The 122,302-nt window shown below is 37.4% G+C and overlaps 2 protein-coding genes, 1 long non-coding RNA gene and 1 pseudogene across 4 annotated transcripts; 2 read left to right on the top strand and 2 right to left on the bottom strand.

Moving 5' to 3' along the window:
• Positions 1–18,662: 18,662 nt before the first annotated feature.
• Positions 18,663–20,987, bottom strand: LOC121980516. The gene is made up of 2 exons (XR_006111572.1): positions 20,374–20,987; positions 18,663–18,867 (listed from the first exon to the last, which is right to left on the bottom strand). It is a non-coding gene; the product is annotated as an uncharacterized LOC121980516 (long non-coding RNA).
• Positions 20,988–28,613: 7,626 nt separating this feature from the next.
• Positions 28,614–30,254, top strand: LOC121980515 (annotated as a pseudogene).
• A 13,991-nt stretch (positions 30,255–44,245) lies between these two features.
• On the bottom strand, positions 44,246–68,886 carry LOC121980514 (alpha-ketoglutarate-dependent dioxygenase alkB homolog 6-like). Of its 2 annotated transcripts, XM_042532583.1 has the most exons (8): positions 68,631–68,886; positions 68,454–68,514; positions 68,305–68,343; positions 45,410–45,451; positions 45,207–45,319; positions 44,881–45,112; positions 44,735–44,781; positions 44,246–44,579 (listed from the first exon to the last, which is right to left on the bottom strand). In XM_042532583.1, exons 1-8 carry the CDS (start codon positions 68,757–68,759, stop codon positions 44,421–44,423), a joined length of 822 nt encoding a protein of 273 aa, XP_042388517.1. In that variant the 5' UTR covers positions 68,760–68,886; the 3' UTR covers positions 44,246–44,420. The 2 variants fall into 2 exon arrangements, with proteins under 2 accessions (XP_042388517.1, XP_042388518.1); XM_042532584.1 differs by lacking the exon at positions 45,410–45,451 and having other exon boundaries at positions 68,631–68,879.
• Positions 68,887–93,277: 24,391 nt separating this feature from the next.
• On the top strand, positions 93,278–95,596 carry LOC121982850 (pto-interacting protein 1-like). Its single transcript, XM_042535888.1, has 4 exons — positions 93,278–93,531; positions 93,673–93,923; positions 93,989–94,115; positions 95,369–95,596. The coding sequence occupies exons 1-4, from the start codon at positions 93,447–93,449 to the stop codon at positions 95,587–95,589; spliced, it is 684 nt and encodes a 227-aa protein (XP_042391822.1). The 5' UTR covers positions 93,278–93,446; the 3' UTR covers positions 95,590–95,596.
• Positions 95,597–122,302: the final 26,706 nt, after the last annotated feature.

The raw sequence follows: 122,302 nt of genomic DNA, 5'->3' as shown, positions 1-122,302 counted from the left end.
AGCAGTTGCTTACTGGCTGGCACTACCATTGTCCTGGATAGGCGTACACGACGTATTCCACGTATCTATGTTGAGGAGATATGTACCCGACCCAGCACATGTGCTGACAGATATCTCAATTCCTATTCAGCCTGACATCACCTATGAGGAGGCTCCGGTACGGATTCTAGACCGGAAAGAGAGTCAGTTGTGGAACAAGACTATCCGACTGGTTAAAGTTGGATGACAGTATCATTTGGACGAGGTGTTACTTGGGAGCTCGAGGATATTATCCGAGCTCGATACCCCCATCTTTTCACTTGAGGTATGTGAGTTATCGTTCCGTTCAACATTCATACAGTTTAGCTTTTGCTAGTATCTGCTGATGAAAGATAACGAAATTTGGGGACTAAATTTTTATTAGTGGGGGAGAATGTAAAATACCGAAAAATGGCGAATAATGATAAGGGAATTTTTCAAAATTTCTGAAAATTTTTCCAGAAATTTTCAAAGCTCGTATGACTCAGGTTACGGGGATAAAAACAGGGCTCGGAAAATCCTGTTTAGGCTACCCCACTGAACAAGGAAAAGTTTTATTTCTTTTCCTATTTCCTTTTTCTTAATTTTTTTCTTTCCCTCACCGAATCCCTCACCCGATAGTTTCCATTTCTTCTCCTCTTCTTCCCTCTCCTCTGCCGTCGAGGAACCTCCTGTTCCTCTCTGCCTTAGTGTCGGCGGCCGCTCTCTTCGCCTCTGCTAAGTGCCGCCGGCCACAGGAAACTTAGCACCGAGCGCCGACCACTATCTCTTTTCTTCCGATCTTGCTTCTATGCCCTAGCGCCGGCAGACGACCACCTCCTCTGTGCTAGCCACCAAGCGCCACTTTCCTTCTTCCTCTCCTGGTCGCGGTCAACAGGAGCTCATCGGGAGACCAGTGTCAAGTCGTGGCCTAGGCTCCGGCCACCTCTCCTCTGTCTTACCTATGCCCTAGTCTCCAGCCGATGTTTCCTTCTCGCCTACACCCGAGCACCACCGTCGGTGTCTTCACCGTGCCCTATACCTCTCCACAGCAGGTTCCTTTTCATCCACCAGTGGTCAGTAGAGAGGAAACGAGGGCTCTGATTCAGGTAAGGCAGATTTGGGGATTTTGATACAATTGTGATGTTTGTGCTGAATTGAAGGGCTAATCACTGTGGTTTCTCTTTTTCGCAGCAACTTCTTCGTGATTCATTGAAATTGTGCCCTACCTTCGGCCATTGTTCTAGCAGCAGATAACTTGCTACCACACTTAAGCGATATCTCATGGGTTCGGCTACCATTTTGGTAGTGATCGAGCTCCGGCTGAAAACAAACAAGAAACCACCAGCAACACCTTCTTTAGAGCTTTCTTCAACTGAGAGATAGCAAAGGTGTATCTTGTTGAGGTAAGGAATAGAGGAATTGTTTCATTTCTGGTAGCGTACACAGATTTGGAGCTAAGAAAGGTTAAGGATAATGCTAGTGAGGATTTGATTTAGCTCTTTAATTTATATGTAATTAGCTAAATCTGTATATCATGTATTACAGGACTTTGATTCGAGATGGTGTCTCGACGAGGATTTATTCGGATACGATCCTTTCATTGGAGGTGGGTACCTCTTGACTTATCTTTTATGATATTGTCAATTGGATATGCATAGTATTTTATAGCTACAAGCAATGATCATGTTTGCCTTTGGTATGTCACTGTTTGATACCCATAGCATGTTTTGTTTGTCGCTGGTTATGTATCCATGTTTACGCCTTGTGATCATTGCCATGAGAACCTTAGTTCCTAGAATAAGTGACATACCATGCTTTACTGAGTTTAGGACTAGATTCTGGATTTTTATTATCTGGCATGTGTACCTATATTTTTATATCATGTCTAATCTATGTACCTAAACCATTTTTCTTTGATCCATGTATATTGATGGTACATATTTTATGGAGGTGGATATGTTCAGGATCTAAGGTTTTTGATTCCTTATCTGACCGATGTACCTAGACCATTGATTAGGTCAATTTATTCTAGGGTACACATTATATATATATGGATTGGTACAGGATAATGTCATGCTTAGTGTCATGCACCATTCGCATGATTGCATGCTGTGCGATTGTCGGGTCTATTATTGTTGAGCACATCGCCAGTTACATGTATCTGCATACACGACCACTCATGGGTTAGTGGTATATTCAGGCAGGGTGTGTTGCAGCAGGTGCTTTGTCAAGGGCTCCGTTGGTCCACTCATGGGTTAGTGTGACGCAGTGTTGTAGCAGGACAGGGATCCCTCCCCGTCATCGTGTACCGGGAGATGAGAGCATTGAGCTCTCCCATTTATGATTTGGGGTAGGAGGATAGGTGTACTCCGACAGCATCCCATCCACTCGGTCACTTATCAGGAGCAGTGACGTCAGAATGCACGTTTGTCACAGCCCTACCCACTCGGTCTCACCATCATGTGTGAGACGACTGACTGGAGAGTAGGGGTGACCAGGACATGTCATTGGCATCATACGCATTGATGCATTTATTGCTTGTACTTGCTGCATTTATTTGCTGCATTTTGGTGGATGTATTTGTTTGACATGCATACAGGAGGCATATTGTGTATCTGGTTTGACGACCCTTTTGTTCTAGATAGGAGTTCCTTGTGAGTACAACTTCCTCAGTTACCTTTCAGTTTTGCATATTTCCTATATATGATTAGGAAGTTGTATTCCATGTTTATTGTTGTTAGATATATCTTACTAGGCATGTTTATTGGTATTCACTGAGTTGTTGAACTCACCCCCGTGGACACTATCTTTTTCAGGTACCAGGTTGTTTATGATGTCGCTTGGAGTATCCTGTCTGCTGGTCCCCACGTCACCTCAGAAGATCTATCGGTTTCATTTATGTTTTGTTTGTTTTATATGTCAGTGTGTTTAGTTTGTGCTCCGGTTTTGTTCTGGAGTGTTGAAGTTGTTATGTGATATTTTGTATTGGTTGTTGGTTGTGTAAGCCTAGCCGGCTAGCAGTTTTGTGTTTGGTATGTATTTGGTTGCTGTCATTTTCCGTTGTGTTTTGGTTTTGGTACAACCGAGTAGGCTGCTTTACATATAACTGCGTGGTTGTGTTTTTATTGTATCAGCCGAGTAGGTTGTATTATAAACTGTGTGGTTGTGTGTATATTCCAGCCGCCTGTGGCTGATATATATTATGTATGTAGAAATGCTTCAGATTGTCACCAGTACAGGGGAGGTGCTGCCGAAATTTCTTCAGACTGGGACTCCCCCGGGGCGTGACATGAAGCATATGCAAAAGCAGATAAACGTGGAAGAACTTTTTGTTAGATTTCTCATTGAGGAAGACAGCAAGAGTTCAATGTAACGACCACCCTTCTTACTACTACTACTCTCTAAGGATGACCGTTACTTAACTACTAACTCTACTTAACCGGTATGATTAAAATCCTCGAAGAAACCCTACCGAAAAATTTCGGCAAAATCTCCCCTGTACCGGTGACCATATTCAACAATACATGCAATATATACTCAGCCACAAGCGGCTGGAACACATATCAATCAACCACGCAGTATAATAAATCCAAAATAAAGAAAACAACACCAGAAATCATCACACAAGATTACAATTCTTCTACTACGTCCTAATCATATCAAAATAACAAATACTATCTCAAATACTCCTAACATAGCAAAAGACAATGGAAACTAAACTAAAACTTCTTTCCTAGTCCCAAGGCTTCCATAGTCCTGACATCACACATCCTTCGAACACCTCTTTGTCGCCTTCATTTCTATATCTTTTCCTTTCCTGTATCTGCAGTAAGAGGAAGTGTAGTCTATAAGCAAAATTTGCTTAGTAAGCGCTATCTAACTCACAAAATCTCGATATGCATGAGGATATACTGAAATCTAAAACTGAATGCTCAAAAGGAAATCTACTCATGCTCATCTACTAATGAAAGAAACATACTGAAAGGCTAAACATGTAAAGTAAATCTATACAATCGTGCTAGCATAAAGAACTAAGCTTACTGAATTCTAAATACTTTCTGAATCTTATTTCACTTGTTTAAAGACTTATTCTTTAAATACCTTATACTTATGTAAAACTTGCTTTACTTGTTCTAAAACTTATACTTATAATATTTCAAAATAATAATCAACTTCTCTTGGGCCCGGCAACTGTGCTTTTACTTTTGTAACGACCCGACCCATTCGGCAGCCCATTTGGCGACCCTATGGTCGTCGACCGTCGACCGTCGGCCGAGCCGTTACTACTAGGTTATCTAAACCTAGGGACGACTATGGGAGCCCAACCCAAGGACAGAGAGTCCAACACAGTGCCACTGATAAAAGTAAAATACTTGTTATCTTTTAATACTTCTAATATATAATGCCTCGGCATTTTCTTTAGCACCTTGTGTGCCAAATTCCCTAAAGTCTTGACTTTAGGATCTACTTAAGGCCTTGGCCTTTTTCTTTCTTTTCTTTATCTTTCTTATACTTTTCTTAAACTCAAAATACTGATAGGGAACTCAAAATTTGTAATTGAAATGCTTAATGAAAAATCTACACTGCAATGCTTAATTAAAATCTGCACTATAAGCTTACATAAAAATCTGCACTATAAGCTTAATTAAAATCTGCACTATAGGCTTAATTAAAATCTGCACTATAAGCTTAAATAAAAATCTGCACTATAAGCTTAATTAAAATATGCACTATAGGCTTAATTAAAATCTGCACTATAAGCCTAAATAAAAATCTGCACTATGAGCTTAATTAAAATCTGCACTATAGGCTTAATTAAAATCTGCACTATAAGCTTAATTAAAATCTGCTCTATAAGCTTAATTAAAATCTGCACTATAAGCGCTCATCATGCTTCGAATTCAAGAAGAACAAAGGTTCGAAACTACTCAAACTGCAGGTGAGAAGCACTTACCTTGATTCTTGGACTCACAATCGAACAAAAAGGGCTTCTAGGACCTTGGCCGACTGTCGGAGATGATGCCCTAACTCCCTTTCATTTTCTGCCCGAGCTCCGCCATCGTACGTAGAAGAGAAGGAGAGAATGGTTTAAGTCACGGGAAAATAGAGCATCAACTTATCCCTTTTTATAACTTAATATTTCTGTTAACTCCTTAAATAAATTCGCTACCTTTTCTAAATAAACAAATCCAACATCAACTTATCCCTTGTATAATCCAATATTCTGTTAACTTATCTTAAATAAATTCGCTATCTTTTCTAAACAAACAAATCCAACATCAACTTATCCCTTTTATAATATTCTGTTAACTATCTTAAATAAATTCGCTACCTTTTCTAAACAAACAAATCCAAGATCAAATTATCCCTTTTATAATTCAATATTCTGTTAACTATCTTAAATTAATTCGCTACCTTTTCTAAACAGAAAAATCTGTTTTCCCACCTGGTTAGTCGGGTTTTGACTGAGTCAAAGGTCGTGGGTTCAATTCTCGGCTTGGACATTTTTTTGTCGAAACTTCCTTCGTTTAGTAAAAATACCAAACGACCTCCAAAAATTACATAAAAATACTCTAAAAATCCATAGAATATTTCTATAGCATTTTTAAATATTTTTAAATTACTTTTAGGACTCTAATTGAGGAAATTTGGGTCGTTACATTCAAAGAGAAAGTTGTTCTCTCAAACTACTATAAAAGCCAACGTAGTCAAGCACGATCAAAACTCAAAATAGAAGAATCTCAAATCTTCTAATATGGGACCCAGAGGAGGAATAAGCAAAAAGTTCACTGAGAAATGCTTCAACTATGTTCGAGTCGGTCACAAATATTCGGAGTACAGAAAGACAAAGAAAAAGTAGGATGCGAATCTGAACAAGGGACCAGAAATGGATAAGTACTTCTACTTCATGGTTTCTGAACTGAACCTGGTCAGTTCAAACCCACAGTAATGGTGGATCGATACTGATGCCACTAGACATATATGTTGCAACAATGAGCCGCTCCACAACTTTGAAGAAGTCAAAGATGAGGACAAGCTATTCATGGAGAACTTAGCAACCTCAGACATCATGGGCCACAGAAAAGTTGTGCTAAAGATGACCTTGGGCAAGGAGTTTACTTTCAACAATGTGTTGTATCCTAATTCACAACGACATGTACAACCTAAAATGCACACCAATACATGGTGGGAATACTTACTTTCTCACTTTTGTAGATGATAACACAAAAATACTATTATGTGTATCTTCTCAAAAGTAAGAATAAAGTTGTAGAGAAATTTATTCTTTATAAAAATAAGGTTGAAAACTAACTTAATAAATAGATTAAGGTAGTTCAAAGTGACCAAGATAGTGAACATATATCACCATTCACTGATCTATGTGTTGAATATGAAATCAGATATAAAACAACAACTCTTTATACTCCCTAGTAAAATGGAATTGCCAAGTGAAAAAAGAAGTATTAAACTCTGGACTGTTAGAGTTCATGTGGGGGGAAGTTGTTTTAACAACTATTTTCCTTTTAAATAAGGTACCTAGAAAGAAAATAGATAAGAGCGAGCCCTTATGAGTTGTCAAATGGAAGACAATTATTCTATAAATATTTGTGAATATGGGGTGTCTAGCAAAAGTTTTGGTGTCTGATCCGAAAAGGATGAAGATAAGATCAAAAATTATTGTTTGTATATTTATTGGATATGCACATAATAGTAGTGTGTATCATTTTTTTTTTGTATGAGTCATAAATATCGGATATATATAAGAGCTCGATAATAAAGTTGAGAAATGCCTCATTCTTCAAGCATCTATTTCTATATAAGAGCTGAGAGGATGCAAGTTCCTCAAAATGGACATTTGAATGGCAAGAGGTAGAAGAAGATGATAAACCAGTTGATGTTGAGCTTAGATAAAGTAAAAAAACTCGAGTAGAAAATCCTATAGAATGAATTTTATCACTTTCATATTGGAAAGTGAGCCCTAAAGTTACTTAGAGTAGTAAACTCTTCTGATGGAACTCACTAGAAAGAAGAAATTGCATATATGATATATTTTATCTTGTAAAATCACATATAAAAAATTATGGATCTTACTCAGGATAGTAATGTTAGGTCCCATTGGCCGGCTAGAAGGGAAGTTGAATAACCCTGCACAAAATCAAAACAAACAAACCCTTCTCGGACTTAAAGGAACACTTGCATTAAATAAAATAAGAAATAAACAGAAAGACAGAGGATCGGAGGATTTACTTAGTTACAACTGGAGAAGTTGTTAATCCAAGGAAGTGAATGCGCACTAAAGATCTCCTTCAGGTGGAGAAGCCTCTTTACAGCAATGAAGCATAGAAAATGAGAAGCTAAATGGAAACTAAAGCGTGTACAAGTGTTGTATCAAGAATTGTTGGTTGTTTTTAACTTCGGGGACCAAAGCTGTATTTATAGCCTTGGTCGGGGCGCCTGGAAGGGTTCTAGGTGCCTGGAGGGAGATAGAGTTTTATCCCCTTTGTAATGGATCATGATCAAACGCGATCCGGATAGAATTCAATTATGGGCACCCGGAACTGAAAAGTCAATCATGTTGACTTTTTTAGTCCGAGCCCTCTGCTCCATGTTAGAGTGTATACCAAAAACCTAGCTTTTTGTAAATATTTATATTGAAATAAAGAATCATATTGGTTAAATGTATACATTTATATGCTAAGTGTAGTTGTTCAATTAATTTATATTATAGATAACATGGTGTGTGGTGTCACACACAGAAGATCATGTTATCAGTTCCTTATAAATTATAAATAGTAGCTCACGACTAAAATGGATAGGAACAAACCATTGGAATAGTCGTAGTGTAATTTAGTATTAGTTTATCTTGACTATAAAATTACACTAGTACACTTTGAGTGTATTAAGCAGGACCATTTAAGATAGTTTCTTTTTATATTGACTGCATAAAAGAACAAGAGCTTTGTTATTATGGAAGTGTGTGCTCTTAATCCTGATATAATAACAAGTGCATATATTTAATATTTATTTCTTTAATTTATCAGTGGGTGAGATTTAGTTCGATAAATCAAGAGGCCCGATAAGTTGGGAAATAATATTATTTATAGTCTGTATTGTTGATTATAGAAGGAAACTGTGTCCTAGCAATCTATGTTGATGATGTCCCCAAGAGGAGCTCATAAGGATTGTCATGTAAACTCTACAGGTGGACTTAGTCTGACATGACAATAAGATTGAGTTGTACTACTCTTGGAGTTAGATATTAATTAAGTGAGTTGTCAGTAACTCATTTAATTAGTGGACGTTCAATATCTTAAACACAGGGAGATTAACACACTCATGATAAGAAGGAGCCCATATAGTAATATGGGATTGGTGCGGTAGTTCAATAATAACTCTTTAGTGGTATGAGTTATTATTGATGAACTCGAGTTGGGTGTTCGGGGCAAACACGGGAAACTCATGTTCATCGGGAGACCAAAATCAATTCCTCTTCTCGGTCTCTATTGTAGCCTCTTAATTATAAAGTCTTATATCCACCTAAAGCCCTCCTTCTTACCCATCCTTAGGTGGTCGGCCAAGCCAAGCTTGGAGCCCAAGTAAGGGTCGGCCAAACCAAGCCTTGGATGGGATTAAGATGTGGCCGGCCTAGCTTGGAGCCCAAGCTTAGGTGGCCGGCCACATAAAAAAATAAAAGGGAGTTTATTTTAAAATCTTTCCTTATGTGGAAGCCATGATTTTAAAAGAGAGTTTTAAAAATTAAATCTTTCCTTTTATAGTTTCTACAAAGGATTAAAAGAAAGGTATGATATCTTTCCTTATTTGTAGTTAAAAAGAAGATTTTAATTTTTAGAAAAAACTTTCCTTAATTGTGATCATCCACATGTTTTAAAAGAGAGATTTTAATTTATAAAAGTTTCCTTTTATAACCAACCATGAAGGGAATTTAAAAGAGAAAATTTTATTTTAAAACTTTCTAGAAACAAATAAGGAAGTTTTAATTTTATGTTTAAAACTTGCCTTGTTTAGTGCACATGATGTGGCCAGCCATTGAAAGATTAAAAGGAAGTTTTAATTAAATTTTCCTTTTTAGTCATTGGCAAGGAAAATAAGGAAGTTTTAATTATGTTTAAAACTTTCTTTATTTGTCATGACCAGGGATTATAAAAGTGGTTGCCCCATGACACAACACATCTATTATTCCTCTCCTCTCTTCCTTAGTGGTGGTCGGCCCTCTTCTTCCCCTATTCTTCTTCCTTGGTGGCCGACGACATCTCATCTCTAGGAGTTGTTGGTGGCCGGATCTTGTTAGAGGAAGAAGGAGAGATAGGAGGCATTGTTTCTTAGCATCTCTTGGAGCTTGGTTGGTGGCCGAAGTTCCTCATCTCTAGGAGATTGTTGGTGGCCTAAACTTGGAAGGAAGAAAAAGGTTTTGGTAGAGTCTCATCTTGGTAGATCGTCGCCTACATGACGTCCAAGATAAGAAGAGGGATACAAAGAAGATCGTGAGATCTATAAACTACAAAAGGTATAACTAGTTATTTAATTCCGCATTATAACTAGTTCATCTTTTGTAAAGATCTTGAAAAACCAAACACAAGAGCCTATCGGTTTTTAGTAATCATTTTGTAATTGATTTTTTCATTTCGGTTTCATGTTTCAATATTGTGCTTCTATTGAGGTCTTCGTAGTTAAGCCTAGGTTACTTAAGAAGTTTAAATATCCGATTTCTTTGAAAGACTTTGTCTTGGCAGTGGTAAATGCTCCCATATCCAAGAAGGTCATGTGCCTTGCCACCTTTGACCTGGAAGCTGATCCTTGAAATAGATATTTTATTAACTTCTGTATGATTTAACTTAAAAAGAACACATCAGTTAAATTTGGAGTAAGAATGTTAAGCATCGTTCCCAATCCAAATTTAACTTCTGAAGGACAACTTGGATTAATAATGTTAAGTTATGTTTGCAATCCAAGTTGAACTTCAGTAGAGAACAAGGGTAACTAGGAAAGTTCTATGCTTGTACAAAATTTTTATACAGGGGAATAGAATGGTCTCCAGGTGTAGCAACCAACAATTGGTATCAGAGCTAGGGTTTAGCCTCTGTGTTTAGTTTTAGTTTAATTATGCACATGTCATACATAATTTAGGCATGATAATAGTAGGATGTGTAAATAGATTAACTCTGTGGTTGTAAGCTCCAACTATTATGGCCTATGTGATTTGTGTGTGATTGGGCCCTCGGACATGTCGAGAGCATTTTATGTGTATGCATGATTGTATGTATTAAATACAGTAGGGGATGTATTAGTTTTAGCATTTTACTTTTTGTTCGATCTAGATTATATATATATTCTTTCGTGGAATATAGGATCGATAAATGTAAAATTTTATTTTTATCGTTGATCGTATCCTTGCGAGTCATGGTACTATTTGAGGACCAGAGGCGCAGCGGAAAAAGAAGCAAAATAGATGCGACAACTAGACCCGATTGCGGTGGCTAAAGATGGCAGCAGCTAGGGTTGGCAGCACACAGAGGACGGTGATGGAAGAGGCCATAATAGTTGAAAAATTATTTTTCCATATTTATTGCTTTTTATTTGTTGTGATGTATGTGTGCATGTGATGTGTGTTTGCATGTTAAAATTCCTCACCTTAAATAACTAAGTGGGAGAGGGATTTTTAAATAAATTCCACGGTCTCCATTATTGGTTTGTAAGTGATGCAAACAAACTTGCATGTTGCTCTGAGTGCCTTCCTCCACAACGGATGAGTTTGTTTGTGGGTCACTAGATCAAACTTCCTTTATGGATGATCATAGGAAATTATTTAGGAGCATGTGATCTTCTCCAACTGAAGGGGCACAATCCTATTTAATGGACTAAGTATCAAGTAATGGTATACACTTAGGTGCATTTAATAGTATCCTCCCCAACGGAGTCACTGCTATTATTTGTGTGATCGAAGAAATACCAACTATTAATTTGTCTTTAAGTTAGGTTGACAAGATAATAAAATTAATAGGTAAAACCCCTCTTACAAATGTTTAAATTTGTATACGTCCACACTAATGTGGCATACAAAATTCACGGTATTTGAGGTAATTTTATTTATCATAAAGTGACAAGATAATAAAATTAATAAGTAAAAATCCCTCTTACAAATGTTTGAATTTGTATATGTCCACACTAACGTGGCATACAAAATTCACGGCGTTTGAGGTAATTTCATTTGTCATAAAGTGACAAGATAATAAAATTAATGGGTAAAAATCCCTCTTACAAATGTTTGAATTTGTATACGTCCATACTAACATGGCATACAAAATTTACAGTGTTTGAAGTAATTTTATTTGTCATAAAGTGACAAGATAATAAAATTAATGGGTAAAACTCCCTCTTACAAATGTTTGAATTTGTATACGTCCACACTAACGTGGCATACAAAATTCACGGTGTTTGAGGTAATTTCATTTGTCATAAAGTGACAAGATAATAAAAATTAATGGGTAAAAACCCCTCTTACAAATGTTTGAATTTGTATACGTCCACACTAACATGGCATACAAAATTTACGGTGTTTGAGAAAATTTTATTTGTCATAAAGTTAGGTTAACAAGATAATTAATGGGTAAATCCCTCCTCTTACAAATGTTTGATTTTGTATACGTCCACACTAATGTGACATACAAAATTCATGATATTTGAGGTCTTGGTGAATTTAAATGATATTGTTTGAGAAATTAATATTATTTTAAATTCTAAAGTTTTGACCAAATATTTGATCGAAGATAGACCAACTATTAATTTTATTTATCATAAAGTTAGGATGACAAGATAATAAAATTGATGGATAAAATATCCTCTTACAAATGTTTGAATTTGTATATGTCCACACTAACGTGGCATACAAGATTCATGGGGATTTTGAGATGTTGGTCTTGACCAAATATTTTGTGATTCTTAGGATTTCAAATGATTTTCAATCCCCTAGTTGTTATATTAGAGAATACACTTACTAGTCCCTATTATAGTGATAGGAAAAATTGGACACTAAGGTGGAATATCCTCTCAGAAATGAGAACAATAAATGTGTATTTTATTTCATTAGTTGTTGAAACATGTTTAGTAGTGTTATCTACCGGTACCTGGTGTGTATATACGGGAGCCACTAATTATGTTTGCAATTCATTGCAGGAGTTCCAGGAAACTCGATGACTAAATGAAAGGGAAAACACCCTCTGCATGGGCACTACTACAAATGTAGCAGCTGTTGCAGTGGGAGATGTTTATAGGGATAAAATATTAATTTTGAGAAATTATCTTTACGTACCAAGTTTTAAAAAGAACTTGATTTCAGTTTCTAAACTATTCAAGGGTGGATATTCTATCTCTTTTGATAACAAAGTTGTTATCAAGAAAAATAGGGAAGTTATCTGTTCTAGTACGTTGGTTGACAATTTACTCTAAAACCAATAACCCCCACGATGCAACAAATGGAAATTAATAATACATCCTCTAATTCTAATAAGAGAAAGGAACCTTTGGAATTGAATCAAACATATTTTTGGCATCTAAGGCTTGGACATATTAACTTGAGTAGGATTCAAAGACTAATAGCCGATGGACTTTTGGGTCCATTGGTGGTGGAAAACTTTCCAACATGTGAATCTTGCTTGGAAGGTAAAATGACCAAGAGACCTTTTAAAGGCCAAGGGGTATAGAGCAAAAGATGTGATGGAATTGGTTCACTCTGATTTGTGTGGACCTATGACAATCCAGGCGAGAGGTGGTTTCAAATATTTCATCTCTTTTATAGACGACTATTTGAGATATGAGTACATTTACTTGTTGCGCCGCAAGTCTGAGTGCTTTGATAAATTCAAAGAGTACAAGGCTGATGCGGAGAAACATCATGGTAAAAGTATCAAGACACTACGGTTTGATTGTGGTAGCAAGTACCTCTTAGGAGAGTCTAGGAGTTACTTATCAGAGGCCGGGATTCAATCTCAATTATTTGCACCTGGTACACCCCAACAGAATTGTATGGTAGAATGAAGGAATATGGCTCTTATGGAAATAGTTAGATTCATGATGAGTTATTTAGAATTACCAAATTCGTTTTGGGGATATGCTCTGGAAACAACAGTGTACATTCTGAATATGGTACCTTCTAAATCAGTACCCTTTACTCCCATAGAATTATGGGATGGGTGTAAGCCTAGTTTGAAACATATTCGGATTTGAGGTAGTCCAGCACATGTGCTAAAGGGAGATACTAACAAGTTGGAATCACGTACAGAAGTTTGTCTGTTTGTGGGATATCCTAAAAGAACAAAAGGTGACTTGTTTTATAATCCTAAAAGTCAGAAGATTATTGTTAGCACCAATGCTTAATTTTTAGAGGAAGATTATGTAATAAACCATAAACCTATCAGTGAAATTGTTCTTGAAGAAATTAGAAAGGGCACGTCTAGCTTAGTACCAACAGTGCAAGATGAAATATCACAAGAAACTGCAACACGTATCACAAATGATACACAACTACAGACAGTGCCTTGTCGTAGTGGGACGGTTGTGAGGCAACCTGAGAGATTCATGTTTTTGGGAGAGTCTTCAGACTTGATCTCTGGAGAACATGAACCTGATCCCCGGACATATGACGAAGCACTCCAAGATAAAGATGCAATATCTTGGCAAAGAGCAATGAATTCAGAAATAGAATCTATGTATTCTAATCGAGTCTGGGAGCTAGTAGAACCACCAAATGGTGTAAAAGCCATTGGATGTAAATGGGTCTACAAAAGAAAAAGAGGGACAGACGGAAAGGTGGAAACCTTCAAAGCAAGGCTTGTTGCAAAGGGGTGAATCGATTATGAGGAAACCTTTTCACCGGTAGCCATGCTTAAGTCTATCAGGATTCTTTTATCTATTGCCGCTCATATAGATTATGAAGTTTGGCAAATGGATGTCAAGATAGCTTTCCTTAACGGAAGTCTTGAAGAAAACATCCATATGAAACAACCAGAGGGGTTTATTGCAAAAGGCAAAGAGCATCTTGTATGCAAGCTCAATCGGTCTATTTATGGACTGAAGCAAGCTTCAAGATATTGGAACATCCGATTTAATGAAGTAATCTAGTCTTATGGATTTATTCAATGTCCGGATGAGTCTTGTGTATATAAGAAGTGTAACAGAAATGTGGTGGTATTTCTTGTACTATACATAGATGATATTTTGTTAGTTGGAATAATATTAAAGTGTTGTCGGAAGTAAGGGTATGGTTGTCCAAACAATTCGATATGAAGGACTTGGGAGATTGCGCACATATTCTAGGGATTAAAGTAATAAGGGATCGCAAGAAAAGAATGTTGTACTTATCCCAGGCTTCATATATCGATACAATCCTAGCTTGTTTAAGAATGCAAGACTCCATGAAAGGTTTTTCTACCTTTTGGGCATAGAGTAGCTTTATCTAAAATGATGTCTCTGAAGACATCAAAGGAGATAGAGGACATAAAGGCAGTTCCTTATGCTTCGGCAGTCGGAAGCCTAATGTATGCAATGCTGTGTACGAGACCGGATATCTGTTTTGCCGTGGACATGGTTAGCAGATATCAAAGTAACCCTGGACAAGGATATTGGACTGCTGTAAAGCGTATATTGAAGTACCTGAGAAGGACTAGAGATTATATGCTAGTATACCAGTCAGATGATTTGCTCCCTGTGGGTTACACGAATTCGGACTTCCAATCTGATAGGGACAATAGTAAGTAAACCTCGAGGTTTTGTGTTTACTTTAGGAGGTGAAGTCATAACTATGGAGGAGTGTTAAGCATTTGTGCTTTTTCAGACTCTATGGAAGCTGAGTATATGACAACCTCTGAAGCAGCCAAAGAAGTTGTATGGCTCAGGAACTTCTTAATGGACTTAGATGTGATTTCTAGTTTGCCCAAAATTATCATGATTTATTGTGATAATAGTGGTGCAGTAGCAAACTCGAAGGAACCATGAGCCCATACGGCGAGTAAACACATAGAGCGCAAGTACCACCTGATATGAGACATCGTAAAGCGAGGAGAAGCTGTTGTCGCCAAGATTGCATCAGCAGATAACTTGGCAGATCCTTTTAGTAAGGCCCTTCCGGTGAAAGCTTTTGATTGGCATGTTGAAGGAATGAGAATCAGATGTATAGTAGCGTTTAAGGTAGCATATTCTTTTAGTATAAGTGGGAGATTGTTAGAGTGTATACTAAAAGCCTAGCTTTTTGTAAACATTTATTTTGAAATAAATAATCACATTGGTCAAATGTCTACATTTATATGCTAAGTGTAGTTACTCAATTAATTTATATTATAGATAAGATGGTGTGTGGTGTCACACACAGAAGAACATGTTATCAGTTCCTTATAAATTATAAATAGTAGCTCACGACTAAGATGGATAGGAACAAACCATTGGAATAGTCGTAGTGTAATTTAGTATTAGTTTATCTTGACTATAAAATTACACTAGTACACTCTGAGTGTATTGAGCAGGACCATTTAAGGTAGTTTCTTTTTATATTGACTGCATAAAAGAACAAGAGCTTTGTTATTATGGAAGTGTGTGTGCTCTTAATCCTGATATAATAACAAGCGCATATATTTAATATTTATTTCTTTAATTTATCAGTGGGTAAGATTTAGTTCGATAAATCAAGAGGCCTGATAAGTTGGGAAATAATATTATTTATATTGTATGTTGTTGATTATAGAAGGAAACTGTGTCCTAGCAATCTAGGTTGATGATGTCCCCAAGAGGAGCTCATAAGTATTGTCATGTAAACCCTACAGGTGGACTTAGTTTGATATGACAATAAGGTTGAGTTGTACTACTCTTATAGTTAGATATTAATTAAGTGAGTTGTCAGTAACTCATTTAATTAGTGGACATTCGATATCTTAAACACAAGGAGATTAATACACTCATGATAAGAAGGAGCCTATATAGTAATATGGGATTGGTGCGGTAGTTCAATAATAACTCTTTAGTGGTATGAGTTATTATTGATGAACTCGAGTTGGGTGTTCGGGGCGAACACGTGAAGCTCAAGTTCATCAGGAGACCAAAACCAATTCCTCCTCTCGGTCCCTATTGTGGCCTCTTAATTATAAAGTCTTAGATCCACCTAAAGCCCTCCTTCTTACCCATCCTTAGGTGGCCGGCCAAGCCAAGCTTGGAGCCCAAGCAAGGGCCGGCCAAACCAAGCCTTGGATGGGATTAAGATGTGGTCGGCCTAGCTTGGAGCCCAAGCTTAGGTGGCCGACCACATAAAAAAATAAAAGGGAGTTTATTTTAAAATCTTTCCTTATGTGGAAGCCATGATTTTAAAAGAGAGTTTTAAAAATTAAATCTTTCCTTTTATAGTTTCTATAAAGGATTAAGAGAAAAGTTTGATATCTTTTCTTATTTATAGTTAAAAGGAAGATTTTAATTTTTAGAAAAAACTTTCCTTAATTGTAATCATCCATATGTTTTAAAAGAGAGATTTTAATTTATAAAAGTTTCCTTTTATAACCAACCATGAAGGGAACTTAAAAGAGAAATTTTTATTTTAAAAATTTCTGAAAACAAATAAGTAAGTTTTAATTTTATGTTTAAAACTTTCCTTGTTTAGTGCACATGATGTGGTCGGCCATTGAAAGATTAAAAGTTTTAATTAAATTTTCCTTTTTAGTCATTGGCAAGGAAAATAAGGAATTTTTAATTATGTTTAAAACTTTCTTTATTTGCCATGACCAAGGATTATAAAAGAGAGGGAGGGGTTGCCCCATGACACAACACATCTATTATTCCTCTCCTCTCTTCCTTGGTGGTGGTCGCCCCTCTTCTTCCCCTATTCTTCTTCCTTGGTGGCCGGAGGCATCTCATCTCTAGGAGTTGTTGGTGGTCGGATCTTGTTAGAGGAAGAAGGAGAGATAGGAGACATTGTTTCTTAACATCCCTTGGAGCTTGGTTGGTGGCCGAAGTTTTTCATCTTTAGGAGATTGTTTGTGGCCGAAACTTAGAAGGAAGAAGAAAGTTTTGGTGGAGTCTCATCTTGGTAGATCGTCGCCCACACGACGTCCGAGATAAGAAGAGGAATATAATAGAAGATCGTAAGGTCTATAAGCTACAAAAGGTATAACTAGTTATTTAATTCTGCATCATAACTAGTTCATCTTTTGTATATATCTTGAAAAACCAAACACAAGAGGCTATCAGTTTTTAGTTATCGTTTTGTAATCGATTTTTTCGTTTTGATTTCATGTTTTGATATTGTGCTTCTATTGAGGTCTTCGTAGTTAAGCCTAGGTTACTTAAGAAGTTTAAATATCTGATTTCTTTGAAAGCCTTAGTCTATTGAGGTTTTCGAAGCGGAAATCATTAATTAGTTATACCTTTCTTTGTAGCTAATGACCTCTTAATCTTCTGCTATATTCCTCTCCTCCTCTTGGACGTCGTGTGGGCGACGATCTACCAAGATTACTCCACCCGAACCACTTCTTTGCCTCCAAGAAAATCGGCCACCAAGGGATGTCAAAATAGGAAATTTCCTTCTCTTATTCTTCCCCTCCAAACAATCGGCCACCAAGGTGATAGAGCTTGATGTGCCGCCGGCCTTTAGGGAAGAAAGCAAAAGAGAAGAGAAAGGAAGAGAGCCGACCACCAAGGATTAAAGGAGATGTGATCCACCGGCCCTTAGGGAAGAAACAAGGGTGCCAGCCACAATGAAGAGGAGAGGGGGCAAGCCTTAGGTTGTGTACTCATGAGGTACCCTCTTCCTCTCTTTTATAATCTTTGGTCATGGCAAAAAAGGAAAGTTTTAAACATAATTAAAACTTTCTTATTTGTGACCTCCCTTTAAAAAAGGAAATTTTAACAACAATTAAAATCTCTCTTTTCTAAATTTCCTATTGTACATGGCAATAAAGGAAAGTTTTAAAATTAATCTCTCTCTTTTAAATCATGTAAATATCTACAAAAAGGAAAGATTAAAATTAAAACACTACAACAAAAATGGCTTTTCGCAGTGCGCAAATTCACTTTTCACGGCGCGCATTGCGTGCTGCACAATTAAAAGCTGTTGAAAGCTATAAATTATCCGCGGCGTGCTTTGCACGCCGCAGAAAATATTATCCGCAGCGTGCAAAGCACACCGCAAAAAATATTATCCGCGGCGTGCTTTGTGCGCTGTGGATAATATTTTCCGCAGTGCACAAAACACGCCACAGATAATATTTTCCGCGGCATGCTTTGCGCGCTGCGGATAATATTTTCTGCGGCGTACAAATGTACGCTGCTAATGGTCTTAACTATATTAAAAAAATAATTTGATGAAAATAATAAACCAAAATTTTACAACAAATTTAGTTCAAATCAAATCCATACAAAATTAATAAAAGTCATAGTTTTTCATTATACCAAAAAACTCTAAAGATCTAAAACAAAATATGAAATATCTAACAAACTAGTAATTACATAACAACAATTAAACTTACAATTCACACAAATTAGTATAATATGTATCAATCACACAATAATATAAATTTAGATAACCATGCGACCGTACTTCCTATTACATCATCGAGAAACTGCATTTCATCATGCGACCGTGCTTCCACATCCTATCCTTCACTTCTTCATCAATATCATTCCATCCATCTAATGTATATGGCACAAATTCCTTTCCTTCTATGTCTCTCTGGAGTAGTGCAAGTAGTTCAAAGTCCACATTGATTTCTGATTGCTGCGTTGGTTCTTCTAACTCTCTTGCATTGGAATACATAAAATAGTCATAACATTAATAGACCACTCGGTTCTCACAAGGTAACATTCATGAGACTAGTCCTACAAGAATCAAATGACATAAATTAGTATTAGATAAGCCTAGGAAAATTGTCAAAGCACGCGATGAACAAATTGTTAGAAAACCCTGGAAGATGAAGAGCAACTTGTTAGAAATAAGTAACCTATTCTTTGTTAGCACCAGATCAGAAATTTTGGCACAAGTTATGGCAAAATTCTAACAATTAGTGAACAAATTGTAGAAAAAAATATAGCAAAATTCTCTAGCTTCAGTACTATAGAACAAGTATCATAATATAACACTAAGAAGCTAATTAAGACTCTTTAACTAGCTTCAGGGAAGAACAAGTACAGAGTTACAAACTAAATCAACATTTCAAGTTTTGATAAGATCAAGAATCATCAATTTTTCTAATAAAATCGTTCCTAATAAAATGTTGCATAGCCGAATAAAATAGTTTATAATAAAATGTTCTTAATAAAATAAGAAATCCACATTGATCCCAAATTTGATTTCATACTTCCAAAATCTACAAGGAGAGAAATTGATTTGCATAGCTATGAACAAGGGTTAGGTATTTATCTAATTCTGTACACTAAGTGCTCATACAAGTGATCCTATTACAGCATGTTTGTGATACAAAATTTTAACTCAATGATTGTGTGGATGAATTGATGGAGAAATTGATAAGGGAAATATACCCGCTTCTATGTATAAACATGTGACTTACATATATCTACTTCCATATAGCCAATTAGAAAAACTTTGCTCAAGAAATTAGAAAGTGGACACCAAAGATGAATTGATATCAGATTCAGAAAATTAAGTTGGTGATTGTGGAAAAAAACTATCTTCAATGATTTCCAGCAATAAGAACATGAAGACAAGAAGAATCCATAATTGGTAAAAAAAAAAATTCACTGCCATCTATGAAGATTAGCTTTTGGCTTATGATTTACATATAGTTATGCAAGTTGTAAGTGACTAAAAACACTACAAAACTACCCAATTCACATACATGCTCTTATTATTCCCCCTAGCAGTTTCACCAGAATGTCCATTTATTTCGGTTCGACATAGCAAGTTCTTTATAAAACCTTGAGTAAAATATGATAAGACAACTAAAATTGACATATACTAACATATTAAAGGAAGGTTGCAAGTTATTTAGATGTGTATTAGTAGACAATCAAAAAACAAGATCTTATTCTCCCCAAACATGAAGTAATATCTAATGTCATCCTCAGAATCAACATTGAGTTAAACAAGAGATAATATAACAGTAATAGGTCGACAGGGTGAGATATAATTGTAGGATCGATAGGGTGAGATATAATTGTAGGATCGATTACATGTGAGAGGTTGCACCAACAATAATTTCATAAGAAAAAAACCTTTTGCGATGGTTTAAACAATATATTTTGCACAAATCTATAAAAGAAAAACTTTTATCGAATGTAACAGGTTTTCAACAAAGAGATAATCTTACACCAATCACTAAAAACCATTAACTTAGAAATAACTCATGCTTTCATGAAATAACATACCTAGTACTTCTATCTATCCATTCATCATTTGCCTTTGCCTCATCAGTTGAACTTCCACTCAAGAAAAAGTCATCCTGCCTCTGTCCATGAAAAATAAAACTTAATGTTTATACAAATTCTAACTCAATGATTGTGTGGAAAGAATGCTTGATTAGGGAATGTGAGTGAATAATCAAATCATGGCGATCTTGTAGATATGTGCATCAAAACTTCCTAGATTAGCAACGGATTAGGGATCTGTTTGGAGGATCGACTCCTTCCAAGGTGAAGAATAAGAAGAAGAAAAGGGATCATGATACTGGTAGCGGTTGTAGCGGAGATGCTTGAGGAGTACACGACATTGATGGCACAGGTGTTGGAGCAGTTGGTCCAAAGCGCCCTAGCCGCTTCACATGCGGCAGCAGGCGATGGGGCCTCTGCCTCGCCAGGCTTCCGACAAGCAATCATCACTCGCTGGGCTCCTCCTTGCTTGTTATAGAGAGGGAAGAAGATCTTGTTGAGCTCCCCCTTGCTTGCTGCGGAGAGGGAAGAGCTGCGAAGAGGAAAGGAAATTAAAGGAGGCAGAGGTAAGGGGGAGAGGGAAGTTTAGGGTAAAATAAATTAACAGGTTGAGATGACATTTAGAAATTTGTCATGATAAGGTGTCTAATATATGATGTTTTTTATTTTTTAAAATGATTGTTTTTAATAAGTGTCATTAAAGAATATTTATAGTCACATTTTAAATTAGATGTCAGTATAAAAATGTAACAATAGTCGTGATTTCTAGTAGTACACGCGTGAGGAGTTTGGTTCTCGGGAGTGAGGCACTTTGGCGGAAAAATAATTGTGGGAATATTTTCATATAAAAAGTTTTGGTGAAAAATAATTAGGTAGACGAGATGTTTCAACATAAAGTATTAGAAAAGTTTGAAGATTATTAACGACACATATTGCATGCTGTTAAAATTCTATAATATTTATTGGTAGCGTGCATTTTTACACGCCGTCATTTATATATGTATAATAATTATTAACAGCACGCTCTGCGCGCCGTTAATATTAAGTTTTAACAGCACACTTTGCATGCCGTAGAAAAGTTTATTAACAGCGTATTTTTTTTACACGCTGTCATTTGTATAAATATTATACTATCCGCAGCGCACATAATTGGGCGCGTCGTAAAAACTATTATTAACGGCGTGTTTTAACTGCACGCTGTTGATGATGCGCTGCGGAAAGTTACTTTTGTTGTAGTGAAACTTCTCTTTTATATCATGGTTATCAAAAAGGAAAGTTTTATCAAAAATTAAAATATCTCTTTTAGACATTATAGATAACTACAAATAAGGAAAGATTTTAACAAAATTAAAATATCTCTTTAATCTTTTGTAGATAGTTATAAAAGGAAAGATTTTCAAAGTTAAAACTCTCTTTTTAAAACCATGAGGATGACTATAAAAGGAAAGTTTTTAACACAAAATTAAAAACTCCCTTTTATTCTTATGTGGTCGGCCCCTAGCTTGGACACCAAGCTTGGCTAGCCACTACTAGGCTCCAAATTAATGCTTGGTCGACCCCCCTTGCTCCAAGCAAGGATGTGTCCGGCCCATTACTTGGGTAAGAAGTGGACTTTGTGGATACAAGGCTTTATAGAGGCTACAACAGGGACCGAGAGGAGAAATTTATTTTGGTCTCCCGATGAGCTTGAGCTTCCTGTGTTCGCCCCGAACACCCAACTCAAGCTCATCAATAATAACTCATACCACTAAAAAATTATTATTGAATTACCACACCAATCCTAAATTACATTATGGGTTCCTTCTTATCATGAGTGCATTTGTCTCCCTGTGTTTAAGATATCGAATGTCTATTAATTAGATGAGTTACTGACAACTCACTTAATTAATATCTAGCTCCAAGAGTAGTACCACTCAACTTCATTGTCATGCCGGACTAAGTCCACCTGCAAGGTTTACATGACAATCCTTATGAGCTCCTTAAGGGGACATCATCAACCTAGATTTACTAGGACATATTTTCCTTTTATAATCAACAACACACCATATAAATAATATTATTTCCCAACTTATCGGGCCTATTGATTTAACTAACTAAATCTCATCCATTGATAAATTAAAGAAATACATACCAAGTATATGTACTTGTTATTATATCAGGATTAAGAATACGCACATCCATAATAACAGAGGTTTTATTCTTTTATGTAGTCAGTATAAAAAAAAAACTACCTCAAATGGTCTTGCTCAATACACACATAGTGTACTAGTGTAATTTTATAGTCAAGATAAACTAATACCAAATTCCACTACAACCACTCCAATGGTTTGTCCCATTCCATCTTGGTTGTGAGCTACTATTTATAATTTATAAGGAACTGATAGCATGATCTTCTGTGTGACACCACACACTATGTTATCTATAATATAAATTAAATGGACAACTGCTTTTAACATAAATGCAAATATTTGACCAATGTGATTCTTATGTTCATACAAAAAGCTAGACTTTTAGTATACATCCCAACACTAAGGACCTTTCTCTTATTGGACCGATGGGCCGGCTAGAAGGGGGGGTTGAATAGCCCTGAAAAATCAAAACGCAAATACCCTTCTCGAACTCTTAAACTAACACTTGCATAAAAATTAACTTAAACATTAAAAAGCAAGAAAGAGAGGAGGCACCGGATTTGACTTGGTTACAACCGGGGTGGTTGTTAATCCAAGAAAGTTGATCGAACTATCAATCTCCTTTAGGCGGAGAAGCCTCTTACAGCAGTGAAAGCACAAAAGACAGAAGCTAAACTAGAACAAAAGCGCACAAGTGTTTGGAATGTAAATTACTGAGTTTTTTTTAAAGCTTCTGGACCAAGGCTATATTTATAGCCTTGGTCGGGGCACCCTGGGGGGGATAAAATTTATCCCCCAACGTTCAGATCGAGATAATTCTCGATCTAGTCAAAATTACTGTTCCGAGCGCCCGGAAGGGTTCCGGGCGCCCCGGAGGGGTCCGGGCGCCCCGAACCCCGAAAGTCAACACAGTTGACTTTTTTATCTGGGACCGCTTCTCTGGTTCAGTCCCGCCTTGGTCCGGTTCTTCCGCTCCGGATCCGCTCGTTTGGGTGATCTCTGCCTTCCGGAAAAGGGCTCACCCGAACCCAACTTCCGGTCTTCTCGAGCATGCTTCCCTCCGGCTTCTCGTCCCTCGGAATTACCGCGTGTTTCCTTCTCGTCCGCCAGCGTACTCATCCGCAGTCTTCGTCCCTCGGTCGTCGACCTTCTCGCTAGCTGCGTCTCTTGCTCCCCGAGCAATCTTCCGCTCCGGCTTTCGTCCCTCGGAACCACCGCGCGCTTCCTTCTCGTCCGCCGGTGTACTCTTCCGCAGCGCCTCGTCCCTCGGACGCACCGCGTGCCGTCCTTCTCGCTAGCTGCGTCTTCCGCTCGACTACCTGTGTTCCTAAGCTCCTGCACACTTAGACACAAGGTTAGAAACCAACAGGACCTAACTTAACTTGTTGATCACACCAAAACAACCTTGGAGATCCAACAATCTCCCCCTTTTTGGTGTGATCAACCCAAGTTAAGCTAGGGTCAAAACAGACATAACATAAGTTTAACTAAATTTGCAATTGAGTAAAAAAAATAGAATAGGTAAATTAAATTATTTTGAATCTACCTCCCCCTAGACTTATACTAATCCTTCTCCCCCTTTGATCACACAAAAAATGGGGTTTTAAAAAATCTAAGGGTTTAAAGACTTAGAAAATAATAAAAAAAAATTTAAGTCTTTGAAAAAAAAATGAGAATTTTCTAAGTAACTGAAGCAGAAATTTTTAGTTTCACGAAAAAGATTTTTAACTTGGGAAAAGTGATTTTGAGAATTTTTCTAAGTTGTTAAAAAAAAAATCTTAAGTAAGAAAAATTTTGAAAAAAAATTTCTAAATTTTTTTTTTTAATTTTAAAAATGTTTGAATAACTTTTTAAAGCATTATTTAAATTCAACCTTAATGCTTTTTATCAGAAAGTTAATTAAACATTTATTTCGATATTTTGGCTTCCAGGTCGTGGCGAGGCACTAGGCCTTCTTGGTTATTGGAGCAACAACCACTTCCTTAGACAAAGCCTCATAAAGAAATTCACTGTTTAATTTTCTCGCTGAAAGCGCTAATTTCGATTTAGGATTTAGGCTAAGCAAGATTTAGGAACCCAATAAAGGTTCCAGCCTACTGGGTTAACCAAATGTTTCTTAGGGACATATTTTTTTGAAATGTTCCTAATTTGTCCAGGATGATATTTAAAGAACCAATTTAAATTATTAGATCTTCTAAAATTGGTTTTAGATAGACATGTATGGATTTTTAAGTCTTCTACTTGAATTTTCAAATTTTGAATTTCTAACTTTAATTTTTCATTTTCTAGTTTTGCTTTATCTAATTCTTCTAAGGGACACGACTTAGCTAGAATTACTTTTAAATTTTTATTTTCACTTTCTAATTTGCAGCAATCTTTTGTTAAAAGTTTAACGAATTTAAACATTTTATCGGGAGGAAGAGATCGTACCTGACTTACCTTGTCGATCTTGTTTGTTTCTCCCCCTGAGCTACTGCTTTCTTCCGACGTGTCTCCCCCTTCATCGATGCTCTCGATGCTCATTTCGGAAGAGCTTGAATCGCAGTCGTCGTCTTGATGACTCGCCATCAGTGCGAGTCCAGAGAATGCTTCGACTTCCGATTCGGACGACATATCGTCCCACGTCGCCTTCAGGGCCTTTCGTTTTTGGATAGACTTCTTACCCTTTTCCTTGTCTTTGTTCTTCAGCTTGGGGCAGTTGTCCTTGACATGCCCTTCTTCATCGCAATGGTAGCAGCGGATCGTTCTTTTCTGTCTACCCTGTGGATGGTTAGTTTTTCTAGAATTGTATAACTTTTTAAATCGTCTTACCATCATTACCATTTCCTCGTCGTCGAGAGAAGATTCCGATTCAGGTTCGTCTCTCAAAGCTTTGAGGGCGACGTTGTTCTTTGGCTCCCTCAATCCTGCACATCTTGACTCATGCACTTCAAATGTTGAAAAAAATTCTTCTAATGAAATTTTTTCTAAGTCCTTCGAAATGTAAAAGGCATCTACTAATGATGCCCATTTTGAATTTCTAGGGAAGGAATTTAAAGCGTACCTGAGCGAATCTCGGTTACTTACATTTTCTCCGAGATTCGTGAGTCCGGTGATGATTTCTTTTATTATGGAGTGCAGATGTGCGACTGTCTCACCTTCTTCAAGACGGAGGTTGGTGAGCTGGTTCCGGAGTAAGTCCCGTCTCGCAAGCTTGGCTTCGGATGTTCCTTCGTGTAGTTCAAGGAACTTCTCCTAAAGCTCCTTTGCCGAGTTGTAGGTGCCGACACGGTTGACTTCTTGTGGCGGAAGTACGCTTAGCAGATGGAATTCTGCTTTCTTGTTTGCCACGTACTCGGCCTGCTCTTTCTTTGTCCATTGACTTTTTGTTTTTCCCTCGGGAGCTTCAAAACCGAGTTCCATTGTTAGTATTAAATCAAAATCGGTACCAAAAAATACCTCCATGTGCTTCTTCCAGTTTGCAAAGTCCCCCTCGAATTTTGGCGGGTGGATGTTAGATCCGGCCATCTCGTTGCTTCGTTCGGCGGTTAGTCCTCCTGAAGCGTCTCGGCTCTGATACCACTTGTTGGACCGATGGGCCGGCTAGAAGGGGGGTTGAATAGCCCTGAAAAATCAAAACGCAAATACCCTTCTCGAACTCTTAAACTAACACTTGCATAAAAATTAACTTAAACATTAAAAAGCAAGAAAGAGAGGAGGCACCGGATTTGACTTGGTTACAACCTGGGTGGTTGTTAATCCAAGAAAGTTGATCGAACTATCAATCTCCTTTAGGCGGAGAAGCCTCTTACAGCAGTGAAAGCACAAAAGACAGAAGCTAAACTAGAACAAAAGCGCACAAGTGTTTGGAATGTAAATTACTGAGTTTTTTTTAAAGCTTCTGGACCAAGGCTATATTTATAGCCTTGGTCGGGGCACCCTGGGGGGGATAAAATTTATCCCCCAACGTTCAGATCGAGATAATTCTCGATCTAGTCAAAATTACTGTTCCGAGCGCCCGGAAGGGTTCCGGGCGCCCCGGAGGGGTCCGGGCGCCCCGGACCCCGAAAGTCAACACAGTTGACTTTTTTATCTGGGACCGCTTCTCTGGTTCAGTCCCGCCTTGGTCCGGTTCTTCCGCTCCGGATCCGCTCGTTTGGGTGATCTCTGCCTTCCGGAAAAGGGCTCACCCGAACCCAACTTCCGGTCTTCTCGAGCATGCTTCCCTCGTCCCTCGGAATTACCGCGTGTTTCCTTCTCGTCCGCCAGCGTACTCATCCGCAGTCTTCGTCCCTCGGTCGTCGACCTTCTCGCTAGCTGCGTCTCTTGCTCCCCGAGCAATCTTCCGCTCCGGCTTTCGTCCCTCGGAACCACCGCGCGCTTCCTTCTCGTCCGCCGGTGTACTCTTCCGCAGCGCCTCGTCCTTCGGACGCACCGCGTGCCGTCCTTCTCGCTAGCTGCGTCTTCCGCTCGACTACCTGTGTTCCTAAGTCCCTGCACACTTAGACACAAGGTTAGAAACCAACAGGACCTAACTTAACTTGTTGATCACACCAAAACAACCTTGGAGATCCAACACTTTCCTCCATTAGATTAGATGAATTATTCTCAGAGTTTGAATTACATGAACAGACTAATACACCTATGGCCGAGAAAGATATTTCTTTGATTGCATGTACGAGCAGAACGCAAGAAGCAAAAGCAAAGCGCAGAATTGAACCCGAGTTTGAAGAAGAGCTGGACTTAGATGACGATGACGATGAAATTACAGCCAAGCTGGTGAATCTGGTACGAAAACTCTACAAGAAGAAGAAGGGATTCACTAAGAAGAACATCAAGAAAGTGATTCAGTCCAAGATGGTGCAAACAAATCCAAAAATGAAGACCGAGGTAACCTGCTATGGCTGCAACAAGAAGGGACACATCAAAGCTAACTATCCGAACCAAAAGGAAACAAAGAAACAAAAGAAGAAGAAAGCACTGCAGGCGACATGGGATGAGTCTTCCTCTGAAGATTCTGATGAAGAGCTCTAATAGATGAGCTTCCTCGCGCTTATGGCCCGGGAACAAGTCGATGTATCAGAAACTGAGAGCGAGTCGGAAACTGAATCTGAGAGAAACTATGGATCCATATCCATTTCTGAAGGGCCTAATCCCACTGTAAGTACTTCTCAAATAACTAAACTGCATAATTTAGTTAATTATCTTATGCGTAAGTTAGTCAAATCCAATGCCCGGGTTAAGTCACTCCAAAAGGAGGTAACACTCACTACAACAAATATGACTTTCCGTAGCGTGTCATCAACGACACACAGTTAGGGTGCACCATTAATAATAGTTTTTATGTGTGCTCAATTGAGTGCGCTGTGGATAGTATTATATTTTTACAAATAACGGTGTGTAAAAAACGCTGTCAAGAGATTTTTTTATAGCGTGCAAAGTGTACTGTTAAAACTTAATATTAATGACTTACAGAGCACGCTGTTAATATTATTATATTTATATAAATGACGGCATATAAAAAATACACACTATCGATAAATATTATCTATGATGTACAAATCATACTGTTAAAATAAAATATTAACATCATGCAACGTGTTGTTAAAAATTTAGAGATGTTATTTATCATTCTTAAGTGAATTTTATTCCTCAATTTTATTTACTCCTAAACCTAAAGCCTTTGTTCGCACATGCCTCGACGACTTCCTCTCCATCTCATCATTGTCGAAACCTTCATTCCCTCTCCCTACCAAAATCTTCATTATCTGTTTGCGTCCTTCGTCGCTGGGGCTGGAGCGACCCTTCACATTACCCTCGAAGACAAGAATGAGGAGGATGTAGAGAAGGCAGTTGACACAGTTGGGGGTTAAATTAGGGTTCCAGGGGAAGGGACAGGGAGACGTATCAGGTGATCAAATACGATTATCATTCAGGTTCCAGGGGATGGGAGAGCTCTCCTCGACCATCTCACGTCACCTCCTCCGGGCTGTTAGAAGACCTTTAGGGATCTTGATCTTGGTTTATAAGGTAACTCCCCTTTTCTGAATCCTGAGCTTTGTTTTTCTCCCTTTCCGCTTCAATTTCTTACCTCTGAGGAGCGCTTTTGGCCTCCTCTATGGTTTCAGTATTGGATAGAGTGGATGGCTGATGAGCTTGACGACCTCAAGCGGCAAGGCCTCTTCTCTGGTGAAGAGATTCGAGATTGTTTGCCACCGTAAGGACTTTGAGTTATCGCCTCAAGCTCTACTCCCCATTGAAGTAGGATTTTATAGCATATATTGAGTATGAGAAGCAACTTGATGCCCTCCACAGCCTCTGAAAACGGCAAGCTCACTGACAAAGGTATTTTTAAAAAGAACAAGAAGAAGAAATTAAAGATATAGAAGAGGCCCTTATTTGACATCACAGGGGTCCTAAGGATGTTGGATATATACCGGAGTGTCACAATGAGGTAAGGGGGGATTTAGTTCTCTGATTCAAATACCTTGAGTTTTGCAGAGACAAAAGACATGGAAGGATGAAGCAGGTACAAAGATGAAGTTTTTCAAGTTTGTAGTCCCTCTTCTTTGTTTTTTTTTGTCTTTGAATTTGTTTGATTATGAGAGAATGATGCTTAAGTTGCATTCCTAGTCTCCATCAAAATGTCTTTGATATAAGTTGCTGGAATGTTAATGAGTTATGGTAATTCACTTTTTGAACTATATTTTTTATTAATTTATAGTTTAGAGCTTGCTGTTTTGAACTTAAATGAAGAAAAAACTTTACTATGTCTTATTTTATCTAAAAATGATATATTTGGTTATTAGACATGTCCTCCAAGTAATACTCTCTCATTGTGGATTGATAGACATCAGGTTCATATAATAATTGGCAATTTACTTAGTATTAATATTCTTGATATTTGCAGGTCCTAGCACAAATAATTAGATACCATCCAAAGCTTTTTGGACTTTGGATTTATGTTTCAGCATGGAAGTTTGATCAAAATTTGAATGTTGCAGTTGCTCATGCTCTCATGAAAAATGGTCTCAGGACTTGCCCTAATTCAAAAGATCTATGGCTGGAGTATCTTCAAATGGAACTAACTTATCTTAATAAGTAGCTCGAAAAGTTTGCTTGCATTTCTAATTTGTTTCCATAAATTGATGATTAAATACTTGTGTTTTATTATTTTTCTATTGACAAAGTCATCAATTTATAACATGTCTCTAATAGTTTGTTACTTGAAGAAAAGTGGTATCTAAGATGTGTAGAAATTTACTAATCCTCATTCTCTTTCCATTGCATTTTATTGTTTTTTCTTACATTATACTTTTGTTCTCTATATATTTATAATGCTTGATAATTGTTTCTTGTTTATGTTTGTGTTTTTCTTGCTCATGTTAACATCTTACCAGTCTTTCTTTATAGTTGGGGCGGCATTAAGCCGACCAAACTTTAATTGTAAATGCACAGAAAGTTAGTGAGCCCCCTCCCTATCAAAATTTTTTTCTGTTATGTTATCAATGTATTTCCAACTCCCGTTGTTTCAGAATAAGAAAATTGTCATTTGATTCTTTTTAGACACATGAATCAGTGGTTGGTTATCTAATGCTAACTTACGTCATTTGATTCTTATAGGACTAGTCTCATGAATGTTAGCTGGTGAGAACTGAGTGGTCTATTAATGTTGTGGCTATTTTATGTATTCCAATGCAAGAGAAATAGAAGAAGCGTAGCAATCAGAAATCAACGTGAACTTTAAACTACTTGCACTACTTCAAATAGGCATAGAAGGAGAGAAAAGGCTTGTTGCTCATAATTGATTTTACCTTATCAGCCTGTAACATAGTTATTTCTATTGGAAATAAAAATTATATGATATTTATTTTCTTTATTTTCATATGCCTATAACACAGTTATTCCTTTAGTTATAATTATACGATATTGATAATTATGTGTGATATAATTTTTTTTATTTTATATGCATTTAACTGCAGTGCACGGTCGCGTGCTGTGAATGATAATAACCACAGTGTGCAACTACGCGCTATAAATGTAGTTTATCGCAGCGTGCAATTGCGTGTTGTGAATGCACTTTTCAACATCGCACAGTTGCGCGTTGCAAATGAAATTTATTGTAGCACGCAGCGAATGCACTTTTCCACAGCACGTAGCCGTGCGCTGCGAATGCACTTTTCCATAACTTGCAGTCGCACGCTGCGAATGTATTCTGACTTTTAACAGCATGGAGTTGTGCAACATGCGATGCGCACTACGGATAGTATAATTGTACGCTACAGAAAGTCATATTTATTGTAGTGACTCCTTAAGGAGGAGACTAAATTAAGTCCTTTGACTGAGCTAGTTCAAAATGGAAGTTCAACTCAAGTCCAACAACTTGAGGAAAAAAATTTCAATTTGAAAATTCAAGCTAAAGAACCAAAGAATACGTTGGAACAGTTCACCTTTGGTTTCAAGAATTTTGATCTAATTCTTTGAAAACAAAGAGTCTTATACAATAGATCTGAATTTGGATTTAAGGCTAAACGAAGATACAAGTCTTACTTATCACCTGTAAATAGAACTAATAGAAAAATAGTCCAAGCATGGGTCCCCAAGTCGAACTTGGTTAATTAAGTTGGACTTGGTCAATATTGGATCCCCAAGGATCAAATCCATTACCTTGATAGACCCTATTGATGCTATGATCCAGGAGGAGTCAATAGAAAGATCATCTTTATCGATAAATAAATTTGTTTGATGCTTGTTTTTACTGCCTTTATTATACATGTTTAGACTAAGCTAGATAAGGACCTGGGCATGATTTACACTTGACTAGTTAGACCTAGGGATTCTAAAAAGCAAATTAAATATCCATTCTTTAAAAGGCTTTATCTAGAAGTGGTGGATGATCTCATGTCCAAGAAGGCCTAGTGTCTCGTCACAGTCTAGAAGCTAATCTTTGAAATTAATATTTAATGAACTGATTGTAAAACCTGAATCTAACTCAAATGTAATTCAATCCTTAGATGATAATCTAAATCAAAGATAAAATTAACCATCTCATTAAAACCTATAAGATTTCCTGATTGATAATTTAAAAAAGGGTGAGATGGAGTTAGGTAGAATTTAAAATTAATAAATTAAATCTTAACTTAATCTGTTAATAAATCTTAATTAATTAATCTATTAATAAATCATAATTAATAAATCAAATTTTAATTAATCTGTTAAATAATCCTAATTAATAAATCAAATTTTAATTAATTGGTTAATAAATCTTAATTAATAAATCAAATTTTAATTAATCTATTAGTACATCTTAATTAATCTTTATTATTAAATCTTATTCATTTATTAAGACTAATCAACACATAACTTAACTTGATTTAATAAATTCAATTAAACACAAAACCATCTCACAGTCACCCATAGGTATAACATGTCTGACAATCTAGACTGGGTGAGATGAAATAGTAAGGAGCTAATTTCAATCAAACTATCTTTTGATCTATCAAATTGAACCAAATTAAATACTGTATATGTAGGAACATAAAGATTTGGATCAATGAATGTTAGATAGTAGATGCTCCAAACGCATGACTGAAGATGGATTGAAATTCACTAAGCTACAACTCAAGAACTTAGGGTCAGTTGCGTTCGGCAACGACGAAAAACTTAAGGTAATCAGAACAGGTAATATCGAACTGAGTTCCAATTTTATTATTCGAAAAGTACTATTGGTTGATAAATTAAATTTTAACTTACTTAGCATTAGTCACTTATGTGACTCTGGGTACTTAGTCACATTTTCAAAATCTAAGTGTTTAATTAAAAATGTTAAAAATCTTGAAATTTCACTTAAGGAAATTAGGAAACAAAACATCTACACACACAATTGACCTATCAACCTCCTCAAAGGTGTCTCTTGACACAATAAGAGGAAACTAAGTTGTGGCACGGAAGACTGAGTCACACTCATACCAGACTTATTTCAAAAATGAGTCAAAATGACTTAGTTAGAGGTTTATCCAAATTAAGAATTATTGAAAATACAATCTGTAATGCTTGTCAACAGGATAAACAAACCAAGTCAACCCACAAGTTAACCTACTTAAATAGAACTAACTCAATACTTGAGCTCCTACACTTAGACCTGTTTGATTCACACGGAGCCAAGTTACTAAGTAAAAACCAATATTGCTTAGTTATAATTGATGATTACTCAAGATTTACTTGGGTAAAATTTCTAAAAACTAAAGATGAAACTTACAAAATCTTTAAAACCTTTTGCAAGTTGATAGAAAATGAAAAAGATATTAAAACTAAAAGAATTAGAAGTGATCATGGAGGGGAATTTGAAAATCATAAATTTACTAAATTTTATGAAATTAATGGATAGAAACATGAGTACTCATGCCCTAGAATCTCTCAACAAAATGGTCTAGTAGAACAGAAAAATAGAACCCTATAAGAAGCCGCTAGAACCATGTTAAATAAATATAACCTAAACAATCAATTCTACGCTGAGGCAATAAATACGACTTGTTACATTCAAAATAGAATTTCAATCAATAAATTTCAGAATAAAACTCCATATAAAATATATTATAATAAAATTCCCAACTTAAATTATTTAAAGGTGTTTGGATGTAAAGTCAACGTTCTAAATACTAAGGACTACTTAGGAAAATTTACATCAAAATCAACCGAAGGAATTTGTTTAGGGTACTCCACAACCAGTAGGGCTTATAGAGTCTATAACAAAAATACCCTAAAAGTTGAAGAAACAACTAATGTGATTTTTTATAAAGAAAAAAACATAACTAATTTAACAAATGAAAATATCAATACAGAAAAGGTTAATACAAGAAACATAGATGATGATGAAAAATTTCAAATTAAATCTAGTGAATAACAAGAAATAGTTATTGACCCTAATATAAGTATCAATCACCCATCTGACCAAATTATAGGTGACCCAACCCTAGGAGTTCGAACTATATCATCTTATAAAAAACTAAGTCAGATAGCCCTTATTTCCAAAATTGAACCCAAGACTATAGAAGAAGCCTTACCTGACCCAGACTAGATACTAGCAATACAAGAAGAGTTAGCCCAATTTGAAAGAAACCAAGTCTAGGAACTTGTACCTAAACCCATAGGTAAAACCATAGTTGATACTAAATGGGTATTTAGAAATAAATTGGATGATAAGGGTGAAATAGTAAGAAATAAAATTAGACTAGTAGCAAAAGGGTTCAGCCAAATAGAAGGGTTAGACTATGATAAAACCTATGCACCCGTAGCCAGACTTGAATCCATAATGATGCTGCTAGCCTATGCAGCACATAAAGGATTCAAGTTATACCAAATTCATGTAAAATCTATATTCTTAAATGGGTTCATCAAGGAAGACGTATATGTAAGTCAACTCCCAAGATTTGAGGATTTGGACCACCCAAACCATGTCTTTAAGTTAAAGAAAGCCCTATATGGACTAAAACAAGCACCTAGGGCTTGGTATGAATGCCTATCAACTTATCTAATATCTAAAGGATTTAAACAAGGTCAAATAAATCAAACCTTATTTGTAAAAATCTTAGAAAAAGACATCTTTATAGTCCAAATTTATGTAGATGATATAATTTTTTACTCAACCAATATTAAATTTCTAAAAGAATTTACCAAATTAATGGAAATGAATTTGAAATAAGTTTAGTTGGGGAACTTAACTTTTTCTTAGACTTACAAATCAAACAAACCAAAGAAGGAATATATTTTTTTCAAACAAACTATGCTAAGGAACTAATTAAAAAATTTGCCAAGGAAAATTCTAAAAATATAAATACTCCAATAACAACTAATGTTAAAATTGACTCTGATTTAGAAGGAAAATCAATAGATTTAAAATGTTACCGAAGTGCTATAGGAAGTCTACTATACCTAACTACAAGTCGACATGATATTCTATTTACAGTAGGTATATGTGACAGGTACCAATCCTGTGCAAAAGAATCACATCTAACAAATGTTAAAAGAATATTTAAATACATTAAGGGAATCCTAAATGTAAGACTTTGGTACCCTAGGACCAGCACCTTTGACCTAATTGGCTATTCTGACTCAGAATATACCGGATGCAAGCTAGATAAAAAAAGTACAAGTGGAAGCTGTCAATTTCTAGGTTAGTGTCTAGTAAGTTGGTCAAGCAGAAAGCAACAATGTGTTGTTTTATCCACTATTGAAGCAGAGTACATATCCATGGGGGAATGTGCATCTCAACTATTATGGATGATCCATACCTTAAAGGACTATCAATTAGAATATAAAAATACAAAAATTTCAATTGATAATGTAATTTCTATTAACCTAACCAAAAATCATATTCAACACTCAAGGACTAAACACATATAGGTAAAACATCACTTTGTAAGAGATCATGTAGCTAAGGGTGACATTGTACTTAACTATGTTAAGTCCAAGTCAAACTTGGCTGACATTTTTACAAAACCCTTACTTGAACTTGAGTTCAATGCACTTAGAAGAGAAATAGGAATATACTTAGTAGAATAGAGCTTATTTTTTGAAAATATTTCTCATTATTGTTTTTTTAACAACTTGGTTTTAAAAACTCTAGGAAAAATATTTTTAAAATTCTAATTTTATTAGTTTTTCAAAAATTTGGACTTAGCCTAGGTATTTACCCCCTAGAAAGCATATTCCCCTAGGTCTCAGCTAGAGCATCTCACAAGCACACTAGGATTGCCCTACTTGTGTATGAAAAATACTTAGAATGGTGTGAGATGCATAGGGTACTGCCTGGACTTCAGAATGCTTATGTCTGTGTATCAACATAAGTCTGGACAATAAATATCAAATTCAAATTAATCAAATTAAGTTATCTATGCTTAGTCAAACTAACTGGAACACTTACTTAATTTGACTAACCATGTAAAAGCTACTACCTCATGGTAAACAGCTAGTGGCTATCGGTTAGACATTTATTTAAAAGTAGATGTTTATGCTTGAAAATATGTTGTTACTCATGCTTGGACTGTATGATTCCCAAACTAAAATTACTTAATTAAATTTTTTGACATTAATTAAGGGGGAGTGGAAGAGGAAGTTTAATTTTAAAAATATTTTTGAAAAACAAAGTATTTTTGAAAAGATAGAAGCTAAGTAGCTGATAAAGTGTCTTTAAGTATTTTTCAAAGAATTCATTTACTAAGTTATTATCAAATTATTCTTAGCTAAGTGTCATCAAAAGTTTTTTTTGGCTAAGTAATTAACTAAGTTTTTTTTAAGTACTTGACTAAATTTTTTATAAAAATCCTTTTAAATCTAAATACTTAACTGAGCTTTTATCCACATCTTTTAACTAAGTACTTGACACAATTTTTTTAAAAAAAAACTAAGTATTTTTGAAAACTTTTCTAATTTAGCTAAATGTTTTTTCTTTTAAAATTCTAAGTTTTTTTTAAAAGCTGAGTTATTTTCAAAGCTTAAATCTAGCTAAGTTTTTGGTAAACCCTAAATCACTTTCAAAGCTTAAAAATTTGCTAAGTTTTCCCCTCTTCTTAATTAAAGTCTACTTTCAAAAACTACAACCTTGCAAATATTTTCAAGAACTACCTTTCAGGGGGAGCTAAAAATTTTCTTATTTCTATTTTTTATTTTTGATATATGGCAAAGGGGAAGAGAAAAGTGAAAGTTAAGTAATTAAAAAGCGAATAAGTGATTAGGGGGAGCTACATCAAGTTGTTCTAAATTATTCTAAACATTGCACTAGATATTACATCTTTTTAACTTGTATGCATTCATGTTCTTATAATCAAATTATGTTTTACTTAACTTTGAATCTATTTGCCATAATAAAAAATGGGGAGATTGTTGGTGCGGGAAGAATCCAACGATCGAACCTGAGTTTTGATAATGGCAAGGGGTTCAAAGTTAAAGTTATTTGTTATCAAACAAGGTTCATTGAGCTTGCAGGAAAGTCTTAAGTTGTCTTAGGTAAAAGTCATAGTGGATTCTAGGCAAGTGGAAAATCCTAAGGGGTGGTAATCCTAGGTCCTGGGGGACGGTAGCCCTAGGTGGTGGAAAGTCAGCTGCGGTTAGGCAGGTGGAAAACCCTAGGGGTGATAACCCTAGTCCTAGGGGATGGTAACCCTAGGCTGAAGAAAACCCTAGGGGGTGGTAACCCTAGGCTGAGGAAAACCCTAGGGGGTGGTAACCCTAGATTCTAGAGGGTGGTAACCCTAGGCAGAAAGTCTAGTTGATCTGGAGGATCAATCTGGCAACAAGTAAACTCTCCTGAGAGGAGTAGGTGAGGACGCGTTCTTCGATGAGGGAACAGTAGACATCAATTCAACCTAGGGTTTCTAGGAAATCCGAAGTTAGAACCGGATAGTGTGATGACTATCAAATATTTATATTATTTGTATTTTATTGTGCTAACTTTGTTTTGCAGGGTATACTTTGTTTGTAGACTAATATGCCTTGCAGGAATGGAGTTGCACAAGAGAATGCTCGGATGAACAGTGTCCGAGGCGCCTCCGGGCTATTGGAGGCGCCTCAGGCACCTTGGCTGTAGCTGCACAGGAAGCAAGGCTGAAGGCACCTTCGAAGGGGCTTGAAGGCACCTTCGGGTGGATAAGCAGCGCAAATCGTGGAAGCCATCGTCTCCGATGCGGAAGGGATAGGATCCGAGTTGGAGGCGCCTTCCATGGAGTTGGAAGGCGCCTTCAACAACCTATATAAGGCTGGTTCGAGTAGATGCCTAGGGATAGTAAGAAATCGCAATCCTTCTTTCTGTGTGCTGCTCAAAAGACAATCCAGTGAAGTCCTAACATTGCTCCGACAACCAAGAGCTCGAATTTCAGATATTTTGTTGTTGGTGTAATTTTGATTACTACATCTAATCAACTGTACTCTCTTATAATATTTCAAATTTATAGTGATTGCCCATCGAAAGCACTCTTACGTACGGGCCTTGGAGTAGGAGTCGCCACAGGCTTCGAACCAAGTAAATATTGGTGTTTGCGTTTGTATTGTTTTTATTTCCGCTGCATATTACTTTGAATTTACTTAAAACGAAAGTGAAAGTCACGAGCACTATTCACACCCCCCCTCTAGCGCTTTTTGATCCTACACCAAAATTAGACATACGCCTAAAGTTCCAAATTATGACTCATCCTCATTGGAATACTCTCCTCCACTGATTTACCTTACTTACCTTGCAGAATCGCTTGACTTTACCTCAGTCCACCAGGTCTTTCCGCCAGTTGTCAGGTCCATAGACCCAATTGGACTTCGGCCAACTGTCAGGTCCCGCGAACCTATCCGAACTTCCTGCTAGATATCGAATCACCCCTTGACCTATATAAACTTCTACACCAGCTATCACATTCTCCAGACCTAGCTGGATTTCAGCTTAATGTCAGACCTATCAAATCCTGCATATTTAGTAGAAAGATTAGATGACAACATATCTAATTTTAATCAATTTGTTATTCATCGAAATTTAAATTTGATCGTTGGTACCAACTATACTAATACAAGCATCCTAATGAAATTGACATTTAAAAGGCATAAGCTTATGGTATGGAAAACACAAGTATCAAATAGTTGATGTAATCCCTCGTAAGGAAATTGTCGACCACCGAATAGGACATTTCTATACCAGGATTCCTACTCAGATGCACAACCCTTATTCTTTTATTTAATAATAAAAATGATGCAATAAAACCAAAATGAAACAAGCAAATACTCAATAAATGAGAAATATCCAAAACATTAAAAACAAATAGATCCGCTATCTTAGCAGTCCCCTTAGTGTCGGCCCCACGGATATGGAGAGAGATTCATACAGATACACAGGTCATAGACACATGGTAGGATAAACATCAGATCGTCAGTTCCTGAGAATCGACTCCTGATTATTACATTAGAGATAACATACGTCCATCGTTTGCGCTATACTCTAGGGACAATATTCAAAACATTAAAGAATCTAAAGATAGGATGACATAAGATTATTTAGGAGCATGATGTAAGACAAACTAGTAGAATCCCTTTCCCATTAACCAAGACGAAGAAAATGTTGCGATGGAAAGTAGAATTTAGGATTTTATGGGACTTGGAATAGTCAAAGATTTAGACACGAGCGGGAGGACGGAGCATTGGCAAGTGAAAGCGTGAGATGCACGGCTGACATTTGTCCCACACATTAGATTTTTGGACATCAATAGATTGATCACTAGAAGTCAACTGATATACTATAATCAACTTTGATAGTCGATCATAGAGCATTCTATTTTGAAAAAATAAAATCAAACAGTCGATTCCAACGATTGATTGCTCAAAGTTCTACGCCTGAAAAACATGAGTAATCATGAGTCAATTCTTGATCATTTTATTCGTGCATATTTAAAATAGTTGATCCTGTCTGATGACTGAAGAGATGACGTGTTAATTTAAGTGGATAGTTGGTTGATGAATAGATTTTTCGATTTGTGATGAAGCTTATCAACGATCCTACGCATAATCAGATAATCCAACAAAGCGTTAATGACCCAGGACCGGGGTGGAGATCTCTATCTTAGTCCTCTGACGTTCAAGTCAGTTCGATCTCAAGAAGGTGGATTCAGAACAACAAGGAAAATACTTACAAGAAGATAGGGTTCAGATACAGATGCTTACATACCTTGCTAACAGAGATGCCCCCTTTTTATACCATCTCGCATAACCTCTGCGGTCATGAGGTGATCCTCGGTACATCAGAGTTTGTTATAAGATGAAAGAAAGTACAACCTGGGTGTTTCATATAGTCCAAAGAATCTTTTTCCTATCTACATATGTAACTCTTTTATCGTTTATGCTTTGTGCCCTTATTGAGACGCTTAAGAGAATATGCTGTTACAATTAATATGAGAAAGATAATAACCTTCAAAGAAGGCCCCAAAAGAATATCCCTGACAAGTTCTGACAGGTTGTCATAATGTTGTCTGCTGCTTATCTACTGAATATATTTCCACCGGTCCATAAGGTCGGTCATATTGTTTGTCATTATATCAATCTGCCCTGTTATATATTATATGTTCAGAGATTAATATAATGCTCACAATTTTCCAAAGCTCTATTCAAGAAATCATATGATTTATAAGGCCAATGTGACAATGTGACATTGGGTAGCTTAAACTCGGTCGACCTGTGTTCGACCGAGCGGACGTGTAGAATTTCTTAAGGATAAGTGTCTTTAAGCCCACCCGGTCATTACTCGGCTGGTCGTGCACGAAGAACCTTATGTTCGATCGGCCTTTATTCGGCTGATCTTATATTAAAAGATTTATAAGGCTAAGTGTCCTTAAACCCGTCCAGTTTTTATCCGGTCGGGTGTACATGGAGAGCCTTATGTTCGATCAGCCTTTGTCCGGTCGATCTTATACTAGGGCATTTATAAGGGCACTTGTCCTTAAGCCCGCTCGATCTTTACCCGACCCAGCATACACGGAGAGACTTATATTCGATCGGCTTTTGCCCGGTCAATCTTATACTAAGAGATTTATAAGGTCACATGTCCTTAAGCCCGCCTGATTTTTACGCGGCCAAGCGTACACGAAGAGCCTTATATTCGATCGGCCTTTGTCTGACCGATCTTATACTAAAAGATTTATAAGGTCACGTGTCCTTAAGCCCGCTCGATTTTTACCCGACTGGGCATACATGAAGAACCTTATATTCGATCGACCTTTGTCCGACCGATCTTATACTAAGGATTTTATAAGGCCAAGTATCTTTAAGTCTGTCTGATCTTTACCCGGTCGGACGTACACGGAAAGTCTTATATTCGATCGGCCTCTGTTCGACCGATCTCATACTAAGGGATTTTCAAAAGGCCTAAGTGCTTAGAATTTGGTCAAGTTTTCACCTGGTCAGGCTCCCTTACACTCAGTCGGCTACTCGACTGATCATGTACATTATTTTTTGACTTCCATAGTAAAATACTATAGCCCTTATATCCGACCGGCTTTATGGCCAGTCAGCTTTATTCGAGCGTCCTACTTTATACCACTCGGGCAAGATCCTAGAATTTTAATGTAGGGCGATCGACAGAGACATATGGGAAGTACTCCCTCATCTTGACTCTGACTTCCATCTTATCTTGACTTTGATTATCATATTATTTTTAAGATCCATTCGTTATAATCCGTATTAATAGTTAACTCCAATAGTCAATTATTTTGTATTTTGTAACTAGGATGAGTAGAGCGGTCGACTCCCACAAATAGAGCAGTCGATTGTTCATTTTTTTGAAATCTCGGTGGTTGAACAGTTCATTGGTAGAATTAGCTATGTAATTAACCGTAGAATTCAAATTTCAAACATTTAATTATTTATGCAAGATGATTAGTGTCTCCGGAGCTATGGTGTCATAGTAGGATATTTAAGTTGTCACTTAGGGATCTGAACCCCAACTATGACATATTTGTAGTAATTTTTTCTCCAAATAGGGGGTGTAACTAAAGGATGTTAGGTTTTTGGGCTAGCCATCATGTGCACTTTTCGATTTATTCTAGTGGCCGATGAAAAATTTTCAAAAAACTAAATCGATTATTCAGAGATAATCAATGAGTTAACTGAAATTATTATTTATTTATTTTTATTAAAAACAGTCGATTAGTATATCGATTGTCAAATCTGTACTATTGTAATAAATGAATTTAGCAATCAATTGATGATTATGCTACAGTCGACTCCTGCATTAGTCGTGGCAAGTTAAAAAACTTGAGATGTTAACTAATTTAAGCAGTCAACTTAGTGAATCTTAGTAGTCAATTGATTGCTAACCTTGAACAATCGATTCCATGAATCGACTTATAGGTTTTTTGTGTAGTTAAATATTGATCAATCGACTCATGGAGTCAACTAAAGGACATTCTGTGTTAGCCAAAAATAAATAGTCGATTCCACTAATCGACTGACAAGCATTTTATGTGGTTGAATTTGTATCAGTTGACTCATGGAGTGGATTGAGGAACATTCTATATTGGCTAAAAATTAATCATTTGACTCTAACAATCAACTGAGTTTTATAAATTTTTATTTTTTTTGGTGCCCGAACGTTTTGAGAACTTTTGGGAATGTCCAACCATGATCTTCTGGTGCACATTGATTACACACGTCTTCCTGTGATTAGTTAACTCAATGATCAATTTCTTGCATGACTTCTTAATCCAAAATAATATATCATAACAAGAATAATGAATCAAGAGTCATATACCTAGCATCTTACACCTATTTAACAATATGTAACAAGGTTATATCCTAAAATTCTTATGAGATACGTGAAGGTAAAATCGACCTACTTCTATGCGAGCATGCAAGTTCTATCTTGTTGGTCAATTTAAACAATACATGTCAAGTTTTCTCCTTAAGTAGTTGAATCCACTTTCTTAGAGTGGCTTAGTGAAAACATTAACTAGATTAAACTTGAACCAACATGGTTGAGTTTAATATCACCTCTAATTACATGATCTCTAATGAAGTGATGCTTTACTTCAATGTGTTTGTTTATATAATGATACATTGAGTTTTTAATCAAGTTTTATTGAACTTATATTCTAGCACAAGACTAAACCTTCTTAAATCAAGACCATAGTCTAATAGGATGTGCATTATCCATAATAGCACACTCTCTCATGGTAGCGTATTCAATATTAGTAGAGGAGAGTGTTACACAATGTTATTTTCTATTACATCAACTCACTAGAGAGGAGCTCAGAAATTGACATCCCCATTAGTGCTCTTATGATCTAATTTGCAGTTAAATTTGGTGTAGTCTATAAGGTCCAAGGTCTCAGTCCTAGGATATAGTAATTTGACATTTAATGTGTCTTTGAGATGACTTCTATTTTTTTGACACCTATAAAATGTGATTCCTTCACAAATGATTAGTACCTCACACACATTTGTACAACGAATAATATATCCGATCGACTAGTAGTAAGGCAAAGTATGCTTCCTATGACATTCCTATATAGTTTAGGATAAGTCTCCTTTCCTTCAGGATTACTGTCTAATTTAGTATTTATAGACATAGGAGTGGTTAACTCCTTTGCATTTTCAATCCCAAATTTCTTAATTATTTTCTTAATGTATTTTGTTAGATGTACGTATATTTTTTCTTAGTTTGTCTAATCTAAAGTCCAAGGAAGAAGGTAAGTTCTTCCACAAGATTGATCTCAAACATGCTCCATGTGGGTAGTGAATTCTTTTAGGAAGTCTTATTTGTCATTCCAAAGATGATATAATCTATGTATACTTGAACCACAAATATGTTAGTCACGCTAGTTTTTGGAAATAATGTGAGATCTATTTGACCTCTTCTAAATCCTTTTGATATTAAAAAGGTGAATAATCTTTTGTACTAGACCCTTGGGGCCTATTTCAACCAAATACTACCTTTTTCCATCTATACATGCGATTATGATAGTCTTTAAAATTTGATGGTTGTACTACATAGACTTTCTCTTTGATAAAGTCATTTAAAAACGTTGATTTCATATCCATTTGATAAAGCTTAAAGTCTTTGTGAGCAACATAAGCTAGAAGTAGACATGTGGATTCTAGACGAAATATAAGAGCGCAAGTCTCATAGTAATCCAATCCCTCTACTTGAGTAAAACCCCTAGCTATCAACCTAACCTTATTTCTTACAATTGCTCCGTTATCATTAAATTTATTTCCAAAAACCCATTTTATATCAACAATTGAATTCTCTTCAAGTTAAAAAACTAGAACCCAAACCTCATTTCTCTCAAATTAATTTAGCTCATCCTACATTACTAGAATCCAATCTGGATCTTACAATGCATCCTCTATTGTTTTGGGTTTTAATTGAGAGATTAGAGCCAATTGACTCTTTTCTCCACTCAATTGTGATCTTGTTTTTACTCCATGGGTCATGTGTCCTAAGATTTGATCTATAGGATGATTGGCGTTTGTCCTAATTTATCTTGGTCTTGAGTAATGTTTGACATATCCTCAAGTGATGACCTTCAATTCTAACGCTTGTCATCTTCTGAGTCAGTTGGCGTTTGTCCTAATTTATCTTGGTCTTGAGTAATGTTTGACATATCCTCAAGTGATGACCTTCAATTCTAACGCTTGTTATCTTCTGAGTCAGTTTTGACTCTCTCTCGAACCTTGCCCTCATTTAGAGTTAATGTATTAAATTCAATTTCAATTTTGTTATTTGGTGATGTTATTTTAGAAGGCTCATTTTCTTCAAATACTACACCGCCTGATTCATCAACTTTGTGTTTTCTTGTTGTAAACTTTATATGTTTCCTAATGATGATCTAGTAGTTAGCGCATAAAATGCTGAACTTAAAGCCTGGAGTTTGTTTGAATATCTTATCAAAATTTTCTCAATCTATTTTGGAAGAAAATATTCCTAAGTCATCCTTAGTGTTTAAAATGAACACCATTCAACTAATGTTTGATTATAGATAATTTTCAATCTGAGGACGGGAGACTAGTGTGGCTGATTACATGAAAGAGATCTAGAGTGGGCGTGGACCATGGAGAAAGAAATGGAGGAGGTCCAGTGATCAACAACCTCTGGCTGTCAGAGGACGAGGAAGAGTAGGAGACATGTAGGGAAAAGAAGGGACAACTGGAGAAGAGGGCAGTACCGTAAAGGAGAGAATGGCATGCAGAGAATAGGTTGCAACTAACAATGAAGAAAAATGCAACTGAAAAATGGAATAGATGGAGCAGTACCAAAATCCCAAAACTCTACTTTCTCCTTTCTATCCCTTGACAGTAAACAAAGCACTTCAAGTTATAGAACAGCCCTTAACAAAATAATAACCTTATCAACATGCATTCAATATGGCTATACCAAAAAACATGATTGATCAACTCTGTTTGCAAGTGATGTTGCTAAAACTTGAACAGGTTCTTGTGAACTTTTAGTACCAAGCGGCAAGTTAACGACACTCTCTTTGAAGTTCTGCGAAACATGATACTTTGGCACATGTTAACGTCACCATGCAGCAACTCTGTCTCCTTTAGTTCCATGACTTGTGCAGTGTTAACAACCTGAAACCAAAAGGGAAACAGAAGTCACCCAGTAAGCTTCAACTAATACTTTGGGTAAGCGTCAGCCACTTTAAAGAATGTAAATGAACAATAATTAACAAGAACATAATCCTAGTAATTATGGTACGAAACAATCAGGATGACACAATTCTCGCCTTGTCCAAATTGAGTGATACAGAGTCTTGTATTCCGTGAAGATAATCTGAACAATCAAATGAAAACCAAGAAAAAAAAAATTATCAATCAGCAGAAAGAACTTGCAGTCAACAGAACACAATCTCAAGAAACAAATAAGTTTCACCTGTATAGGCATGATCTTTGAATATTAATAAACTGCGAGGCATCAAAAGAATAGAGAAACTGTCATGCTCATCTGAATTGATTGATGGACTATCCTCTTGACCAATAGCTGTTTCACTAACACTCAAATCTCTGTCCTTTGATCTTGGATGGGGTGTGAACTCAATTGTTATAGGTGACTCGAGTGATAAAATTGCAACCACAGGAAAGTAGGCAGGACCATCTTGGTGTGGCTGAGGAGACAATGGTTAGTTGTTCTCCTTACAAGCTTTACGAATAAAGAAAAACAATGCAATAGTAAGAGATTTTTTTGGGATAGAAACCAACCATAATTCCTTGATCTGGTAGATATTCATTAATGAGCACATGGTTAATTGCAGATGGAAACAAGCCTGTCTTTTGGCATATTCTCTGAGTTGTCTTTGTGAGCCAAGATGGCACTGCAAAATCAACCAGCAAATGACAGAATGCACGGAAAACAAACAAATGAAAGAATTCCCAAATAACACAATCCCAACAGTGCTCTATACCTAGATGTAAGCAATGGACCCGAGCCACACAGCCAGGTATACCTAGATGTAGAAATGGGCCCTATGAATTTATCAAAATATCCACAAAAACTAAAAAAACACTATAAAATTACCCTATAAATATTCTTCCACTCCACAATTAATTTTTTTCTAAACATCTCTTACAATTATACCAATTATACATCATCCCAGGAACACAATTCTAATATTCATTTCTCATTCTCTCTCTCTCTCTCTCTCTCTCTCTATCTGCTTGTTTAGCATGTAAAAGGGATGAGAGACCCCGCGGGTCATCCGAGTTGGTATGTGACGGATGTTGCCACAATGAGGTCGCAGGGTCGATCCTCGGGGCAGCTGGGGAATAAATCCCCTATCCCCGTATTACACCCTGTCCGTTACATGCTCGCTCAGATGCTGCGATTTACCTCCCTCGTGATGACCTTGGGTTGGGTACGACGGGGGCGCTGGGGGCGAGCGTTTCGCCTTTTTGCCACAATGTAAAAGGAATGAGGAGGTAAAAGAATAAGGATGCCTTCTATCGCACATATACAGCTAACAAAGTAATTAAAAGTTCACTTACATGAAATTAAGAAATACACCTGGTTTGAGAAGAGCAAAGTTGCACAAAATGCCCATGTAAATAAAGACTACTAAGCTGCTATCATAATTAAAAGAAATCTCGATTGAAATCATGAGTACATACATTCAGAGTGGCTGAAAGGACACTTCGATTAGAGCTTTCACATAGGCAGTAACCATAGTATATGACCGGCTTAGCACTATCAAATAATTTCAGGGTCCAACATCTGATTAAATGCTCCTGGTTTTAAAGAGGTTTGCAAGCTCCACCTTGCGAAGAGTTGATTGTTTCTCTTTGTCCAAATGGTCCGTATCAAGATTTAATCCTGGTTTTAAAGAGGTTTGCAAGCTCCACCTTGCGAAGAGTTGATTGTTTCTCTTTGTCCAAATGGTCCATATCAAGATTTTAAATCTTGAGCTGACCGAAGTCTCAGTGTCTAACCAAAATGGTACTAGTATAGATTTACTTTCAAATATAAGTGCATACTAATTAAAAAAGAATATTTGACTGTCAAGTTGTAACAGATGCTAGATGTTAATTATTCATTTCTTGTTTCAACACTACCTTATGAAATGTTTTGTGCCTATTGAATTTTCGGTAGGGTATATCAATAAGGTATAAATTTGAAACACATATTTTTATTATTGGATATAATATCATCTAAAAAAGCTCAAATCTTAATCACTTTGTTTGCAAATATCACAATTCAACTTCTTTCTCAGATTAATCTACTACTTTTATTACTTTTATTTCAAGTACAGGAATTGCATCAAGAATGGAGATGTAGATTTCTATTTATCAAATGTGCAGGTACAAAAATCTTCACAAGTGAGTTAGAGAAATCAATAAGTCAAGATGACTAGGTACTGGTAGATAGAGAAATCCAATAGACATTAGCAAAAAAGGATGTCCAATAGGAATTGGTACATAGAGAAAGTCCAAGTAGGATACTTGCCTGGTTAAGTTCAATAAAAATTAAGGGGAGAAGTCCTGGTAGGTCAGTTAAGATTAACCATATACCTGCCCAGTAAACAAGAAGTCTTTAAGGCAAGACTCCTAGTAGATGAAAAAATATCAAGGGGAAGCTATGAGAAAACATGCAACCTTGAATTTTTGGATAATTTTTTATCTTGGCATGTAGTTGTTGGTACCGGAAGTACCAGATGATCGAACCTAAATTTTAATAATAACGAAGGGTTCAAAGTTAAGGATCATTGTGGTTCTAATAAGTCTAACTGAGTGTGTAGGAAAGTCCCAACTGAGCTTAAGTAAAAGTAATAATGAATACTAGACAAGTGAAAAGCCCTAGTTATGGCTAGGCAAGGAAGTCCTGGTCCAAGGAACTGAGCGGAAGTCTTAACAAGTCGAGGACATCGGGCGGAAAATCCTACCGGTCGAGGACAGTAGGTGAAAGTCCTGGAGGTCGCGGAAACCAAACGGAAAACTAGACGGGTAGGAAATCGAACGTCCAGCAAAAAATCTTGAAGTTTTGGATGTTGAGTAAAAGTTCAAACAGTCTAAAAGATCGATTTGGCATCAGATAAACTCTCCTAAAAGGACTAGGTGAGGGCACGTTCTCTGTTGAGGGAACAGTAGGCATTGGTTCGACCTACGATTTCACGGAAAATCCAAAAATCAGAACCAGACAATCCCTAGACTGTCAAATTATTTTTATTTTGATTGTGCTAACTCTTTGGTGCAGAAAACATTATGTGTTAGACCAACATTGGTTGTAGGAGCAAAATTGGAAATGCTGGCTTCGGTTAAGTTAGCCGAAGCCCTCTCGTTTGAGGCGCAAAGGCACCTCCTGTGTGATGGAGGTGCCTCGGTGTAGAAGGCACCTCAGTTCGAGGAGGCACCTCAATTCGAGGAGGCACCTCCACGCAGATCAAATTCGAGGATAGACGCTGCTTCAACGTCTATCGTGTGGAGGACTTAAGGAGCCTTAGTCAGATAAGAACCTTGGGATTTTTGATGTTGATCCAAATTGAGCTAGAGGCGCCTCCAATTGCTTGGAGGCGCCTTAATTTGCCATTGGAGGCGCCTCAATTCGCCTATATAATCACAGTGTCATATAAGTACTTCAGACATGAAAGATAAGAAAAAACAACAACACTTCCATATGACTTTCATACTTGCGGGCTTCTCCAGAAACTACTCTACGATGCCAAAACACTTCTCCGACAACTACACTCAAATTTCTTCAATAAGTTGTAGATATATTATTTTATTTTCATACAAGTTAAATTCTATATTCGGGTTAATTCTTCAAGCTTATAGTGAATTGCCCAACGAAAGCAATTGACGATCGTGGGCCTTGGAGTATGAGTCGTCACAGACTCCGAACCAAGTAAAACCAACCAGTGACAAGTTTTATTTTATTTCGCTACATTTATTGCTCCGTGTTATTCTCTCCGAGTGCTTGCGAAAAACGTGAAAAAGCCACAAGAGTAATTCACCCCTGCGTTTTTCGATCCTACAATTGGTATCAGAGCGGGGTCGTTTTGAATCTATGCAACCGCCATTCGACCAAGTTTTTTCTGTGGTATTTTTGAGTTTTTCGGAGTTGATCAGAATCGGTGCTATCACCACCCCTTCTGATCAAAAAAATTTTTTAATCGAGTTTTACATTTCTCAAAGTTGGTGTAACACCACTCAAGTTTATTACCTTTTATACAGTACCACTAATTCAAGTCCAACTCTTGGAACAAGTTTTCTTCGTTTCTTTGTGTGTGAGATTTTGAATGACCAATCAAGAAGGCTACAGTACCGCACTCCTGCCCCTCTTCTCCGGTAAAGATTTCAACTACTGGAAGCGCCGGATGGAGTACCACCTCAAGACGCAAGTGGAGATGTGAATCATCATTCAAGCCAGATTCACATTCCACACTGAAGACGGAGCATTCATCCCTTGAGATAAGTGGGAGACACCGAGAAGGAAAAAGATCGAGACCAACGCCAAGACAACTCAAACTCTCCAATGCGGCCTGACTAAAGAGTTAAACCGAGTTAGTCTGTTCACAAGTGCAAAGGACCTATGGGAAAAACAAATTGAATTGAATGAGGGGACCTCTTATACAAAGGTAATTAAACACTACTTAATTTTAAATAAATTATATAATATTAAAGGACGGATGGTGAACCGGCGAGCCAATTACACGCTCGGATCTAAAATTTGCTCAACGATCTCCACGTGATCAGACAAAAGATGGAGAACCGCGACATTATAAAGTACGCGTTAAACGCTTTTTCGAGGAATACTTTGTATGCATTACAAAGTTTCCAAGAATCTATCATTAAATAGACTAGATGAATTATTTTTTGAGTTTGAATTACACAAACAGACTAATGCACTTTCGATCGAAAAAAGTATTGCTTTAGTTGCAGGTATAAGCAAGATGAAGGAATCAAAGAACAAGTACTGAACCAAACCCGAGTTTGAAGGTGAATCAGATTCAGAAGACGATGATGAAATCACTGCCGAGCTTGTGAACCTGGTTTGAAAATTGTACAAAAAGTAGAAGGGGTTCACCAAACGAGAGATAAAGAAGGTGATTCAAACAAAGAGAAGTCATTGAGTTCAAATTCGTGTAGAAGGCCAAGTCAAAAGTCACCTATTACGGATGCAATAAGAAAGGACACATTAAGTCAAACTGTCCAAATCTGAAGGAAGCTCAAAAGCAACGGAAAAAAAAGACGTTACAAGCTATATGGGATGAGTCTTCATCAGAAGACTCCGACGAAGAACACGAGCAAGCAAGCTTCCTCGTGCTTCCGACCCGAGAACGAGTTGCAGAAACCAAGTCCAAGAACAAATCGGAAGTCGAGTCCGAGAGAAGCCATGGATCCATATCCGGTTAAGACGATTCCAACTCCAATGTAAGTTCGTCATTAGTTAGATTGCACAATTTAATTTCTTATTTATCCAAAAAATTAGCCAAGTCCAATATTCAGGTCAAGTCACTCGAAAAGGAGGTTAAAGCCCTTGAGAAATAAACTAACCCAAGTCCTTTAACTGAGCCAACTCAAATTGGAACTTCAACTTAAGTCCAACAACTTGAGAAAGAAAATTCTAATTTGAAAACTCAAGTCAAAGACTTAAGGACACGTTGGAACGGTTCACTTTGTGTTCCAAGAACCTAGATCTGATTTTTAAAAAGTAAAGGGTCGTATATAACTGATCCAGACTCGGATACAATGTTAAACATCGATTCAGATCTTACTTGTCTTTAGTAAATCGAACTAATAGAAATCTAGTCAAAACATGGGTCTCCAAGTCTAACTTGACTAATCAAGTTAGACTTAATTAATATTGGATCTCGTAGGATCAAATCCATTATCTTGATAGACCTTATTGAGGCTATGATACAAGGAAAGTCAATAGAAAGACCATCTTTATTATGAGATAGATTTGCTTGATTGCTTGATTTACTATTTTCCTTATTTCTGCCTAGATTAGTATGGTTAGATAAAGACTTAGGCTTGATCAACACTTGACTAGTTAAACCAAGGATTTTCAGAAAGAAAGTTAAATATTTAATTTCCTTAAAAGACTTTATCTAGAAGTGATCGTTGCTCTGATACCCAAGAAGGCCCATGTGCTTTGCCACAGCCTGGAAGTCGATTATCAAAATAAATATTTAACCGACTAACTGTTAAACCTAAGTGTAACTTAAATGTAAATCAATCCTTAGATTTTAATTTAAATTGAAGATAAAAATCAAACATCTCACAAAAACCTATAAAGCTCCCTAATTGAAAATCTAGAAATAGGTGAGATGTTAGGATTAATCAATTTAGACTTACTTAACCTAACTCAAACTAATTGATTACTTAACCTAACTCAAACTAATTAATTACTTAATCTAACCTAAAACCTAATTAATTCAATTGATCTAATCCAAACTTAAATATTTTTCTAATTCAAACTTAAATATTTTTCAAAATTCAAATTTAAATTTTCTCAAATTTAAATTTAAATATTTCTCAAAATTCAATTTTTTTTTCAAAATTTAAATCTAATTATTTTTCTTAACTTAATTAATGTAAATAATTATCGAAATACTAAAAACATAGAAGATGATGAAATTAGACCTAACTCAAGTGAATCAAATGAACCAATTACTAACCCTAACATAAGAACACCTAAAGTAAGATTCAATCACCCACTTGAACAAATTTTGGGTGGCCTAAACCTAGGAGTTCGAACTTGATCATCCTATAGAAATTTAAGTCAAATAGCCCTTATCTCCAAGATTGAATCCAAGACTATAGAAGAAGCCCTACTTGACCCAGATTAGATAATTACAATGCAAGAAGAACTAGCCTAATTTAAAAGAAACCAAGTCTAGGAACTAGTACCTAAATCTAAAAATAAATCCATAATTGAATAAAATGAATGTTTAGAAATAAACTAGACGACAAAGAATAAATTGTAAGAAATAAAGCTAGACTAGTAGCTATGGAGTTCAACCAAGTAGAAGGGCTAGACTATGATGAAACATATGCACTTGTAGCTAGACTTGAGTCCATCGAAATATTGTTAGCTTATACAGCACATAAGGGATTTAAGTTATATCAAATGGATGTAAGGTCCCCATTTCTTAACGGATTCATTAAAGAAGAAGTTTATCTAAATCAACCACCAAGATTTGAGGACCTAGACCATCCAAGTCATGTCCTTAGGTTAAAGAAAGCGTTATGTGGATTAAAACAAGCACTTAGGGCTTGGTATGAACGATTACCAACATACCTAATATCTAAAGGACTTAACCGAGGTTAAATTGACTTAAAATTATTTGTTAAAACCTTAGAAAAAAAATCTCTTTATATCACAAATCTATGAAGATGACATAATTTTTTGGCTCAAACAATACAAATTTCTTAAAAGAATTCATTAAATTAATGAAAAATGAATTTGAAATGATTTAGTAGATGAACTTAATTTTTTCTTAGGTTTACAAATAAAACAACCAAAGAGAGTATTTTTGTCTATCAAACAAAATATGCTAAAAAAATTAGAATGAAAAATTCTAAAAACATCAATACCCAATAACAACTAATGTAAAAATTGATTCTGACTCAGAAGGCAAGCTAGAATACTTAAAGTATTATAGAAGTGCAATAGGAAATCTATTATACTTAACTGCAAGTCAACCTGATATTTTATTTACAGTTGGTATATGTGTTAGGTATCAATCATGTGCAAAAGAATCGTATTTAATAAATGTAAAAAGAATACTTAGGTATATTAAGGGCATACTAAATGTAGGACTTTGGTACTTTAGAACTAGCACATTTGACTTAATTAGGTACTCTGATCAGACTATGCTGCTGGAGCAGTAGGAAGTAACACTTGTTGTCTTATTTACTACTGAAACAGAGTACATAGCTATTGGGGAATGTATAACTCAACTTTTATAGACGATGCACACTTAAAAGATTATCAATTAGAATACAAAAATTCAAAAGTCTCAATTGATAACATAAGTTCAATCAACCTAACAAAAAATTCAATACACCATTCAAGGACTAAACACATTGAGTTAAATATTACCTTGTAAGGTATCATGTAGGTAGGGGTGATATTATACTCGACTATCTTAAGTCTAAGTCAAACTTAGCAGGTATCTTCACTAAACCCTTACCTGAACTTGAGTTCAGTATACTTAGAAGACAGTTAAGAGGTTGCTTTATAATTTATTTATCTTTAAATTTCTAATTTCTGCTTTAAAAATATGTTTTTCAAAATTTCTGATTTTTAAAATTAATATGTTTTCAACTTTAAACTCTATCTTTCCAAAATCAAAGTTTTCAAATTGAGCTATGGACTTAGACTAGTTTTTTTTCCTAGAAAGCATGAACCTATAGAATTAAGCAGCCAGCATCTCACAAACACACTAGGACTACTTTGCTTGTGATTGAAAATACTTAGAACCGTGTGAGATGCGTAGGACCTTGCCTAGACTTCAGAATACTTATATTAGTGCATCAACATAAGTCTGGGCGAAAAATGCTAATGCAAATTGATCAAGTTAAATCATTCTTCTTAGTCAAACTAGCAGAATTACTTACTTAACATGACTAACCAAGTGAACACTACTATCTGCGGATAGCTAGCTAGTAACTAAGGGTTTGACATTTTATTAATATTACTTTCAAAATTAATTATTTTTTATACATGCTTGGACTCAAAGGTTATACTTATGCTATTAACTTTACCTAATTTCTAATTTTGATTTTTTTTCCTTAAACAAAATAATTATTTAGATACTTGGATCTTTTAATTTTTTCTTTTAAAACAATTACTTAAAAGTTGTTCAATTTTTTTAAGGAATTAATGGAGTTTTTTACATTATTTTTTTATATATGTCAAAGGGAGAGAATAAGATTCAAAGTCAAGTCAAAAAGTAAAGTCAAGATTAAACATTAAGTTTTTTGTTTTTCTAAACTTATGTACTTTCTCAAATTAAGCTTTTTTCAAATATAATTTTTGAAACTTAAGTATTTTCTTCAAGATAAGCTTTTTTCAAAGGCTAAGTACTCTTTCAAGTTAAGCTTTTTAAAAGGGGGCTAAGGTTTTAAAAAGGAGAAAAAGGAAATTAAAGTTTTTTTTCAAAAGTAAAATTTTTTTCAAAAACTAAGTATTTTCAAAGCTAAATATTTTTCAAAAAGAAGAAGTTAAGTGCTACTTTTCAGGAGGAAACTTAAAGTTAAAATAGTTGTTTAGGAAAACCTTAAAAAGCGCTCTGTTGCTTTACTTAGAAATTTTAACTTTGAAAAAGACAATTGAAAATTCTTACTTGTATAGGTCTTTAGTTATTCTTAATTAGATATGTTTTACTTAACTTTGAATTGTGTTGCCATAATCAAAAAGGGAGAAATTGTTGGTATAGGAAACATCAAATGATCGAACCCAAATTTTGATAATAGCAAAGGGTTCAAAGTTAAAGATTATTGTGGTTCTAATAAGTCTAAGTGCAGGAAAATCCTAAGTGAGCTTAGGCAAAATAAAAGTCAACACTAGACAGGTGGAAAGCCCTAGTTACGGCTAGGGGAAAAAGTCTTGATTCGAGAGACTGGTAGAAGTATTAGTAGGTCAAGGACATCAGGCGAAAAATCTTACGAGCCGAGGCGCCTCAACCCAGATCAGATTCGAGGATAGACTCTGCTTTAACGCCTGCCACGTAGAGGACTCAAGGCGCCTACGTTTGGATGGAGGCACCTCCAATCACATAAGAACCAGACTTTTCGATGCTGATCCAAATTAAGCTGAAGGCGTCTCAGTTCACCTATTAGGCACAAGAAAGATAAGAAAAAACAACACTTCTATATGACTTTCATACTTGCGGGCTGCTCCGAAAATTGCTGTATGACATCGAAACGCTTCTTCGACAACTACGCTCAAGTTTCTTCATTAAGTTGTCGGTATATTATTTTATTTTCATACAAGTTAAATTCTATATTCGATGTAATTCTTTGAGCTTATAGGGAATTATCCAATGAAAATGATCGACGATCGCGGGCTTTGGAGGAGTCATCACTCGTCAGGCTCTAAACCAAGTAAAACCAACCTGTGTCAAGTTTTATTTTATTCCGTTGCGTTTATTACTCTATGTTATTCTCTCCTAATTCTTGCGAAAAATATGAAAAAGTCACGAGCGTTATTCACCTCCTGTAACACTTTTCGATCCTACAGTAGTTGACTAAGAAACAAGGCATTCCACTACAATCAAATTCATGAAACATCTTTATTGCATAGCCACTACAATCTTATAAAGGCAACATGGATAGTTCTAGAATTACATTAGTTATTGCTTAATTAATTTGATAATCATGTACTAGATTCATGAAACCACACAATGCATGCATCCGTTTTAATTCTATACATGCATGTGCATTAATTGTATGCATGCATGTGCATTAATTTTCAAAATTAACTTTTAATACTCCCTCTTAATTTTGAGAGATCTAATACTCTAAGTTTTTCACGTAAGTAGAGAAACTTTTCGATTAAAAGTGGCTTTGTGAAAAATATCTGCTATTTAATCTCCAGATTTGCATAAAGCTAATTCAATTTCTCCTTTGTTTGCTAACTCTCTAATGAAGTGATGTCGTAACTTATTGTGCTTTGTGCAACTGTGAAAACCAGGGTTCTTGGTCATTGCAATAGCAGACATATTGTCACATAAGAATATAGTTGGTGCAAATTGCTCTTGCTTTATATCCTTGAGAATTCTACTTAACCAGAGAGCTTCACATGATGCTCCACATGCTGATATATACTCAGCCTTAGTAGAAGACATGGCCATAGTATTTTGCTTCTTTGATGCCTAAGAAATAAGCTTTGTTCCTATGAAGAAAATAGTCTGATGTACTCTTGCGATCATCTATTAAACCTGCCCAATCGCTATCAGAAAACCATGCAATTCACTATCTTTTTCAGCTTCAAACGCAAATCCATTATTCTTAGTTCCTTGCACATATCTAAGAATATGTTTACCTGCAATAAGATAAAGTTTACTAGGCTCACTCATAAATCTTGAGACAACGCTAACAACATACATAATGTCTGGTCTTGCATTTTTGAGATAAATGAGTGATCCAACAAGCTTTCCGTAGATGGTTTCATTAACCTTCTTAGTTCTATCATCTTTTGAAAGCTTATCATTGACTACCAAAGGAGTATAAGAGGCCTTGCAGCAAGTCATGTTGAATTTCTTCGTCAAATCAGCAACATATTTTTCTTGAGACACAAAGATTCTCCCATTCTCTTGCTTCACTTGCATCCCAATAAAATATTTCATAAATCCTATATCTGTCATCGCAAATTGGTTCATCATGACTTTCTTAAAATCTTCAATCATCATGAGATTATTACCCATATATATCAAATCATCAACATAAAGGCATGCTATAAGAAAATTTATTGTATCTTTTGTTTTCACATATAATGATGTCTCACTTGGACTTCTTTGAAATCCATTTTTATGAAAATAATTGTCAAGTTTGCTATTCCATACTCGTGGAGCTTGATTTAACCCATAAAGAGCTTTTTGAAATCGATATACCATATTTTCTTGACCTTTAATTACATATCCTTGTGGATGTTGGACATATACTTCTTCGATTTTATTCAAAAACACATATTTAACATCTAGTTGATATATCAACAATTTCAGTTGAGCAGCAATAGCCATAACGTACAAATAGTTTCCATAAGAACAATTGGCGCAAATGTCTCGCCGAAGCCATCTCTAGGCTGTTGAGCATAGATCTTGGCAACAATGCGAGCTTATGCTTTTGAATAGAGTCATCTTCGTTGTAATTAGTCTTGAAGACCCATTTTAAGCTGATAATATCTTTGGATGGTGGCTTTTCAATGAGTTGTCAAGTGTTATTTTTTTCAATCATCTTTACTTCTTCATTCATGGTTTGTACCAAACTTCTCTAACAGCATCCTCATAGTTTGGGCCTCACTAGCAACAAAAGCAACATCGCATGCTTATATATTTCTTGTAATGAACGAGTCTTTCTTGCTCAGTCATATCCGAAACCAACTAATCATGACTTGATGATGAACTTGGAGTTTCTTGATTTAGAGAAATTAAATGACTTCATTGTCTTGAGAAGGTGTTGCATGTGAATCGAACTCTCTGTCTTCCCATTCCCATGCACTTCCTTCATCAAAAAAAATAATCATCAACTCTTGAGTGTTGGGATTATGCAACCTGTAGCCTTTGGAATAATCACTATAGCCAATGAAGATGCATTCCTCTCCTTTTCCGTCAAACTTTTCTCTATTATGAGGAAAAATGTAATAATAAGCCAAAGAAGCAAAGATCTTAAGATGACCAACCTTTGATTTTCGTTAGAACCATACTTCATAGGGTGTCATTTGTTGGACATCCTTAGTTGGAAATATGTTCAAAAGATATACCACTGTATTAACAGCTTCTACTAGTAGGTGTTGGGCAAACTTTTCGCTTTCAACATGCTTTGAGCCATCTCCACAATGCTATAATTTTTCTACTGTGCAATGCCATTTTGTTGAGAACTTTGTCGTTGCCTCGTTATGCCCTTTTCTTTACAATAGTTTCAAATGGCTTTGAAATAAATTCTCCTCCTCGATATGTTCTCAAGCCTTTAATGACTTGTCCACTTTCTCTTTCAACATAAGCCATAAATTGAAAAAAATTAGAGAAATCTTCAGATTTCTTCTTAAGAAAAATATACCCACATCATCCTATGAATAATCATCAACAAATAAAAGAAAACATCTTCTATTGTTCAAGGAATAAGTTTTGGTTGGACCACAACTATCGACATGCAATAATTCTAGTGGAGTTGTAGCTCTCCATGAGAATTTAGGAATGACATTCTATGGATTTTTCCATAAACACATCCTTCACATACTATTCCATTTACGTCAATAGAAGGTAGCCCAATAGTCATAGCCTCTTTATTCAACAATTTAAGGCTCTCATAATTTAAAAGCTCATACCTTATATGCCAAAGCATTGAATCATTTATGACTTCAAACTTTAAAATCAGATTTTCTTTATTAGACATGCACATTAGAAATACTCTATTTAATGTCATAGGTACTACAGTTATTGTTTGATCCTTTTCCTTGTCAATAATTGTGCATCTATCCCGATTAAATGTGATCATATATCCATTTTGTATCAATTGACCCACACTCAATAAATTTTGAGATAATTCAGGAACATAAAGTACATCTTTGATAAATTTAGAAGTACCTCCCTTTGTTTTCACAGCAATATCACCTTTGCCTTCCACCTTCACATACTTTACATCTCCAAACTTCACTTTGGATTTAAATGAATCATCTAGATAGACAAAACTAGACTTTATACTTGTCATATGACCACTGCACCCGCTATCGAGGTACCATGTATTTCGATCTTCTTGCGTACTTATACAAGAGTAGAATGATTGTCCTAAGGATTCATCATCTTCAGTCAAGTTGGCTTGTTTTTTCTGCTTCTTCGGGCAATTGATGTAAAGATAGTTAAAGTCTTCACAATCATTACATTGTCGAAACCAACAATCTTTGCTTTCATGATTGCTCTTTTTGCACGTGGCATCGTTATAAATTTTTGTTGCTAGACTAATTTTTCTTCCACTCCTTGCCTTTTGATTCGCCTCTTGAATTAGAATTCCAATGTTGATACTTTGGTTGTCTGATCTTTATTCTTTTTGCCTGTCACATTCAATTTGGATTAAAAAGTCTACTCTACTGGTTCCTCTATATATCTAGTCTATTCTCATGAACTTCAAGAGAACTCATTAGTTTATACATAGTGCATGTAGACAAGTCTTTAGATTCCTACAGAAACAACATGTTGAAATTTTTGCAATAAAATCCTTAAAATTTTGTCAATTATTTTTTTTCTACAATAGTGTCACCACAACTTCTAATCAAGTTAACTATCTAAATAACTTTTGAAAAAGATCAGATATCCTTTCAGGTTCTTGCATGGAAAAATTATCAAAATTAGTCCATAGAGTCCGTAAATTGATGATAGTGATTTTCTCTAAACCTTGAAATTTTTTATTCATAACTTCTCAAGCATCCTTAGCCGTTTTATGCCGAAAATGAGAGGAAAATTTGACTTTCTAAATCCTCACCGGATGTATCGTAGTGCATTTGCATCCTTTTTGATATTTTCTTTATATTGTTGTTGTTGGGCATTTGTCCATGTTGGAGGATCCGTTGGCGGTTCTTCATACCTTTGTTCAATTACTTCCTAGAGATTCTATGAGATGAAAAATGTTTCCATATAACTACTCCAATAATCATACTGATCTCCATCAAAAATTGGAACTTGACTTGGAGAGTATTGGAAGAGGGTATTTGCCATCAGGAAAGGAAAGGAAAGTATATAGATGCTCTCGATACCAGTGATAGATATTGAAATAGAGAACAATATAAAATACAGAAAATCAAAATATGATGGATTATTTGATATCGAACATCTCTGTGGCATAGCAACTACAATCTTATAAAGACATCATGGATAGTTCTAGAATTACATTAGTTATTGCTTAATTAATTTGATCATCATCTACTAGATTCATGAAATCTCACAATGCAAACATCTATTTTATATCTATACATGCATGCACATTAATTCTATGCATGCATGTGCATTAATTCTCAAAATTAACTTTTAATGATTCCTAAGTTGTAATTGATGCTACTAAACAGATTCAGTCACCTAAAGGTTTAGTTCAATCAACAAAATAGTCAAGTCAATTGAAAATTTTATGTCCACCATCAACTAGCTCTTTGTTTCAACTTAGTCGGTTCCCAGGGTCATGGTGTCGCGGTAGGACATCCAGGTTGTCACCCAGGTACCCGTAGTTCAAACCCCAGATACGACGTATTTGCAAGAATTTTTCCTACAAATGGGAGCATAACCAAAGAATGTTGGACTTCTGGGTTGGCCGCCACGTGTGCTTCCCGATTTACCCTGGTGACATATGAGAAAATTCCGTGGGGTCGAGCCGGTCACCCCAGAGATAGTCAATGAGACTAATGGGATTATCATTTTTTTTTGTTTTAACTTAGTCGACTAAAAGGAAACATTTTATCGAGTCAACCAAAACAATCAATTGACTAAAATACTAATTATCTTACTATCTATCTGTTTTGAGTCGATTAGGCAATTAACTAAAAAAATATTATTTGAATTCAAAAAATAAAATAGCATTTGAGTAGATTTGATCTAGTTTAGTAAGAAAAAATAATCCACTTGAGTTGATTGAAAGGCTTAGAGGTGACTTGGTTGGCTTTAAATCGACTAGAATCGTTATCACCCAGATGATAAACCATAATTCAAGTGATAGGCATCAGAATGAATTTGAAATTTGAATTAACTGAACATTTGTTATGTTGAGTTGTAAGCTATGACAATTTAATAATAAGTGTTATTGGAGAAATAGCCTTATGGAATTTTTTAAAGAATTTTTAGAAATTTTTCTGGATTTAATTAGAGCTTGTATGACAAGTTTTAGAGGATGAATTTATTAGGCTTAAAGAAAGTCTATTTGGAATAACCAATTGGGAGTTGATTGAGAAGTTAACTTAGAGTTTAATTAATTTAAACCTAAGTAGATAATCCTTAATTATATTTTCTCTCCTCCCCCATTCTCGCCGACACCTCCTCTCCTCATCTCCTCCGCGAGCCTTCACCCGATCCATCGTTGTCGGCCGACCACCGAGCCGCCCTCCTCCGAGCGCCTCTCCGCTGAGAAGTCGACATGGACGCCTTATTCTCATGAGTGACACCGTGACATATTCAGCATTAGTAAACTAGCATGTTAAAGAATATATTAATTTCAAAGGAGAGTTGTAAAGATTTTAAGTCAAGAAGTTAATTCTTTTGTTAACAAAGCATGCACTATGAAATCAAATATCACAACATAATTACCTTACAATTGTTCTTTTCGAGTCTTCATATTTTGAAACTTTTGTATAATAGCTTCATTATCAACCTTTAGAAATATATCTTTCTCTACATAGACAATAAGACAATCATTCATCCAATCATCACTCATTCGATTGCGCAACCTGTCTTTCACAATTCTCATGGCAGAAAACACTCTCTCTACCGTCGCGGTCGCAACCGGTAAAATTAATGCTAATGTCAAAAGCTTAAAAACCAATGGATACACCATACTTTTCTTTGACATAACTAACTTCTCTGAAAGATCACCAAGGCCTTTCAATCCTTGAAATGTTTTGTTAGAACGCATATCACATATATATGTTTCAAGTTGATCATCAAGTACGAGAAGATCAAATCTTGAGAAATCTTGTGGATAAAACTCAGCCAGTTGCAACAATTTTTTCTTGTCAAAAGCCAAAAAAGAGTTTTGTGGACACAAACAAGCTATACAAAGAAGTAACTCTATACTTGCCTCTGAGAAATGATCATTTAATTCTTGAAGTTGCATATCAATAACACCATAGAATAAATCAACTCGATAGTGATGTAAATTTGTTACTTCTGGTGGATTACGATGGGGACGACCACGTGGTGCCCAACGTGTGAACATATCATCCATTTTGAGACAATCAATGTAATGTTGTTGACAAAAATAGTGAACCTTTTCTAAAAATGAATCCCAACCATCTTCTCTCATATTTTGGAGTCGGTGTTTGCATACTTGTACCAAATCCATTGCATTTACAATATCCTGATCTTTCTTTTGTAATGCTATCGACAATTCACTCGAAATCCCTAAGACATGTTTCATCAAGTGTAGATTAAATGCAAAATCAAATGAAAGTATTGATTCCAATAAATTAAATGCCTCAGTTTTTTGATCAGGAGAACTAGAATCATCTTCTGAAATCACTTCAAGCACATCAATGACAGCAGAGAACATAGAAATCAAACTGATCAAAGAATTGTAATGTGACCCCCAACGTGTATCCCCAGCACGTTGAAGGGTAGTTTCTTGATTAAGTCCTCGACCACTTGAAATTTCACCCCTCTCCAATGCCTCAATAATAAAATCTGAATGTTTCTCCTTAAGAAGATCAGAACGTTTGTAGGATGATCCAACAACATTTACCACATCACCAATAATACGAAAGAAATTAGAAATCGGAAGATTTTTCTTGGCCACAGCTATAAGAGCTAGTTGAAGCTGATGGGCAAAACAATGTATAAAAATGCACATGGGTTCTCCTTTAAAATGAGTGCTTTTAGACCATTAAATTTACCTTGCATATTACTTGCTCCATCAAAACCTTGTCCTCTCACATTAGTTATGCTCAAATTATATTTAGAGAACATCTTATCAATAGCAGCTTTAAGTGAGAGTGCTGTAGTACTAGTAACATGTTCAATTCCAATAAAACGCTCATTGACATGCCCACTACTATCCACATAGCGCAAAACAACTGACATTTGCTCCTTCATTGACACATCACGAGATTCATCAACTAAAATAGAGAATAATGAATTACCAATATCTTTGATAATAACATTAATTGTTTCAGTTGCACAAACCCTTACTATATCCTTCTAAATATCCGGCGATGTTAATTTGCAATTTTTTGGAGCATTTTTCAATATCACATCATTAATTTCTTTATTATGAACACCCAAAAATTCCAGTAGAATAAGAAAGTTACCCGGATTAAGAGAACCTTCAGTCTCATCATGACCCCGAAATGAATTCCCTTGTCGCAACAAAACTCTGATACAATCAATCGAAGCATTGAGACGGATACGATAATCATTTCGCATTTGCTTTGACTGTTTGTGCAAAATTGATTGACTGTGCTCATCTTGATTCATCAAAGCTTCACAATTCATTTGAACTTTATGATGTTCACTATCATGTTGGCCAACATGAATATTTAATCTATCTTTACCCTTCCAATTTGTGAATCCTTCGCTAACAAAAGTCTCTCCTCCTGCTTGTTTTCCCTTAGTTGTCTTGAAGAGATAACAATACAAACAATACGCCGCATCTTTTCTATACTATATTCCAACCAATCACCAAATTCCTTAAACCATGAAGGATTAAACCGTCTAAATTGACTTACTCCAAATTTTCGTTTTGGGAATTCATAACTTGAAGGTTGGCATGGGCCCTTTTGCAAATATATCCTTCGAACTTGATCCCTAATGTTAGCATTATAAGAACAAATTGGAATCCTTAGTCCAGGATCTACCGGTAATTGTGAAAAATCAAATTCTCCAACTGTAACATCTCCAATATTTTGTTCTTCTGGTTCTAGAGTTTTTCTTTTAAAAAATCTATGCATTGTAGACATAGTGATTTCCTAATATAAAAAAAATAAAAAATGAATTAACAATCCAAACTATAACATTAGTAGCTCTTAATTTTGTAAGCATATGGTAGAAAACAAAACAATATACAAATAACTAATATTAGTTGTGGAAACAGACTTAGAACTTAGTTTTCTATTAGTATGACAAGTTGACAACTCCAGCAGAAAGGCTAAGATTTAAGCACATTGACATGGAATGGATTCAGATAAATCAACATCAAACGCGTACAAAGAGCGCAGAGCACAGCCTTGATGTTTCCAAGTCCAATAAACATGAAAAATAAAACAAAAAATGCATAGAAACATTGAACAAATATATCCATATATTAGCTAGCAGATTAGCACATCGTCAATTAAGAAATTTATCAACTCATTTCATTCTTGATTCAAGTTTAAGTTACACTGCCGTCTGAAGTAGTAATGAAGACAACCTGTTGGGAGAAGGGGAAGTGTCTCTAGCTATCTCCATAAAACCATAACTATTGTCTATTGTTAGAAACCTGCAACTGATGGTAATCCTAAGTTCCTAACTATCCTATGAACAAGGCAAATCGAGCTCAAGGCAAATGGTAGCAAATACAATTGTCTAAGTAAGTAGTGTTTCTACAGTTCTGCCCTTTGAAACTGACTTGAGTGTTTTAGTGACAAGTTCAAATCTTGTATAGTTGAGCATAGATATCATCCTGTTACCAGAAAGAAACTTGACAATTAGTCATCTGACTCATCTCTATAAAATTCAAGTTGAGGCCTAATATTCTTTAAGGAACAATGTTAATGGGTAATGGCCAAAAAACGTTATCAAAATACAAGCTAAGTTAAGCACAAAGTGATTGCCCTAAGATGATTTGTTTGGTCCACGCTGCTATATAGTATCAAGATAGAATTTTCAAATTTTCCTGATGAAGAAAAAAATCAGTTTCATTGAGTTAGGAAGCACTGAGAATTTAGAACTTAGAAGTGCCTTGCAGGTTTTTTTGTTCGGAACAGCTGAACAGGAAAAAATATTTAGGATTAAGGGTTACCTTAAGCTTCTTAGTTTGCTATGGAGTGCGGCGCCAAGGGACTAAGGGAGGAAGATGAAGTCGAAGAGGAGGCGGTGAGGAAGGACTGACTACTGATGGGGATTTCGGCCGTTCGGCGAGACCGCGTGAGAAGAGGGAAAGAGAGCGATAGGTTTGATTTAGGGAAAAATTTTTTTTAATAATATATATATATTTTTTTTGTTCGGGCCCAGTGTGGGCAACTGCCCACACTGGCCCATGTAAGCTCCGCCCATGGTAGCATAGTTGTAGAACATTGAACTAAGTTACCATATTATACTGTAATGTAGGATATCGAGCATCCTACGTGACCTTGTCTGTTATTTAGGCACATGCCTAACCACTAGTGAGGTTAGACCCTTCTACGTAGTGTTACATTGTTTATCCCATCAACCATTATCTCTCATTCATGGTTGAGAGAGTCGTCAGCAATCGTTATTATATCCTATCGACTATTATCTTCCACTCTTGGTTGAGAGAGAGTCATTAACGATCATGATATATATATACGATTGCCCACGAGACCATTCGTAGTAGCGAGTACGTAACTAGACAACTACATATATACCTTGTCTGCCCATGAGATCATTCGTTGTAGCGAGTTCACCCGCAGATAGTAACTGTTTATTTACCTTGTCTGCCCACGAGACCATTCGTAGTAGCAAGTTCACCTATAGACAATAACTATTTGTTTACTCTGACTGCCTACGGGACCATCTAAGGTAGAGCGTTCTCCTACAGTCATTGCTTATTATATATTTACTAGATGTCAGTCATGTATTTGTTCGTACAAGTTGGGAGGTATTGTATGTACTCCTGATTTATTGGTCACACCTAGTTGAGCAGGTTAGTGAAGGATTATTATTGTCAGTTATGCTTTAGTTAGCAGACGATTATAGTGGCACACTTACTTTGGTAGTAAGTATTTTCATGAGACTATATACCTTTGAATCTCTAGATATATTATGTTCATGGGAGTCATTTGGAGATCCTATCCATCAATCCCATATCACATCGAGCGACTTCTTTCGTTATTGCTTCCACTCGCATTATTAGTTTTGGACTTGTACGTGTAATGTATCAATGTATCTTTTGTATGGAGTTTAGCCTTGTGATTTCTTGTAATTGTTTTAATGTTATTGTGTTAAGCCGAGCCAGCTCGCAGTTAGTTATTTTGGGTTTATATGTTTAATTTATACTTTCTGTTGTGTTTTTAATCCAACCATGTGGATTGCTATTTATCTTGTGTGATTGTGGTTGTTTCCAACCATGTGGGCTGATATTATTATTCTTGTTTAGACATGTGGCTATGTACCCAGGTTTCAATTGTCACTATTACAGGGAGGTGTTGTCCGATTTTCGTCAAACAACCTTACCCTCGGGGTGTAACATGAAGGAAGGCAGTAGCTAGAAGAAAGGGCCTCCATAATCAACATTTCAGTTCACTAGCCATAGTTTGAGTTAATTGAAATTAAACAAAGAAGTTTATCAAAGCCATTTAGAAGACTATAGAAGAGCAAGGGGAGCTTATTCTAGAATAAGAAAATCATCATTCTATTACTCTCAAATTGTCTTTAATTTATTTATAGTTTGTTATTTTGTTTAGGCTAGAGGTATTTACCATTAACATTTATTTTTTTTACACAAGTTTTCTATATGATCTTACTATAAAAGATTTTGTACAATGTTTCCCCACCTCCAATAAGAAGAAAGTATAGTGGTTTTTCGAGGGATGACTCACCTTACAAGTGCATAGGCTATGGAGTACAAATTTGGAGGTTCTAAATTACATTAAAAAAATTGAGTTAGCCATGCTTACTTTATTATTTCCATTTTACATTCATTTACATTTCATTGTGCAACTAATCCTTTTAATTAAGCTTTGCTCGAGTTTTTATTTGTCCTATGTTAAATTTTGACTATTTACCCCCTCCTCTCTAATCACTGCACATGATTCTACACATTGGACAAGCCAACTTTCTCTCCATGCCAAATCTTATGATAAAAGAATCTCTAAAGCTAAATCAACACTATCTTTTACTCCTAATAGTTTGGTTTCTTTTATTTTTTTTCAAATGAAAATACTCGATAAGGAGTCACAAAATATATAATAAAGTTTGAACCACAATTTGAATATTTTGTTAAGATATATTTACAACCTCAATCTAAGAAAACCTCCAGAAACTAAGGATTTTTAAACAAAAATCGCATACATGCTTTTGAAAACTTTAGATATGAGAGTACATTTGATGTTTAGGGTAACAGTCATAATTCTTTCTTATATTTGTTACTTTGAACATGGAATGGAATAGATGATAACTTTTACTGTAAAACAATTATTACTTTAAATGATTAGCATAACCTCATAATATAGTTATAAAATTTGTAAATACTTATAGTGTAGCATATGCATACAACAACTCGTGTTTTTTTTTTCTATTTCATTTGATAATGCATCAAACAGTGATGTTGCCATAACGAGTTTAAAATATATATTTAGTCATATGTTGTTCATTGTGCTTGTCACATCTTAAATTTATGTGTAAGAAATGCTAGTTGTTCATTTATTCTTCTCATTCTAGCAGGAAGATATTAAAATTTTTTATAGTGACGTGAATAAAAGATATAACAAAATCCCTTCTAATATAATCCCATAGATAGAACTTTATTTAATCTTCAAAATATACTTAGAATATTATTACTTTTTGTGATTGATAAATATATTTAACATCTTATTGTTGAATTTGATTAGCCTTATGCTAAAAAAGCATATAACTTTTTAGATCTTTTATATTCTATTACAATTACTTTTCTACCATTTATTCTTCTACTTCTCATTTGTTACTTAATAATTTAAATAATAATAATGATTTATTTAATGAATACAAAATTGATGTTGAATTATTTGAGATTATTACAGAAAAGAAATTAAAAATTAGGAAAATATTAAAGTAATTGTATTTGTTATATATATGTATATATTGCATAATTGTAGTTTTAGATCATAAAGTCAAATTTTCAATATTTTTATGGTATTATTAATGAATATTATGAGAATATGAGACTACCGAGTGTCATTAGAAAAATTAGATATAAAAAATTAATTAAATGAAATGTACATTTGATGTCGCAGTAGTAAACAAGCAGGTCAAAGACATGCGCCACCATCAACTTCTCAAGAGCGTCATAGCCTCTCTCAACAAAGAGAAGGATCATAGAATCTCCTCACGCATAGCTGGTTGACTTGTACTCATCTAAGTCAATACAATGAGGGATGCATGTGAGTTTATGCATCAGTACTTAGATATTTTAGATTAGGGAAAAATAAAGGAAAAATTAGATATATCCCGTCCTATCAACTATGGCACATGATTAGCAAAGCATTTCCATATGTGTAGTAGTGAGAGTCTTTTTTCAATGCAAGTAATTAAGTGTCGAACTAGGAACAAGGAGCAGTTAATTGAACAAGAAAGGCTTAGAGATGTGAATCTATGTGAAGCATTGGCTAGATAGAGAACATCATCTACAAGACAAGTGAGCACACTTAACGCCGAACTCAACAATGAAGTTTTAACAACATTGCAATTACATGTTAGATGTAACTGGACTAAGCAGAGATTTGGATACTACACGTGTAAATGAGGTAAATATGCTAAAATAGAGTTAGACGTAGGCAACCAAACAATTTACATTACTTTAATTCAAAAGTTAAAAAAATAAAAAAATTACTTTCTTTTTATTTTTATGTTTTTATTTTACAATTATTTTAAAATTTTAGTGGAGGCCTCAATGTGACCAGGCCATTCCCCACCCAAGCACTACCCTTTGACATGACAATCTACACCTATGTTAAAATGATAAACATAAGAATGTGTTCAATTTAGAAAAAATATCCTTGTTTTAGAAGTGAGAGGCAATAGTCCAAAGAAAGATATTAATCAATGACCAATTGAATAGTATGAGCATGAAAATTATGAGATAGTCTTGTTTCTCGTGGCCTTGCATCAAAGTGTTTCCCATTTTATTCCACCAACTAGATGACGATAGGCATCCACACTACAACTGACTTTGACACAATTGCATACTAACCAAGCACATCTTTGTGACACAAAATAAAGGTAAGATTAGTAGAGTACTTGTGGATAGTGACAAAATTGCATTATATGTTAATGAACATGTGGGTTACTTCATCTTATATTTCTAAGCTAAATAACTAAGAAAGTCATCAAGCACAGTCTCCTCTTACTGGGAGAATTTAACGAACACCTTATGTACCAATAGCCATATTACTCGAAACGAGTTTAGAGAAATAAACCACTCAAAAATTAATTGATCCAGAACAAGGGAAGAAATTAAAATGACCACAAATTTCCAATGCAAGGGATTATAAACAAAACCATGGATGCAGGAGGGAAACAAAATTCGCGCAACATACTTGGTTGTGGCAGCAATCCTTTCTCGTGGACAACGCCACCTACCACCGTCAAAAAACAAACAACAGAATATGACAGCATCATAGCAAAATACACTGAATTTGTATACAGACGAAGCAAAGGAGAATCTAATACACGAGCAATGACTCACCCCAGTTCTGCAGTCTCCGGTTCTTCAACGATTTCCATCTGGAGGCTGGTGCCTCGTAGATCTGCAGGAACATAAATTTCTCAGAAAGGAAAAAGAAATGCATACCAGTATGAATCTGAGGAAGAGACAGAAAAGATCGTTCTGAAAGAGAAGTGGCGAGTTTGATTATAGTAGTACGTCGTGGAGAAGCTGCGATTGCTCGGATTGGTAGATGAAATCAGGGATGTAGATGATCGTGGGAAGCGAACCGACGATGTGAACGTCGATGTCTAGCCCCTTCTCATATTTCCCATCTTCCTCTTCCATTCCGACGATGAAATCAGGGATGTAGTTTATTCTTATTGAACAAAGAAAATCTAGGGCGGCCTGTTTTTTTTCTAATTATTTTTTTTTAATTGATACCGTGCCGGCTGATTAATCTCGGAAATGGAAAACTCAACTCATAAAAATTTCTGAACTAATTAAAATAATGATCCATCTGGTTTGACAAAAAGAATTTCATCGACAATCAGTATTAAAATAAATTAAAATTTTTATTTATTATTTTTATCAATCTTTTATTAAAAAAATTTATTCTTAATTATCGAGGATGAACTCTATCCGTAAATATTTAAAAAATTAAAATTATGGGTTGTCGCGGCACCATTGTCCGAATAAAGACGTCCAATTTTTCGAGGTCAGATCCTCTGGTCCAGAATTTTTTAGACCAGAAAAGACCCTGTTTATTCATTGATTGGATGAACAGGTAGGGTCCAATTCATCCAACCAAAATGTGATCCAATTTATCCAACTAATAATTGAACAGGGGAATCGGGACTAATCCAAAGATCCAAAACCAAAGGATCCTGCCCCAATTTTTCAATCATGTATTAGTGATACAGCTTTTAAAAATAATCACAATAGAATATTAATACTAAAATATCTCTTCTAGGAACATTTTAAATGTTTAATATATTAAAATTAAAATTATAATGAACCGTGATATATAAATATACAAATGCATTCATATATATGTAATTTATTTAATTGTATATTATAATTTCTGTTGGAGATAATAAAAATTATAGAATTTTAAATTATTAAATATAAAAGATTTAATCTTATCTAATTTGTCGGGATAACACTAAGTTATTGAACTTAAACCGGAAAGGCTAGATGAATATGCTGCTTGGGAAAGTGGGGATGCTTGATATGGCCGAGTTGAGGCAAGCTACCTAGTGTGTTGGTCAAATGTCGAGCTGAGCCAAGCTATCTCATGTTCAAAGGAAGATCCATAAGTTTCTAATGCTATATTTACCTTGAGGTGCAGATTGATAAGGGAAAAGATTCTCTATCGAAGATAAATCCTTTGAGCTGAAGAAAAGAAAAGAAAAGAAAAGGAAAAGGTAAAGGAGAAAAGAGAAAATAATTTGCAGGGGAGAAAGAGGAAAAGGGACTTGCATATGCTTGAAAATAAAAAAGTTACACTCCTCTTGTCACACCTCCGACTACAAGGGACTTGTAGACACTCAGGATCACATGACTGGGAGCCTTGACTCCCTCTTGCGTGAGCTTGGCCTCAGCAAGATTCACAATTGTTGTCATCATCGAACCCTGTTGTTGTTTCTGTAAGTGCATGAAAAAGTCGTCAAGTAATAAAAAGATATCGATCCATAGGAACTAGTAAGCAATCACTAGAGATTTCATAAAGTAAATTATCTAGACAGTTAAAATGTTGATTGGTGTTGTGAACTAGAAGGAGAGAGAAAGCTGGAGAGAGAAGAGTAGAGTAAGGAAAGTTGTATGAGGAAGTCTAACTTGGGAAGGTTGTTCTAGGATTTTGATTTTATTGTAATGCTCATTGTTGTAATATGAATAACTAATCTCCTATCCTTTATGTTCATGCTTCGTAAAAACTCGAAATAAGTACCAGAGTTACCCTGCGATGGTCACACTAGAGTGTTTATCCCTTTAGCACTCAGTACTATTAAGTAGACGAGGCAATGTAGAAAGTTCGATTAAAGGGATACTCTCTATCACCAAGGATCTCCCGGTCATATAATCTAAATTACACAAGTCACTTCCTAGCATGGATTGAGGAAAACCCATTAAGTGTTAATTAGGACCTTCCTTGTAGAGGTTTGGCCTCATTTCAAGGGAATGCTTAAGATATCTAGTTAAACAAATACCCTCTAGTACTAAGGGCCCTCTAGTCATACAATCTCAAGTATTCCCTCTATGTAGTGATCGATCTATACATTTGTTCAATTAAACAACACATATAAGCACATAAAGTTCACACACATATTCAATCGAATAAGAACAATGCATAAACATATCATAGAAATAGGAAATATGCATATCCACATAGTTTATATCAAATACACGTTACAATTACTCCTTATGTCCTAGAATAAAAAGAATCTACTCCATGCGCAAAGAAATATAGCTTGAAGACATGAATAGAGGCAAGCAACAACTCAAAACACAAAGAAGAGAAGAAAGTTTACCCGAGATAAAAATAATGTCTTCAAGAATCAATCCTTCACATTGGAGGTAGACGGTGTTGGACCCAGTGGTAGTTTTGATGTGATCAACCAAATTAGTTAGGTCCAGCGTTTTGTCTGAACCCTGTGTCTGAGTGTGCAGGAACTTAGGAGCGCAGGAAGTCGAGCGGAAGACGCAGCTAGCGAGAAGGACGGCACAGGAAGGGAGCCGACGGGCTCGGTGCGTCCGAAGGACGAGAGAGCTGCGGAAGAGTACTCTGGTGGAGCGAGAAGAACGTGTGCGGCGTTAGTGGGACGAGAAGCCGGACGGAAGCCTGCTAGAGGAGAAGGCCGGGAACTGGGTTCGGGTGAGCCCTATTCCGGATGGCCGCAATCACCCAAGGAGCCGAACCGGAGCAAGTCAACTGGAGTTGACTTGTCAACGGTTCAGTTGACCGAACCTATTTATCGGTCGACCGAACCCTTCATTAACCGAAGCCAGCCGTTGGTGACACGTCAGCAACACATCTGCCAGCGGTGAAGTGATCGGTCGACCGAACTGTTGGAACCCCAAGGTTGTTTTGGTGTGATCAACAAGTTAAGTTAGGTCCTGTGTGTATTTAACCTTGTGTCTAAGCGTGCAGGAGCTTAGGAACACAGGTACTCGAGCGGAAGACGCAACTAGCGAGAAGGACAGCACGCTGTGCGTCCGAGGGACGAGGTGCTGCGGAAGAGTACATCGGCAGACTAGAAGGAAGTGCGCGCGGTGGTTCCGAGGTACGAAAGCCGGAGCGGAAGATTGCTCGGGGAGCAAGAGACGCAGCTAGCGCGAAGGTCGGCACGGGGTGCGACCGAGGGACGAAGTCTGCGGATGAGTACGCTGGTGGACGAGAAGGGACACGCGGCAATTCCGAGGGACGAGAAGCCGGAGGGAAGCACGCTCGAGAAGACCGGAAGATGGGTTCGGGTGAGCCCTATTCCGGATGTCAGAGATCACCCAAGCAAGCGGAGCCGGAGCAGAAAGACCCGGACCAGAGGCGAGCTGAACCGGAGAAGAGAGCACGGACCAAAAGTCAATTGGGTTGACTTTTGGCTCCGGGGCGCCCGGAGCTGTCCGGGGCGCCCGGAACCCTTCCGGGCGCCCGGAAGTGACTTTTTCACAGGATCGAGCTTTGACTCGATCCAACCGTTGGGGGATAAATTTTATCCCCCCAGGGCGCCCGGAACCCTTCCAGGCGCCCCGACCAAGGCTATAAATATAGCCTTGGTCCAGAAGCTTTTCAACAATCACGATCATTCTATTTCCAAACACTTGTATGCTTTAGTTGTAGTTAAGCTTCTGTTTTCTGTGCCTAAATGCTGTAAGAGGCTTCTCTGCCTGAAGGAGTTTTTTAGCTTAATCTTTCTTGGATTAACAACCATATCGGTTGTAACCAAGTAAACATCTGGTGTCTCGTCTTTTCTTTTATGCTTTTGTTTATCTGCTTAAATTCATTTTACAAGTGTTAGCTTAATCGTTCGAGGAAGGGTTGTCCGTTTTTAATTGACAGGTTATTTACCAACCCTTCTAGCCGGCCCAATGGTCCTACAAGTGGTATCAGAGCCGAGACGCCTCAGAAGGACTAACCGCCGTCTGAAGCAACAATGGCCGGAGCTAGCGACTACCCACCAACATTCGAGGGGGAGCTTTCTTCATGGAAGCAACAAATGAAGGTATTTCTTAACTCTGATATTGGTATTTCTTTAATAATGAAAACAGGTTATGAAACACCGAAAGACACGAACAGAGAGAAAATCGGCATACGCCTCTGGAACGAGAAGCAACGTGAAGAGTCCATGGCGAATGCTTGGGCAGAGTTTCACATTCTAAGCGCAATACCAACTAAAGATTTCGACAGAGTAGGAGAGTACAAAAGCGTGAAAGAACTTTAGGAAAAGTTCTTAATGCTCTACGAAGAACCGGTTGAAGTCGTCTCCTCAATAGACATTGAGCCGTCATCAGAAGAATCCGAGATGGAAGAAATTACCAAGATAGCCCCAACAGCCGAAGTACATCCCGAGATCGATAAAGGAGGAGAATCTTTGGAAGAAATTAATTCAACAGGGGGAGAACCAACGACCGACGAGGTAAGTAAGGTATGACCTCTACCCTCTGAACAACTGATTTAATTAATCAAATTACCTAAAGATTTTTGCGAACCAAAATTTGAATTATCGAAAGAACTTTTCGGATTAGAAAATCTTCGGTCGAATAATTGTTGCAAATTACAAAATATTTTTACGAAAGAATTATGCAACTTAGAAATATTATCGAAAACTTTTTTCGGATCTAAAAATTTTGAATTACAAATTACTTTACTGAAAAAGTTTTGTGAATTAGAAATTGATTCATCAAACAAAATTTTCAGATTAAGAAATCTATTATTAATAGATTCCTGCAAACTCTTATTGTTAAAAAATTCTTGCAAATTACAAAATATTCCTGCAAACGAATTTTGCACATTGCCGAAAGAATTTTTTATATTGTCGAAAAATTTTATCAAGTTAAAATCTATGCCATCTGAATATTTCTGTGAAATTGAAATTCAGACAATAATAGAAATTAACATGATACAAATTTCTGCATGTATAATCTTTGTGACATTAAATCTAAAAAAGATTGATTTAAGAAATTATGATAAGTTAAAATGGAAATTTAAAACTTTCTGATAAATAGAATTAAGAACTAAATAAATAAATAAATGCATAGAATTTTTTTTAAAATGTTTAAATTTTCTTGCATAAAAGTCTTTTGGGCTTAGAAAGGTTTTTTTTAACTTAGAAACTTTTCAGAAAGCTATTGTTGACTTAGAAATATTTTAACAGATAACTTTTCAAAATTTTCTAAGTCTTTAAACCCTTAGAATTTTAAACCCCATTTTATTGTGATTAAAGGGGGAGAAGAAGAAGTATAAGTCTAGGGAGAGGTAGAGAAAATTGAAAATTAAAATTTTCTGTTGGAATTTAATTTTTTCTATCTTATTGCACTTAATTGCAATATAAGTTAGTTTATGTTTTATGTTTTTTTCCCTAGCTTAACTTGGGTTGATCACACCAAAAAGGGGGAGATTGTTGGAACCCCAAGGTTGTTTTGGTGTGATCAACAAGTTAAGTTAGGTCCTGTGTGTATTTAACCTTGTGTCTAAGTGTGCAGGAGCTTAGGAACACAGGTACTCGAGCGGAAGACGCAGCTAGCGAGAAGGACAGCACGCTGTGCGTCCGAGGGACGAGGTGCTACGGAAGAGTACACCGGCAGACGAGAAGGAAGTGCGCGCGGTGGTTCCAAGGTACGAAAGCCGGAGCGGAAGATTGCTCGGGGAGCAAGAGACGCAGCTAGCGCGAAGGTCGGCACGGGGTGCGACCGAGGGACGAAGTCTGCGGTGGACGAGAAGGGACACGCGGCAATTCCGAGGGACGAGAAGCCGGAGGGAAGCACGCTCGAGAAGACCGGAAGATGGGTTCGGGTGAGCCCTATTTCGGATGTCAGAGATCACCCAAGCAAGCGGAGCCAGAGCAGAAAGACCCGGACCAGAGGCGAGTTGAACCGAAGAAGAGAGCACGGACCAAAAGTCAATTGGGTTGACTTTTGGCTCCGGGGCGCCCGGAACTGTCCGAGGCGCTCGGAGCTGTCCGGGGCGCCCGGAACCCTTCCGGGCGCCCGGAAGTGACTTTTTCACAAGATCGAGCTTTAACTCGATCCAACCGTTGGGGGATAAATTTTATCCCCTCCAGGGCGCCCGGAACCCTTCCAGGCGCCCCGACCAAGGCTATAAATATAGCCTTGGTCCAGAAGCTTTTCAACAATCACGATCATTCTATTTCCAAACACTTGTATGCTTTAGTTGCAGTTAAGCTTCTGTTTTCTGTGCCTAAACGCTGTAAGAGGCTTCTCCGCCTGAAGGAGTTTTTGAGCTTAATCTTCCTTGGATTAACAACCACATCGGTTGTAACCAAGTAAGCATCTGGTGCCTCGTCTTTTCTTTTATGCTTTTGTTTATCTGCTTAAATTCATTTTACAAGTGTTAGCTTAATCGTTCGAGGAAGGGTTGTCCATTTTTAATTGACAGGTTATTTACCAACCCTTCTAGCCGGCCCAACGGTCCTACACGAACCTCATGATCGGTCGATCGAACCCAAGTTTATCCAGAGGCTGAGTCGAGCGTTGTCATCGGGCCAGCGCAGAGGAAGACCGTTGGTCGATCGGTCGACCGAACACAAGGATCGGTCGACTGAACCTGAGCTCGATCAACAGAGACTGCACCTAGATGGAAAGCCGGGCAAGTACAGCAGGTTCGGTCGACCGAACCTGGGGATCGGTCGATCGATCCCTCTCGAGTCAACCCTGATCCCGAAGGATCAGGTGATCTGATAAGCTCGAGAACCCCTATATAAAGAGGGTCTCGGGCAGCTTTAGAGAACATCGAATACGAACGAAATAGCAACTACTGTGCTGTCAAAAGTGTAAAAGGCTTCTCCGCCTTCAGAGAAGGAGTTTTCTTACTGCGCTTTTCTTACTGCCCTGGATTAACAACCCACTTGGTTGTAACCAGGTTAATTTCTGTCTCCTTTTATTTCTGCAGTTAATTTCTTATTGTTGCTTTATTTTAAGAGTTGGAAAGCTTTGAGGAGGGTTATTTTTATTTGCAGGCAATTCACCCCCCTCTTGTCGGTCCCCACTGTACATACAAGTGGTATCAGAGCTCAACAGCCTCAGAGGGACTAACTGCCATCTAAAGCACAAAGATCAGAACAATGGCCGGTGCGAACATTCATCCCCCAAAGTTCGACGGAGATTTCGCTACATGGAAGCGAAAAATGGAGGTATTCTTTAAAACAGATTTTGATATTTTAATTACTATGAAATATGGTTTTGTAGCTCCTAAAGACAAAGAAGAAAACACGTGGAGCAAGAAGGAGCAAGCCGATTTCGTCGCCAACGGAAAAGCTGAATTCCACCTCCTCAGCGTTCTGCCACCTCAGGAGGTAAGCCGGATCGGAAGCTACAATTCAGCGAAAGATCTCTGGGAAAAATTCCTGGAGCTTCACGAAGGTACCTCTGAAGCGAAGCTGGCGCGACGCGACATCCTCCGGACACAACTACAAACCTCCGGATGAACAACGGCGAGAAGGTAGCGCACCTCCAAGCGAGAATCAAGGAGCTGATAATGCAACTAACGAACCTTGGAGAAGAAGTAACCAACTGAGATTCCATCAGATACGCGCTCAATGCCTTCCCGAGGAATTCAGAATGGGCATCCTTAGTAGATGCTTACTACATCTCTAAGGACTTTGAGGTAAGTAGTTTAGAAAACTTGTTTTCAACTTTCTAACTTCACGAGTCTCGACTTGCAGAAAAACCAGTAGAGAAGTCGAACCTTAACGTTGCCCTACGAGCTGAAAAGGACGATCCCGACTCCGAAGCGTTAATCGACGAAAACGAAGCTGCGTTAATGGTAAGACGTTTTAATAAGTTTTTTAAATCTAACAAGTTTAGATCGCAGTCAAGTAAACGTCATCAAAAAGGAAGGACAATTCGATGCTACAATTGCAACGAAGAAGGGCACATCAAGGATGATTGCCCAAAATTGAAGAGTAAACAGAAAGATAAGGAAAGAAGCAAGAAGCCAGCTCGACCCAAGCACAAAAATCTTAAGGCGACATGGGACGACTCTTCATCCTCCGAGTCAAGTCGAAGAATTCTCAGGACTAGCACTGATGGCCAACCATCAGCTAGAAGAAACATCTAGCTCAGAAATGAGCATTGATGAAGGGGGAGGAACATCAGAAGAAGAAAGCAGCAGTGAAGGGGGAGCGTCACCAAACCAGGTAAGTAAGGTACGCAATCTAACCCCAACTCAATCTTTTAAATTTATTAAAGCTCTTTCTAAAGAATTAGATAAAGTAGAAAAGGAAAATGAATATTTGAAATCAGAAAATGAGGTTTTAAAATTAGAAATTAAAAAATTGAAAACTGATGCATGTTTAAAAATAATTTTCCAAAATCAAAACTTAAAATTTTTGGAAAATTAAACTGGTATATAAGGAAGCATCAAGGTCAACTTAGGAAAATTCCTAAGAATTATATACCCCCTAAGTTTTTGACTAATCCTGTAGGAAGGAACCTTTATTGGGTTCCAAAATCTGTGCTAAACTAAGCTCTTAAAATTAAAAGCTTTATAGAGAGAAAATTAAACATTTTCCTTATGAAGGCTTTGTCTAAGGAAGTGGTTGTTGCTCCAATAACCAAGAAGGCCTAGTGCCTCGCCACGACCTGGAAGCTGAAATATTGAAACAAAATGTTTAATTAACTTTCTGAAAAAATATTAAAAGTAAAATTAAAATGCTTTGAAAGTGCACAAACAATTTTTTTTTTACTTTTCTAAGTTTTGGATTTTTTTTTTTAAATTTTTTTACTTAGAAAATAGATTTTTAACTTAGAAATTCTTTTTGAAAATTCTAAGAAATCATATTAGAAAATTTTCTATCTTAAGAACTTGTTTCCCCGTTTTTGCTGTGATCAAAGGGGGAGAGAAAAGTACAAATTTAGGGGGAGTTAGGGGGAGTTAGGAAATTTACAAGAAAATTTAAAAGTTTAAATTTTTAATATTTTTCTAAAATGCTAGTTTAGTAATTTTTCTTCAAAATTACTTTTTGTGTCTGTTTTACCCTAACTTGAACTTGGGTTGATGCACATCAAAAAGGGGGAGATTGTTGGACCTCGTGGTAGTTTTGATGTGATTAACCAAGTTAGTTAGGTCCTGCGTTTTGTCTGAACCCTGTGTCTGAGTGTGCAGGAACTTAGGAGCACAGGAAGTCGAGCGGAAGACGAAGCTAGCGAGAAGGACGGCACGGGAAGGGAGCCGACGGGCTCGGTGCGTCCAAAGGACGAGAGAGCTGCGGAAGAGTACTCCGGTGGAGCAAGAATAACGTGCGCGGCGTTCGAGGGACGAGAAGCCGGATGGAAGCCTGCTCGAGGAGAAGGCCGGGAACTGGGTTCGGGTGAGCCCTATTCCGGATGGCCGCAATCACCCAAGGAGCCGAACCGGAGCAAGTCAACTGGAGTTGACTTGTCAACGGTTCGGTCGACCGAACCTATTGATCGGTCAACCGAACCCTTCATTAACCGAAGCCAGCCGTTGGTGACACGTCAGCAACACATCTGCCAGCGGTGAAGTGATCAGTCGACCGAATCTCATAATTGATCGACCGAACCCAAGTTTATCGAGAGACTAAGTCGAGCGTTTTCATCGGGCCAGCACAGAGGAAGACCGTTGGCCGATCGGTCGACCGAACATAAGGATCGGTCGACCGAACCTGAGCTCGATCAACAGAGACTGCACCTGGACGGAAAGCCGGGCAGGTACAGCAGGTTCGATCGACCGATCCCTCTCGAGTCAAACCTGATCCCGAAGGATCAGGTGATCTGATAAGCTCGAGAACCCCTATATAAAGAGGGTCTCGGGCAACTTTAGAGAACATCGAATACGAACGAAATAGCAACTACTGTGCTATCAAAAGTGTAAAAGTCTTCTCCGCTTTCAGAGAAGGAGTTTTCTTACTGCGCTTTTCTTACTGCCCTGGATTAACAACCCACTTGGTTGTAACCAAGTTAATTTCTGTCTCCTTTTATTTCTGTAGTTAATTTCTTATTGTTGCTTTATTTTAAGAGTTGAAAAGCTTTGAGAAGGGTTATTTTTACTTGCAGGCAATTCACCCCCCTCTTGCCGGTCCCCGCTGTACTTACAGACAGATGATGGAGACTGCAACGAATCATCGAGAAGATGTTGAAAATAGAGTGGAATGATCCAAATTTGTCTTCCCCAAAGGGGAAACTCCCTCACCAAGAAAAGAGGAGGAGGACCCTTTCACACACACTATTGTGCCTCAGGGCAAGATTGTGGCATGCATGCAGTGGCTTAAAAATGCGACACGATCTTGCCTTAAGGCATGGTGAGGTCGTGTGACTCTGCCTTGAAGGGACACAACCATGCTTCTGGGCACGACACGACCGTGTGGAGCTCTAAAGGGAGGGACATGATCATGCCTCAAGGCATGACCTGCCAGTGTGTAGTGCTGTAGGGAGAGGCACGACTTGCCCATTTTGATTTCCGAAGGAGGTTGCATCGTGTATTCTTTATCCATTTTCACTCCATATCATATCCTATCAATAAAAACAAGGCAAAAGTAGATCTCCGAATAAAATGGATAATTATACTTATAAAATGATGAAATGGAGTATGATAATGTAAACTATAATCAAGAAATACAAGTGAATGTGCTTCAATCAATGTATAAAAGAATATATAATCTACACGCATCATACCCTAGACTTAAACCTTTCCTTGTCCTCAAACAAAAACTTGCAATCTAAACCTATGTATTAGTATAATGCATCATAATCTCTCGTGAATCAATCTAACTCTATCAAATGATTTCATTGGTGAGCATGATACCAAAGTAATTTTGATGTGGCCTAAGAAAAAGTTCTCCATACTCAATGCGATGAGTGGCTTAAGTGCTTCAAGTTTAAATTTTTATACTTAGTTAAATCGTCATCTAACAGAATTCCTCATACTCCTAGTGATAGACATTTACCTGTCACACACTTAGTTCATTCCTCTCAAACTACCCAAGGTCTCAAAGAAGTGTTCGGATTCAAGAGAAGCATAATATTTATTTTCCCAGTGATCTAACTCAGTCTCAAAGGGATAAATTGCTACGTTTCACTCATGATAATTAATTTTTAATCCCTTATTCAAATCAAATATTTTTTTATGCTTTAAGAGTGCAGCATTAACATAAATGCATATATACAAATGTAAGTGTCAGGATAAAGATTTTTCCAAGCGAGTTGACTTGATCTAAGCCTCATCCAGTAACCAAAATATAGTTTGAGAAATCATCATGAGAACACAAGTACTAACAAGCTCTATGAATCATGACTGTATAAAGTTATCTACTATCCAATTAGGTAAAGTGAGAAGAGATCCTAAAACTAGGTCATCACTCAAATATTTTCAATAAAGACATTTCTCACTTCATGCTACTAAAGATAGAGAAAAATTGTTCATTAAACATACTAGCACTAAAGATTAACAACATAAGTAAAAAAACAAGCATGCTAGAATTTCTACTTGAGAACAAGTCAACAGTAATATGATCGATAATGATCTTAACATGCCATAAAATGAAACTAAACTACACTAGAAAACAAGCTAGAACAAATCTAACTAATTAAAATAAAATACAAACAAGCTGAAATAAACTAAGACTAAACTAAAACAAGAAACAAGTATGTACTTATATGTTGAAATGTATACTAAAAACCTAACTTTTGTATAAACATTTAGTTAGAAATAAGAATCATATTGGTCAAATATCTACATCCATAAGCTAAGTGTAGTTGTTCAATTAATTTATATTGTAGATAACATGGTGTGTGGTGTCACACACAGAAGATCATGTTATTAGTTCTTTATAAATTAAAAATAGTTGCTCACGACTAAGATGGATAGGAACAAACCATTGGAATAGTCGTAGTGTAAATTGGTATTAGTTTATCTTGACTATAAAATTGCACTAGTACACTCTGAGTGTATTGAGCAGGACCATTTAAGATAAGTTCTTTTTATACTGACTTAATAAAAGAACAAGACCTTTGTTATTATGGAAGTGTGTGCTCTTAATCCCGATATAATAACAAGCACGTGTAGTTAGTATTTATTTCTTTGACTTATCAAAGGGTGAGATTTAGCTCGATAAATCAATAGGCCCGATAAGTTGGGAAATGATATTATTTATAATGTGTATTGTTGATTATAGAAGGAAACTGTGTCCTAGTAATCTAGGTTGATAATGTCCCCAAGGGGAGCTCATAAGGATTGTCATGTAAACCCTACAGGTGGACTTAGTCCGACATGACGATAAGGTTGAGTGGTACTACTCTTGGACTAAGATATTAATTAAAGAGAGTTGTCAGTAACTCATTTTAATTAATGGACATTCGATATCTTAAACATAGGGAGACTAACACACTCATGATAAGAAGGAGCCCAAAATATAATTTGGGATTGGTGCGGTAGTTCAATAATAATTCTTTAATAGAATAAATTATTATTGATAAAATTAAGTTGGTGTTCGGGGCGAACACGGGAAGCTTAATTTCATCGGGAGACCAAAACTAATTCCTCCTCTCGGTCCCTATCATAGCCTCTTATTTATAAAGTATTATACTCACCCATACCCACCTTAAGGTGGCCGGCCAAGCCTAGCTTGGAGCCCAAGCTAGGGCTAGCCAAACCAAGGTGAGTTGGTTTCATTAGGTGGTCGACCCTAGCTTGAACCCAAGCTTGGTGTGGCCAGCCACAATAAATTAAAAAGGATTTTATTTTTTAAATCTTTCTTATGTGGAAGCCATGGTTTTAAAAGAGAGTTTAAAATTTAAATATTTCGTTTTATAGCTTTCTGCAATAGATTAAGAGAAAGGTTTGATATCTTTCCTTATTTGTAGTTAAAAGAAAATTTCTAATTTTTGATAAAACTTTTCTTTTATGAAACCATCCTCATGATTTTAAAAGAGAGTTTTAAAATTAAATCTTTCCTTTTATAGTTTCTACAAAGAATTAAGAAAAGATTTGATATCTTTCCTTATTTGTAGATTGAAAGGAAGATTTTAATTTTAGAGAAAACTTTCCTTTTTGTAAATCATCCACATGTTTTAATAGAGAGATTTTAATTTATAAAAGTTTCCTTTTATCACCAACCATGAAGGGAATTTTTTAAAAAGAAATTTTTATTTAAAAATTTTCGAAAACAAATTAGGAAGTTTAATTTTGTGTTTAAAATTTTCCTTGTTTGGAGGGATTAAGGTTACCGACCATATATATAGTTTGAAAGGAAATTTTATTAAACTTTCCTTTCATTGGCAAAGAAAATAAGGAAGTTTTAATAAAACTTTCCTTATTTGCCAAGACCAAGGAATATAAAAGAGAGGGTAGAGGTGCCTCATCTCATAACAACAAGATATCTTCTATGGTTCCTCTCTTCCTTGGTGGCCGACCCCTCTCTTCCTCTCCATCTCCTATTCTTCTTCCTTGGCCGGCGGCATCTTCATCTCAAGGGTTTTGGTTGGTGGCCGAATTTTGTTAGAGGAAGAAGGAGAGATAGGAGGTTTTGTTTCTAGAATCCCTTGGAGCTTGGTGGTGGTGGCCGAACCTCATCTTCTCTTAGAGTTCTTGTGGTGGCCGAAACTTGCTTGGAGAAGAAGGAAGCTTGGGTGGTTCTCGTCTCAGTAGATCGTCGCCCATACGACGTCCGAGATAAGAAGAGGAATACGATAGAAGATCAAGAGATTGTTGCTTATAAAGAAAGGTATAACTAGTAATTCTATTCTGCATCATACTAGTTTTCTTTGTATAGATTTTGAAATATCAAACACAAGAGGCATATGATTCTAGGTTTTGAATTTGTGATTCGAGTTTATGTTCTTTTGTTTTATTTTTTTTTATCTTGTGATTCGATTGTTCTTTTTTGTTAAACCTATGGTTACTATAAGGAGATTAAATATTAAATTTCTTTGAAAGGCTTTGTCGAGGCAGTGGTGGATGTTCTCATACCCAAGAAGGTCAAGTGCCTCGCCATGTTTGTCCTGGGAGCTGATCTCTAAAATAATTATTTAATCGAATTTGTAACATGGGTGGATTTGGATCAATAATGTTAAACATCGTTTGCGATCCAAGTCTAAACCTATAAGAACAGATAAGCTAAATTTGGAATCAATAATGTTAAGTTTTGTTTGCGATTCCAAGTTTAATTTCTAAAGAACACAATAGGTTGTTAGGAAAGGTTCGGGGCTTGCACAAAATTTTTGTATAGGGGAACCGGTACGATATTCCGAGTAGCGACCAATACTATATACAACTCCCCCCATATTTCGTTGCCCTAATGAAATCAAAAAGATAGTAGAGGGTTATAATAAGAGAAGCTCGAAAATCTAGGTATAATGGCATCATGTTTTCTATCTAAGTGCCTGTGGTATTTATACATAAGGTCGATGTCCCAATGGATTTGCCACATTTGCCCTAAATTCCTCTATTTCTTTCCAATCATTCTTTTGAACTTCCATGAAGCTGGTGATGCACTCGAACAACTCCTCCTTCTTAAAATGGTTTCACAAATATTGGAATTATTCATCTAACATAGTACTATATTGTTCTAACAAATTTCTATGTGTAGTATGGTCATGATGAAGAGTGTCTAAATAGAGTGAAATTTAGAAAATTTGAACTTAGAAAGAGGATGGCTACTTGGAGCTGGAGGTTCAATAGGCATAGGTTGTTTTCTTGCATTTAACAATAACCAACTATCCTTGATCTGTATGGTCGTCAAGTTATAGTTAGCAAATGCAAAGTGAATTTATTTTTTAAAATAAAACTAAATTCATTTCCATCTCTACAAATCATTCATATTGCCAAACATAAGTTTATATCAATCATTGGGTAGCATCTGTAAGTACTTCATGTTAGTTTTGATGTGATTAACCAAGTTAAGTTAGACTTTGCGTATTTGATACATTATGTCTAAGTGTGTAGGGACTTAGGAATATAGAAAGTCTAGTGGAAGATATAGCGAACGAGAAGGATGACATGAGAAGTGAGTCAATGGGCTTGGTGCATCCGAGGGACGAAAAGCTATGGAAGAGTACGCCGATGGATGAGAAGGGCGCGTGTGACATTTTTGAGAGACGAGAAGTCGGGAAGGAAGTCCACTCTAAGAAAAGGTCGGAGTTGGGTTTCGATGAGCTTAACTCTGGATGACCGGAGAATCACCCAAGTGACTAGAGCAGGAGCCGGACAAGTCAACTCTGTGTTGACTTGTCCAGGTCCTTGAACCAAGTCTAGGCGCCCGAACTCTAAATGCGCGGACCAGTCTAAGTGCTCAGACCAACTTGGTTGAGTAGATGTGCCCTTTCGGAGACATTGTAGTGGGGATAGAATTTATGTCCACGTTAGTAACATTCCGAGCACCTAGACCAGTCCAGGCGCTTGGACATAGATAAGAGACTTATCACAAAATCATTGTGGAGTCATTACAGAGTGGATAAGGTACCATAGTGGAGGCGACTGGACCTGGTCCAAGTGCTTGGAACCTGCAACATCATTAACGGCTATATTTTCACCAGTGAGCTATAAATAGTGCTCTGATGCTTTTCATTCAATATACAATAATGTACTCAAATTTTGTTCTTTGTTTTTATTCAAGCTTTAATGTCTGTAAGAGGCTACTCCGCCTTCACCGAAGGAAATCTTCTAGTTAAGTTTTCATTGTCTTGGATTAGCAACCTCCTTGGTTGCAAACCAAGTAAATTCTTTTATTTACTTAATGTTTATATTTTATTATTAAACTAACATGTGTTCCTTTCTAAGTTCTAAAAGCGAGAGAAGTGCTAACTGTTGGGTTTTCCGGGCCGCAAAAACTGTTTTTTGCGTTGCGAAAACCTCGAATCCCATGCCACCGGATCCGTGCGAAGTTATAAAATTTCGTAAAAACTTCATGTATATGTTTTCTAGACTAGATCTACACTAGATCTACAAGGAAGAGACTTATACCTTTGTAGCGAAGCCCTTCGCGTATCCCGCTCGTCCAAGGTTCACCAGATCTCAATGTTGTCAAGTGTACAACCCTCTATGTGTATCTACACAAACAAATCGATGGAGAGAACCTCTAAAGATGTGCTAGCAACCTTAGAGGATCAGCAATGGTGGAGGAGAGGGAGAGAAGAAAGGTAGAGAGGAAGAAGAAGGAGGTTACTCAAAACAAAATGAAATCTCACTTGTGTTAAAGTGGTCGCCCACTTCAAGAAGGGGCTTTTAAACCCTATGGGATATCAAGAGTCACAACTCTTGATCTCCCTTATGATGTGGCACACACATGTTCTAATCTTGATGATATGGCATATCATCATTATCCCACTTAATGTCAACTCACAAATGAGGTGACAATGGTCAAGTCAAACTTGACCTTTCATCTTCCTCTCAAGTCAAGTCAAACTTGACCACTTCTCTCCCATGGTTGATCAAATCTAACAATTGGTTCAAGTCAATTTTAATTTAATGAATCTCTATTCATTGAATTAAATTGGCTCAATGAGTCTAAGTCCAAATTAGACTCATTTAATACATGAACCAAATTGAGTCCAACTCAATTAGTTTACTTTGGATTACTCTTAATCCAATTTGGTTCATCACATGAACCTAATCCTCTTGGTTCATCAAATGAACCTAATCTCCATCTAATTACCCTTTGTGTGTGACCCTATAGGTTTTTGTAACGTTGGCAATGCTCCTAAACCCTTTTAGAAGCATAAGTAATGAGCGGTATCTAGCAACACATCATTACTACCCAAGTTAAAAGAATGTTGAGATCCAACATCACCTTGTGACTACTAATTGTGACTCTTCACAATATGTGACAAGTGTCCTTCTATCCTTGACATCTAGATTGATCAATATGAGGCATAGACCATGTCATCCTCTAATCAATCTAAATCTTGAATCCCAAGTAGACTCACTCAATCTAATGAGCTCAACATCTCATATTGACTCATTTGGGCATGACCATGCACTTAGTGGTCTCACTCTATCAAGAATAATGATGTCACTCCCATCATATAGGAGGGATAGATCCCATCTACATCACTCACATCCCTCCGCATAATTTGTTACATACCCAGTAATCGCCTTTATAGTCCACCCAGTTACGGGTGACGTTTGACGAAGCCAAAGTATGTAACTCCTTATGTAGAGAACCATAGTGACTTCAGATCCAAGGACTAATAGTCATACTAATAACCACCTGAGAAAGTATATGACACTCATATAACGATCCATGATATTTTCTCATGGCGGGTCATTTAGTATACATTCTCCAATGCATACCCAAGTGTCAACTTGATATCTCCATATCCATGACTTGTGAGATCAAGTCATCGAGTTGACCTACATGCTAGTCTCGTTGCATTAACATTGTCCTTGAATGCTAATACTTGACTAGGAATGATTAAGAGTAGTGTTCCCTATATCATCTCAATATCGATTCAACCAATCGATTGATATAGGTAAGAACATTCTACTCAAGGACGCTATTATACTTAGTTATTTGGAACCAATACAAGTAAGCATAATAACCATAAACAAATGCTTTTATATACATAAGAATATGATACAACGAGTCCATACAACAATCATCAAATGATTGACTCTAGGGCTTTAACTAACAATCTCCCACTAGCACTAGTGCCAATCAGTATAGGCTCTAAGGCCTAATGACCTAGTGTGATCATCATGCTTTCTCTGTGCCAAAGCCTGGGTCAAGGGATCTGCGATGTTAGCCTCAGTGGGTACTTTACAAATCTTCACATCTCCTCTATCAATAATCTCTTGAATGAGATGGAAGCACCGTAGTATGTGTTTGGTCCGCTAGTGTGAGCGAGGTTCCTTAGCCTGTGCAATTACTCCATTGTTGTCACAATAGAGCTCTATGGGATCAGCTATGCTAGGAACCACCCCAAGTTCAATAATGAACTTGCGGATCCAAACTTCCTCCTTTGCTGTTTCTGATGCAGCAATATACTCGGCCTCTGTTGTAGAATCTGCGACTGTGTCCTGCTTCAAACTCTTCCATCTCACAACACCACCATTTATGCAAAACATGAACCCAGACTACGATCGATAATCATCCTGGTCAGTTTGGAAGCTAGCATCACTGTAACCTTTTACAGCTAGCTCGTCATCGCCTCCATATATCAAGAAATATTCTTTAGTCCTTCTCAAGTACTTAAGAATATTCTTGACCGCTATCTAGTGACTTTCACTTGGATCTGACTGGTATCTGCTCGTCATGCTCAAAGCATACGAGACATCAGGACAAGTACATAGCATGGCGTACATGATAGATCTATGGCTGGAGCATAAGGGATCTGATCCATGCGGTCTCTCTCCTCTCTAGAAGAGGGACCTTGAGTCTTCGAAAGACTCACACCATGTGACATCGGCAGAAATCCCTTCTTGGAGTTCTACATGGAAAACCGTAGTAGTACCTTGTCAATGTATGTACTCTGACTTAGGCCAAGCAATCTCTTAGATCTATCTCTATAGATCTGTATACCTAGAATGTGGGATACTTCACCTAAGTCCTTCATTGAGAAACAAGTCCCTAGCCAAGTCTTGACAGACTGCAGCAAAAGGATGCCTTTCCCAATGAGTAGTATGTCATCCACATACAAAATAAGGAAGAAAAATGTGCTCCTAACAACCTTCTTGTAGACACATGGTTTATCTTCATTCTTGATGAAACCAAAATGTTTGATTGCATCATCGAATTGAAGATTCCAGCTCCGAGAAGCTTGCTTTAGTCCATAAATGGACCTATGCAGCTTGCATACTCTGCCAGTGTGCTGTGGATCTACAAAACCCTCAGGTTGTGTCATGTACACATCCTCGAGCAAGTTTACATTCAGAAACGTGGTTTTGACATCCATCTGCCAGATCTCAAAATCGTGGTACGCTTAAATACCAAGCATGATCCGAATGGATTTAAACATCGCTACTGGAGAAAAGGTTTCATCATAGTCAATACCATGAATTTACTTGAAACCTTTAGCTACCAAGAGACCCATATAAATAAGTCCATCCATGCCAGTCTTTCTCTTAAAGACCCACTTACACCCAATGGGTTTGACCCCTTCAGGTGGATCAACCAAAGTCCATACTTGGTTAGTGTACATGGATTCCATCTCGGATCTCATGACCTCTAGCCATTTCTCGGAATCTGGTCTCATCACAGCTTCCTAATAGGAGGTAGACTCATCCTCAATGAGCACAACGTCATCATAGTCAGACAAGAGAAATGAATATCTCTTAGGCTGATGACGTACCCTATCAGACCTGCGAAGAGGTATGTCTACTTGAACTGGTTGTTGTTCCTCAACTCCTTGTCGAACAACATCATCCACAACACTTTGTGGTTCCAGTTCAACTTCCATCGAGGCTTCAGTGCTATGGTTTACATCTTGAACTTCTTCAAGATCGAACGTACTCCCACTAGTCTTTCTAGAAACAAAATCCCTTTCTAGAAATACCCAGTCTTAGCCACAACTATCTTGTGTTGATTGGGAATGTAGAAGTAATATCCCTTCGTTTCCTTGGGATATCCAATAAAATAGCACTTATCGGATTTGGGTCCCAATTTGTCCGAGACTTGACGTCGAATGTAAGCCTCACAACCCCAAATCCTCATAAAAGACACCTGGGCATCTCTCCCAGTCCATATCCTATATGGTGTCTTTATTACAGCCTTAGATGGAACTCGGTTGAGAATGAAGGCTGCTGTGTCTAGAGCATAACCCCAAAGATACATAGGAAGATCTGTGTGACTCATCATAGACCGTACTATATCTAATAAGGTATGATTCCTCCTTTCGGATGCACCATTCCACTATGGTGTTCCAGGAAGAGTGAGTTGGGATAGAATCCCACACTCAGCTAGATAGTCATGAAACTCATGGCTAAGGTATTCTCCATCTCGATCTGATCGAAGTATCTTAATACTCTTGCTAAGCTGGTTTTGTACGTCATTCTTGAATTCTTTAAACTTTTCAAAGGATTTTGACTTATGTGTCATCAGATACACATAACCATATCTATTAAAGTCATCAGTAAATGTAATGAAGTACCTATAACCACCTCTGTCAACGATATTGAAAGGGCCACATATATCACTATGTATAAGTCCTAACAAGTCAGTCGCTCTCTCGATGTGTCCACTAAAGGGAGTCTTGATCATCTTGCCCAGTAGGCATAACTCGCATGTCTCATATGATTCAAAATCAAATGAGTCCAGGAAACCATCCTTATGGAGCTGGGATAAGCGTTTGTCATTTATATGACACTACAAGAAAAACCCTCATAGACATCGGTGGAACAACATCGGTTTTAAGCAAAAAATGATGCCTTTTGAGTATTTTACACCAGTTTTTCCAAAAATCGGTGTCTATAAGCGCATATTTTCACTCATAGACATCGATGTTTTAAGCCGATGTCTATGAATGCCCTTTTTTCGTTAATAGACACCGATTTTAACAGCAGTTTTTAAAACCCGGTGTCTATAATAAAATAAAATAATTTAATTTTCTCACCAATACTTAGCCAAAATTTACAACATTTCACTCTTCCCTCTAAACCTAAACCTATATCGCGCTATCCACCACTTTCCTCCTCAACGTTGGCCATCTGACTATCTCTCTCACTCTCATCTCCCTCTTTCCCTTCCTAGATCGATGCACAACACAGCTTGCCTTGTGTTTGACTGAGGACGCAGAGGGTAGTAGCGTAGGCGGCTTAACCCATGGAGGACGAGGTGACAGAGTTGCATTCCATCCCCCCGACACCGCCATGGCTGCAGATCTGGAGAGAGGGCGGTATGTGGTGTAGGACCGTTGGGCCGGCTAGATGGGTTGGTAAATAACCTGTCAATTAAAAACAGACAACCCTTCCTCGAACGATTAAGCTAACACTTGTAAAATGAATTAAGCAGATAAATAAAAGCATAAAAGAAAAGAACGAGGCACCAGATGTTTACTTGGTTACAACCGATGTGGTTGTTAATCCAAGGAAGATTAAGCTTAAAAACTCCTTCAGGCGGAGAAGCCTCTTACAGCGTTTAGGCACAGAAAACAGAAGCTTAACTACAACTAAAGCATACAAGTGTTTGGAAATAGAATGATCGTAATTGTTGAAAAGCTTCTGGACCAAGGCTATATTTATAGCCTTGGTCGGGGCGCCTGGATGGGTTCCGGGCGCCCTGGGGGGGATAAAATTTATCCCCCAACGGTTGGATCGAGTCAAAGCTCGATCCTGTGAAAAAGTACCTTCCGGGCGCCCCGGAGCCAAAAGTCAACCCAGTTGACTTTTGGTCCGTGCTCTCTTCTCTGGTTTAGCTCGCCTCTGGTCCGGGTCTTTCTGCTCCGGCTCTACTTGCTTGGGTGATCTCTGACATCCGGAATAGGGCTCACCCGAACCCATCTTCTGGTCTTCTCGAGCGTGCTTCCCTCCGGCTTCTCGTCCCTCGGAATTACCGCATGTCCCTTCTCGTCCACCAGCGTACTCATCCGCAGACTTCGTCCCTCAGTCGCACCTCGTGCCGACCTTCGCGCTAGCTGCGTCTCTTGCTCCCCGAGCAATCTTCCGCTCCGGCTTTCGTACCTCGGAACCACCGCGCGCACTTCCTTCTCGTCCGCCGGTATACTCTTCCGCAGCACCTTGTCCCTCGGACGCACCGCGTGCCGTCCTTCTCGCTAGCTGCGTCTTCCGCTCGAGTACCTGTGCTCCTAAGCTCCTGCACACTTAGACACAAGGTTAAATACAATGCAGAACCTAACTTAACTTGTTGATCACACCAAAACAACCTTGGGGTTCCAACAATCTCCCCCTTTTTGGTGTGATCAACCCAAGTTAAGCTAGGGTCAACAATAGATATGAAATTAAACAGTTTATTGCAATAACATGCAACATGATAGAAAAAATTAAATTTCAAACATTCCAAATTTTAATTTTCAATGTTTTCTACCTCCCCCTAGACTTATACTTTCCCTTTTCCCCCTTTGATCACAATAAAAATGGGGTACAAACGAAATCTAAGGGTTGACAAAAAAATTTTGAAACTATATTTCAATAATTTTCAGGGAAATATTTCTAAGTCAAGACAAATTTCTAAGTTATTCGACATCAAGATTAAGAAGTTTCTAAACATAAAACTTTATGCAAGAAAATTTCAGAGAATTAATAACATAAAGAGAAATTTTCTATGTATTTATTTATTTATATATTTTATGCTTTAATCAGAAGGTTTAAATTTCCATTTTAATTTATCAGAAATTCTTAAGTCACACTTTTTCAGATTTAAAGCAAAAAATATTAAACATGCAACAATTTGTATCATGTTAATTTCTATTATTTTTTGAATTTCAAGTTCACAAAAATATTTCGATAGCATAGATTCTAACTTGAAAAAAATTTTCGACGCTATAAACGATTCTTTCGACAATGTGCAAAATTCGTTTAAAAGAATATTTTGTAATTTGCAAGAATTTTCTAATTTGCAGGAATTTATTAATAATAGATTTCTTAATCCGAAACACTTTTTCGATGACTCGTTTTCTGAATTGCAAAACTCTTTCGAGAAAGTAATTTGTAATTCGAAGAAGGTTTTTGACATCATTTCTAATTTGCATAATTCTTTCGAAAAAATATTTTGCAATTTACAAAAGTTTTTCGACAAAATTTCTAACTTGGAAAATTCTTTTAATAATAATTTGCAAGGCAAGTTTGACAATTGATTTTCTAATTCGAAAAATTCTTTCGATGGTTCAATTTCTGATTTAAAAGACTCTTCAGGCAATTTTTCGATTGAATCATTTAATTGATCAGAGGTTCGAGTCCATACCTGACTTACCTTTCCGGTAGTTGATTCTCCCCCAGTCGAGTTGCTTTTATCCGAAGATTCTCCCCCTTCATCACTCTCGGGATGTACTTCGGCTGTTGGGGCTGTCTCGGTAATTTCTTCCATCTCGGACTGTTCTGTCGGCAGCTCGGTGTCTATCAAAGAGTTGGATTCGGCTTCAGTTGGTTCTTCGTAGAGTTTTAAGAACTTTTCCCAAAGTTCTTTAGCGCTGTTGTATTCGCCAACTCTATCGAAATCTTCATTTGGTATTGCGGTTAGAATGTGAAACTTTGCACGACCGTTTGCCATTGACTCGTCACGCTGCTTCTTGTTCCAGAGGCGTAGATCGAGTCTTTCTCCGTTCGTGTTCTTCGGTGCTTCATAACCTGTTTTCATTATTAGAGAAATACCAATATCAAAGCTCCCCCTCGAATGCTGGTGGGTAGTCGCTAGCTCCGGCCATTGTTTTGTTGCTTCAGACGGCGGTTAGTCCTTCTGAGGCGTACTCGGCTCTGATACCACTTGTAGGACCGTTGGGCCGGCTAGAAGGGTTGGTAAATAACCTGTCAATTAAAAACAGACAACCCTTCCTCGAACGATTAAGCTAACACTTGTAAAATGAATTAAGCAGATAAATAAAAGCATAAAAGAAAAGATGAGGCACCAGATGTTTACTTGGTTACAACTGATGTGGTTGTTAATCCAAGGAAGAATATGCTCAAAAATTCCTTCAGGCGGAGAAGCCTCTTAGGCACAGAAAACGAAGCTTAACTACAACTAATGCATACAAGTGTTTGGAAATAGAATGATCGTAATTGTTGAAAGCTTTTGGACCAAGGCTATATTTATAGCCTTGGTCGGGGCGCCCTGGGGGGATAAAATTTATCCCCCAACGGTTGGATCGAGTCAAAGCTTGATCCTGTGAAAAAGTCACTTCCGGGCGCCCCGGAGCCAAAAGTCAACCCAGTTGACTTTTGGTCTGTGCTCTCTTCTTCGGTTCAGCTCGCCTCTGGTCCGGGTCTTTCTGCTCCGGCTCCACTTGCTTGGGTGATCTCTGACATCCGGAATAGGGCTCACCCGAACCCATCTTCCGGTCTTCTCGAGCGTGCTTCCCTTCGGCTTCTCGTCCCTAGGAATTACCGCGTGTCCCTTCTCGTCCACCAGCGTACTCATCCGCAGACTTCGTCCCTCAGTCGCACCTCGTGCCGACCTTCGCGCTAGCTGCATCTCTTGCTCCCCGAGCAATCTTCCGCTCCGGCTTTCGTACCTCGGAACCACCGCGCGCACTTCCTTCTCGTCCGCCGGTGTACTCTTCCGCAGCACCTCGTCCCTCGGACGCACCGCGTGCCGTCCTTCTCGCTAGCTGCGTCTTCCGCTCGAGTACCTGTGCTCCTAAGCTCTTGCACACTTAGACACAAGGTTAAATACAATGCAGGACCTAACTTAACTTGTTGATCACACCAAAACAACCTTGGGGTTCCAACATGTGGTTGTTGTACTCTTCCTTTGCTGCAGTATGATCCTAGGACTCCAGTCGATCGCAGCAGAGAGGCCTCTTGGGTCGTCAACGACGCAGGCAGGAAGCAACCACAGCGATCGCATGGAAGACGACAAGCCTCCTCTCCTCGGTCGCCTTGTGAATTCTCTCCCCAAGAATGGCTCTCACTCGCACGCTTGGCCAATATGAAACCCTTTCCCTTCTTCTCTCAACCAAATCGTGTTCTTTTTTCCTTTTTTTTCCTGTTTTTTCTGCTTTGGTTTGAGATTGGAAGTTTGCAAATTTGGGGTGGCAGGAACTGGAGCTAGGGTGGAGGGTTGTGCTCGGATCCACAATCACTTTCGCAGGATCCGCTCTCGGGAGCGTCGGGGGAGTGGGGGGAGGCGGCATCTTTGTGCCCATGTTTACTGGATTTTTTTTCTTTTGTAAACAGGTTTTCTTAGTTACAACTTACAAGTCTGGTAGCATCATCACAAGCGCTCTTAAAAGACAAAAATGTCGTGCTTTGGATGTTGCGAAGAGAATGATAATAATCGAACTGCTGCCAGTGGTGGTCCTTATGTTGCAAGCCATTCAGCTGGTAAGGATACCTAAAATGGCCACTAGAGTTTTTTTTATTCCAAATTAAGTCTTCTTCCATTTCAACTGGATGACTAAATCTATTTTAGAGGTATCATTAGAAATTTTTCAGTTCTAATGAATATGGATGCCTATTTTGCAGGAAATGATGGAGCCTATCTTTCTGCCAATACTCCTTCTAAGGGTGCCCAAACTGTTAAGCCACAACCTATTGCAGTCCCAGCTATTCCTGTTGACGAGATAAGGGAGATCACAAAAAATTTTGGTGATGAAGCTTTGATTTGGGAGGGTTCATTTGGTAGAGTGTATTTTGGTGTCCTAAAGAATGAGAGAAGCACAATTGTAAAAAAATTAGATTCAAGCAAGCAGCCAAACCAAGAGTTTTTGGCACAGGTTTTTGTCATACTTATTTTAACCTTATTAGTTGGGGTGTCATGCTCAAATGAACAATTTTACAGGTTTCCATGGTGTCACGACTGAAGCATGAGAATGTCATGGAGTTGGTTGGTTACAGTGTTGAAGGAAATCTCTGTCTGTTAGCATATGAGTTTGCTACAATGGGATCTCTCCATGACATTCTTCATGGTATGAACTTTTCTTAGGAAAACTTATCCATTATTGCAACCATGTTATTACAATGGCACATTGATTAAAATCAAGTATTAGAAAACATATACAAACAATATATGATTGGTCACTTGACTACATAGTTTATATAAAGGACACAGACACATGTGGACATATATGTCACCAAAATATTTAAACCACTCAACTGCATAGTTTATATAAGGAACACAGATACATGTGGACATCTATGGCGTCAAAATTTTAAAGTTAATTATGTTGATGAGAGTATGTGGCAATGTGTATGAAAATATTTAAGCATACATATGTTACAAAACATATCCTATGATAAAACCTAAGTAATCCTTTTAAAATAAATTTTCACATCTACCACCCTTATGTCAGTTTAATCAAGCTAAGTAAACTAGAAATTTTCACATCTATCACGTAGCACACTAAAAATCAACATACTGTCTCAGACAGTTTAAGATTCCCCTTTTCCATTAAGGAGAGCCTCATCCTTTGCCTTTGTCAATTGTCATTTGACAACTTGTAATTTTTGCAATGGATCTTATCCAATACTATTTTGCCACATGATAATATCCATAACAATGTTTAATACAAACTGAACCTAAGTTCATCAATTAAACAGAGGGAACCATGTGCTGTTCTTTCCTTTGTATGCTTTATTGAATAGGTAAATGTTCGGCTTAAGTTAATGTCAGGGATTGAAGATAAGTGGCTAAGTTGCTTTTTCATGGGAGCAGGACTGCTGGCTTTTGTCTATATTTCTCACCAACATGTACAACCTATGAAGTACAAAGAAATGTGCGCATTAAAGAATTTAGTAGAATTATTCAAGGAACACAGAAAACTATAATTAATTAAATGTTATTCTAAATTTGTTTTCTAATCTCCTAGTACAACCAATTGTGTGTGGCTCATCTCATGATCATTCCAACTGTTGGAAGATGTTTATCATTTATATGTCACATTAACTCCTTCTTTCTCCCTGTGATAGATAGTAAAACATCTATATGGTCAGATAGTCCAAAATCATTTATGTTTATTTTACTCCTGAACTAAATGATAAAATAGATTCATAGAGCGAAGCAATAGATGAGATTTTATCATCATTATGTTGATGCTCTATACTATGATTTCATGTATCAAGCTTGCCTAGAGAGTTCTAAAGTGACAATGGATTCAGAAGATTAGCACTTCAAGTAATTTATTTAAAAGTAGCAAACAGTGATGTCTATAATTATGCACAGGACGAAAAGGAGTTAAAGGAGCACAACCAGGACCAGTGTTGTCATGGCTCCAAAGAGTTAAAATTGCTGTCGAAGTAGCAAAAGGATTGGAATACCTGCATGAGAAAGCCCAGCCTCATATCATTCATCGTTATATAAAGTCAAGTAATGTTTTACTCTTTGATGATGATGTTGCAAAAATAGCTGATTTTGATCTATCAAATCAAGCTCCTGACAGCTGATTTTAATTATTGTTCCTATTTTCCTATGTTTGTAAGAATTCTATTGTAATACTTATTCCTATTTTTCTACATTTGGATCCTCTGTATGAGTATGTTTTCCTTCGTAAATCAGTAGTCTTAACTCTTATCAGTTCACTTTTATTAATCTCTTGTTAATTCTTTGGTACTCTTTCATATTATCCCATTTTCTGAGAAGACAATAATAGTTTTGGTTTGTAGAAGAATAGGACACATTGCTAGCAGATTGTTCTAATACATGTTGAGTTTATGAGGTTATCTGTTTAAATAAAAATCTTCTCTTCCTATTTCATTTTGTTCTTTTAAAAATTTATTATGTTAATATAAGTAGAATCTTTGAGTTTCTGAGTTTATCTATTTAAATAAAAATCTTCTCTTCCTATTAGCTAATTCTGTTGCTTGCTAGTGATTATGCTTATCTACTATTTGCTTTACTCTCACATGTGAGAGTCAGTTCTTTTCTTACATGTTTGTTTATATCAGATATTTAAGTTTATTTATTTATAACAAGTACTCTCTTTTTTCCTGTGTTTAGGAAAGTGAAAGTGAGGATGATGCTCTTGACATGGGTGATGATGATGATGTTGAGGAACCTGAAAATGAACCAGAGGCTGTTAGGAAAAACCAACCATTGAGAAACCTACTCCTGTTTCAGCACCACCCAAAGATGCTGAAAGGCAACTGTCAAAGAAGGAGCTTAAGAAAAAGGAAATGGCAGCGTTGGATGCACTTCTACATGAAATGGGCATTGCAAATAAAGATAGTAATACTACACAAAATGAGACAGCTGGTAATGTCTTCTTTCACATAATTAGTTTATTTTTGATAGATAGTAAATTTTAATTCACTTGAGTTGCTTCATACATATGAAGTGATTGTTTAATGTGTGTTGAATTTGTTTATCCTTGTTATGTAGACAAGAAGCAACTGGAGGAAAGTAGTGAAGGGGAGAAGAAAGAAAGTGTTGGTGCTCCTTTAGAGAACAGAATCTTAAAGAAGAAGAAATCCAAGAAAGAAAAATCATCAAAGGAACAGGAAGAGCATGATCAGAAATAGGAGAAAGGAGACATTGAAGCTGAAGTGGCAGATGCATCTGCAGTTGACGTAAAGGAAAGGATAAAGAAGGTGGCCTCCATGAAGAAGAAGAAATCAAGCAAAGAGATGGATGCCGAACAGTTGAATAAAAGGGCTTCTTACTTAAGCAGTAGGTTAATTGGTACCTCAACTGGCCAATTGTAAGAAGAATATTTGTGTAATTTGTGGATACAGATTTAATGTGTGCAATACCTATTATCTTTTTATGTTGTAAGAATAATATTTGTGCTGGTTACATGGATATTGACTTGTTTGTATAATATCGATTTTTCACTATTTCAGAAATTGAATCCATGTCGTTAAACAATACTGATATTACATCGATTTTCCACCCTTGCTAAAACCGGTGTCATTAACTAATATTACATCGGTTTTATACCGTTGCTGAAACAGTGTCGTTAAGTGATACTACACCGGTTCATAACCGATTTGAAAATCGGTGTCGTTAAGTGATACTACACCGGTTTTAACCCGATGTCTAAAATGACAGACCTTTTACATCACCTTCATAGACATCGGTTGAAAATGTAATAGACAGCGGTGGAAAACCGATGTCTATGAGGGTTTTTGTTGTAGTGTGACCTAAGCGACAGTGCCAGATATAGGTTTGGTTCATGTCATTTGACTTGAACCTCTTGGTACTTATGTTATAGATAGGGTTTTCAAGGTCTAGAATATAGAGTCCGTTCATCATAGGTGCACTACAATAGAACATATCATTTAAATAAATTGAACAACATTTGTTCTTTATTATAAATGAAAAGCCTTTCTTGTCTAAACAAGAAACTGATATAATGTTCTTAGTCAAAGCAGACACATAACAACAATCATCCAATTCTAGTACAAGCCCAGAGGGCAGAGATAGAGAATAAGTTCTTATAGCAACAGCAGCAACTCGTGCTCCATTGCCTACGCGTAGGTCCACCTCGCCCTTCGTCAATGCCCTGCTATTTCTCAGCGCCTGCACATTAGTACAAATGTGAGAAGCACATCCGGTATCTAATAACCATGATGAAGAAATAGATAGATTGACTTCTATAACATATATACCTGAAGTAGAAGTCTCACTTCTCTTCTTCTTAAGATCTTCCAGGTACACTTTGCAGTTCCTCTTCCAGTGCCCGGTCTGATCGCAGTGGAAGTAGGTAGCATCCTTGGCAACCCCTCCTTTGGGTTTCAGTACCTTGCCTTTATCCTTGGCTTGAGACTTTCCCTTACCTTTGGGCTTGCCCTTGCCCTTATGTTTCTAAACCCTCAGAATAGAGTTGGGCTTAACCTTCTTAAGGTTGAGCTTAGTAGTTCTTAACATACTAAGTAGCTCAGGCAGTGGCTTATCAATTTCGTTCATGTTATAATTTAGAACGAAATGACTATAGCTATCTGGCAAGGATTGCAAGATTAGGTCAGTGGCCAACTCTTGGCCAAGCGGGAATCCCAACCTCTGTAGGTTTTCTATGTACCCAATCATTTTGAGTACATATGGGCCTACGGGAGTCCCATCTTGCATCTTGCACTAAAACAGTGCCTTAGAGATCTCGAATCTCTCGTGCATCTCTTGTCCTTGATATAGTTGACGAAGATGTTCAACCATATCATAAGCGCTCATCAACTCGTGTTGCTTCTGAAGCTCAGAGTTCATGGTCGTGAGCATAAGACATGACACATCTAATGCGTCATCTTGATGCTTCTTGTAAGTATCACGATCAGCTCGCGTGGCAGTGGCAGGAGGTGCCTCAGGAATGGGTTGCTCCAGGACGTACAATTTTCGTTCCTGTGTGAGAACTATTCTCAGGTTCCTGTACCAGTTTAGGAAGTTAGCTCCATTGAGCTTATCCTTATCGAGGACAGAACGCAGAGAGAAGGAGTTCGTGTTTGACGACATGGTAATCTACAACAGAAAAATCCAGAAAAATAAATATCATATTCCAATTAATCATCTAATTAGGCCTTTAATTAAATGATGCTCCCACTGAATTCTATAATTCAAGTTGGACAAGATCCACATCATACTACACCTTGAGTTAGCTTTGGCTAAATCGCCCAAGGCTTAGTATGATCGGTAGGTAACTAATTACCAATTACATCTCTATGCAACTCTTGTTTATACACTACAACATTTTTCACCAATGGCAACGTCCAACAAATGTGGCCTAAAGTATAAAAACCGTTGCCTTTTCTTTAGACAACGGTTTTTAAACCGTGGTATAGTCAGCCGTTGCCTTTTGTTTAGGCAATGGTTTTACTAATAATTCGCAACACTATAAAAAAAATCGTAGCCTTTGATGAATATAGCCAATGGTTTTTTAATCATTCTATGGCAACGGTTTATGACCGTTATCTATGATAGCAACAGAAAAAACCGTTGCCTTTGATTGCAACACAAGAAAAACCGTTGCCTTTGATTGCAACACAGAAAAACCGTTGTTATTGATAACAACATAGGAAAACTATTGTCGTTGATAGCAACAGAAAAAATTAATACTGAAAATATACCAATTGAAGAAAATTATACCAATTAAAGAAAAACATGCTCAAAATATATTAATCATCCACATACATATTGAAGAAAATTAATTACGTTGTTATCCAAAACAAAATATTATAATACTCAAACAAATATACTAATTAACAAAGTATGCATCATCTTGATCCACATTTGTCTTAATATTTCTCTACCTTAAACTTAAATCTTTGCACACAAAATATAAAATCATTTGTCATCTATCATTACTGATCAAAACATTTGATCTGCATCCACATTTGACCTTCATCCACTATCAGTACTTGTACTAAAAAATCAAGCTATATAGCATCATCTTCTTCCGCTTCTATGTCCAACATTTGATCTTCATCCACATGATCACCATCCATATTAGGATCCTGTATATAAAATTTAAAATATTAAGACCTCACCAATCATCATAAATAATAATTGAAAAATCATAGCTACTAGAGAGTTATAAATGTTGAATAAATTATTACATAAATGTTGACTCATGGTGATGACATGACTCATGTTGAATGACATAATTGGATTCATACTGATAACTGAGAAAAATACCCAGAAACTAAAATGCATAAAAGCAACAATCTGATATCACAGGGATGAGTGAGCACAGAAGTAAAATGCATAAAAGCAACAATCCGATATCACAGGGGTAACTGAGAAAAATATTGATGACATGACTCATGTTGAGTGAGCTCAAAAGTGTTGTCAATAAGAAAAAATAGGCGTGATATCATATCATAAAAGCAATATTCTTTTGGCATCGAGTTATAGATTAGGTCCATTTGAGTTCTTGATACCATCATCTGCATTGGATAGGGGTCAAGCATTGGAGGTAGTAGCGAAGTGAATAGCATACAGACAAATCGGATAAGAAACAACAGATTGGTGCTTGCCATCATCAGGGAGGAAAAAAAATCAATCCTAGAGGGAAGTAGTGGTTAATGGAGTCTGGAATCAAATAGCAGAATAGAGAATATTAAACTACAATTGCAGACCTTAGATTAGCTGACTACCACAAAAGATTGTATTCCTCAAACTCGAGTTGGCCACTGTTAAGTTACTAAAGTCTCTGGGTGCATCAATGTCTTTGGCAAAGCATTAGACATTCGCACACCACAAAGCCTTGCTCAAGTCTAAGAAAAGGCATTTAATTATAGAAAATATTAAAAAAAAACATATGTATAGCACAAAAAAATAGGAATATTGTAGAATTACAAAGAAAACATAAGGTGCATAATGAGAACTGATATTATCTAACCCACTACAGATGTTAGTTTGGTGCATATTCAATACTTGTAATGTGACACTCATAGCATGACCAACCAAATCTGTTTATATATTACTGGTTATAATTTGCATGTCTCCTTACATTGCTTCTTCTAGGCCTGTGCTACTGTGAGTCTTTAAACCAATTCAGAGCCTAAAATGATACCTAAGGTCAAAGGTAGAATATCACACACATACTAAGGCATCCATAATATGGTCCGCTGATGATGCCTTGCATCATGAAGATTCAGACTCAAATCCTAGTACGTGAATGAGTTCTTAGCCCAAACCTAAATTTCTATTTGCCAAACCCTGAGCAGGTGTCTTTGTTTGATTACACACATTAATTACCAGGCAAGAATAGGTGACTCCTAGAGGAAAAGATGTGTCAGTATAGGTTAATACCCACAACTGAATTTGACTATTTACATTTGAAATTTATCACGTGATTATGTATAAAAACAACCTAAAATCAGTACAAAGTAATTATCACAAATGTAGGGGTGGTAAAAGATGCAACATTTTGCAAAATAGATCCAGCTATTTGTTCCAATTTTCAAACACAGTGAAAGTCGAGACCCCAAGTTAGTCAGGTATACCAAGGACAAGATATGAAGGTATGTAAGCAGATATGGATATAAATTTGCAACAAGAGACTGATAAATAACAATTAATCTTACCATACAAGACTAAGGCTTAAGGGAACGTATTCAATTCTCATGGCAACTATTACTTTACCAGTGTTACCAGTAATCAATTCAACTAAATTCCTACCCCCAAATGAAAATTTGCCACAGCAACAAATCATTCTATTGAATCACTACAAACCGTAGCCTCACAAAAGTTCCAACAGCAATAAATCTCCAAGGAAAACAAACTTACTAACAAGATTATTAAATCTCCTACCCAACACGAAGAGCACCTTCACCAAATGAGTCAACTAAAATTTTTCTACTTCATTATAGAAATTGAACCAACAATATAGCAAGATCTACACAAAATCTTCAATTCAAAACCCGTAAAAGAAATCATACAGCGGAGTAGGCGTTTTGAGAGGAACTACACAAAGATTTCAAAGCGAAATTCATGGAACCCACAAGCCACAAAACCAAGTTCAAAACCAACTCATCCAACGAGATGTAAATTTGTCCGCAACGAGGAAAACTACCTTCAAATCCAGAGCTTCCCAAAAGAAAAACCAAGACACAGCTTATTCCACCTCTAACATCTCAAGTCGACAATTAATCAAACAGTTAACCTACATAGAACTCACGGCATCAACAAATCTGAAGGAAAAATCGAAGTTCAAACCCATCTTATGCCAACAAAACCCATAAATCCCAAACAGAACAATCCCCTAGCAAATTCGCACCATCTATAATAGATTGCTCCGACATGAGGAAACCAGAAACCATACGAGCCAAGCGAGAGATAAATGAAACCTTAAATCGGAATGAAAGAACTCAAAATCCTCGGTTAAATCCAAAGAAAAATGTCGCCAGAACCTACATAGAGTTCCATTCAACCAACCAGTAACCAAAGCTCCATTCGGTACACAATCAAAAACCGGCACCTCGATCAGACATTTAAGCGAACAGAACACAGGAATTGAAACCTCGACATCACGGAAGAAACCGAACCTCAACTCACACACGCTGTTCGACGGACGCTAGTAGGAACACAAGAAAGGCACTCCAAGGAAATCGAACACTTTCAATGCAGACCTCACCGATCAATAATCCAAAACATATGCAAACCAAATGACCGAATGAAAACTCAACAAAGAAGAAGCTCTAACAGGAACGAACACACAACAAACATCTTCTCCGTTCTAGGTTTCGACCCCTCTATACCTCACAGATCTTATGCTATCACCGTGAGATATACTTGCCTTCCCTTCCGCGATTCTCTGTTGAAGCCCCTTCCCCTAGCCATAGCCGCCGGTGGTCGTCACTGGACTCCATGCCCGCTTGCGATGCTCCCACGAAGTCGCCGAGGTGGTGAAATACCGGAGCAGGGATCTAAGCTCGGTGACAAGCTTGATCGGTCTAGCGAGGGGTTGAGGAGGGGATGAAGCGGCGATTTGGGCACAGTGGCTGGGTGTGGGAAAAATGGTTGAGAAGCTTTTATACCTAGGTCTTAATACCTAGGGCAATTTAATCCCTAACCTAGGGTAACTATAATTCATCAATCCCCATTTTAATCCCTCTATTAAATAATTTCATGATGTCGTACCAGTTCGTTTAACTTTCCTACATTTCGTAGAAAATTTAGTGGATGATTTCCTTTATTGTTGCTCATGAGATCTTAATTTATCAATTTTATTTTACCTTATTCAAATTCCATATCCTTACTTTATTTGCAAAAAATAAAGAATATTGTAGTTTAAACCGTTGCCTAATGTAGCGCAACAATATTTAAAATAAAATATTAAAAATTGTTGCCTAATCTATTTAGTATAATTTTTTTAATAAATGTATTTTAGAGAACGGTTTTTAATCGTTGCATATTAAAAAAATTTATTAAACCAACACTATTAAAAACCGTTGCCTAATGTACTTTAAGAGAACGGTTTTTAAACCGTTGCAATGAGAGGCGTTGCCAAAAATAAAAAATGTTGTAGTGATAGGATCAAGATCCGCATATATATTAAAACTTGAGTTAGCTTTGGCTAAATCGTCCAAGAATTAATATAAATGTGATTTTGACCTATCTACCAACCATTGGATAATGCCTATAGTTAAACTCGATCTAATTGAGTTAACTAGTTACTCAATCTAATTGAGTTATACTCACCCATGCGTTGATAGGCGGGGCCAAGATTGTCCCTCCGCACCCTACCAAGATAATATGCGTTGCTCTGCTTTGGCAGATTCAATAACAACATGTGATCGAGGTAGTGATGGGTATCACGACATGGTAGGCATTTCGAGTTGACGCGATTGAGATCTAATTTAATCGACGATGTGTATCATATACTCGATTTAGATCTAATCTAATCGTGGAGGTGCATCATGTGCACGATTTAGATCTAATCTAATCATTAAGACACTAATTAATTACTAATCTAGCATGCATCACATACACACACACAAGCAATTAATTAAATTTTGTGATTAGTCATGGCCCTACTACGGTCTTCTCAAGCCAATGAGAAGATCGGTTGGTCAACCTAGGGTCAATAGCTTCCTCAAGCTCCTCCCTTTGACCGTCATGTGTTGCTCGCACCCTCCGCGTAACTCCGTCTCGAGTGGAACTTCCACCGCTCCAATTTTGTACATTACAAAAAGTGAAACTCGAGTTACATTCGAGTCTAAAACTATTTTACAACAGGAATATAAATAGAAGGGCACGACGCGCAGGTCGCGAATAAAGTATAACCCGCACAAACACACAAAATGGCGCGCAGGCCATATTATAAATTACAACACATATTTCCAATCAAATTGGGTTCTTTCGGCCATGACCATTACAAAATGATACATAATTATAAAGTATGTGATTTCCATAAATTTCTATAATTTTTTCTAATATTTTTATGATTTTATGAGTCGCAATTTCCCGGCGGTCCCAATTAGCGATTTTCGGGCGCAATCGCGGAACGAAGCCCCTTGCGGGGTTAGGGGCAGCACCCTTACTTGCGATATAACCATTACAAGTGTTCCTAAGCGATCGTACAGTGCCTTAGCCTGCTGTCCCAAATCATTTTGGGCCAGACCTTGCCGATTCGGAAGGTGTTGCCGCTTCTACGAGAAAAATACCCATAAAATACACAAAAATCATAAATTTACAGAAAGTTACAGAACTGATATTTTTCATAAAAAATACAAAAGAAACTCGTACACGCTTCGCACGTGGCTCTGATACCACTGTTGGGTTTTTCAGGCCGTAAAAACTGATTTTTACGTTGCGGAAACCCCGAATCCCATGCCACCGGGTCCGTGCGAAGTTATAAAATTTCGTAAAAACTTCGTGTACATGTTTTCTAGCCTAGATCTACACTAGATCTACAAGGAAGAGACTTATACCTTTGTAGCGAAGCCCTTCGCATATCCCGCTCGTCCAAGGTTCGCCGGATCTCAAGGTTGTCAAGTGTACAACCCTCTATGTGTATCCACACGAACAAATCGATGGAGAGTACCTCTAAAGATGTGCTAGCAACCTTAGAGGATCAGAAATGGTGGAGGAGAGGGAGAGAAGAAAGGTAGAGAGGAAGAAGAAGGAGGTTACTCAAAACAAAATGAAACTCTCACTTGTGTTAAAGTGGTCGCCCACTTCAAGAAGGGGCTTTTAAACCCCATGGGATATCAAGAGTCACAACTCTTGATCTCCCTCATGATGTGGCACACACATGTGCTAATCTTGATGATGTGGCATATCATCATTAGTTCACTTAATGCCAACTCACAAATGATGTGGCAATGGTCAAGTCGAACATGACCTTTCATCTTCTTCTCAAGTCAAGTCAAACTTGGCCACTTCTCTCACATGGTTGATCAAATCTAACAATTGGTTCAAGTCAATTTTAACTTAATGAATCTCTATTCATTGAATTATATTGGCTCAATGAGTCTAAGTCCAAATTAGACTCATTTAATACATGAACCAAATTGAGTCCAACTCAATTAGTTTACTTTGGATTACTCTTAATCCAATTTGGTTCATCACATGAACCTAATCCTCTTGGTTCATCAAATGAACCTAATCTCCATCTAATTGCCCTTTGTGTGTGACCCTATAGGTTATTGTAACGTTAGCAATGCTCCTAAACCCTTTTAGAAGCATAAGTAATGAGCGGTATCTAGCAACACATCATTACTACCCAAGTTACAAGAATGTTGAGATCCAACATCACCTTGTGACTACTAATTGTGACTCTTCACAATATGTGACAAGTGTCCTTCTATCCTTGACATCTAGATTGATCAATATGAGGCATAGACCATGTCATCCTCTAATCAATCTAAATCTTGAATCCCAAGTAGACTCACTCAATCAAATGAGCTCAACATCTCATATTGACTCATTTGGGCATGACCATGCACTTAGTGGTCTCACTCTATCAAGAATAATGATGCCATTCCCGTCATATAGGAGGAATAGATCCCATCTACATCACTCACATCCCTCCGCATAATTTGTTACATACCCAGTAATCGCCTTTATAGTCCACCCAGTTACGGGTGACATTTGATGAAACCAAAGTATGTAACTCCTTATGTAGGGAACCATGGTGACTTCAAGTCCAAGGACTAATAGTCATACTAATAGCCACATGAGAAAGTATATGACACTCATATAACGATCTATGATACTTTCTCATGGCAGGTCATTCAGTATACATTCTCCAATGCATACCCAAGTGTCAACTTGATATCTCCATATCCAAGACTTGTGAGATCAAGTCATCGAGTTGACCTACATGCTAGTCTCGTCACATTAACATTGTCCCTGAATGTTAATACTTGACTAGGAATGATTAAGAGTAGTGTTCCCTATATCATCTCAATATAGATTCAACCAATCGATTGATATAGGTAAGAATCTTTTACTCAAGGACGCTATTATAGTTAGTTATTTGACGCCAATACAAGTAAGCATAATAAGCATAAACAAATGCCTGTATATACATAAGAATATGATACAACGAGTCCATACAACAATCATCAAATGATTGGCTCTAGGGCTCTAACTAACAGTAACTTCCTTTTAGGGCCTTCTCAACTAAAACATGTCCACTAGAAGAATTTGATAAAGTTAAGAATGAACATGCAAAATTAAAAGAACAAATAGATTGTCTTAAAAATTCTACATTTTGAAATTCTAGAAACTAAAAAGGGCTTAATTGGTATTTATGAAATCATAGGGCCAAATTATAAAAGTTAAAAGAGAATATTGTCACGTTCCAAGGGTAAGGTTGTTCGATAAAAATTGGATAACACCTCCCTTGTAATAATGACAATTGAAACTTGGATACATAGCCACAAATTATACTAACCACTCAACGGAATATAAAAATAAACATACCAACAATAAGGTAAAGGGATTCATACAATCCCACAACAAACAATAAAAAATATACATGAGGGAGGAATTTACCCAATTCAATCCATAAAATATAGAAACTAACACCACTGCGTATCAGTACGACTTACCTCAACCACAGATACTATAATTGAATAAAACACACCACAAAATGGAAACCATAATCAAATTAATTTTGCACAACCAAGTCTGAAAACCATAACGAAAATAGCAATAGAAACAAAAAATGTGATATCGAGTGTGAAATGGGACTGGCAGCTAGGACCTCCGAGTGACACGACACATCCTCTACTTGCTAACCTGAAAATAAAGAGAAAGCAAGGGTAGTGAGTACAAAATACTCAGCGGGTATAAAAAGATAGTGCATGATACTATATATATATATAAGGAGATCAAAGGGTACAATCTCAAGAGAAATACTTACCATAAAAGTAAGAGTACTCATATAATCATCTGCTAAGCAAAAGCATAATTCATAATATGACATCCACTAACCTGCTCAATCAGGTATAACCAATAAATCAAGAGTACCTACAGTATGTCTAAACCTTGCACAAACAAATGCATAACTAGCAAATAATAAGTCCTGACTAGCTCAACCATATGCTACCATGAATGGGCCTCATGGATAGTCAAGGTATGTAAATAGTCACTGTCCGCAGGAGAACGCTCTACCACAGATGGTCCCATGAGCGGACAGGATGAGGTAGCTATATAGCACATGAACTACTGACTGCAGGAGAATACTCTACCTCGAATGGTCCCGTGGGCAGTTAGGGTATGTAAACAGTCACTATCTGCGGGAGAATGCTCTACCACGGATGGTCCCGTGGGCAGATAGGATGCATAAGTGTCTACTGTCTGCGGAAAAACACTCTACCACGGATGGTCCTGTGGGCAAATAAGATGCATAAGTGGTCACTGTCTGTGGGATAACACTCTACCATAGATGGTCCCATGAGCAGACGGGGAATATACAGATACCATATCATAATAACCAATAAGTAGTAACAATCCATCTGAGGATAATGCTTTTTAAGCTACCTTACGGTTTAAAATCAATAGCGGATAGACATGAGCCCAAATAATAACAAAGGGTCTAGAAGGATATTCAACTATTCACTACAGTTTACATGCAATAGCTCAAGATCACTATCTAATCTAATGGTTAGTTTAAATGCATAGACATGCATTAACTAACAAGTCTAATAATATGTGTCTACGTACTACAATAGCAAGTACAATAGTAATAATCTCAATCCAAGGAGATCCTAGCATCTAGTCATAATATCCCCTCGTACTCTATGGTATCATCATACATATAATAAACAACAGGATCAAGATCAAGTAGTCCTATATAGTGATTCGAAGAGGATAGCCTAGTGGGATATGCTACCCCTAGGGAGTAATTTCTATCAGAATAGGTAAGTACGATCTCACTAACATATATGTCCTTACACAAGTATACAACTATACTACATATGATATCAATAACCCGTAGGCAAGAGCCTAAGTATATAACCATATTATAATATAATTGCACAAACATAAGCCTATAACTAGACTTTGGTCTGGTAATATCATGCATATATATATATATATTATATAATCGAATCATAACAAATGAGACTGCATAGATATCAAATAAACCAAAATATAAGGATAAGTAATAAAGTATCAAACTCAGGAACCGATCTAGAGTAGAGTCAAGGTAAGTAAATTTGTACTGCCAAATTAATAAAATAGATCATATACTAAGATCAAATATCTAAAGAAATAAGTCAAGAATTACCCGCCTTTATCTGTAGATCATGTCAAATAAATCTCACGTCAAGACGCTCATCTCGAATCACAGTCTTATGATCACACATGTTATTTAGCTAATTATATATAAAGTAATAGTGAAATCATATCCCAACCCAAGTTTGGTTAACCCTAATGGAACTCGTTTATTGATTTGTTCAATTAACTTAATCACATGATTAAGCTTGATCTAACTCATGTTCAACCCTAGTTTAATCATGTCTAATCTATTCATGTCATTAACCTTAATCTAATTCATTTATATAATTAGATTAGGTTTATCCAGAGCAAACCCTAATCCATTCCATACCATATCTACATTAGGGTTGACACTATATTCCATCATTTAAAACTCACCAAGATTTACTGTGGTTACTGGTGGCTTACAGTTGGGGGCGGTGCACAGTCAGAGGAGATGACCGGAGCTCTAAAGCTAGAAGAACAACGATACTACAGGGGTATCAACTTCCTGCCAAACTAGTTAACTGTTTCATTCACATCCACAGAGATAAATTTCCATGTTAATTGAAAGAACTGACCGAGGAAGAAAAGGGAAATTTCATTACCGGAACTTCTTCTCGCGACATCCTCCTATAGTAGTTAGTGGAACACCTAAGTCGGGTTTAGGCTGTCGTTGATAGTGCTTACAATAGTGGCAGTAGCGGTTGTCCTTCATAGTCATAGGTGTTAGAGTGTATACTAAAAGGGTAGTTTTTTGTAAATAATTATTTTAAATAAAAATCACATTGGTCAAATCTCTACATTTATGCTAAGTGTAGTTGTCTATTTAATTTATATTGTAGATAACATAGTGTGAGGAGACACACAGAAGATCATGTTACCAGTTCATTATAAATTATAAACAGTTGCTCATAACCAAGATGGAATGAGACAAACCATTGGAGTGGTTGTAGTGTAATTAGGTATTAGTTTATCTTAACTAATAAATTGTTAGTTAGAGCCCTAGAGCCAATCTTTTGATGATTGTTGTATGGACTTATTGTATCATATTTCTTATGTATATAAAGACATTTGTTTATGGTTATTATACTTACTTGTATTGGTGTCAAATAACTAAGTATAATAGCGTCCTTGAGTAGAATGTTCTTACCTATATCAATCGATTGGTTGAATCGATAGTGAGATGATATAGGGAACACTACTCTTAATCATTCCTAGTAAAGTATTAACATTCAGGGACAATGTTAATGTGACGAGACTAGCATGTAGGTCAACTCGATGACTTGATCTCACAAGTCATGGATATAGAGATATCAAGTTGACACATGGGTATGCATTGGAGAATGTATACTGAATGACCTACCATGAGAAAGTATCATGGATCGTTATATGAGTGTCATATACTTTCTCATGTGGCTATTAGTATGGCTATTAGTCCTTAGACCTGAAGTCACCATGGTTCCCTACATAATGAGTTGCATACTTTGGCTTCGTCAAACGTCACCCGTAACTGGGTGGACTATAAAGGCGATTACTGGGTATGTAACAAATTATGCGTAGGGATATGAGTGATGTAGATGGGATCTATCCCTCCTATATGACGGGAGTGACATCATTATTCTTGATAGAGTGAGACCACTAAGTGCATGACCATGCCCAAATGAGTTAATATGAGATGTTGAGCTCATTTGATTGAGTGAGTCTACTTAGGATTCAAGATTTAGTTTGATTAGATGATGACACAGTCTAGGCCTCATATTGATCAATCTAGATGTTAAGGATAGAAGGACACTTGTCATATATTGTGAAGAGTCACAATTAGTAGTCACAAGGTGATGTTGGATCTCAACATTCTTGTAACTTGGGTAGTAATGATGTGTTGCTAGATACCGCTCATTACTTATGCTTCTAAAAGGGTTTAGGAGCATTGCCAATGTTACAAGAACCTATAGGGTCACACACAAAGGGCAATTAGATGAAGATTAGGTTCATTTGATGAACCAAGAGGATTAGGTTCATGTGATGAACCAAATTGGATTAAGAGTAATCTAAAGTAAACTAATTGAGTTGGACTCAATTTGGTTCATGTGTTAAATGAGTGTAATTTGAACTTAGACTCATTGAGCTAATTTAATTCAATGAATAAAGATTCATTAAATTAAAATTGACTTGAACCAATGGTTAGATTTGATCAACCATGGGAGAGAAGTGGTCAAGTTTGACTTGACTTGAGAGGAAGATAAAAGGTCAAGTTTGACTTGACCATTGCCACCTCATTTGTGAGTTGACATTAAGTGGGCTAATGATGATGATATGGGTAAGGTTTTGTGGGTCCCTGATAAGGAAAGAAAAGGGGGTAAGGAAATCGAGAAGATAGGCCAATATCGACTGGGATATATCTCCAAGCAGAGTTAAGTTTATATCGGCCGGGATATACCTCCCAGGGGGAGTTAGGTTTATCTCGGCTGGGACATACCTCCCAGGGGGAGTTAGGCTAATATCGGCCGGGACATGACTCCCAGGAGGAGTTAGAGTTATATTGGCCGAAACATACTTCCCAAGAGTAAGATTCTCATTAATTGACATATACCTCAAAGGAGGCAGGCTAATATCGGCCGGGATATACCTCCCATGGGGAGTTAGGTTTATCTCGGCTGGTAAATACCTCTCAGGGGGAGTTAGGCTAATATCGGCCGGGACATACCTCGAAGGGGGAGTTAGGTTTATGTCAGCCGAAACATACTTCCCAGGAGGAAGATCTATACACCTCAAAGGAGATAGGTTAATATCGGCCGATACATAAGAGGTAAGTCTATATCGACCGAAATCAGCTTCCCAGGAGGAAGATCTACATACCTCCCCGGGGGAGTTAGGCTAATATCGACCGATACATATGATGTAAGTCTATATCGACCGAAATATTCTTCCCAGGAGGAAGATCTATACACCTCAAAGGAGGTAGGTTAATATCGGCCGGTACATAAGAGGTAAGTCTATATCGACCGAAATCAACTTCCCAGGAGGAAGATCTACATACCTCCCCGGGGGAGTTAGGCTAATATCGGCCGATACATATGAAGTAAGTCTATATCGACCGAAATATTCTTCCCAGGAGGAAGATCTATACACCTCAAAGAAGGTAGGCTAATATCGGACGATACATACGAAGTAAGTCTATATCGACCGAAATATGCTTCCCAGGAGGAAGATCTATATAGGTAGGCTAATATCGGCCGTGACATAAGAAGTAAGTCTATATTGACCGAAATATGTTTCCCAGGAGGAAGATCTACATACTTCCCAAGGGGAGTTAGGCTAATATCGGTCGGGACATAAGAAGTAAGTCTATATCGACCGAAATATACTTCCCAGGAGGAAGATCTGTACTAATTGACATATACCTCAAAGGAGAAATAACAGAAATACTTAAAAAAAAAACTCGGGAAGTAGGATAGAGGTAAATATTTCAAATAAGATAATTAATAGATATTTGCAATACGTGGTTCTATGATAGGTGTTATATATTTTGGCTGGAAATGTGTTGTTAGATTATTTTGCAGGTGCTAAACGACAAAGAAGGTACATTTGGGGTACAAAAAAGATTCCTTAAAAATCATCCGCCACAAGTACACAGCTGACGTCATCTCATAACAAACTCTAACAAACCGGGGTCCACTTCATGACTACGGAGGTTATATGAAGTGGTATAAAAAGGGGAATCCTCTCCGTTGGCAAGGTAAGTTCACATCATTGTGCACATTCATAACCCTAAATTTTCAACTACTGTTCATCTTCTTCCTCCTTCTTCCACACCGAGAGAGATCACTGACTTGAGCGTCGGAGGGCCTAGCCAGGGATTCCCACCCCGGTCTTAGGTCATTGACGGTAGTGTTGGTTGGTCTCTTATGCGCAGGAAGTCTTGGAAGCTTCGAATCTGGGTTTCTTCTCTTCAGATTTGGCTTTCTTCTTCGTCATCGGGTCTTTGTACGAGGAAAACCTCCGGTGACTCTATTTTTCTCGATCCACTTTGCGTTTCTCGGATCAGTATTCTGTGGATATTATTCTTCACCAGCGCAGTGGGTTTCTTTCTTCTGGATCTTCATCGTGTCCAGCTTCTCAGACAGGATCAAATTTGGCGCCGTCTGTGGGAACTTCACCTGCATCTGAGACTACAGGATGGAAGAAGCCGGAAAATCAAACCTACTCACTATCAGTCGTGAAGATTTGGATTTCCTCATCAATTCTCACGTTCAGAAAGCTTTACAACAGCAGCAAGAACAACTGCAAGCCCACACCTGAGCTACTCTACCAACAACTCATCATCCAGCAATATCGACTACCGAGCATCGGAAGGGAAAAGAGCTGGAAGAAGAAGAACATGCATATTTTTCTCCAGCCGTTGTTTCTCCGACAAGGCGTCCACGAGCCTTTCTTCTCACTCCCATGGATCAAGGGGGCAAGAGGCCCGTGTTCCAAGAGTCCTCTGGTGAAGCATCGGATAGAGAAAAGCGTAAGATCAAAATGATAACTAGTGATAGCTCACCAGAGAAGGTCATCTCCCCATTCTCTCAAAGTGTACTGGATGATCCGCTTCCTAAGCGGTATCAGAATCTTTAGATCAGAGAATATACTGGAACAACAAATCTAGAAGATCATCTGTTAAAATTCGAGAACGTAGCATTATTACAACAATTCTCTAACGGGGTGAAGTGTCGAATGTTTCTCACTACCCTCGGAGGAGCTGCACAGCGCTGGTTCAAGAGATTACCAGAGAAATCTATTCGGAAATTTAAAGATTTCAAGAAAGTCTTTCTACACCATTTCTCCAGCAACAAAAGGTATCATAAGACTCCTTGGAGCTTGTTTTCAATTAAGCAAGCCTCTAAAGAGTCTATCCGAGCATACATCAAAAGATTCAATCAGGTAGCTATTGACGTACCTAATGCTACCACTGAAATATTAGTCAGCGCTTTCTCTCAAGGTTTAAATGATAATGATTTCTTTAAAGATTTAGTAAGGAATCCTCTTGTTAATTTTGATTCCTTGATTGAGCGTGCCACCGAGTTCATTAATGTGGAGGAAGCTCAAGATGCTCGTAGAAAGGAGGGTGTTACCTCTTCTCCTACCCAGGTTAAGGAGAAAGCTCCGGCCCCTGTGCCTCCACCAAGGGGTCCTAGAATAACTCATCCACCCCATCGACAACCAGAGTATCGTCCACAAGCTATACAACATGTGGAGATACAGCCAGAGACACCAAGGAGATGGTGCACTTATCATAAAACTAGCAGTCATCATACTGAAGACTGTTTCGTGTTAAGAAATAAGCGAGCTAATAGGGAGCGTTATCAGAGGCAGAACTATTATCGACAGCAGTACCCCAGGCAGTAAAGTCCACTCAAACTGGAATATCGCTCGGTCGAGCCTCGGCAGGAGGCAATACCAGTCCAGGCCGGTACTAGCCAAGTGTCAGAGAAAGCACCCTCCGAAGCTGTGACGACTCGGCAGGAAGAAAACAGGAGCAATGCTGCTCGGGGTAGTATCAATATGATTACTGGCGGACCCACTGATGGGGATTCTAATAGAGACAGAAAAGCACATGCCCGAAGACTGGAAATTCATGCCGTGGGATGTAGTATGGAACGAGCGGCCGGTCCCGAAATAAGTTTTGGGCCCAGAGATCTCGAGGGGGTAGAAATACCTCATGATAATGCCCTAATCATTAAAGCTGTCATAGCCAACTATGCCATTGCTCGTACCTTCATAGACACGGGCAGTTCTGTCAATATTATATTCAAGAAGGCTTTCAATCAACTGCAAATCGATTCAAGTGAACTTCAACAGATTGTTACTCCTCTATATGGGTTTACGGGCAACGAAGTACAACCATTAGGTCAAATAAAGTTGGCCATATCTCTGGGAGAAGAGCCTCTGATGAGAACAAGAAGATCTTATTTCATGGTAGTAGATGCTCCATTCTCTTATAATGTGATACTGGGTCGACCTGCCTTAAACGAGTTTAGGGCGGTCGTTTCTACTTTTTGTCAGAAGATTAAATTTCCGGTGGATGACCAAGTCGGGGAGGTGCGAGGTGATCAGAAGATAGCTCGAAAATGTTATGTAGAAATAATTCGGACTGAAGCTAACACCGCCCAAAAGATTCAAAGAATGGAAGTTAATGCCATTCGGGAGAAGCAACCCGTCCTGGTTTATGAGGAGAAGGAAGAAGTTCAGATCCAGGTCGGTCTGCCTGAAGCTACTACATATGTTGCGGCTGATCTTGATCCTGCTCTTAAAGCCGAATTGGTGCAATGCCTGAAGAAGAATAATGATGTATTTGCCTGAACTCCCAAAGAAGTTTCGAGCGTTTCTCCTACAGTAATGGAGCATTCCTTACATGTCTTCCCAGATGCCCGCCCGGTCATGCAAAGAAAAAGGAGTTTTAGCACGGAACAAAACCAGATCATCAAAGAAGAAATAACTAAACTTATGGAAGCCGATTACATCAGGGAAGTACAATTTCCAAGCTGGCTAGCTAACGTGGTGTTAGTCTCTAAGCCTGGAAACAAATGGCGAGTATGCATTGATTTCCGGGACCTCAACAGAGCTTGCCCAAAAGACTATTATCCGTTGCCTAGAATCGATCAATTGGTAGACTCCACTGCGGGATGTGAATACATCTCTATGCTAGATGCTTATCAGGGCTATCATCAGGTTCCCTTAACTAAAGAAGATCAAGAAAAGGTCAGTTTTATAACATCTGAAGGTACTTATTGTTATAATGTTATGCCTTTCGGACTAAAAAATGCAGGAGCAACCTATCAAAGGCTTATGAATAAGGTCTTCCAGAAGAAGATTGGTAGAAATATGGAAGTATATGTTGATGACATCTTAATTAAGTCTCTTCAAGCTGCCGATCTATGCAGGGATGTAGAAGAAAACTGCAAGACATTGAGGCAATATGGGCTCAAATTAAATCCGAGCAAATGCTTATTCGGAGTGAAAGGGGGGAAGTTCCTGGGATATATGGTGTTCAAACGAGGAATAGAGGCCAACCCGAGCAAAGTCAAGGCACTGCAAAACATGGAGCCGCCCCGCAACATGAGAGAAGCTCAAACACTGACAAGCCAGATTACAGCCTTGTCTAGATTCATTTCTAGGTCGACCAATCGTAGCTTCCATTTCCTTAAAATACTTAGAAAGGCCAATAAATTTCAATGGAATGAAGAATGTGATAAGACTTTCCAAGAATTGAAAGATTATTTGTCTACTCTCCCTGTATTGGCTAAACCCATAGTAGGTTGTCTGCTAATGAAAACGCTTTGGGCTCGGTATTAGTCAGACAAGAAGGAAAGAAACAACAACCTGTATATTTTTCTAGCCATTTATTAAAAGGAGTTGAGTGTAGATACACCACACTAGAGAAATTAGCTTATGCTCTAGTATTGACTGCTCGGAGGTTGCGCCCATATTTCTTAGCACATGAGATTGTTGTATTAACCAACAGTACTCTTGGACGGGTGTTGCTCAACCCAGAGGCATCAGGTCGACTGATCAAATGGACAACTGAACTTGGGGAATATGATATTCAATATCAATCTTGCTCGGCTATCAAAGCACAAGCTCTAGCAGACTTCATCATAGAAGTTCAAAGCCCTGAGGAAGACAACATTTGGAAAGTTTATGTAGATGGTTCTTTAACTAGACAAGGCAGCGGAATTGGTGTTCTTCTCATATCCCCAAGGGAAGACAGACTTCAACTCTCTATCAGATTGAATTACAGAGCTACCAACAATGAAGCAGAATATGAAGCCCTGATAGCAGGATTGCAAGCCGCTCGGCATATAGGAGCGGCTCGAGTCTTTATCTATTCCGATTCTCAATTAGTAGCTCAACAACTGTCAGGTAATTTTGAAATTAATAATGACATGCTTAAGTTATATGCTGAAGCATTTGATAAATTGATGTCCCAGTTTCAAGAAGTAAATATACAAAAGGTTCCTAGATCTGAAAATCAAGTGGCAGATGAACTGGCTAAGTTAGCCTCTGCTATAGTGCCATAGAGTCTAGATCGACCCGTAGAACAAACCTTGTTAATATCTTGTGTTGAAAGGCAGGCCGAAGCAGAAATTCGAGGTGATTGGAGAGCTCAAATCATATTGTATTTGCAGCAAGGTATTCTTCCCAGTGATATAGAACAGGCTAGGGTATTCAAGAAAAGAGCTGCTCAATACACTATGGTAGGAGAGCAGTTATATAAAAGAGATTTTTCTAGACCTTTGCTCAAGTGTATTGGCACAGAAGATATACAGTTTATTTTACGAGAAGTCCATCAAGGTTCATGTGGTAGTCATATAGGAGGGAGATCTTTGGCTCGCAAAATTCTGCTAGCAAGATATTTCTGGCCTACTCTACATGAAGATGCTAACAAGTTGGTAAGAACTTGTATTTCTTGTCAAAAACACCAAAATATCTTACATCATCCTACACAGTTATTGAGAACCTCTATAGTTGCATGTCCCTTTGATCAGTGGGGCATGGACATAGTAGGTCCGTTTCCTATGGTAGCTGCACAGAGAAGGTTCTTATTGGTAGCGGTGGATTATTTTTCTAAATGGGTGGAGGCAGAACCACTTGCTCGAATTACTGAAGACGTAGTTATTAAATTTTTATGGAAAAATATAATCTGCAGATTTGGCATTCCTCATAAATTGGTCTCTGATAATGGAAGGCAATTCCAAGGGGATAGGATTTTAGATTGGTGCAACAGTTACGACATTACTCAGGCCTTCACCTCTGTGGCTTATCCGCAAAGTAATGGTCAAGCAGAAGTAACCAATAGGGAAATCATAAGAGGTTTAAAAACCAAACTGGATCATGTTGGAGGTAGCTGGGTAGATGAATTACCCAGCGTCCTTTGGGCATATCGTACTACGCCTCGAGAGGCTACATGAATCACTCCCTTTCAATTAGTTTATGGAGGAGAAGCAATAATTCCCATTGAGGTGGGGGTAGAATCTGACAGAAGACAATTATATGATAGGGACAATGAAGGTCGGCGACTCATGGAGCTAGATTTAATAGAGGAGGTTAGAAATAAAGCTGCTACTCGTCTGGCCTCATATCGACAACGGATGAGACAAAACTATAACAAAAGAGTCATCCCCAGATTTTTCCAAGTAGGAGATTTGGTATGGAAGCGAATTAAACCTGTCGGAGATGTCAGTAAGTTAGCACCACAATGGGGAGGACCTTACAAAGTAATAGAAAAACTCACATCAGGTTCATATTATCTCCAAGATACTGAAGGAAGAATTCTAGAGGGTCCCTGGAGTGCATATCACTTACTGCCTTATCGAACCTAATTGCATCATACTACTCAAGAATGTGTCTGGAGAAACAAATCACAATTATTCGAGGTCCTCGGTGACTGAGGACAAGTATACCTACAGCTTATGTACTCTATTTCTTTTAATAAAAGTCAAGCAAGACAAATACCGCCATGGAAATAAGTGTGATTCATACAGATTGATAAATACCAAGGGAACTTTTATTATCTATTTCAAAGCAATCTACAGGGGGGAACCCTAAGGGTCCACACAGCTCCCTTCAAGAACCTAGAAACTCTGAAAACTGTCACAAGGTTAGTACAAACCTCATATTTTTACATAGAATGCAGTCGATTGGGAAATCCCATGAAGTAACTCGGACGAGTCTTCATAGGAGGAACCAGAGACTCTAAACCATCTCAGAACATCAGTCGATCGGGAAATCCCATGAAGTAACTCGGACGGGTCTTCATAGGAGGAACCGGAGACTCTTAACCATCATAAAAAATCAGTCGATTGGGAAATCCCATGAAGTAACTCGGACGGGTCTTCATAGGAGGAACCGGAGACTCTAAACCATCACAAAATATCAGTGGATCAGAAAATCCCATGAAGTAACTCGGACGGGTCTTCATAGGAGGAACCAGAGACTCTAAACCATCACAAAGTATCAGTCGATCGGGAAATCCCATGAAGTAACTCGGACGGGTCTTCATGGGAGGAATCGGAGACTCTAAACCATCATAAAGTATCAGTCGATCGGGAAATCTCATGAAGTAACTCGGACGGGTCTTCATAGGAGGAACCGGAGACTCTAAACTGTCACAGAACATCAGTCGATCAGGAAATCCTATGAAGTAACTCGGACGGGTCTTCATGGGAGGAACCGGAGACTCTAAACCATCTCAGTGTTGGGTTTTCGGGCCGCGAAAACCGCTTTTTCGCGTCGCGAAAACCCCGAAACTCCCTAGCCAACGGATCCGTGCAAAGAATTTTTTTTGAAAACACTACGAGTACGAGTTTACCTAGATCTACACTTAGATCTACATGGAGAAAATCTTATACCTTCGATGCGTGCCCTTCGCGAGTCCCGCTTGTCCAAGGAGATGCCGGATCTCTAGTTGTCAAAGTAGACAACTCTCTAGAAGTATCCACACGAACAAGATGTGTTCTCTAACACACAAGGATGGAGAAGAGAACATCACAAGTGTGCTAGCACTTCTTGATGCTCTCGGATGGGATTGGAAGAAGAAGAAAGGAAACGAAGAGAACACACTCCTCTAAAATCTCTATGTGACTTTCACTAACCTTTCTTCTTGGATTAGATTCACTCTCCTTTCTTCTCCCTTGCTTGAAACCCACGACCAAGAGAAGAGAAGGAGCAAAAAGAAAGCATGAGGAAGAAGATGGAGTGAATGTGATTGAATGAAAAATTCATTCTCATTCAAAACCAAAAGTGTAACCCCCATTCTCATTAAATGAGGTCATTAAAGAGAATAGATTTGTAACCTCCATGAGGTGGCACATTTTGATGATGTGGCACATCATCATTAGTCCACATCTTGCCAAGTCACAAATGATGTGACATAAAGTTAAGTCAAACTTGACTCTTCCTCTTCCTCTCAAGTCAAGTCAAACTTGACTTAATCTATCTTATGGTTGATCTAATCCAACCATTTAATTCAAGCCAATTCAATATAATGAATCTAATTCATTTAATTAAATTGATTCAATGAGTCATAATCTAAATTAGACTCATTGAACACATGAATCAACTTGAGTCCAACTCAATTAGCCCAATTAGGATTACTCTTAATCCAATTTGATTCATCAAATGAATCTAATCCTCTTGGTTTATCATATGAACCTAATCTTCATCCACTTATTCTTTGTGTGTGACCCAATAGGTTCTTGTAATGTTGGCAATGCCCCTAAACTCATTTATAAGCATAAGTAATGAGCGGTATCTAGCAATACATCATTACTACCCAAGTTACAAAAATGTTGAGATCCAACATCACCTTGTGACTACTAATTGTGACTCCTCACAATATATGACAAGTGTCCTTCTATCCTAGACATCTAGATTGATCAATACGAGGCATAGACCGTGTTATCCTCTAATCAATCTAAATCTTGAACTCCAAGTAGACTCACTAATTCAAATGAGCTCAATATCCCATATTGACTCATTTGGGCATGGCCATGCACTTCGTGGTCTCACTCTATCAAGAATACCGATGTCACTCCCGTCATATAGGAGGGATAGATCCCATCTACATCACTCACATCCCTCCGCATAATTTGTTACATACCCAGTAATCGCCTTTATAGTCCACCCAGTTACGGATGACGTTTGACGAAACCAAAGTATATAACTCCTTATGTAGGGAACCATGGTGACTTCAGGTCTAAGGACTAGTAGTCATACTAATAGCCACATGAGAAAGTATATGACACTCATATAACGATCCATGATACTTTCTCATGGCGGGTCATTCAGTATACATTTTCTAATGCATACCCATGTGTCAACTTGATATCTCTATATCCATGACTTGTGAGATCAAGTCATCGAGTTGACCTACATGCTAGTTTTATTGCATTAACATTGTCCTCGAATGTTAATACTCGACTAGGAATGATTAAGAGTAGTGTTCCCTATATCATCTCACTATCGGTTCAACTAACCGATTGATATAGGTGAGAACCTTCTACTCAAGGACGCTATTATACTTATTTTATTTGGCACCAATACAAATAAGTATAATAACCAAAAACCAAATGCCTTTATTTATATAGAATATGATACAACAAGTCCAAAATACAATTATCAAATGATTGGCTCTAGGGTTCTATCTAACAATCTCCCACTAGCACTAGTGCCAATCAGTGTAGGCTCTAAGCCCCAATGACCTAGTGTGACCATCATGCTTCCTCTGTGCCAAAGCCTTGGTCAAGGGATCTGCGATGTTAGCCTCTGTAGGTACTCTGCAAATCTTCACATCTCCTCTCTCGATGATCTCGCGAGAAGCGCAGTAGTATGTGTTTGGTCCGCTAGTGTGAGCGAGGTTCCTTCGCTATAGCTCCATTGTTGTCACAATAGAGCTCAATAGGGTCGACAATGCTAGGAACCACCCCAAGTTCGATGATGAACTTGCGAATCAATCGCCTCCTTTCCGCCTCGATGCGACAATATACTCGACCTCGTCAGAATCGCCATCGTGTCTGCTTTGAACTCTTCCGCTCACAGACCACCATTAATGCAAAACACGAACCCGGACTGTGATCTGATCAGTCTGGAAGCTGGCATCACTGTAACCCTTTACAGCTAGCTCATCATTGCCTCCATATATCAAGAAATATTCTTTAGTCCTTCTTAAGTACTAAAGAATATTCTTGACCGCTATCCAGTGACTTTCACCTGGATCTGATTGGTATCTGCTTGTCATGCTCAAAGCATACGAGACATCAGGTCGAGTACATAACATGGCGTACATGATAGATCCTATGGCTGAGGCATAAGGTATCTGATCCATGAGGTCTCTCGCCTCTCTAGAAGAGGGACCTTGAGTGTTTGAAAGACTCACGCCATGTGACATTGGCAGAAATCATTCTTGGAGTTTTGCATGGCAAACCGAAGGAGTACCTTGTCAATATATGTACTCTAACTTAGGCCAAGCAATCTCTTAGATCTATCTCTATAGATCTGTATCCCTAGAATACGGGATGCCTCACCTAAGTTATTCATTCAGAAGCAACTCCCTAGCCAGGTCTTGACAGATTGAAGCATAGGGATGTCCTTCCCAATGAGTAGTATGTCATCCACATACAATATGAGGAAGACAACTATATCCCCTACAACCTTCTTGTAGACACAAGGCTCATCTTCGTTCTTGATGAAACCAAACTGTTTGATTGCATCATCGAATCGAAGATTCTAGCTCCGTGAAGCTTGCTTTAGTCCATAAATGGACCTATGCAGCTTGCATACTCTGCTAGTATGCTGTGGATCTACAAAACTCTCAGGTTGTGTCATGTACACATCCTCGAGTAGGTTTCCATTCAGAAACGCGGTTTTGACATCCATCTGCCATATCTCATAGTCATGGTAGGCTGCAATAGCAAGCTTGATCCAAATGGACTTAAACATCACTATTGGAGAAAAGGTTTCATCATAGTCAATACCATGAATCTTTTTGAAACCTTTAGCTATCAAGCAACCCTTATAGATAAATCCATCCATGTCAGTCTTTCTCTTAAAGACCCACTTACACCCAATAGGTTTTACCCCTTCAGGTGGATCAACCAAAGTCCATACTTGGTTGGTGTACATGGATTCCATTTCGGATCTCATGGCCTCTAACCATTTCTCAAAATCTGGTCTCATCACAACTTCCTGATAGGTGGTAGGCTCATCCTCTATGAGCACAATGCCATCATGGTCAGACAAGAGAAATGAGTATCTCTCAGGCTGACGATGTACCCTATCAGACCTGTGAAGAGGTATGTCTACTTGAACTGGTTGTTGTTCCTCAACTCCTTGTGGAACAACATCATCCACAACACTTTGTGGTTCCAGTTCAACTTCCATCGAGGCTTCAGTGCTATTGTTCGCATCTTGAACTTCTTCAAGATCGAACGTGCTCCCACTAGTCTTTCTAGAAACAAAGTCCCTTTCTAGAAAGAC

Source organism: Zingiber officinale, chromosome 5A (assembly GCF_018446385.1).
Source record: "Zingiber officinale cultivar Zhangliang chromosome 5A, Zo_v1.1, whole genome shotgun sequence".
In the NCBI taxonomy this organism is placed as follows: domain Eukaryota; kingdom Viridiplantae; phylum Streptophyta; class Magnoliopsida; order Zingiberales; family Zingiberaceae; genus Zingiber; species Zingiber officinale.
This window is presented reverse-complemented; position numbering and strand designations above follow the sequence as displayed.

Coding starts and splice junctions, on each gene's coding strand:
- LOC121980514 (XM_042532583.1), bottom strand. CDS start 68,759: ATGGAAGAGGAAGATGGGAAATATGAGAAGGGGCTAGACATCGACGTT. Junction 68,515..68,630: donor AATCGCAGCTTCTCCACGAC/GTACTACTATAA, acceptor ATGTTCCTGCAG/ATCTACGAGGCACCAGCCTC. Junction 68,344..68,453: donor CCGGAGACTGCAGAACTGGG/GTGAGTCATTGC, acceptor TGACGGTGGTAG/GTGGCGTTGTCCACGAGAAA.
- LOC121982850 (XM_042535888.1), top strand. CDS start 93,447: ATGTCGTGCTTTGGATGTTGCGAAGAGAATGATAATAATCGAACTGCT. Junction 93,532..93,672: donor TGTTGCAAGCCATTCAGCTG/GTAAGGATACCT, acceptor CCTATTTTGCAG/GAAATGATGGAGCCTATCTT. Junction 93,924..93,988: donor ACCAAGAGTTTTTGGCACAG/GTTTTTGTCATA, acceptor ACAATTTTACAG/GTTTCCATGGTGTCACGACT.